At 34.6% G+C, this 139,984-nt stretch overlaps 2 protein-coding genes across 2 annotated transcripts; both read right to left on the bottom strand.

The window, feature by feature from the left end:
• Nucleotides 1–26,384: 26,384 nt before the first annotated feature.
• On the bottom strand, nt 26,385–54,017 carry LOC137402850 (sushi, von Willebrand factor type A, EGF and pentraxin domain-containing protein 1-like). The gene is made up of 25 exons (XM_068089359.1): nt 53,858–54,017; nt 52,857–53,033; nt 52,312–52,482; nt 52,022–52,213; nt 50,524–50,721; nt 49,742–49,918; nt 49,190–49,360; nt 48,900–49,091; nt 47,188–47,358; nt 45,622–45,798; nt 45,070–45,240; nt 44,779–44,970; nt 41,009–41,206; nt 40,189–40,380; nt 39,351–39,527; nt 37,744–37,914; nt 36,255–36,446; nt 34,264–34,458; nt 33,914–34,087; nt 32,356–32,547; nt 32,030–32,224; nt 30,113–30,283; nt 29,861–29,981; nt 26,971–27,891; nt 26,385–26,832 (listed from the first exon to the last, which is right to left on the bottom strand). Exons 1-25 carry the CDS (start codon nt 54,015–54,017, stop codon nt 26,385–26,387), a joined length of 5,496 nt encoding a protein of 1,831 aa, XP_067945460.1.
• A 1,630-nt stretch (nt 54,018–55,647) lies between these two features.
• Nucleotides 55,648–129,985, bottom strand: LOC137402849 (sushi, von Willebrand factor type A, EGF and pentraxin domain-containing protein 1-like). The gene is made up of 17 exons (XM_068089358.1): nt 129,833–129,985; nt 122,125–122,251; nt 120,054–120,179; nt 108,419–108,601; nt 94,430–94,612; nt 72,950–73,132; nt 72,185–72,367; nt 68,654–68,824; nt 67,203–67,397; nt 66,876–67,070; nt 62,755–62,925; nt 61,621–61,812; nt 61,118–61,279; nt 60,735–60,932; nt 59,964–60,155; nt 56,109–56,279; nt 55,648–55,922 (listed from the first exon to the last, which is right to left on the bottom strand). Exons 1-17 carry the CDS (start codon nt 129,983–129,985, stop codon nt 55,648–55,650), a joined length of 3,060 nt encoding a protein of 1,019 aa, XP_067945459.1.
• Nucleotides 129,986–139,984: the final 9,999 nt, after the last annotated feature.

The raw sequence follows: 139,984 nt of genomic DNA, 5'->3' as shown, positions 1-139,984 counted from the left end.
CATAAGTGAAGATGAATAGTACGAGTTATGTATGGTTACAGTTCTGAGTTGTGGGGTGCCTCCTACACCTAAAAATAGTGGATTGGTTTCTCTCGCTGGAACAGAGTTTGGCGAAACAGCCACCTACCAATGTCTTACTGGCTTTTCGACTGATGATCCAAAATATATAACATGCCAACTTAATGGAACTTGGAGTCGTGCCCCCAATTGCACTGAAAGTTCATCCAAAGGTAGCTTTACAAGTACTTTAATTTCTATTAAAAATTAATACAATAATGTAATATGTTTATAGTCTGAGTGTTGTAAAAACTATAATAACAATGAGCAGCTAGTTCTTTCTCTGTTGTAAGGCAACAACAAAGAGGTAACAGTGAACAGAAAGCAAAACTATATATAACTATAAAACTACATGTAACTAAAACTATAAGTATATTGAAACATGACTAACATAATACAGCTTAATTTATCTAGAAACCAGCTTTTTAGCTCGGAGCGTGTAATTTATGAAACAACATACTTTAATCTAGCAATATAGTATAGACTGACTGATAGCTACTGTTCTGTCTGCTGATCAACTTTCATAATTGATGAGCGAGGAATAAATTATATATATTTGATTCGTTAAAATGAGCGGTCTTCATTAGACAGATAACAATCTCTATTGTGAATCTTTCTATCTGAAATAAGCTTCATTTAAGATTTGGTTGTGGAGACCCACAGATTAATTGTTAATAGAAAGAGACTTTTTGGTCAATGTTCAATTTTCAAAAATGATTAAGCGCAGTGTGGATGCCAAAGCTTTTCATGTTTGTTTTACTATAATAGTTGCTCTAAATGTTCCAACTTTTATGCAATCACAAGATTCTGTAAAATTTGGCCAATGTAGGGCTACGACAAGCAGCTATTAAACTATCTCTCTCACCAGCAATGTGGGGCTATGACAGTCAGATATTAAACAGTCTCTCACCAACAATGTCGGGCTATGACAGGCAGCTATGAAACAGTCTCTCTCACCAACAATGTGGGGTTATGACAGGCAGCTATTAAACTGTCTCTCACCAGCAATGTTGAGTTATGACAGGCAGTTATTAAACTGTCTCTCTCACCAGCAATGTTGAGTTATGACAGGCAGCTATTAAACTGTCTCTCTCACCAACAATGTGGGGCTATGACAGGCAGCTATTAAAATGTCTCTCACCAACAAGGTGGGGCTACGACAAGCAGCTATTAAACTGTCTCTCACCAACTGAGCCTAATCAGGCACCTTCAAAAGTCCCAGAATAATTATGACTATTTTTATTCTCTATGCTTTACAACAAAGAAAAAGCCAACAGACAGACACTTGAAATGTGCTATTTCAAAAGCATAAAAATTACCCCTTTAGCCCGTTATTAAAACCTAGCTATATTATACAACGAAATAAAGTGTCTAGCTTAATAAGACAGGCTAAAACTGACTATTACACTCAATTAGTAAATGATTTGACTGGTAATCCTAGAAAGCTATGGAAAGCTATTAATGAAGCTTGTGGACGCAAAATAGCTGTCATTCAACTATTGAAAAGCTTATAGATAATGATAAACACACCCTTTGTGAACCCTTAGATATAGCAAATTCTTTTAACACTTTCTTTATTGAAATAGGGCCAAATCTAGCTAAGAAAATTCCATCCTGTCCAAGCTATCCATTCTCTTAGCAAACGCAACATAAACCATTTACTTTCCATCTAATTGATGCTGACTTGGTTGCCAAACTCTTAAAAAATTTAAATGAGCACAAAGCTGAAGGTATCGATGGAATTCCTGCGAGGTTAGTTAGGGATAACGCGGACTACATTGCCGCTCCTTTAGTGCACATAATTAATCAATCTATCCTGACTAGTTCAGTGCCTTCTAAAATGAAATGTGCCAAAGTTTTACCTATATATAAAACAAAGATAGTAAATCCAGCCTAACTATTTATCGCCCTATTTCCATACTCCCAATTTTTTCTAAAGTGTTCGAATCAGTATTAAACACCCAGCTACAGTTGCACATTCAAGAAGAAAATATAGCATCTAGCTCCCAATATGGTTTCCAATCAAACAAAGGTACTCACCATGCTTTAATAGAATTTGTGAACAATGCATTTGCAGCGCTAAACTCGAGCTTGGTGATTATTGGTATATTTATAGACTTTTCGAAGGCATTTGATACCCTTGACCATACAATCCTCTTGCATAAACTTCAAAACCTAAACTTTGAATACAACTCTAATGATCTAATAAAACACTACCTAACTAATAGAAAATAATGTGTAAATGTAAACAAAGTCACATCTCAGTCTCTAAACATTACCTGTGGGGTGCCCCAGAGATCTATCTTGGGTCCTACCTTTTTCCTCCTCTATATCAATGACTTAGTTCAAAGCGCAAATTCTTTTGAAACAATTCTGTTTGCAGACGATACCACTTTATATTTTTGAGAGTAACAATCTAAATAGAGACATGGCTCAAATCAACCTGAACCTAGAGAAGTTAAAATTTTGGTGTTTTGCTAATAAACTGACGTTAAAGGTAGATAAAATTAATTATATGATAATTAAAAACCTCAAAACAGATTTCAATTAAACAAAGTGGTTTATTTAAATGACAGACAACTGAATTACTCAGACAACGTTAAATTTCTTGGAATTATCATTGATAGCTCACTAAGCTGGAAAGACCATATTGACAGCCTCCGTTCAAAACTTCGACAAAGCTTGGGTCTGATTTATATAGCATCAGGATTATTACCTAGAAATGTTTTGATTTTCCTTTACAACAGTCTGATCAACAGTAAAATTATCTATTGTATTGAGGTTTGGGGAAATGCACCACGGAGTCACCTAAATAAAATTTTGGTAATTCAAAATCGACTATCGAGAGTAATTTTTAATAAACCCCCCACCTATCATACTTCTACCTATTCATAAATTATATCTTTTACGTATTCGCACATTGGCTCATTCTGAATTTAAAAGCTATATTAATTCTAAGCCAGATCCACATTATGATACCAGAAACTCTCAATTTTCTCTTCCCTTGCCACCTTCAACCTCCGCTGTTGGCCACAGGCATTGTGCTTACCAGCTGGCGGCTGCCTGGAACGGACTGCCGGTCGGATTGAGGCGGATTGAAAATCACACTGTTTTTCAAACTACTCTGAAACAATGGCTCCTTGACTCTCTGACATAGCTTTTTTTGCAGTAAATGAACTTTTGTTTTTGTTGACTGTCTACCCGGGCTCTGCACCTCGACTAGCTACGCTATTGTGCACGTGGGCCCTCATCATTAAATATAGATTGATTTTTCTATTATGTTTTTCTTTTATTCTTTGATGAAAATACAAACAAACGAACAAACAAACTTGCATGGACAAACAGACAGACGAAAAACTAACCAGCAATTATAATACAGATACCCATTAAAAATATTAATACCCATGATCAGGATGTGGATAGTGAGAGAAGTGTATATGGTTGCTATGATTACAAGTTGCTATAACTACATGTTGATATAATTACAGGTTGCTATGAATACTAGTTGCCATTACTACAGTTTGATATAAATACAGGTTCCTAAGACTACTGTAACAGGTTGCTATAACTGCAGGTTGCTACGGCTACAGGTTGCTACGACTACAGGTTGCGGTGAATAAAAGAAAAGTTGATGCATGGATTTTTCATTCAAAGGTGTAATCAATCAAAAAATGAGTAAACAGATTTTATGCCAACTAAGATGCAGGAACAGACATTTTAAAAACTTATTGTTTCAGCCAATACTTACAACTTTCGTTATGCTCCTAAAGGTTGGAGACCTTTCAGTGTCCATCTTTTTGAGGTAGCGGTTCCAAATCTATGGGCAGTGAATAAACTGTGTCAGACCTTTTCTAAGGCCTATTCGACACCTCGGAGTAGCCAGTGAACTGTCTCCTTTCAAACTGTCTCTTCCACACTTTCGGATAACTCACAACAGAGTAACTTCTATAGAGCAGTCTTAAAGAAAGCTGCATCCTCCTTTCCACTTGTTTATACACTGGCTTTACTATGTAATCTCTTGGCTTTATCAATTTGTCGTGACTGCTGCAACCTCAAATAGGAATGTAGCTATGGCCCCAAGAATCCCACCATATAACAGTGTATATATAGCTTGTTGAGTAGGAGTACTTTGTATGAACAACTAGTTGGCAGTGTTTAGCCTAACAACCTGAAACAGTTATGAGTAGCGTGTGGGCCAAAAACTGAAATTCACAATCTAATAGCAAGTAAGGTGAGACAACCCTTGATGCAATGTTTGCTCATGTTTAGCAATAATGGGCACCAGGTGACTACTGTTTAGAAAAGTCAATATTGCTGATCAAATACCAACACAGGAAGTGTTAGCATACAAACTTGAGTGACTTGTCAACAATGACTAAAAATAACTATAGCCTGTGCTACTGAAAGCTGCAAAATGAACGCAATATTACCTAACTGTGGTGCACCACCAGCTGTAGAGAACTCAGGTAAACAGATGTCTGGACATGCAGACATCTGCCTCATGGAGACGGCATAAATCCGCAAGCTAAGCGAGTTTTGCGATTCGCAGAACTTTATTGAATCCATCATGCTTGCAAATAGTAGAAACAGCACTTGCGAATGATGTGCATTAAAATACCGTGCCAGCTATTCAATTTTGAACATTCTTGATATTTCTGTCGTTCCTTTTTCGATTGAGTTTCATGTCTTCATGTCGCTAACTGTGTTGCTAATTATTAACTTATAGGATACAATTCTTTACCTTTTTTCAACAAGGCGCCGGAGTCAATCCGCATTATGTGAATGTCCATAAAAACACTCAATTCTCATGGCAGCACAAGTTGCACACAACTCCAACTCTGCATTATGCATGTCATGCGCTCATGGAAACATTGATAATGATAACATACAACAATGTAAACAGACAAAGTAAATACAGTGCAATAGAATAAGCTAAGAGTCAATGGGGAAAACCAATGCTGCCACATATTAGTTGCCGTAGTAAGTTCTTCCAGCCTTTTCAGCTCATTGCTATAAAAGGTAATATTTTGTGCTTTTCTTTAGATTCTGAAAAACAGGATGTCCCATCATCTATCAACAACCAGCAAGATAAAAAGTCAGCTGCGGAAGGCGAAAATCTTTCTTCAAGCTCCACAACCTTGATCATCTGTATGTCGCTGCTTTCCATTGTTGTTATTGCTCTAGTAATAGTTGGAACTTTCTGTTACTTATCAAAGAGGTGAGCAGTTACCAACTTTTAATCTCTATGTGAAAGTGCTGTTTGTTCATCTTATATATTGAATTTGACTTAGAGTGCTGTCTGGTTTCTTAAGCAAAGGAGTACACATTAGGAGATACCCCTCAGGATTTAGACAAAGATTATGGTAGTTTCTGTTTTGATTAGAGTACAAGAGGGTACCACAATAATCGAGTGAGTGAACCTATTAACAGCTGATAAATGCATGTGTGGTGGTACTTCACTAAATACACAGAATCTCATGTATAAAAAATATACAAAAACTCGCTAGTAAAACATGGTTGTAACTTTAATGTGTGATATATTAATAGCACTAAGCACAAACGTACTGAAGTTTGTAAGCGAGTGTCGCCTTATACGTGTTTCCCTCGCTAGGCTTTGTCTCTTTGGGTCTCACTAGGCTGTCTGACATCTGATTACTGGTGTACTCGAAGGCCATGTTCACTATGTTCTGCTTGGCCGGCTAGCTTCGATAGGTCTTGGCTGCAACCAACTCAGTTGCTCAGTACCTTTACAACTATCTTAACGTTGCAGGCTTCAATAGCCAAACACTGCCCTTACAGCGAATGCGTTCTGTGTATGCCAAAGTATTAGATTCATATGAGAGTGATCGATAAAATAATCGCTTTTGGTCACATATTGCTGACATTAGCATGTATAGGACAACTCCAGGTTTAAGGATGCACATAATAATAAATGGTTGCTTTGTACCCCATTACATAGTAGATATTGGTTTGAATATGCCCATCCATAGCTATTAAAATCTTGGAATAAAGAATCCATAAAGCGGAAGATTTGATCTCGAAACCTTTCATTCACCACTCTGATACCTGACTGACTAAGCCACATGAGCTTGGTAGATTCACTAAACAATATATGTCACTATATGAGAGCAAATAGGCTTCTGCTTTCGGTCACGTCACAAAGTGATGGCGTAACGTCATGAAAAGCGGTAGCTCTTATTAGTAAGCTTACTCAAATTATCCAGTCGCAATGTGCCAGACTAATAGCATGTGGAAGCCAACTCTCATTACCTCTCATTGTTTATAAGCTGATTTTTATTACCCGGACAATGCCGGGTAGCACAGCTAGCACAAGTACATGTATATATGAACTTTTGTTGTAATTTGCAATTGTTTTCAAACCGAAATATTCTGTTTTGTTACACATGAAACTGCTTGAATTTATTTGGTCTATACTATACATATAAGTTATATGTCATTCCTTTATGATTCATCCATGTTTTATTGCCAAATATTTACATTACCTGTTTATATGTAGTTTTATGCACTTGATTTACTAGTTTAGATGTCAGATTGGGTAAAACCATGCTAGTAATTCCTGATAACTTCACCTTGCTGAGCATGTTTAGGCAAGTGCCTATGCAATAAGCTTAGAGTAAACCAATCAGCTAAATGTTCTTTCTCTGAGTTTTATTAAATTGAGTCAAGTTGATTTCTGAGTGAAAGCATAAGAACGGAAACAGATGTTACTATTGCTGAGCAGCAGAGGCTAACAGGAGAACTTTACAATTTTCCTTTCCAGGTCATTATTTGGAATGTAAAACTACTAGACGTTTGCAAGTCATAAAATACTTCAGGAATGTGAGAATGTTGAAGAACATTTTTGCAAGTGCAAGATTTATGTAAACAACTAGACATTGTTTGATAAAGAGAATAGTAATTTGCTGTTTATACATATTTTAATGAGTTCTACAGCATAATCTAGAAGTTTCTGAATATACTATCTTGATTGAAACAAAACAGAAAATGAGGACTTTTCTTTTTATACAATTTGAGAGACACAAACCTGTTGCTATCATATGAAAAGATCATTTCATTTCTCGCTCTATTATATGATCGTAATATTTTCCTTCTGACTTGCTATTGAGTTGACTTGAATTCCGATTGACTCACATAAGAAGCTTTTCATCTTTGCTTTCAGGAAGACGAGCTTTACTCCCACATCGGTAACAAATGCAACTTATGACGTGGGTGACTTTAGTGAGACGGAAGCTGTTTTATAAGCTCGGTCTTTCATTTTAAGTAACCATCATAAGGACTTTGCTGAGTCAAGCAGAAGCCATATTTTTATGAACTCAAGTTTTCAAGTTCCCTAATGATATGAGAACGGTATATTGAACAATTTGGCTATGCATTATCATCTATTGTTGTATTTTAAATCACATGATTTTTGTAATATACACTCGGAAAATCCTAACTGTGACATCAGTTAGGATGAGACCAATTAATAAAGCAACTGTGTTTTGTGAAACAATGCCATCATTTTGTCTTAATATAAACCTAAGGCTAAAATTATGGCAAAGACAAGTATTTCAAGCGGCGGTGCAAATACTAAAACATTTGCACTATATTATGAATGAGAAAAATGAACCCAAAGCAATTACTATGAGCAGACAACTCCTACTGAAATACATAGCCTCCCATTTATTGCAAACACTGGTTAAACGCTCTTTGCATTTGACACATTTTGTGTGGCAGCCAAATTGATAAATATTGTGATTGCATTATTATGATAAATATTAAACCTATTCTTGTGAAGTTTGAATAAGTAAAAGAAAAAATCAAACTATTTATAGAATAATAAGAAATAATATTGCTGCCAGATTGGATTGAACTATGATAATTCATTAACGTGCAATGTTCATCTCATACTGCCTGCATACGCTGGTGTGCTGTAACTGTTGAAGAACGTTTTGGGAGGATAACCTGTGAACTTACCATACTTGTAGAGCTAATGACAAACTCGAAGCTAACACTATCAGCCTCAAGTAACTACTTTTCATTACTCTTACTAAATTATCATCAACACTCTATAGTTTTAATTCTATTTTAGGTAAAGAATATAAATGTCTAATTTTTTACTCACCATCTATAATTTTTTACCTTTTCAAGTGACATTTGATGGCAAGTAGAACGAGACAAATGGTAGAATTGCAGAAGCATTGCAGAAGCATTGCAGGTTCTTGCAATAGTTTGCTGCTGTACTTGAAGTAGGCATTTCTTAGATAGAAAAAGCAATAAGGTTTTGTTGTTTCTATAGTTCAGATTTTGAAGGAACTAGGGTTCTTACGATTAGCTATAGAAATAAGAATTATGTTAACCAGAAGGCTAAACTAAGCCATAAAAAGTGTGCATGTTACATAGCTTCATGTTGCAAGATGGTACAGTGTGTACAAACAGGGGTTTTTATTTTTTCCGCGCATTTGTACTGAGTTTGTACCAAACTTTATGATGTCTATTCCATCGATCCAAGTCGTTGGAGGTTGTTAGAAGATAATAGTGTCTGAATTTAGGCTCTTGCAATGAAAACTTTAGCGATTCAAATCATACAAATGGCCCTTTTGATTTATTTAGGCAGCATGACATTAGTCAAGCAGCTAAAAAAGTACATAATTAGCACATTATTACTTCTTCATAACTGACCATGACAGATGCCTATCACCGCTCGCCTCAGTCACCTTTCAGATATTGTCTAGCCTCAGCTACTGTTTGGCTGGTTTCTATGGACAGACATTCTGAAACCTCAGCTACTGTTTGGCTCATCTCTGCGCATAGACATTCTGAAGTACCAGCTACTGTTTGGCTCATCTCTATGTATATACCTTCTGAAGCCTCAGCTACTGTTTGGCTCATCTCTATGCACAGACTTTCTGAAGTCTCAGCTACTGTTTGGCTCATCTCTATGTATATACCTTCTGAAGTCTCAGCTACTGTTTGGCTCATCTCTATGTATATACCTTCTGAAGTCTCAGCTACTGTTTGGCTCATTTCTATGTATATACCTTCTGAAGCCTCAGCTACTGTTTGGCTCGTCTCCATGCACAGACCTTGTGGCTGATTAAACTTCCTACCATTATTCAGGTCCAGACTTAGCTTAAAATATTTTACCAGCACCTTCATATTTCTACTTCCACCTTAGCCCCTTTCCCATCATGCACTGCCATGATAATTAACTGTACTGTGGTTGCCTCTAGCTTTACAGATCCTAATAGACCTTACTGCACTCTGGAGACTGTTCACGCTTGTAGTATAATCACCTGTTGCCTCACTACTTTTACTAATAGTTTTCCTATCGGTTATGTAGTTGTTTTGTGGAAATTGTCTTCACATTATTAGTCTTGTAAAGACGACTCTGGCAGTCACTCAAGCAAAGAGTTAGAGATTTTGGTCTACACATGTAACAGGTGCATATTCTGATTGTTTTTCTGTTTCTGTATTACGGTTTTCAACACGATCCATCTCATTCATTTTGCTGTTCCTAGCTGTCACTCATTTTCACCGCTTTCCTCCATCTGCTTCCTACGACTTCTAACTGTGTCACCAAATTTTTTCATTTGAGTATTACAGGGTATTTTTAAACTTGTTTAGTTTTTTACTACCATTGCATCACTAACTGTTAACTAATTAAAGAGACAACCATGACAAAACTTACTAATGGCCATTATTCACAACTTACCTTTATTTTTGCAAACTTTCAATCCTTATAAATTTTCTACTGAGTTTTTCTAGTGTCTTCCTAACATCGAGGAATTTATACCTTTTACGTTAACATAATTGCAAAGCATTCAAAGGGTGATAAGCCAATGAAGCCAAGAGAGCTCTTTAATCTACATAACTGCTTCAGATGTATGTCAAATTCAGGCAAACCAACTACATGTTTATGTAGTAGTAGTTTTACAAACTACTACTACATAAACAGTAGTATATAGTAAATAGTAAATATAGTAGTAGTTTTACAAACTACTACTATGTTTATACAAAGCGACATTGTCAATTGATTTAGTAACAAGAGTGCTTTGAGACCCGCTATACACTTGCTAATCAAAATTTATTACATAAATTTTTTCATCATGTTTTTAAACTTGGTTACTTAGAGCAATAACCTTTATATCTGAATACATATATTTTATCAAAGGATTGTATCTGGATAAAGATTAGCATAAGTCATAAGATATGGTTACACACAATGATGCTGTAAAGCAGCCATGATTGCAGATAACATCAACTTGTGGGTTATACAGATAATATTAGTATGTTAGCTAGATATGAATAATAAATATGCAGCTAAAATCATGACATCTATAAGAGAGTACAACAGGCTTGTTATAAAGTTTATTTTCTACTCTGTGTATAAGTTGGTCAAGTTACATATAGCTTTGTCATCTACAGTTGTTAGAACTGGACTTGATTACAAGTTTTGCAACACAATGAAGGCTAAAAAATATGAATCAAATAAATTTTACTTGGCTGTCAACTGAGGACAGCAAACAACTACATGTATGAAAATATATAATAAAATTAAAAGTTTGATATTTGCTAAAATGATTGAATCAAATATTGATTCCTGAGAATAACATTCAACCTATGATCTACATGTATATCCTAACAGATCATCTTATGAGCTGTTAATATACCTCCTTTACTTTATAGCAAGTAGTCAGCATGCTAGCCATGATTACCATGGTACAGCAGCTATAGATTTGAAGTCTGAAATTAAGCAGAAATAATGTTTATTACTGTGCAAATTAAAACGCAAATCGGTATTTAGTTTAGACCACCGCTTAGAGATTGTCCAAGAAGCTGCCGCGTTGGTCAGTTCACTCATTCAATGGATCGTGGTTATCAGAGGTGGTGATGGGCTCGTATAATGCATTTTGTCTTGATGCACTGTTTCACGCAGTTTTCATTCTTCTGAAACACCAGCGATAAAAAATCAAATAATCCATCAGGATATCATCACATTGTAGCTAGTCAGTAAACTTTTTTAAATGAAACAACACATAGCTGAGACCTCAATAGGTAATCAACATATGCTTTACCTACAATTCCTAGAGCATTCAACATTTTAGATAACTAAAACGATTGACTTGGAGCTTACCTTTTCTTCACGGCGAGTATTATGAGCCCCACAACTCCGATCACTACTGGTAAAACTATGGCACAAACTATCAGAACTATGTAGCCAGCTGATAACTTATGGCTTGTGTTGCCTGCCTCATCAACCAGAAAAGCACCTGCATGACATTTCATAAAAATATAATGTGAGCGATAGTTACTGTTGTATACATAACCGATGGTTTGTTCTGCAGTAGCTACTTTCTATCGTAGTAGAAAATCTTTTATTTGTTTGCTAGAAGCTTCTGTATCATCTTTTGAGTTTGTAGAGACGCATGCAGGAGTTTGACTCCAGTTCTCATTTAATTGGCATGTTATGTACATTGGATCTTTGATGGTGTAACCAGACATACATTGGTAAGTAGTAGTAGCACCGAACAGTGCTCCAGAAGTAAAGACTAATCCAGCATTATCTGGTGTAGGGGTTTCTCCGCAGTTAAAGGCTAAAAATGCACAAGATCACGATTAATAATATTTTGAGTATGTTCATAAGATAGAGCAGGTGTGATATTTAGTGGTAGTAACTGGAATACATAAACTAACTTAGGGAGATGTTGACGGAAATTCGAATTAATCCATTTTGTTATTCCGATAACACCTGTTTTCAAGACACCTGGGTAGGTGTGTCGAGATGAGCATCATTTAAATTTAAATAGTAGTACATTAGCTGGTACTTTTGAAATAGATACCGACAAGTTACTTACTGTTAAATGTGTTTTAATGAGGATTCACTGCATTTAGACTAATTTCCATGCAACGATTGACTAGGGAAAACTGACAAACACACTTCTATCTTGTTGCATATGTTACACCTTTTGGTCATTTGTTCATTCTACCAATTTTTATATAGCCAATATAGACTCTTCATAAATAAAAACCCAAAATAAGACTTTCAAATTGGGTTCACATTGAAAAGTAGTTATAATGATTAAATTAAACCATTTGCAAGATATGCCTTTAACTAGTAAACAATCAGCACAAACTAGAAATTATTGTTGTGGGACAGTTGCAAAGAAAACTTTCCAGATTAAATTTTTGGTTTCAAATACATTACAAAGAATACTCGGCCTTTTGTTAGTCAAATACTTTTATGATACACTTATTTGCGGACTGAAGTAGATTTACCATGGCAAAAAGAAGGAACTGTCCAATATCCAAATGTAATTGTAACCTTAATGACTAATATCATCTACAAAAAGGTATATTTATGAGTGGGAATTACCTTAAAATAGTTATAGTTACAGCACCTTAACTAAGATCTTTAATCCATGATATATAAATGTGTTTGTCTGTCTGTGGTTCGTATGTCCAGTTATAGCCATAAAGTTTTAGGAACAAAGAGCCCAGAACATCTAGTTCTGCAGACAAGCGTGCTATCTATGACACTACTAATCTAGGTTGCAATACTATGGAATACTTATGCACATCATACTTATTACGCCGGCCAGTCTTAGCTGCCGATTGGTTAAAATAGCATGTTTCATACTTCAGCTTAGTACACTTGACGATCATGATGGCGTGAGAGATCACGATGGCGTGAGAGACCATCACATAATCTTATTTTCTAAGCTAGTTTCAGAGAGATGGACACGGTACTTATTATAGTAGAGTTAGTCTTTACTATAATTTACTAGTTTAGGTTAATAAAATTCGTTAGTTAAAGAAACTTGGTCAATGAAAATAAATTTTTTATGCAAAAACTTGTTTTATTATGCGTGCAACACTGGACATTTAACTAGTTTACAATATATGCAGTATTTGCTGTATTTGTATTTCTTGCATGAAATTGCTCAATATTAAAATAGAGCAATGTAAAATTAAGTAACCTGATAATTTAAGTAAAGTTGAAAACAGTTTTATTAATAGTACACATAGTTTCATATTGCAAAGCAAGAACCATCCAATCATCATTCATCATTGATTGATCATTATAATTATAATTGATTTCTCATTATTAGATAATTATAACTGTAAAATACGACCCGCTTAGTAATGGAATTGTTTTCAACTTTGCTTAAACTTTTAATTTACGTAATTCTAATTTTATCATTAACTTATATAGTTCTGTCTACACAAAGTTACATGTGTATTCCATTATGACTATGCATACTTACCAGTGAAGGCAACAATGCATTTTAAAATCTGGATGCATGCCCAGGTTAACAAAAAAGTGAGTAAAAGGAAAAGCTTCAGTCGAGGAGTTGTGATCTCATGCAGAGCCTATAATAAATGGTTCATAGTAAAAAGTCATTATCTAACTTTATTAATTTGCTGGTGCCAAAGAGAGTAAAATCTAATAAAAATAAACACAATTACTACATAAATTAAATGTACGCTCCTAAATAAATCAAATATTTTTTTAACAAAACAGCATAAATTAGTTACTACCTAGAGAACAGCTATTATAAAAAGATATCATCGGCTCATTTGATGCTTAATCAGCTGAACGTGCATAGCAAACTCAAGTCACAAGACCACTTCAGTTTTTCAGCGCAGTGATGGGCTAACTGATGAACCAATCATTTAATCTAATGTTCGCTTACTCAAAAACTAATTTCTCATAGCCATCCTTGTCATTGCTTAGCAACCAGTAACAACCTACTAGTAGTAGTAGAACCTATGAGGACTGTCCCGCTATATACATGCGTACCAGCTGCTAGAATGGCTATCATAATATGATATTAATAATATGTGTTTTGTGTGAGCAATTGCTTAAAGATCGAGTAGGATGTCTGCTTAGCTTACTGTGAGCAGAGGTTGTGCAAGTTTTAAGAGCCATTGTTATACAAACAATGGCTCTGTAGTTTTGGCTGGACATGCCTGAGTTCAGCAGCAAGGAAACCTCATCGACTGAAAACATACCCAGTGGCAGAGAGCAATATAAGGTTAGATGTTATTCCTGTCACCATCTCTGGTATTTTTTGGGAATTGAACCCAATCCGTTATTTGCACGTCCAACATTCAGGACCACGAGGCCACGTCTGCTCTATATTGACAATATACTGAGAGAACTACAGTGACTGAAGGCTGACACTGCTTTGCTGGTCAGACTTACAACAAGTGATGTACTTTACCTGCATCCTACATACTAGGTCTAAACTGCACACTGACCTGAGAGGTATTTAAACAGCTTGTAATCATACTGCAGCCAACTTGATCTTATCTATATGAGAATGTTAGGTGAATGCTCGGCCTTGCTCTGGCACTCTCAAGTCTTTGCGGAGAAAACTTATTTTTATTTAACATTTCAACATTTACTATTTTAACTTTTAATCTTCACATCATGAGGAAAATGTTTTTGTGTGGTTCAAATAAATTGAAAGGAACAATAAACCATGCGGTAATGGAATTGTGTGTTTAAAAAGGTTTACTGGTGCAGCGGAAGCTCGTTGTATTCAAAGTTTTGATGGATGATACTGGCACCTCTTGAGAGTGGTATAAACGTAAAAATGAGATATTGGATTGTCTTTGTCTGAGCAAGCAGAGAAAAAATGTAGAAGCAATTTTTACTCCAAATAATAAGCCTACATTTGTTCCGGTGAAAAGTAACAAGGTTTTACAGATTTATCGAAACCCGAAATAAGAGTGTAACGGCACATTTGAAATTGAAACGTCATATTAGAAAACTACAAATTAAAACACTAGGTAAAGGTTAAGGGTGAAAAAAAAAGTCTTTTAAATAATTTGTAAAAATAATATGTATAAAAGATTTATATAGAGATATATACACATAAAGGTATATATGTAAAAAGGAATATTAATTAGTAATAATACATGCATGTTTAGCACGTGTAATCGGCGAGAGGGATACTACAACTAGGTAGGATTGTAATCCTACAATCCTACCTAGTTGTAGGAGAACTTGTAATAATAAGAGTTGGCCTGATGGTTTTGCATGCTTTTTTGAAAACATGTGATTTGAATGTTGTTAGTTGAAATCCTCTGCAAAGAAGATTTTTAATTACAAGATTTTAATGGTTATAACTGGACATAGGGATAAAAACAAAAAGATTAACAAAAGACAAACAATGAGATTTACACTTATATAGATTAAGAGGGCAAAAAGACATGGATTTCCATATAACATCATTTGATGCAGTTGGGTTAAACATCAGATATTAGAGATACTCCATGCACTAATGAAATGTCTTGTAGAAGCATACAAACCAGTGAATTTCATGCTTGTGTTTAGAACCGCAGAATTTAACAACTGTCAAATTGCAGTCCAAAATTTGTAATGAACAGACTCAAGGCTCTAAGACACGGGTTAGAGTAACTGCATATTAGCAAAAGATGAACAGAAAATTACGATGCACCAGTGTTATGAATAATGCTCTTCATAACACTGTTGCAAAATCTTTGAAATTTATTAATTTGCAAATATAGTGAGTAGCGTAAAAATAGCTTTCCTCAATAACCCAATAATACATAAAAAATATAGCTAAAAGCTTTTGATGTTTCATGTTGTTTTCATACAATTAGCTCAGATGTATTTCATGGCTTGAAATTTTTCAACCAAAATATATATGGAACAACATTAAATGAGTGGACATATTTTAGAAGGCAATATTTCTCAAAGCCGTTATCTCATGCATAAAACTTTCGTGTGCAGTTAGTCTATGTGTTTCAACTATACTTGTTACTAAAATGGATTCACTAACGTATAGTGACTTCCATTGCATATTAACAGATGTTTGCTGAAGTAGATAATAAATAAGTTTGAGTGCTTATGAGTGTGTCCTTATGAATAGCACTGCAAAATGTAACACACTGCGACATGTTGATCTGCAAGCTAAAGCTTCTCATGTTATAAAACAAAGTGTTTGTTGCTTCCCTATAAAATCTAGTGAAACAAAGAGAATTGGCATGTAGTGTAGGTTGTTGTTTTTGACACACACTGTATGCCATTACTCTATAATTGACATACATTGTAGGTAGTTGCTCTATAATTGACATTCAGCATAGGTTGTTGTTTTATAATTCACTTCCACTGTAGGTTGTTTTTTTATAATTGGGATGCACTGTAGGTTGTTGCTCTATAATTTACATGCAGTGTAGGTTATTGCTCTATAACTGACATACAGTGTAGGTTGTTGCTCTATAACTGACATGCAGTGTAGGTTGTTGCACTATAATTGACATGCATTATAGGTTGCTGCTCTATAATTGTCATGTAGTGTAGATTGCTGCTCCATAATTGACATGCAGTTTAGGTTGTTGCAATAATATTGACATTCAGTGTAGGTTGTTGCACTATAATTGACATGCAGTGTAGGTTGTTGAATTATGACAGCAAGCATTGTTAGTTGTCCCCCTTCCTTAGAATAGATTCTATGAGTTTACACTCTGGATTCAGTTTAAAAACTTACTATTGCACTCAAGACTAGCAGTCCATTTCTGATTTACTTGACACTCTATAACAGGTTCTCCAGACATTTCATAGCCTGAGATACACGTGTATCTCAGTCACCACTACATATCTCTCTGTATGTTTTACTTGGGATGGGTCTCCACAGACCAACTCTAAAATATAACATGACATAATATTAACAAATTAATGTAATTAACCTCGCTTGCACTGGAAACATTGAATATATTATGAGCAGGAAAATGGTTCAATAGCTTCTAAATTACAAATTATTTTACAAATTCAACAGCTTCTGAATTATGGATTTTCGTACTTTTGAATAAATTGAAAAATTGGACCGGAATGCTTAAGTCGGTTTTCTCACTCACAGTTTGCCATAAGTTTTGCAGGAAATAAATAGGTTAAACATGATTTGAACTTAGAAGTTCCATTTTTTTCCATTGATAACAAGTTTTTTCGATTGCTTTTTTCAAGTCACAGTTGGCTTTAACAATTTCAATTGCTTCTTGAACTATAGAGAAAGTTCTACAAATCATCAGACATGGTACAATTGAGATTGATAATTTTCAAGAAGTTGTTGAGACACCATTATATTATCATGGCACTTTTAAACAACTAGAAAATTTCCTTTAGCCGCACATATCCAGATTGATAAGATGAAAAAGAGACCTTTGCAGATGGGGGGCACTGTCCAATGTCTCATAATTTGACACACTATAACCGAGTTTCTAAATAGAGTATAGCCTATATTACATGTGTAACTGACTGTATCATTGTAGGAGTGTCCAGTGACCCGCCTGTCTGAGTTCTTTACTGTTTGCGGTGAACCACAGTTTACCTCTAAAATATAATAACTAATTCAAATACCTTCTTTACAAAATACTTTTGCAAGTGAGCCCTTAGATTTCATAGGCAGCTCCAAAATTAGAGATTACATTTTAATTTATCATAAATAAATTTAATATACCAAAAATAAATGTTTAAATATATCTCAAATGCAAAGAAATTTTTCTCTGAGTTAGTCTTAAAACTGCATATTGTTATAATATCACAGACTGTACATTCAAACCTCTCCACCATGAACAGATTAGCTAACTGATTATGCAAGCTTTTTACTTAAGGGCACAGTGCTTAATAATTGCTTGACTCTTCTGTTTTATCATGTGGATATTGTAAAGGATCCATATACATGTAAATAGAGAGGTCAAGTGAATGGTTGTCAGGCTGCACACGTGGCTCTACGATAAATATCTCTACATCACTCCAAGCTTCATTTCTACGACTTTTATGAACGCAACACAAATGATGAATTTTGTTTAACTTTAAAGCTGTGAAGGACAAAGTTGTTTATTCAAAATTTCACTTCATGTAATTTCTCATTCTGCCTGCTACAGTTGACCCTACTCGAAAATAAAAATTAACTGTATAACATCAACAAGGCAGCCGGCTAGATGATTAGTTTGCACTTGATTGTACATTATTATATTATATCAACTTTGTTGTACACTTCATCTGAAAGGCTTAAGATCTTCAAAATAAAACAAAATTAGTTTCTGTTTTAAAGTTACATTTAAGTAGCTCAATGTAATTACATCTAATGCCAAATCAAAACACAATAAAACACAAAAATTATTAATTTATTACCATGACAGATAGGAGGGGTTGACCAAGTAACATCTTCCGTAGAAACATTTATAAAACAGTTATGAATAGAAAATAGAAAGTCCATTTTTTTAACAACTATGGACTAATAAAAATATGCTAAAAATTGAAGACTAGTAAACACTACTGTACCGTGACAGATGGGAGGGGTCGACCAAGTAACATCTTCTGTGCATCTGACAGTAGCTGAACCAATCATATTATATTGGTGGCCATCACACTTATATGTAATCTCAGAGTCAAATGTAGTATTGTACTGACGACGGTTGGGTGCACCGTTCTCCACATCAGGTGGTGTGCCACAGTCTATCTCTGTCAATATATTGCAGCAGCTTACCATGATTTTATGGTTTATAAACATAAGTTCTCTTGTTTTCAGACCCATTTTTGGCTCAGGCGAATTTACAGCATAGATTAAGGTTTGTAATTTTACTGGAAATCTTTGAAAAAGTGTAGAAAAATATTAAAATGTTAGCAAAAAAAGATAAGCAAGTGGTAAATGCGTGTCTCATTGTCCAGCCAAGCAAAGCTTTTATTTTTGTGATGTCAACTTGAGCAGACATGTTGATATAGCTATTTGATAGAGAAATATGCGTTTCAAATAGCAACTCATTTGTTATACAGTATCTTCTACATGTACTTTTGTTAATGTTTTTTTATGCTTACTCTCTATGTCTGACATTCTCCCTTTGTAAAAACAACTAGACTTGGTTCATGCTTCAAAGATTTTGCACCATTAGTGCTCTTCTCTTTTTAATTGTCCTTTTCTTACATATATCTATTAAATATTTTTATCAAATGATATTTTACTTAACAAAGTCATTACTTGTGCATGAAGGGGGTTCAGTCCATTGTTTAATAGACTGGCACCGAATAGACCTAGTTCCAATCTGCACTAAATATCCGGGCAGACAATAGTACTCCACCGTATCTTCATACTTAGTCCCTGACTAAACTGTAGCCTGTGTATTCATGTGCTGAATAGTAGGAGGAGTTCCACAACTGACCCCTACAAATACGCTCATTCATCAAGCTGGCCAAAAGTGTTTTCAGATCTTTTGAAGTGCTTATAACAGCTTATGATATTACGATCACATATTTTAGCTCACCACACTTCTATCGATCATATTACATAATCTATTAACATATTGCCTTATTCTAAACTTGCTTGTTTCCGCATTTGTATTACATGTTTCAAAATCCTGCGTAAACTATTATCAGAATATTTATATTTATTATTCTACACATGGAAAATATTATTTTTTATTTCATGACACCGACATACTACATCCACCATCATACATGTATGTTTCATTTTATGAACTTTCTTTTACCAAAACCTTCAATTCACTATCTCAACTTTTCCAAAATACCTTTAGATTGCCAACTTTTAACACACATTTGTTCAATTTACTCATAGTTTCCAATTCCTGTTTTTTTAATTTTTAATTTATTTAATTTTTGATTTATAATATTAAATAAAACATCATTTAATAAATGATTACCAATGTCAATCAAAATTTCTACAGACATTAAAGAGTTCAGTTTTTCAGTTTAAGATTTCTTGCTACGATTTTACTTTTAGAGGGAAAAGCATTACTTTTTCGAAAGCTATCACAATCTTTATCTGGCTATCTGATAAAGAAGATTTCTTCACAATTGTTTTATGATCTCCAGCATTAGCTGTTTGTCTGTTTGTCATCATTTGTCTACATAATTAACTTTGTAGAGCAGATGACTTGTCATATTTGCTTTTATTTTTGGAATTAAAGTTTTTTAAGTTCTGAAGGATTCTTTTTATGTCATTCAAGGGTTTATCAGGCAATCAATTAGTAATCAATAGTTTCATAAACCTAATTTTTTGAGTAGAGAACTTTCAGTAAACTCACCAAGTACCATCTTCCATACATTTGACAGTAGCTGAATCAATCATATTATATTGGTGGCCATCACACTTACATGTATATGTAACTTCAGAATCAAATGTGGTATTGTACTGTTGACGGGTGAGTGCACCATTCTCCACATCAGGTGGTGTACCACAGTCTACTTTTGTCGAGAAACACAAACAAGTAATTATTTATCTATGAATGTGAGCTGCAATTTTAGTTTACTTGCAAAGCAAACGCAGGAAAGCAAGTAAAATGCACAAAACACGCCATAAGTGACATGTCATCATCTAATTGTAGCCTGGTTAGTTGATATGCATAATAAGTGATCAACATGTTAATCTTTACTATGACAAAAGCTGTGTCCGTCTATCCTTTCAAAAACCATGGTTGAATGTTTTAAAAAATCTGCATCATACATGATTTGAACCTACAACCTTCAGCTTTGCAGACTAACACAACAGCCACGACATCAATTATTCACTGCAAGTTGTTCAGAGTTGTTGTGCACATACTTATTCTCTGTGCTATGTTGGCAATCTTGACGATTTCTCACAGCACACAAGACTACCAGCTACCAATAGTTTAGTGACAGAATATGACACATAGGACGATCTTAATCTTGATCTCTCACAGCACACAAGACTACCAGCTACCAATAATTTAGTGACTGAATATGACACATGAGACAATCTTAATCTTGATCTCTCACAGCACACTAGACTACCAGCTACCAATAATTTAGTGACTGAATATGACACATGAGACAATCTTAATCTTGATCTCTCACAGCACACTAGACTACCAGCTACCAATAATTTAGTGATCGAATATGACACATGAGACAATCTTAATCTTGATCTCTCACAGCACACAAGACTACCAGCTACCAATAATTTAGTGACTGAATATGACACATGAGACAATCTTAATCTTGATCTCTCACAGCACACTAGACTACCAGCTACCAATAATTTAGTGACTGAATATGACACATGAGACGATCTTAATGATGACATCTTAAAAAAGAAGCTGTGCTCTGTTATGCTGACTCACTAACACAGGCAGAAGCTTGGGACCACCTGCCGGAGCTTTCCCATTTAATAGAGGTTGATACATTCTTCACTTTATAGCCTGGGGAGCAAGCATACATCACCCTATCCTCATATTTGGTTCCAGTTTTGATAGTGGCCTCCGCTGCAGCACGCTTTATTTCCGGTGGAGGACCACAGTCTACCCCTACAAGTTGGTATATTGAAGAGATATAAGAAAGAAATATAGCTGATGCATATGTCTTAAAACTATTCATCTTATTTTATAGTCAAAGGTGAATAATGTTACTATTAATGAGTTAAAAATACTCCTTGATTGCTTAATCATTCATCGCAATGAGCCTGAAGCATCAAAAGAGCTTCGAGGCAACAAATATAAATATTTTGATGGCTTTTAAAAAACTCTGTGGTACATCTGGTGCTTTTAATCATCTTCCTAAACAACCAGCATAACATACAACTCAAGTTCAGATCTTAATCAGACTTGTAATATGGAGTAAGTCATTTGATACATTTGATGGTATGTAAAACTCACTGAGATATCAGATATACTGTGTGACCAGGGTTGTCCTGGTAATCAGTAACTAGAGTTACTCAGTTAGTAGAGTTACTCAGATAATAGAGTTATTTTAATGTACTCTATTAAAGTACTGAAGAAAAATAACTGTTTCTATCACCAAGTGTAAACGATTTCTTGCTTTGTAACCATGTGTTTAATCTCTTAATGTTTGTTTGTCATTCGTAAATTCTTAACCTATGTGTGATTAGTGTTTAGTATGTTTCACATTTTACATTTATTGTGCAGTTCATACCTTCTTAATAAACAAAGCGCACAAGAGGAATTGTTGGCAAATGCCAATTCTATTCCAGCACATGCATGACTGTGAAGCTAATTGGCAGTATGCTTGCATGTGCCTTGCGATTCATCATTAGAAACAGGTTCAGGGATGTTTGCCAATATTTATCATTCTTGACAATGATAAAACTGGCTGTTGTTTTCAGTTAAGACAATAGAGTTTCATTAATCTATATATATATATATATATATATATATATATATATATATATATATATATATATATATATAAATCGCAGAGGTTGTTGTTGTCTGTAGCTCAGTTGGTCCTGCTATAGCGATTAGTATCTATCAATGACAAATCCATATGGCAGAGGATTTGATCTCAACCTCCTATTGACTACGCAATAACCTAACCAATTAGGCTACAAAAGATGCAATGGATTCATTGGGTAATATGAATAGTTATCTGGGTTAAAATACGTATCGCACTCTGCGTTATGCAACATCACTAAAGCTTACTCTCACGGCTCCCATTACTAAACTTATCGATACAGATATTAACACATTCTAGTTAGCCATTGGCAATGTGCCAGGGTAATGGCAAGTGACAGGCAACTACATTACTTGCCACTATTTATGAACTGTTTTTAATACCCGTGCATTGCTGCGCATTTTGCTAGTTATGTATATTTGCAAGTAGGTGACCCTCTAATAAATAGAGTTATTACAGCATTGTTTACTTATTGATAGAAGTTGTGTATAAATGATAATTCCAAGATTCTGAATAGATAGAAGTTGTGTACAGATGATAATTTCAAGATTTTGGATAGAGCTGGACTTCAACAATAGCTTATTGCATAACCTAGCTGTTAACAGGCACTTTTTACATGTTCCCGCTGAGGTATACAATTAACCCAGTTTTAATCTAGCAAATAAATTTGAACATTTCAGCAAAGCAATTTTTATTAACTTATCCTCAAGCAAACAAAATATAAAAAAGACTTATAATAATGTGTGAGCAGAAGCATGTATCCATTAAATTGGGCTAAAAATGATTTTAATAAAAATATGAACAATAAAGATTATTGCTACAAATAATATGAAAGGAAAGCAAAGATATATAAGTAGAAGAGGTCGAGTAGCAGTAAAGTTAGTGTTGGTAGAAGCAGTAAAGTATAGTATCTAAGAATGAAGACATTAGCTTTGCTGCAGGTGCTTGTTGGTGACAATACAGTTCCTATAAATCAGGGATGATACTGATGCTCCATATATATTGTAGATAGGTTCAATTATATATCTTTACTATCTCAGAAGGAAGGCAACTCTTAATTTATGTTGTTATTCACACCTTTCCTCTAGCGGACACACGGATTCGTAGTGAGCATCAGGTTCGTAAGCAGCATTACTCACTGGCGGCACACCATGATCTCTCTGTTTCCTGAAGTTACAACAGAAGACTCCAAATAGTCATCTAGCATATCAGCTGTGTTAGTAGCTATGGAGAGTATAAGGGTGCTGCTTAGTAAGATCATCACAAGTGATGGTTCAAGCAAGTAAACTATGTGGGATCACTTGTGCGCTCCTACCCTTTTATGAGAGACAGTTTTATTTTATGGTTTTTATTTCATGTTAGGCATTTTATCATGTACACATGATTACGATGAGTCAGTTTACACAACTTTAAATTAATTTAAATAATTTTAATTAGAGTCTGGAATTGGGCAGCGTTTTAAGAGTGTTTAAAATATTAAGTTTTTTGCGCAAAGTGTATTCCACATGTTAAAAGTTGTATAAAAAGTATAGTTGATATTTACAGCCTTTTTGTGTATATTCAACCAATAGCTGATTGGAATTATGTTTCTGTCACTCCACTTGATTATGTTATGTTACTGGTAACACTAATGCTAAAGGAAAATATCAAAAAATATTTAAAAAATTTTTAAGCAAACTGAAAAACAGCAATATCATTTTACCAGATGCAGCCGACAAACTAGACCTTGTATCTAGAGCAGGATTATAAACTCAACCATGAGACCATCTTATATATAAATCACAGGCTCATGCAGCTAGTACATGTATGTAAAACCTCATCGTCAAAGAACCAAGGACCCAATGTCTTCTTATGAATACAAAATTAAAAAAATCTAGCTCCATTAAAAGAAATCCTACCTCTGAATTATTTTATGAAGATGACGAGAACTATAGATTAAGAAAATTATGCGCATTTGCTTACTTCCTGTAAGCCGATCTGTAGAAATATGATTAACAACTAGTAACCTCACTTCAGCTCATGTGACTAGAGGAGTTTCTGCATGAAGTGTTTCACTAGTCATCAGTGTCTGGTTCAAGCCTAAATAATTTATCTTTTCACTTTCAAATGGTTATTCCACTTAGGTCTCCCGATACTTTCCTTTGCATCACACTAAGTATTAGTCAGTGAAAGTGGTTTTATGGCCAACATAATGTTGTGCAGCAACATAAGTTGACTTTTCAAACTTTACCAATTACAGCTTTAAATTTTATCATCAGCGATATACTTTTAAAAACAAATAGACGCTCACCTATTCTAAAGACTCAAAGAAACAAAAATTCAACAAATTCTAAAGCTGTTGACATAGTAAAATAGACAATGTTGATTAGTTAGTAAGAACACAACTCCTAACGTTAGTTTAGTGCTACTAGCTTGATTAAGATGTAAACTATTACTCGTACAATATTGTTGAAAGATTTTAGTATCCATAACGAAATGATGTTATGGCTTCTTTCTATTTAATAGCAAACGAAAACTGGTACATTTCCAGCAGATAAGCTACCTTCTTTTGGTGAAGCGGCACAGTATAACAACAAATATGATAGTCAGAAGTCCAGCTGATGTGCAGGAGATCAGAATGATCTGATTGGTAGAAAGTACTGAATTAGTAGCTGTTCTCAGCTCCTTGATTGTCTCATTAGATGATGGAGGTTCCTCTAGATCACTGGAAACTAAGAAATGAAAGTTTGATGTAAAGGTGAAGGTTGAATTTATGTGAAGGTAGGCAAACCATTCTAGATAATACTGAGTAGTTAAATATAAACTATTTTCAAGGTCGTTCAACTAGAAATAGAGCTGAAATAATTAGAACTGGGTATATTTAATATTGTACTCTCAGCCAGTCACATACATGTATCATGTTTAATTGATGCTAATATTGTAATACAATCTTCTAGAGGAGCTATTTACTGTAAGGTCAATAGATTCTCTGATAATTTATCTTTGATTAGCCGTATAATAAACAGGAAAGTTACTTGGTTATTACATAAGTCTGATGCAAAAGCTGCAGGCACTCTATTTTATTCAAAATATTTTCTAAATGAAAGATATTTTTCAAAGTACATTGTTGTATAATATATCAGTTCAATACAATCTATGATTATGGACTAATTTATTTGTCTACCTTTCTTGCTATAGTAATCTAGGAGTTGAGATCAAATAAGAAAGATTTTAACAAAGTTTATGCAAATGTTAAGTTATGCTCAGAGATCAAAGCTCTAAGAATGTTAAATGTAGCTCATTCAAGACATCCTAAATTGTAATCTAGTATCAGAGCAAATAAAGAGCTGTTTTAAATAATTTATCACAACACTATGTATTTTAATAAACTCTCTTAAGTAATTTTGAGGTATTTTACACTGGAACTCTACTGAGGTATCATCTGTATTATAAGAACAGTTTCAGTTTGTCTGTCTGTCTTAAGCCACACAAAAAAATTTAGGAATAAAACTGTTTTGCATGGAAATTGAACTCGGGTACACTGATCCTCAGCCTGGTACACTGATCCTCAGCCTGGTACACTGATCCTCAGCCTGGTACACTGATCCTCAGTCTGGTACACTGATCCGCAGTCTGGTACACTGGTCCCCAGTCTGGTACACTGATCCCCAGCCTGGTACACTGATCCCCATTCTAGTACACTGATCCCCAGTCTGGTACACTGATCCCCAATCTGGTACACTGATCCTCAGCCTGGTACACTGATCCTCAGTCTGGTACACTGATCCCCAGCCTGGTACACTGATCCCCAGCCTGGTACACTGATCCGCATTCTGGTACACTGATCCTCAGCCTGGTACACTGATCCCCAGCCTGGTACACTGATCCCCAGCCTGGTACACTGATCCGCATTCTGGTACACTGGTCCCCAGTCTGGTACACTGATCCCCATTCTAGTACACTGATCCCCAGTCTGGTACACTGATCCCCAATCTGGTACACTGATCCTCAGTCTAATACACTGATCCCCAGTCTGGTACACTCATCCCCAGTCTGGTACACTGATCCCCAGTCTAGTACACTGATCCCCAGTCTGGTACACTGATCCCCAATCTGGTACACTGATCCTCAGTCTAATACACTGATCCCCAGTCTAGTACACTGATCCCCAGTCTGGTACTCTGATCCCCAGTCTGGTACACTGATTCCCAGTCTTGTACTCTGATCCCCAGTCTGGTACTCTGATCCCCAGTCTTGTACTCTGATCCCCAGTCTGGTACTCTGATCCCCAGTCTAGTATACTGGTCCCCAGTCTGGTACACTGATCCCCAGCTTGGTACACTGATCCCAAGCCTGGTACACTGATCCGCAGTCTGGTACACTGGTCCCCAGTCTGGTACACTAATCCCCAGTCTGGTACACTGATCCCCATTCTAGTACACTGATCCCCAGTCTGGTACACTGATCCCCAATCTGGTACACTGATCCTCAGTCTAATACACTGATCCCCAGTCTGGTACACTGATCCCCAATCTGGTACACTGATCCCTAGTCTAGTACACTGATCCCCAGTCTGGTACTCTGATCCCCAGTCTGGTACACTGATCCCCAGTTTTGTACTCTGATCCCCAGTCTGGTACTCTGATCCTCAGTTTTGTACTCTGATCCCAGCCTGGTACTCTGATCCCCAGTCTAGTACACTGATCCCCAGTTTGGTACACTAATCCCCAGTCTGGTACACTGATCCCCAGTCTGGTACACTGATCCCCATTCTAGTAGACTGATCCCCAGTCTGATACACTGATCCCCAATCTGGTACACTGATCCTCAGTCTGATACACTGATCCCCAGTCTGGTACACTGATCCCCAGTCTGGTACATTGATCCCCAGTCTAGTACACTGATCCCCAGTCTGGTACTCTGATCCCCAGTCTGGTACACTGATTCCCAGTCTAGTACACTGATCCCCAGTCTGGTACTCTGATCCCCAGTCTGGTACACTGATCCCCAGTCTGGTACACTGATCCCCAGTCTGGTATACTGATCCCCAGTCTGGTACTCTGATCCCCATTCTAGTACACTGATCCCCAGTCTGGTACACTGATCCCCAATCTGGTACACTGATCCTCAGTCTGATACACTGATCCCCAGTCTGGTACACTGATCCCCAGTCTGGTACACTGATCCCCATTCTAGTACACTGATCCCCAGTCTGGTACACTGATCCCCAGTCTGGTACACTGATCCCCAGTCTAGTACACTGATCCCCAGTCTGGTACTCTGATCCCCAGTCTGGTACACTGATTCCCAGTCTAGTACACTGATCCCCAGTCTGGTACTCTGATCCCCAGTCTGGTACACTGATCCCCAGTCTGGTACACTGATCCCCAGTCTGGTACTCTGATCCCCATTCTAGTACACTGATCCCCAATCTGGTACACTGATCCTCAGTCTGGTACACTGATCCCCAGTCTAGTACACTGATCCCCAGTCTGGTACTCTGATCCCCAGTCTGGTACACTGATCCCCAGTCTTGTACTCTGATCCCAAGTCTGGTACTCTGATCCCCAATCTTGTACTCTGATCCCCAGTCTGGTACTCTGATCCCCAGTCTAGTACACTGATCCGCAGTCTGGTACACTGATCCCCAGTCTGGTACTCTGATCTCCAGTCTAGTACTCTAACTACTACACTACTAAATTACTTATCATATCTGTACTTAAATGAAAGAGAACAAATATCTGCGAGCGTTGAGCCAATAAAAATATGTTAACAACCAATCCTCAGCGTAGTTTTGCTCGGCATAATCTTTTATTCTTTTATCGCATTTTATTGTTAGCCATGACAAGTCATGAGTTGATTAGACAAGTTACGGCTCCATGTTTATAATATTATATTATTATATAATATGTGTATCATATTGTATGTTTAGCCGTTATATAGTCATGTGTTGAGGGTGAGGCTTGTTTTCTTTGTAACTTTATATAACTAGTCAGCCTCTTTACCCTCTTGAACTTGCCCATTACTCTCTTGAACTTAAAAGGCCCATTCTCTAAGATATAAATACTTCTGTATACATGGTTATATTTATTCTTATGTGCATTACAAGACATACTACAATCTTCTTTGGATTTTTCTACAAACATCAACTAGCTGGAAGTTGTTTGCATTGCACCAGCAAATATCATCTTCAATAAGCAACGAGGCTGGCAATCTCTCACATCACACCAACATCTCTGATTGCACCTGCATCCCAGTGCATCAGTGAGCATCATCTTTAATAGAATAGTCTGGCAGTTTCCTAAGTTGCATCAGCATCACCATGCACCAACAAGACAAATGTATCTCACTGGACATTTCCAATTATGAAAACCATGAATCAGTGGTATTTTTCTTGAAAAAAAAGCAGCAAGTTTGGAGTGGGATCCCTACGAACGGAGGTTCAGAGACAACCTCCCTTAGTCTGCTAACCAAAATCCACCTCAGTACTACTGAGAGTTAGTGCCCCATAAACTGTAATAATATTAATAAATCGTCTGGCTTGGACACGCTCATGATTGTTTTGAAAACAGTTGAAAAAGTGTTCGTTCTCATTTTGCCATTCATTTGTGGTATTTTTCATGGTATCACCCAATGTAAAGTTTCATGATAATTAATTTGGTAATAACTTATGGTTCAAATGTTACGTCAACTTATAAGGTTTGGCAAACATTAGGTTTTACCAAATACGTAACTATGCCCCTATAAATAAAGTTGGTAGTGAAAGAGTTAGTTATTCACTTTCTTATTACTCATCACTCATTACGATCTCTCACAGAGCACGAGTGTGGTGAGTGTACTAGCTATTATAGTTATTGATGGTCTTATGCACCATGAGAGATCATAATGAGTAATCAGTATATACATAATTAGAGCTTCGACCTGTAAATCGAAGATCCTGAGTTCATTTTTCTGTGTGAGGCAAAGTTCTTTCTTATACCTTTAGCATGGCTTGACCAATGCTTACTGTTGTAGTTATATAATAGATCAATAACCAAAAAGAACAACTCTAGTGGATAAACCCTAAAAGATAAAACCTAATAGATTAACCTTAACAGATAAACCCTAGCAGATAAACCCTAACAGATAAACCCTAGCAGATAAACCCTAGCAGATAAACCCTAACAGATTAACCCTAGCAGATGAACCTTAGCAGGTAAACCTTAGGAGATAAGCTCTAGCAGATAAACCCTAACAGAAAAACCCTAGCCGGTAAACCTTAGGAGATAAACCCTAAAAGATTAACCCCAACAGATTAACCCTAGCAGATAAACCCTAGCAGGTAAACCTTAGGAGATAAGCTCTAGCAGATAAACCCTAATAGATTAACCCTAGCAGATAAACCATAGCAGGTAACACTTAGCAGATAAACCTCATATACATTTTTACAAATACTACCAACTTGAACAGATTTTTTGGACACTCAAGTCGCAAAAACAAAATTTGGTTTTAAATTTTGCTATTCGACAAAAATGAAATACTCCTGTCAGTTGCCAAATGAAAATCACTTTTGCACCTTTGACTTTCAATAAACTCTGAGTGCAGTTGGGAAGATGACTCCATTCTCCATTCAGTTGACATGTTATGTACAATAGATCGTCAGTGCTGTAACCAGGTAAACATTGGTAGGTAGCTGTCTGACCAAATTGTGTTCCAGTCATAGAAACCAACCCAGCATTGTCCAGTGTTGGAGGTACTCCACAAGCCACCTCTAAAATTTATGTGATTGTAGGGGAATGAATCGGCTAGACCATTAACTTTAAAACACTTTTGCAGCCAAAGTTGAGACAATCAGCGGAAGAAATGAATATGAAAATGTATGCTGATTATTACTTCAGTTACCTTCACAATCAGGATGTACAGTCCAATATCCTGTCTCTTGACATACTATAGTATCATATCCAGTCATCTCATATCCATCATCACATTTGTATCTAACTGTATCATTATATGAGTGTCCAGATATTTGTCTCTTAGAGCTGTCTAATACCGGTGGAGGTCCACAGTTTACTTCTGCAATGAACAGTGCAGCTGACACTAATAAAGACACAATTAGAGTACCAATTAAGTTTGCTGTTGCTGCATATGAAAAACTCAAAGTTGAAAAATAAGATTCAGTGTATTTAACCACAAATGTGTATATCTATATATATTTCTTACACACTTCTATGAGAGAATTTCAATTACAAAAAACGAACATTTTTTGTGTAAGCTTTATGTAAGTACCTCCCAAGTTAGAAAACAGATAATTATTTATGTTGATGGCATTATAGCCGATTCAGATTTTGTGATTACAAAAATAAGTAAAATAGCAGCACTCACTCTGATGGTGGTGAAAGTAATAGTTTTGTAACATTTTGTAATAGGAACGTTGTAGAGGATCGTTTTAGCTTCGTAGTGATTGTAGCTTCACATCGCTTTATCAACACACAAAGTATAGATACATTGAATTTATTGCATGGCAGCGTTTTTTAACATATTGGAGAAATAAAATATGCAACAAAGCTGTTTTAGATAGAGTTTGAAATTGAAACGATATTGTTTACATATCATGAAATAATGTCGGTGTTTTTCGGTAAAATGGCTGGCCGTAGGCTGATAGCTAAATTTGTACATGGATGTTATACAAGAATTGTTATTATTAATTTAACATATTCAGCATTATTATTTTGTTTTCTCAGTTCGTATTAATTGTATCATTACTGAATCATTTTTTATTGTAATCGTAGCAAAACAGACTTAATTTAGCTATTACTTGCTAATTATTCCACATTCATATCTAAACCCTTTTATAGTGGTTTTATTTTTTATAATTTATTTGACCTGCACAAAACCTCTACCTCATGATATGAAGTTTGAAAGTTGCAGTTTGACAAAGTTTGAAAAATTTTCCAGTTGTTTTTATTTTCTATTAAATTATTTCAACTACACAAAGCACTTTTCTCATAATATGTAGTTTTAAAGTTAGAATGGCACATGTTGTTATATGTTAAATACAAATCAATTTTCTGACCAAATACTTTTTTATTACTCGGGCAACGCCGGGTAGCACAGCTAGTCTATATATACATCTCAGTCTTTGTTCTGTCATTGTGCGTCTTTCCAGTTATAGCGATGAAGTCATAGTAATGAAAAATCACCTAGCAATGAAAAACAACTTTTCACTAGTTTTGGACTATCAGGTTTTACCCAATACATAATTAGGTTACGCTACGAATAATTAAAACTACGTAATCAATTATTCACATACTTATTACTCATCACTCATTATGATCTCTCACGGAGCACGAGCGTGGTGAGTGTACTATCTATTATAGTTATTAATGGTCTTATGCAACGTGAGAGATCATAATGATTAATTAGTACATGTATATACATTTACATAACTAATTTATTCATGCATATTTATTAATCTGGCAGTTAGAGCTTCGCCCTGTAAATCGAAGAACCTGAGTCCATTTCTTGTGGGAGAGAAAAAATTTTCCTACATTCTTAGCATCGCTTGACAAACGAATGCAGCTTTAATTATAGAATAGGTTCTTAATTTGACAGATTAACCCTAGCAGATAAACCCTAGCAGATAAACTCTAGCAGATAAGCCATAGCACATAAACTCTAGCAGATGAACTTCATATACTACTAACCTGTACATATTTTTTGCATACTAAAGTTACACACAAAAAAATTGATTCTGAAATTTTTTTATACGTTAAAAATGAAATACTTCTGTCAGTTGCCAAATGAAAAGCACTTTTGCACCTTTGACTTTCAATAAACTCTGAGTGCAGTTGGGGAGATGACTCCATTCTCCATTCAACTGACATATTATGTATAACGGGTCGTCAGTGGTGTAGCCAGGTAGACATTGGTAGGTAGCTGCCTGTCCAAACTGTGTTCCAGTCAGAGAAACCAATCCAGCATTGTCCAGTGTTGGAGGTACTCCACAAGTCACCTCTATAATGTATGCGATTGTAGGGGCTTGAACCAACTAGACCATTAACCTTGAAACACTTTTGCAGCCAAAGTTGAGACAATCAGCAAAAGAAATCAGTATTAAAATACATGCTGATTATTGCTTCAGTTACCTTCACAATCAGGGTGTACAGTCCAATATCCAGTCTCTTGACATACTATAGTATCATCTCCAGTCATCTCATATCCATCATCACATTCATATCTAACTGTATCATTATATGAGTGTCCAGATACTTGTCTCTTAGAGTTGTCTACCACCGGTGGAGGTCCACAGTTTACTTCTATAAAGCAATTGCCACAATCTGTATATTAAATTTCATAAACTGATTATACACAATCCTTGCTCAACAAAAAGATTTATCAACTGTAGATAGGAAAAAGATTACAGTAAGTTGAGAAAATAATGTAACAGAGTGAATATATTATAGTGTGTAACAAAGGGAATATATTATAATAGTGTGTAACAAAGTGAATATATTATAGTATGTAACAAAGTGAATATATTATAGTGTGTAACAAAGTGAATATGCAAATGTATTATAGCGTGTAACAAAGTGGATATATTGTAGTGTGTAACAAAGTAAATATAATATAGTGTGTAACAAAGTGAGTATAGTATAGTGTGTAACAAAAATTTTATAGTATTTACATATGTAGTATATCTTAATGTGACACTGAAATGAATTTGACCACTATTGGCTAAATTGACATTTAACTACAGGTGTTCCTGTCATCTCATAGCTTGACACGCATGTATATCTAACTTCTGATCCTATTTCTCTATGTATGGTAAGTGAAATCTGTATTGGAGCACTGAAATTCTCCAGTACAGATCAACAGATGGTCTGATTAATGTTGTAGTTCTTTATTAGTCATAACACATTGTGCTGTCAAATGAATTGGTAGAACATATATTGACAGAATATTTAGATTTACATGAAATCCAAAATTTGATTAAACTAAGAAAATTAGTTTCAACTTACAAAAATTACTGGTCCTTTTAGAGTTGGTTGCCACAATTGTAATGTGTTTCAGAAAAACTGACAAACAGCAGTTTACAACTTATTGTACAACTTATTGATTATTTCAAATTTGACCTAATGTTCGTTCCTTACGGGTTTCTCAACGCAGACAATTTTTGTTTGCTTTTGGTGACGGTAATGTCTCCTATTCAAATTCCTGGCTCCCTGCACACAATAGAGTCCTCATCTAATCAGAATGCTCGCTAGCCTCCAAATTAATCGCGTTGCCAGGAAATAAAAAATTCATCAATTGTAGATATTGCTTGTGATAGAAGTAGTAATGATAGTACACTTTGTAATGGGTTAGGATGTGGTTTGCTAAGTATGCATTAATACAAAAAACAACCATGTAAACTGGAAACTACATAATGATGGATATTGGCTAGTTTAAAAAGTGGCGGTGAACATGCAAAGCAAATCTAGCAAAGAGCAGTAGAAGTCCATGTTTGACCTAATAAAGACAATCATCTCATTACACAATCCACTCCATTTTCTACTTCGCGTCATGACCTACAGCTCAGTTCTGGAGCAATAGTGAAAGACAACATATTTTTCACTTCATTGATATAATACCTAAACTCGTTTTATACAGTTGCAGGAAAAATATTCAGAAACATAAAATTGAAAAGCATGTAATATATCTTACTGTGACACTGTGGTGGGGTTGACCACTGTTGATTTGTTTGGCATTCTACAACAGGTTCTCCCAACATTTCATAGCCAGATATGCAGACATATCTGGCTTGTGATCTTACTGTGGTATCAGTTAGAGGTGTGACTACTCCATTTTCCACTTCCGGAAGAAGTCCACAACTTAACACTATAAAATTAATATTTACCATGCTGTTTATATGTAGACTTTTGTACTTAATTTTTTACTATTCAAGATACTTCATGCATTTTAGTAATCTTTCCTCAAATTATCATTTAAACTGTTTTGGCTTCATACTCCAAAATGAGTCAATGCAAAAAACAAATTGAGTAATGCTGGGTTACCTTCACAATCAGGATGTACAGTCCAATATCCTGTGTCTTGGCATACTATAGTATCATCTCCAGTCATCTCATATCCAACATCACATTCATATCTGACTGTATCATTATACGACTGTCCAGATACTTGTCTCTTAGAGTTGTCTACTACCGGTGGAGGTCCACAGTTAACTTCTGCAACAAACATTGCAGCCGTTGCTGCATGTAAAACAACTCGAAGCTGAAACATAAGAATTAGCATAATAAATAAGACATGTGTGTACAAGGGACGTACATGCAGTAAGACATGCTACACTTTGTTCTACTGCTTTAAGACTGTATAGATGATTGAGAAGTATATATGCATAATCTCTTACTGTGACACTGGGGTAGAGTTGACCACCCCTGGTTAGATTGACACTCTATAACAGGTTCTCCTGCCAATTCATAGCCTAATATACACGTATATCTAGCTTCTGTACCAGTAGCAAATAGGACATTGCCACTTTATAAGGGTATACTGTATAAGGGCTGCCTTCACAATGGATTGAAAAACTTTTAATCTCTCTCAATTCAGCATTATTTGTTATTATTTATAGTGAAAACCAAACTAGAAACAGACTGGTGACAAAATTTTAGCTTATGGCAACGTTGAAGTTTAGTAAAATATACACTAGAACTTAGCTTTATGTATGTGATTAGCACGCTAAGTTCATTTATGCTAATTTCCACGTGTATGTTATATGTCTGTTTTAAAGGCAAGAACTCCCTATGGTGCGCACTGCGCATAATACATTGTAATGATACATTTTAATACAGATCATAACCACTAAATACTCAAAACACATTATTAAACTTACTATAGGTAACCATAGTTACTACTATCAACATATTACTTTGTAACTAATTCTTAAGAAGTTCATATTTAAACTGTTGATAATTTTTACCAGCTGATGTTTGTATTAGATAATTACTATGAGTTTCTATACCACTCTATACCACATTGTCGTCTTACAATGCCAACACTGGAAAAAAAAATTGTATAGCACAGGTTCACAAGTGTATTAATTAATATTATCTTTAGCAATTAAAATTTTTGTAAAGTTAATTTCTTTGCCATAATATCCTAATTTTTTAATTTTTAATTTTCAAATGTGCCTTTGCAATTTCAAATGTGCTATTACAATCTTATTTCCGGTTTCAATAAGTCTGTAAAAACTAAATGCTTTTCACTTGGACAATCAAATCCTCTGTAGTAGAAATTACAGCTACATTGTCTTTTCCGTGAACTCATTGTTTATTTTTTCTGTTAATTTATTTGAACTGAACAAAAACATTTTCTTCATGATATGAAATTTAAAAATTTGAATGGTAAATGTTTTATATGTTAAATAAAAATAGATCTTTTGTGCAAAAACTCTTTTATGACCTTCCATCAAAACTTTGAATACAACAATCTTCAGCTGCATCATTAACCTTTTTATAAATACTACATTGCTTCTTCTATTGTACACATTGTTTAATTTTTTCTCAATTCATTTTACTTGTACGAGAAAATTTTCTCATGATATGAAGTTTACAAATTTGAAGGATAAATAATGCATATGTTAAATAAAAGTAAATTTTCTGTGGAGACTTTTTTACTGCTTCGGCAGCAGCGAGCATTCATCTAGTGGGATATAAATGCAGTAAGACACGCTACCCTTTGTTCCATTGATGAAAACATTGTATAGGTGATCGAGGGGCAAATATGTATATAAACTTAAAATAACTATATATGTATGTCTCTGTATAGAATTTTGAAAGCAATATTCATTAAACTTTTAATTTTAAGCATGTGCCCTTTGAATGCTGTTTGGAGCTAATTAGCTAAAATATGTTTGATAGTAGATTTACTATTTGGTAGACACTAACAACCCTGCAAACACAATTGCTTGCAGCAATACAATAAACCAACCACTTGCTCAATTATATTTCAATTCATTTATAAATGTTTAAGACAGACTTCCATTTACCTTCTACTATTGGACTCAAGGTACAGTTGGGGGCACGACTCCACTCTCCATTCAGTTGACATGTTATGTATGTTGGATCATCAGTGGTGTAACCAGGTAGACATTGGTAAGTAGCTGTTTGGCCAAACTGTGTTCCAGTCATAGAAACCAAACCAGCATTGTCTGGAGTAAGAGGCATTCCACAGGAAATCACTGCAACAATTACATAAAGTGTTGCGTTAGATTGTAATACATCAAAATAGAGAAGAAGTCTATTTTTTATGAAACTGAAAATCTCAAATCACCTCAAACAACAAAAACAATCACAAATATTTAAAATGCTCAGTTTCAAAAAAGTGTGATTGCAATGTCTTTAGTCGCAACCAGACCGTCAGAATAGAGATGGGTACTACTGCAACTTGAACACAATAGTCGATGTCAATAACAAGAGAGACAAGCAGCTGGGCAACTAGTCACTTCATTTCATCACATACTTCTCTTTTGAGCATTATAACTGCAATCAAGTTGTGTTAATTTTATTCTTGAAACATCTTAGCAGTCAGACCACCTCAAACAACACTAATAATCACAAATGATAAAAAATACTAATACTTTCAGATAAAATCTAGTAAATTCTGTGTAAGTTAACTTGTAAAGAGCACTTAATGTGAGACAAGTTTCACTGACAGGTAATTATTGCCTCTGCTCTTCAGAGTAATTAGCGCGTCTGTTTATAGCCCACGGCATGGGTTTATAAACTTCATACACGTATTGTGACGGAAAGTAGTCTGTCATGAAACATCGAGTCAGACTAAGCCAGACCGAGCCAAACCGAGCCAGACCGAGCCAGACCGAGCCAGACCAAGCCAGACCAAACTGTGCCAAGCCGTACCAAGCCGTACCAAACCGTACCAAGCCGTACCAAGCCGTACCAAGCCGTACCAAGCCGTATCAAGCCGTATCAAGCCGTATCAAGCCGTACCAAGCTAGCTCAGCCCTATACAAGGAGGCTGGGCCTCACAGCTATAAACAGGACTGGTGTGCAAGACGAAGGGCAGAGTTGTTCTGCACTCGATTAATTGTGGTTGCAGGTTATACACTGTACACATTATGAAATAAGCAGAAATATATGTATACTCGTAACACTAGGTATTTCTATTGTGGAGTCAGCAAAGGCAGCGCACAAAACCTTTAAAATATGTTAGTATTATTACTATTATTATCTGAAAGTTAGATTACAAAATTGTAAAGCTAATTCTAGCATTACCTTGAACAATATATTGTTTGTTAAATGTTTTCACAAACACACTGCTCATTCATAATGGTGGTTTGTATTTGGTCTTGTCACTTTTGTTAACAAAGCTGATTAGTTTCTGTAGACTTTTAGTGATAAAACAGTCATTATATAATTGAGAGAGAAAGAGCCAAACCAATATTGAACTGCAAAACTGAAACTAACAAGTATTTTGAGCCAATCTAAAGAAGGCATGTTAAATCACACTTCACACACCTTCACAATCAGGGTGTACAGTCCAATATCCTGTTTCTTGACATACTATATTATCATCTCCAGTCATTTCATATCCAACATCACATTCATATCTAACTGTATCATTATATGAGTGTCCAGATACTTGTCTCTTAGAGTTGTCTACTACCGGTGGAGGTCCACAGTTTACTTCTGCAACAAACAGTACAAATAAGTTTGCTGTTGCTGTATGTGAAAAACTCAAAGCTGAAACATGAGTATTAGTGTAATGTATAAGAAAAGAGTATATCTATTTATAATATAAATCTCAGTGTTTGTCTGTCGCTGTGCGTCTGTCCAATTATAGTAATAAAGTTAGAGCCATGAAAGATCAACTAACAATAATTAAAACCTCCATACTAGTTTTGAACTTGCGTCACTAAAACCTACTTAAAAGTCTACTAACAAGCGTGTGTAACCACAAGGTTAAGTTGTTCTTCTCACTTCCATCGTTCTCACCGCATACGGTATGTCCTTTCCGGATTGCACATGCTGAACGTGTACTTCTTATTACGCGGTGTGCCCTCGAGTTACAATGAATGACACTGTTATTACATTTGTTTGCCTTGCACTGTAAAACATAATGGTTTTTAGCTCTCGCCATACAGAAAAAATTTTTTGGCCATACGACATCCACAAAAACTATCTCAAAATTCCAATTTTGCAGTCAGTGTGCTGAATGTGTCGGAATAACGAAGATGCAAGATATGCTATTTGCCAAAATTCCTCTCATGACGTCTAAAACAGGTACGATGCTGGCTTTCTCTTAGTTCAGCATTATTCGTTATTATTTATAGTGAAAACTGGAAATAGATAGATGATAAAACTTTAGCTGATGACAAAGTTGAAGTTTAGTAAAATACATACTAAAACTTAGCTTTAAGTATGTGTTTAGTAAGCTAAATTCATTAAAGTTAAATTTCAAGTTCACGTTATACGTCTGTCTCAAGTGTAAGAACTGCTTATGGTATGTAATGCACATAGTACATTGTCATGTTGCATTTTATTGCAGATTATAAACACTAAATACACAAACTACAATAAAGTTACTGTAGTTAACTATGGTTACTAAGATTAACATATTATTTTGTTACTAAATTTTAATAAGTTCATAAATAAAATTTTGATAATTTTTATCAGGTGTTTGCTTTAGATAATTATTGTGGGTTTCTATACCCATCTATGCAACATTTACGGTGCCAACACTGGAACGAATTAAAATCATATGGTGAGGGTTCACCTGCATATTAATTATTATTGCAGCTTGATGTTTCTATATTAGGAGTTATCAGTCTCTTTTTCTTTCTACCTAGCATTTTTTGCTTTGTCACTTTTGCTGTTCAGTGTCGGCTATAGGCAGTCCAATTGGAGTAACTCATCATATCTAGTTACACGATTCACCTATGATTGTTGCAGATAGTTTTACTTCAATTTTACAGTTACCATGGTTATCAAGCGACGTCTTAAGTAAACCTTAAACGCCGTGAAAATGTAAAGATAACTTTGAGGAACATTTGATTTGTACAAAATTATTTGTAAGCGGTGAAGCTTTCAAAAATGAGATGCATAGAGAGCAATATTTAACTTACTTTGGCACCTAGGAGGAGTTGACCACTGCTGGTTAGTTTGGCAGTCTATAGTAGATTCTCCTGACATCTCATAGCCTGGGAGACATGCATATATAGCTTGAGATCCTACTTCCATGCCATGAAGTACAGTGACGTTTTGTGCATTTTCTATTGTAGGAGGATCTTCACAGGTCAGTACTATAACAGTAATCATGCAATACTTGCTAAAATATTCCATCAAAATGTTATAATCTAACCAATACAAATGGAGTTGTTGGCTCTGCGTTATGTTATACAAAGTTCCACTGTTTCAGAATACCATTAGTAAAATGTTTCTAAGTCATTTTTATTTTATTGTGAGCTACTGATAGCTGTTCTTACACACACCTACTCATTAATGTGGAGGACTGGGACGTATTACAACTATTTACACATATTATATCCTTTTTAGCACTTAGTGGATTTTGAATGATGATTTTGAATTTTTTTTAACTTCACGCATTCATCTAATGAGTCATAAATGCAACACAATATCTACACTTTGTTCCATTGCTGAAAAACTGTATAGAGGATTGAAGATAAAATATGTATATAAACATGAAATGAATGTATATGTATTTGCATAAGATTTTGAAAGTGGATATATATGTTAAATATTCATTAATCTTATAGTTTAAACATCTGACCTTTCAAAGCTGTCTGGAGCTAAATAGCTAAAATATATTTCATGATTGATTTAAAACTTGGTAGACACTAACAACCCCGCACACACAATTGTTTCTATCTATACAATAAACTCACTATTTGCTTAACTACATTTCAATTCCTTTATATATGTTTAAGACAGACTTCCATTTACCTTTTACTATTAGACTCAAGGTACAATTGGGAGCACGACTCCACTCTCCATTCAGTTGACATGTGATGTATGTTGAATCATCAGTAGTGTAACCGGGTAGACATTGGTAGGTAGCTGTTTGACCAAACTGTGTTCCAGTCATAGAAATCAGACTAGCATTGTCTGGAGTAGGAGGTATTTTACAGGTAACTTCTGTAAGGAGATATTAATTAACTGCAACGATTACATCGAGCGATGCTTTAAATTGCAATCCATTAAAAGAGGGAACAAGTTATATTTTCTATGAATCTAAAAATACTCAGAATCTCAGATTACCTTAAAAAATAAAAACAGTTACAGCTCATAAAAAGGGCAAACAATTTGTCTTAGAGTCTACTAATTGTTGTGTTAGTTTCTTTTTATGCAACATTTAATGTGAGACAAGTGTCAATTGAAGATAACTATTGCCTCTGGTCCTTACAGTAAGTAGGGCGTCTATTTATAGCCCACATCAAGAGTTTATAAACCATATATATCTTAGCATTATTGTTATCTGAAGGTTAGGTTACAAAATTGTTAAACTAATGCTAGCATTACATTAGACAAGATACATTTTCGTTAAATGTTTTCTCATACACATTGCTTATTTATAATGGCGGTTTTGTCTTTTATCTTCTCACCTTTGTTACCAAAGCTGAATAGTTTCTGTGAACATTTAAGTAATAAAACAGTCATGATGCAATTGATACAAAGAGCCAAACCAATATTGAATTTCTAAACTGAATCTAAAAATATATTTTGTGCTAGTCTAAAAAGGCATGTTAAATCACACATCATACACCTTCACAATCAGGAAGCATGGTCCAATATCCTGTTTCTTGACATACTATAGTATCATCTCCGGTCATCTCATATCCAACATCACATTCATATCTGACTGTATCATTATATGAGTGTCCAGATACTTGTCTCTTAGAGTTGTCTACTATCGGTGGAGGTCCACAGTTTACTTCTGCAACAAACAGTGCAGCTGACGCTCCTAAAGACACAGAGTACCAATTAAGCATGCTGTTGCTGCATGTAAAATACTCAAAGCTGAAAAATAAGAGTTAGTGTAATAAATGAGAAATGTGTATATCTATCGATATGTAAATATACAAGCACTGAGATTTGTATTATATATTAAATATATAATATAAATCTCAATGCGCCTCTGTGCAATTATAGCCATACAAATATAGCAATGATAAAAACCTCCGTACTAGTTTTGAACTTGTGTCATTAAAACCTACTTAAAAGTCTACTAACAAGCGTGTATAACCACAAGGTTAAGTTGTTCTTCTCACTCCCATCACTCTTGTCATATACTGTATATCTTTTGCTGATTGCACATGCTGAACGGGTCTTTCTTATTAGGCGGTGTGCCCTCGAGTTACCATGAATGACACTGTTATTACACTTTTTTGCCTTGCAGTGTGAAACATGATGGTTTTTTGCACTCACCATACAAACATTTTCTGGCCATACGACATCCACAAAAATGATCTCAAAATTCAAATTTTGCAGTCATTGTGCTAAATATGTCGGAATAATGAAAATGCAGATATGCTATTTCAATTGCTATATGCCGCTTCAATTTCAAATGTGCCTTACACTCTTATTTCCAGTTTCGGTAAATCTGTATAAGCCAAATACATGTACTTTTTACGTGGGCAATTGTATTCTCTGGAGTAAAAACTGCATTGAAATTGTCTTTCTGTTTACTCAGACAAAGTATAAGACAAGGAAAGTCTGGTATTTCATTTTTACATTAGTACCGGCATCGAGAAGTACCAGTATTGCCTACCAAAACTTTAAAGATGTGGTTGCGTCAAAAAGGTCAACTTAATGAAATTAAAACACATAAAAGGCTAAAGCATCAGCTACAATTTGATGCCATTTTTGTCTTTGTAGATCAACCCTGTCTAGAGATATATGCATTCAAATGAGGCCCTCTTTTAAAAAGTTCACGTTCCAGCGGGTGGTTTTTTGTGACGTTACTAGTGATACATCTGAAAAGAAACCACGATCGATAAATATAAGGTCGCTTCATTAGCCAATCATCAGCGCGAAATTTTTATATATCTCGTAATAAATGTTATCACTCGTAAAATGCGTTGTCTGTGATCTCAAATTTAGGGACTTTACTATATTATTAAATTGCATGAACATGGATATTTACTAAATTAATTAACATCGTTACTTAAATGAATTACTCAATTGACACGTTTTATTGGCGAACAACATAATTTTAAAAATTGCTGTGAAATTACTGCGAAGGTGGCTCTAAGTTTTCTGGGCATCAGGTGGTTAAAATGCTACAGAGGAAGATTGGAGAATGGAGGTAAATTTATCTTCTATATATACTTTGAGTCTCCTATAGATATACTGTTGAGTTTACATTCAGATTATATTTCTCTGTTTGAGGCTAAAATGTAATTTCCTGCGCGTGCGAGATATGTATGTACAGTGAGTTCTTGACGGCTTATTTTTGATCCATAGCATCTATCAATACAATGGTTAAGATTGATGAATATACTAAAAGTAATATTTTTAGTACTCATTAATACATGTCCTAATTAATAAAAGTATAACTTTTTGCTATCACTAATCATTGTTTTATAATTTTTTATCGGTTCACCTAGCTACATTTGCTTCAAATTTTCTGTGGCAGTTTTATCTAGTAAAGTAGAGTTATGATTTGAATTTAGATGTTCACTTTTCACTTGTAGAAAGTGAAGAAAATCGATTGATCAATGCAAATCTTTAATTTCCAGAACCAAAACTTCGAATTGTTGGCTTGGCGTACTTATGCCTTTGTTAAACATTTATTTTTTTTTACAATTACACTCACAATCTATCTAAATCCCAATTTGAAAGCTTTCAGTAGATACGCGTTAGAATGACATATCTATGAATGACATATTTTTATTGCATTTGTTTTACTGATTACAGGATGTTTATTTGGTCCCTCTGCCGAAGCAGCTTTGTCAGTGTGGAAACTGTCATAAATGGGAAAGAAAGACTTGAATGTGTGCTTCATAAACCATGATGTCTTGTTCATTTACTGCAGTAGATGAATCTTTATTGTATCAGCTAAAACTATGTGAGTGGCCACAACTTGATGAATATTTTTAATAAAAGCTTTATGCCGAGATGAAAACTTTTTTACTTGTAAAAATTATATAATAAAATAATATTGTTGAAGATAATGCAAAACATGCTTTGTAGAATATTGTAGTGAATTGGATACGGTATATGGATGTCTGCAGAACTGGAGAATGTGAGTTCAAATCCAGCTTGCAGCAGACTTCTCATCCTTAAAACTCTATCCCTATGTATATTCTTTCCAAAGACGCAGCCTGCTTATTTTACTTACAGTAGTAAGAAACTAGTTTTTGGTGTGGGCATTGATATACAGCCCCGCCCCAAGGATAGGCGATGGGCATAATGTGGGCGGGGTTTTTGGGAGGCTGTATATCGTTAGTGTGGGTAGCGATGGAACTGTCCCGATACAAATACCTTATTCTACATATTTTGCTTGACAGATTTACCGTAGACCGGTAGAATTGGTAGTCGGTACTCAAATGTTTACACAGCATTTGGAGAAAGTGAGAAAGACAAATTTTCAATTTTCGTTAATTAGGGCCTTTGAAACATTCATAATAATGTATCTGTAGCTGGATTTAAAATTTTATTTTAGCCAACATGAGCAAATACAAAATAAAATATATGCAAATAGAGCCGCGTAGGACTAGACTTTTATCACAAATAGCCGATGTGAATACGACATATATTGACAGATATATCACACGTGACATCATTTTTGGCAAGTCTGGGCATGTTTTTTTGGCCTGAGCGTTTTTACCGCGATCAGATTTTTTCGATTTTAATCTTCAAATATCTTGGAAATGAGATCGCCTAACACAACAAACAACATATCAACTGATAGAGAAAAAAATTCTTTCTTTTAAGATCAACTCAAATTTGACGCAACCACATCTTTAAATACGATGTGATCTTGCTGCATGCAACAAAAATCTTTTTTATACACACACTTCATGAGCTCATGTTTATTTTTTCTTTTAATTTATTTTAACTGCACAAAGCAGTTTTCTCAAGATACAAAGTTTAAATTTTAGAACTGTAAATGTTAAATAAAAGCAAGCTTTTTTGCGCAAAGATTTTTTTCCTACCAGGGCAAGCCTGAGCATTATTCTAGTGAGGTATAAATTCAGTAAGACCTGCTACACTTTGTTCCATTGTTAAAAACACTATATTATTGATTGAGGAGCAAATATATATATATAAACATAAATTAAATGGATATATGTCTCTGTATGAGATTTTCAAAAAAATTTTTTATTAAACTTTTAATTTTAAACACCCGCCCTTTCAAAGCTGTCTGGAGCTAACTAGCTAAAATATGTTTGATATGAGATTCAAATCTTGGTGAACACTAACAACCCCGCACATGCAATTGCTTCTAGCAATACAATAAACCCACCACTCGCTGAACTACATTTCAATTCCTTTCTATACAATGTATGTTTAAGACAGACTTCCATTTACCTTCTACTATTGGACTCAAGGTACAGTTGGGAGCACGACTCCACTCTCCACTCAGTTGACATGTTATGAATTTTGGATCATCAGTGGTGTAACCAGGTAGACATTGGTAGGTAGCTGTCTGTCCAAATTGTGTTCCAGTCAGAGACACCAGACCAGCATTGTCTGGGGTAGGAGGCATTTCACAGGTTATCACTGCAACGGTTACATCGAGCAATGCCTTAAATTGTAATACATTAAAATAAGGGAACAACTTTATTCTTCTACAAATCTCATTTGATCTGTAGAATTTACCATCACACTCTGGTGGAACAGTCCAATGTCCATTTGTCTCACAGTAAATGAATTCATCTCCAACCATCAGGTAACCTGTATGACAATGGTACTTTGTTCTATCATTAAGGTAGTGACCATAGACACGCCTGACTCCATTCTGAATCTGTGGTGGATTTCCACACCGTATTCCTGAAACAATACATACATCATAGGACACCACTTATTCAATATGTGTATCTTGATGTTTCTATATTTGGAGTTATTAGTTCTTTTTTCTTTCTATCCAGCATGTCTTGCTTTATCATCTTTGCTGTTTCATGCGGACAACTGTAACAGGCAGTACAATTAGGGTAATTCATCATATCTAGTAACATGACTCACATATGATTGTTGCAGCTAGTTTTACTTCAATTTTACAGTTACCATGGTTGTCAAGCAACCTTTTAAGTGAGCCTCAAACGCTGTGAAAATGTAAAGAAAACTTTGAGGGACATTTGAGTTGTACAAAAGTATTTGTAAGTCATGAAGTTTTTGACAAGTAACACACAGAGAGAACAATGTTTAACTTACTTTGACACGTAGGAGGAGTTGACCACTGCTGGTTAGTTTGGCAGTCTATAGTAGGTTCTCCTGACATCTCATAGCCTGGGAGACATGCATATATAGCTTGAGATCCTACCTCTATGCCACAAAGAAGAGTGAAGTTTTCTGCATTTTCTACTGTAGGAGGATCGTCACAGGTCAGCACTATAACAGTAATCATGTAATACTTGTTCAAATATTATATAAAAATTTCATAATCCAACCAATAAAAATGGAGTTGTGGGGTCTGTAGTTATGTTATACAGAGCTCCAATACTTCAAAACAGCATTCGTAAGATGTTTCTATGTTCTTTTTATTTTATTGTGAGCTACTGATAGCTGTTCTTACATACCCCTATTTATTAATGATACAATCCTCTGTTAACAGTTTTGAAGATGTTCCATAGTAATAAATTACTTACAACCATTTCAAACTATTATTTAAAGATGAACTTAAACAGAATGTTAGTTGATTTGATCAGAAATTATCGGTACTTTTAACATTTGAGATTGTTTCTGATGTGTGATATGGTCTGGCTGGATGTTTAATGATGAAAATCAACAAAATTTCATCATGGTTAAAACGCTCAATTTAAGTGAAAATACAAGTAAGACGTATTTATTTGCAAAGAGACAGAATAGAGACGGGTACCGCTGCGACTTAACACATTAAACTGATATCAATAACGAGAGAGACAAGCATCCGCACAACTAGTGACCTCATTTCATCACATAATTTTTTTCTGAGCGTTTTAACTTTTGGTCTCAAAGCAACTATAGACATAATAATCAGACTTTCACTTGATCTGAGTGTTGTAAAAGAGATCAAATCGCGTTGTAACTCCCATCAAATTTTGCCATTTTTAATTTTAAAACATCCTGACAGTCAGTTCATTTCAAACATCAAAAGCAATCAGAAATGATTGAAAAATACCAATAGGTTTTTATAGAACCCATTAAAAGCTTATGGAAATTCATCGTTGACAAAACCTTAGTAAAATAATGTTGCTAACAAGTACTTAGTAATATAAACAAACAAATATATAACAAATAATAAAAAATACTGATACTATCTGATAAAATCAATTAAATTTCGTACAAGTTCAATTTAAGGAGCACTTAATGTGAGATAAGTTTTAATGACAGATAATTATTGCCACTAGTCCTTACAATAAGTAGGGTACCTGTTTATAGCCCACATCATGAGTTTATAAACTTCATATATATATATATATATATATATATCTTAGCAGTATTGTTATCTGAAAGTTAGGTTACAAAGTTGTTAAACTAATGCTAGCATTACATTAAAAAATATAGATTTTTGTTAAATGTTTTCTAATACACATTGCTCATTCAAAATGGTCTTTTTGTATTTTATCTTTTCACCTTTGTTACCAAGACTGATTAATTTCTGTGAATTTTTCAGTGATAAAACAGTCATTATGTAATTGAGAGAAAAAGAGCCAAAACAATATTGAAATACCGAACTGAAAGCGAAAATAAATTTTTGAGCCAATCTAAAGAAGGCATGTCATATCGCAGTTCACATACCTTCACAATCAGGATGTAAAGTCCAATATCCTGTCTCTTGACATACTATAGTATCATCTCCAATCATCTCATAACCAACATCACATTCATATCTGACTGTATCATTATATGAGTGTCCAGATACTTGTCTCTTAGATTTTTCTACTACCGGTGGTGGTCCACAGTTTACTTCTGCAACAATCACGGTAGCTGACACTCTTGAAGACACAATTAGAGTACCAATTAAGTTTGCTGTTGCTGTATGTAAAAAACTAAAAACTGGAAAATAAGATTTAATGTCATAAAAAACGTGTGTATAAGAGGCATACGAATTTTTTGCACTGTGGTGTAGGATATGATGACTTTTTGCCCTTGCCATATAACAATTTTCTGTCATATGCTACCAACAAAAACTAATTTCAAAGTTCAGATTTGGCAGTTGCTGAGCATAAGATGCTGTTATGCTATTAGCCAAAATTCTTCCGGCGACACCTAAAACAGATGCGATGCTCGCTTTCTCTTAGTTCAGCATTATTTGTTATTATTTATAGTGAAAACAAAACTGGAAATGGATAGATGATAAAATGTTCGCTGATAAAAAAGTTGAATTTTAGTAAAATACATGCTGAAACTCAGCATTAGGTATGTGCAGAAGGCTAAATTCATTCAGGTAAAATTCAATGTTTGTAATACGACTGTCTCAAATGTAAGAATTCCCTTATGTATGTACTACATATATTACAATGTAATTTTATATTTTATGGCAGATCATAACCAATGAACAAAAAAATGCAATAAAGTTTTTTATAAGTAGTTAACCATGATTACTACGATTAACTAAGAGCAACATACTATTTTGTAAATAATTTTTAATAAGTTTGCATATAAAACTTTGATGATTTATATCAAGAGGTGTTTGCACTAGATAATTATCAATGGGTTTCTATACCCCTCTATACAGGATTTTTGCCTTACACTGCAAACAGTGAACATATTAAAATTGTACAGCGATGGTCCACATTGTACAGCGATGGTCCACATTGTACAGCGATGGTCCACATTGTACAGCGATGGTCCACATTGTACAGCGATGGTCCACATTGTACAGCGATGGTCCACATTGTACAGCGATGGTCCACATTGTACAGCGATGGTCCACATTGTACAGCGATGGTCCACATTGTACAGCGATGGTCCACATTGTACAGCGATGGTCCACATTGTACAGCGATGGTCCACATTGTACAGCGATGGTCCACATTGTACAGCGATGGTCCACATTGTACAGCGATGGTTCACATTTGTATTAATTAAGATTATTTTTTATTGCGTTTTAAAATAACTTTTAAAAGTCAATTTTTTTAGAGATTTTTTTTATCTCACACATTCATCTAGTGAGGCAGAAATGCAGTAAAACCTGCTACAATTTGTTCCATTGTTGAAAACACTGCATAGATGACTGAGGAGCAAATATATATATGAACATAAAATAAATGTATATATCTCTGTGTAGGGTTTTGAGAGAAATATTCATTAGACTTTTAATTTTAAACGTCTGCCCTTTCAATGCTGTTTGAAGCTAACTAGCTAAAACATGTTTGATAGCGGATTTACTATTTGGTGGACATTAACACCTCTGCACACACAATTGCTTCTAGCATTACAATAAACCAATCACTTGCTCAATTAGATTTTAATTTCTTTATATATGATTAAGACAGACTTCCATTTACCTTTTAATATTGGACTCAAAGTACAGTTGGGAGCATGACTCCACTCTCCATTCAGTTGACATGTTATGAATTTTGGATCGTCAGTGGTGTAACCGGGTAAACATTGGTAAGTAGCTGTCTGACCTAATTGTGTTCCAGTCATAGAAACCAGACCGGCATTGTCTGGAGTAGGAGGAGTTGCACACGTTATCACTGCAACGATTATATCGAGTGTTGCCTTAAATTGTAATACATCAAAATAGGGAACAAGTTTATTCTTCTATAAATCTCATTTGATCTATAGAACTTACCATCACACTCTGGTGGAACAGTCCAATGTCCATTTGTCTCACAGGAAATGAATTCAACTCCAACCATCAGGTAACCTGTATGACAGCGGTACTTTGTTCTATCATTCAGGTAGTGACCATAGACACGCCTGACTCCATTCTGAATCTGTGGTGGATTTCCACACCGTATTCCTAAAACAATACCTAAGTCATGGGACACAACTTATTCAATATGAGTAGCTTGATGTTTCTATATTTAGAGTTATCAGTCCTCTTTTCTTTTCACCCAGCATGCTTTGCTTTATCATCTTTGCTGTTTCATGCGGACTACGGTAACAGGCTGTACAATTAGAGTAATTCATCATATCTAGTAGCATGACTCACCTATGATTGTTGCAGCTAGTTTTACTTCAATTTTAAATTTACCATGGTTGCCAAGCGACTTTTTAAGTAAGCCTCAAACGCTGTGAAAATGTAAAGATAACTTTGGAGAATATTTGAATTGTACAAAAGTATTTGTAAGTCATGAAGTTTTTGACAAGTAAGACACAGAGAGAACAATGTTTAACTTACTTTGACACGTAGGAGGAGTTGACCACTGCTGGTTAGTTTGGCAGTCTATAGCAGGTTCTCCTGACATCTCATAGCCTGGGAGACATGCATATATAGCTCGAGATCCTATCTCTATGCCATGAAGAAGAGTAAAGTTTTCTGCATTTTCTATTGTAGGAGGATCGTCACAGGTCAGCACTATAACAGGAATCATGTAGTAGTTGTAAAATATTATATTAAAATGTTATAATCCAACCAATAAAAATGGAGTTGTCGGGTCTGTAGTTATGTTATACAGAGCTCCACTATTTCAGAATAGTATTCGTAAGATGTTTCTATGTTCTTTTTATTTTATTGTGAGCTACTGATAGCCGTTCTTACATACCCCTATTTATTAATGATATAATTCTCTGTTAACAGTTTTGAAGATGTTCCATAGTAATAAATTATTTACAACCATTTCAAACTATTATTTAAAGATGAACTTAAACAGAATGTTAGTTGATTTGATCAGAATTTATTGGTACTTTTTAACATTTGCATTGCATTAAAAACTATAGATTTTTTGTTAAATATTTTCTAATACACATTGCTCATTCATAATGGAGATTTTGTATTTAGTCTTGTCACTTTTGTTATCAAAGCCGATAACTTTTGGTGAATTTATCAGTAATAAAACAGTCATTATGTAATCATTATGTAATCGAGAGAAAAAGCCAAAACAATACTGAACTGCAAAACTCAAAATAAAAAACTATTTTCAGTCAATCTAAAAAAGACATGTTAAATCACACATTGCATACCTTCACAATCAGGGTGTACAGTCCAATATCCTGTCTCTTGACATACTATAGTATCATCTCCAGTCATCTCATAACCAACATCACATTCATATCTGACTGTATCATTATATGAGTGTCCAGATACTTGTCTCTTAGAGTTGTCTACTACCGGTGGTGGTCCACAGTTTACTTCTGCAGCAAACAGTGCGGCTGATACTCCTTAAGACACAGTTAGAGTATCAAATAAGTTTGCTGTTGCTGTATGTGAAAAAACTCAAAGCTGAAAAATAAGATTTAATGTAATAAAAAACGTGTGTATATATAAAAAAGAGGCATACGATGCAAAAACGTGTGTATAAGGGGCATACAATTTTTTTGCATTGCGATGTAGAATATGATGATTTTTAGCCCTTGCCTTACAACATTTTTTTGTCATATGCTACCAACAAAAGTTAATCTTAAAGTTCAAATTTGGCAGTTGCTGAGCAGAATATGATGATATGCTATTAGCCGAAATTCCTCCCGCGACGCCTAAAACAGATACGATACTCGCTTTTTCTCAATTCAGCATTATTTGTTATTATTTATAGTAAAAACAAAACTGGAAATAGATAGATGATAAAACTTTAGCTGATGACAAAGTTGAAGTTTAGTAAAATACATGCTGAAACTTAGCGTTAGGTATGTGCAAGAGGCTAAATTCATTCAGGTAAAACTCAATGTTTGTAATACGGCTGTCTCAAATGTAAGAATTCCCTTTTGTATGTACTACATTTATTACAATGTAATTTTATATTTTATTGCAGATCATAACTACTAAATACACAAAATACAATAAAGTTACTGTAGTTAACTATGATTACTAAAAGCAACATATTATTTTGTTACTAAATTTTAATAAGTTCACATATAAATTTTTGATAATTTTATCAGAGAGAGTTTGCATTAGATAATTATTCATGGGTTTCTATACTACTCTATACAACATTTTTGCCTTTACTGTTTACATTTTTTACCTTTGCCTTTGCCTTTGCATTTTTACTGCAAACACTGACCAAATTAAAATTGTGTGGCAAAGGTCTACATGTGTATTACTTAATATTATTTTTTATTACATTTTAGAAAACATCTTTAAAATAAATTTTTTAAAATAATTTTTTTTAACCTCACGCATTCATTTTGTGAGGTATAAATGCGATAAGATATGCTACACTTTGTTCCACCGCTGAAATAACTGGATAGATGATTGAGGATCAAATATGTATATAAACGTGAAATAAATGTATATGTCTCTGTATAAGATTTTGAAAGAATAGTCATTAAACGTTTAGATTTAAACATTGGCCCTTTCAAAACTGTGTGGAGCTTCGTAGCTAAAGTATTTCTGATGATTGATTTAAAACTTGGTGGACACTAATAACCCTGAACACACAATTGTATCTATCAATACAATAAACCCACCATTCGCTGAACTACATTTCAATTCCTTTATATATGTTTAAGACAGACTTTCATGTACCTTCTACTATTGGACTTAAGGTACAGTTGAGAGCACAACTCCACTCTCCATTCAGTTGACATGTTATGTATGTTGGATCATCAGTGGTGTAACCAGGTAGACATTGGTAGGTAGCTGTCTGTCCAAACTGTGTTCCAGTCATAAAAACCAGACCAGCATTGTCTGGAGTAGAAGGCATTTCACAGGTAATAACTGCAACGATTACATTGAACAATGCTTTAAATTGTAATACATCAAAATAGGGAACAAGTTTATTCTTCTACAAACCAAATTTGATCTGTAGAACATACCATCACACTCCGGGGGAACAGTCCAATGCCCATTTGTCTCACAGTAAATGAATTCATCTCCAACCATCAGGTAACCTGTATGACAGCGGTACTTTGTTCTATCATTAAGGTAGTGACCATAGACACGCCTGACTCCATTCTGAATCTGTGGTGGATTTCCACACCGTATTCCTGAAACAATACATAAGTTATGGGACACAAATAATTCAATATGTGTAGCTTTATGTTTCTATATTTGGGATTATCAGTACTTTTTTATTTTTACCCAGCATGCTTTGCTTTATCATCTTTGCAGTTTTATGCGGACTGCAGGCATTCCAATTGGGGTAACTCATCATATCTAGTTACACAACTCACCTATGATTATTGCAGATAGTTTTACTTCAATTTTACAGTTACCACGGTTACCAAGCTACTTTTTAAGTAAACCTTAAAGGTTGAAAAAATGTAAAGATAACTTTGAGGAACATTTGAATTGCACAAAATTATTTGTAAGCGGTGAAGTCTTTATAAATAAGACACATAGAGAACAATGTTTAACTTACTTTGACACCTAGGTGGAGTTGACCACTGTTGGTTAGTTTGGCAGACTATAGCAGGTTCTCCTTTCATCTCATAGCCTGGGAGACATGCATATATAGCTTGAGATCCTACCTCTGTGCCGTGAAGAAGAGTAAAGTTTTCTGCATTTTCTATTGTAGGAGGATCGTCACAGGTCAGCACTATAACAGTAATCATGTAATATATGTTAATACATAATATTAAAATGCTATAATCCAACCAATACAAATGGAGTTGTGGAGTTTGTAGTTATGCTGTTCGGAGCTCGACTATTTCAGAATACCATTCGTAAGATATTTTTATGTCCTTTCTATTTCATCATGAGCTACTGACAGCTGTTCTTACATACATTTGCTCATTAGTGATGTAATTCTCTGTTAACAGTTTTGAAGAAGTTCCTCAATAATAAGTTACTTACAACCATTTCAAACTATTATTATATTAAAAATGAGCTTACATGACATCTTTGTTGATTTGATCAAAGGGTATCACTATTTTTGATCATTTGCGATTTTTTTATGTTTGTTGTGATCTGACTGCCAGGATGTTTAAAGATTAAAATCATCAAAACTTAGTCATGGTTTAAAGGCTCAAAGCAAGCGAAAGTGGGATCCTGTCTTTATGTGCAAAGAAACTGACAAAATAGAGACGTGTTCCGCTGCGACAAACACAAAAGCCAATGTCAATAGCCAGAGAGATGAGCTGGCGCGCAACTAACAACGTCCTTTCATCCCGTATTTCTCTTCTGAGTGTTATAACTATGATCAAATTATGTCGATTTTATTCTTGAAACATCCTGGCAGTCAAATCACCTCAAACAACCACAAATGACAAAAAATTACCAATACTTTCTGAAAAAATCTACTAAATTTCGTATACGTTTATTTTTAAGAAGCACTTAATGTGAGACAAGTGTCAATTACAAATAGTTATTGCCTCTGATTTTGAAAGTAAGTATGGCGTGTAAGTATGTTCCTGCACGAACTGGTAATTACGTCACATAGGCGGTAGGTGCTGTGGTTCTTTAACACATTCTCTGTGCTACCGCTGATGTAATGCTCGATGTGAATCACCTCTTTCTTTGACTCCTTCTTGGTCTGTAGTATGGCCAACCTAGTCCGTGGCTTCTGCAGAGGTGGCTCCATGGGGGCTGGTAACCAAATGGACTCAGTCTCTGTTTGCATAAGCCTCAAGTCGACTCGGCCAACTCAGCTCTCTCCACCTCTTCTACCCAGTAGAGGCAACTGTGAATCTTTAAAGGCCTCCCGGTCAGTGGACCCACAGGCATTTTCTTAAAAGGTACGGTGCAGGTTGGTATTGTCCGGTTGATCGTAATTGAGCATCAACCAAGTCTCTCTCAATTCTATCCTCTCTGCCGGTAATGGATTGGTCCAGAAGACATTATGGTCAGAGCACTCCTTTGAGTTGCCACAAAGCTCGGCTGTACTCTCTGAGGAAGCCAGGCCAATGCTTTGATGCATGGATACCGTATCTTTTTTTATCCTTGTAAGTCCACCAGCAAGCTCTTTGGAGCAAGTTTTTGGCAAGCGGGTTTCCCTTTTTTAGCTCGTTGAGCTTACACTGCTGGCAGTCTTCACAGGTTTGTCAGCTGAGTCTATCTGCAATTCCATGGCAGAGACTGGCTCGTTATTCCAGTGTGAACTAGAATTCAGTCAAGATCTCCAACCTACTAGCTACATACTTAGTTGGAGAGTTCTTTTCTTCAACACAGTCATTCAGAGAGGCATTATATGTACATAGAAAAAACTGCATGGCATATAGGTATGGGCAGAAGTGTTTCACAGATTTTACTGCGGCGAGCAGTCCCCTCCGGGTCATGTAGTAATTTATCTTTGTGGCGGTCAGTGTCTCGATGATGAAGGCTATCACCCTCTTATCTTTTTCCTGTACTTAGGAAAGTACTGATAACACTCTGCAGCTGCTGGCATCAGTATCTAGAATATAGGGTCGGCTTGGATCCAAGTATCCAAGCACAAGAGCCGAGAAAAAGGTTTTTCTTCAGCTTGTCGAATGCTGCCTGTTTGTCCTTGCCCAACATCCACTTTTCCCTTCTGCTCGTAAGTTGGTTCAGAGGTCCCGGCTAATGTAGGAAAGTAGAGAATGTATTGTCTATATTAACCTACTGTTCTCAAAAGGTCATGTAGCTCTTGGAATGCCCTGATGGTTGGTCATTGATGGATCGACTTGGTTTTCTCTGCGTCAGTATCTACCTCATCTGCACTCACCATATGGCCTAGATAACAGACTTTTAACTGGAGGAGTTTGTGCTTAGAGGGCTTTAGTTTCAGACTGGCTTCCTTCAGCTGCTGGAACACCTCCTCCAATTGCTTGCTGCAAGTGGGTGTCAAAGTCGAGGATAATGACTGTGGTGTTACCCAAGTAGAGCAGCAACATCATCCAATGCAAGCTATGCAATACTCGCTACATCAACCTCTAAAAGGTGACCAGCACTAAGTTGGGACTAATGGTCACGACCTTACATTTCCAAAGACTGAAGCGGGTAGCAAACGCTGACTTTTTCTGTGCATCGGCGTCTAAGGGTACTTGCTAAAAGCCGCTGATCAGGTCCAGTGTGTTAAAGTGCCGACGAACAACGCATCGAGGCTGTCATCGATCTGAAGAAGGGAATAGACGTCCTGCTTGGCGATGGTGTTAAACTATCAATAATTGACCCAGAAGAGCTGCTTGCCATTCCTTATCTGGAAGAAAACTATCAGTGAGCTCCAAGCACCACTAGCTTGATGAGTTTTTTGTCTAACAGCTTTTAGACATGACGTTTTGCCTCCCCTTCTTCTCTGGGCTCAGTCGATGTGGTGGCTGGTAAAAAGGACAGGTTCCTTCATCGAGTGGAATAGAATGTTTCACCTCACAAGTTTGGCCCATATCTTCATCTCCGATCACAAACATGCTTTGGTAGCATGTCAGCAACCGTGCCAGTTGCTCAGCCTGTCCCAGCTTTGCGCTGTTTATAATACTTAGTCGTCCAAGTGTTCTAAATGGTACTTGAGCTTTCTTCGATGGTAGAAAGGCTCGGTCCAGTGACCACAGTGATGAAAAAGTCGGTCCCTACAGTCCTAGTCATGGTTCTCAGTCAACTCAATATTTTACTTTATTTATAAGAGAGAAAGAGCCACAGGAATATTGAACTGCAAAACTAAAACGAAAAAATATTTCAAGTTAATCTAAAAAGGCATGTTAAAATGCACTTTACATACCTTCACAATCAGGGTGTACAGTCCAATAGCCTGTCTCTTGACATACTATAGTATCATCTCCAATCATCTTATATCCAACATCACATTCATATTTGACTGTATCATTATATGAATGTCCAAATACTTGTCTTTTAGAGTTGTCTACTACTGGTGGAGGTCCACAGTTTACTTCTGCAACATGCAGTTTTCAGTTTGCACTTCACAATGCAGTGAAAAACTTTGAACCTCTCTCAATTCAGTCTTATTTGTTATTATTTTTAGTAAAAACGAAACTGGAAATAGACAAGTGACAAAATTTTATCTGATGAATGTTGAAGTTTAGTCAATACAGACTGGAACTTGGCTTTAAGTATGTGTTTAGTAAGCCAAACTCATTCAAGTTAAATTCAATGTTTATGTTATACGTCTGTCTCAAAAGTAAGAACTCCCTATTGTACGTACTGCACATAGTACATTGTAATGTTGCATTTCATGGCAGATCATAACCACTAAATGCACAAACTACACCAAAGTTACTGTAGTTAACTATGATTACTAAAACTAACATATTATTTTGTTACTAAATTTTAAAAAGTTCGCATATAAAATTTTGATGATTTCTATTCGTAGGTGTTTGCATTAGATAATTATGCATGGGTTTGTATACCCATTCTATACAACATTTTCGCCATACGATGCCAACACAAGAACAAACTAGAAATTCCACTGTCATACAGCCCACGACCAAAGTGATATTGGAAAAAAAGAAAGGGTACTGATGTTTGAGAAATCAATATTAGCAGTCAAATTGCACTGCAGTGCAATATGATAACTGCAATGGTAGCTGTAATGTACTGGGTGTGGGTGTTATTATATACAACACATAGCAATAATGAAAGGAAAAGATTATATGTTTTTATCTCTCCCCCTGCAATAGGAGAAATGCAATATTGGCCAGTATTACAAGTAAAATGCACTGACATTATTAGAATAACCAATATTATCCCACGACCACACGAGCGGAGCGGAAGTGTGGGAGTTTTATGATAAATGCATGCGCACACAACTTACGAAAATTATTAATCAAAAATGAGACGAACCCTCGTCAAGAAATTTCATCAAAAAATTTAAGCATCGGAATGTAAAGTCGTTAAAGTATAATAACGATACAAAGCACATTTAAACCTATTTAAATATGTTACCAAGTCTTTGTAAACCTTCGATAATATCTTAAAACTTACCCATCTGATCGGATTATACACAAATAGACAGATTAATTTCAACGAAAATCGCCACAAAACACTTGAAAAGCTTGGTTTAATAAAAGTTAAGACCGAAAATTAAAACGCCGAGGGACAGATAACAGAACGATGAAGTATGACAATGTCTTGCGCATTTCACGAAAGGATAACGTGCACTTTTCACCAGTCTATAGCATTGTCGAATTGCCGAAGGTTTTGGCCATTAACATAGGAGTACAGAAATCGTTTCATTTTTGCTGATTTCAATTTTTTCATTTTCATTTGCCAACACATTTAAATACTTTCACATTCTAACTGATGTCCAACGCAGTATAAGTAAAGGCAAGCAAATGACGATGATATTTTTTATCGTTTCTTATGAGATTATAACAATAATTAACTATAAGTTTGGATGACTACAGAACAATGACTACGTAGTACAGACTTTCTAAAAATCTAACGCAGTGTAAGTAAAGGCATGACAATGATATTTTTTCTAACGGTTCAAATGAGATTATTGCAATTATTAATTATAAGTTTGGATGACTACAGGACAATGACTACGTAGTACAGATTTTCTAAAAATCTATATAAATATCACAACTTCGTGATATTGTTAGCTATGCCGTTTGGAAATGTAAACAAAATTGTGCATTGGTTTTTTATTATTACTATATAAATAATATTGGTTATTCTAATAATATCAATGCATTTTACTTCTAATATTGGCCAATATTGCATTTCTGTTTTTGCAGGAGGAGAGATATAAACATATAATCTTTTCCTTTCATTATTACTATTTGTTGTATATAATAACACCCAGTACATTACAGCTACCATTGCAGTTATCCTATTTGACTGCTAATATTGCATTTCTCAACCATCAGTACCCTTTCTTTTTTCCAATATCACTTTGGTCGTGGGCTGTATGACAGTGGAATTTCTAGTTAATATAGTAATAATACAAAACTAATGCACAATTTTGTTTACATTTCAAAACGTCATAGCTAACAATATCACGAAGTTGTGAGATATAGATTTTTATAAAATCTGTAGTACGTAGTCATCGTTCTGTAGTCATCCAAACTTATAATTAATTGTTGTAATAATTTCATAAGAACCGTTAGAAAAAATATCATCGTCATTTATTTTACTTACACTGCGTTGGACATCAGTTAGAATTCCAAAGTACTCAAAAGTTTGCAAAACATCAGTTACTTTGAAATCGGCAAAAATGAAACGATTTCAGTACTCCTACGTTAATTACAGAAACCTTCGGCAATGCTATAGAATGTTGAAATTTGCACGTTATTTTTTGTGAAATGCGCACGACTTAATCGTTCTATTCTCTGTCGCTCGGCGTTTTAATTTTCTGTCTTAACTTTGATAAAAATGAGGATTAGCAAGTTTTAATAACGATTTTCGGCCGAATAAATCTGTCTATTTACGTATAATCTGATCAGATCGGTTAGTTTTAGGAATTTGTGGTAACCTTTCAAATGCTTGGTAACATTTTTAAATAAGTTTATATGAGTTTTGTATCATTATTATACTTAAACGACTTTACAGAAAAATAGTTAAATTTGTTGATAAGATTTTGTTACAAGGGTTTGGTGACGGCCGTTAACGGATAATTTTTCGGGAGTTGTGTGCACATGTGCATTTATCATAAATCTCCCAAACCCATCGCTTCGCTCGTGTTTGGTCGTGGGATTAAAATCATATGGCAAGGGCCCACATGCGCATTAATTAATATTATTTTTTCGCATTTATTTTTTTTCTAATTTCTTAACAGTTAATATTTTTCCCATTGCATGCTATTTTTCATTTCGTAAGTTTCAAATGTACTCTTTCAATTTCACTACGCCGGTACATACTTATTCCAGTTTTAGTAATTCTGTAAAAGCTAAATGCTTTTTACTTTGGCAATTTTATCCTTTGTAGTAGGAATTGTCTCTCCATTCTCTCTTCATTCGGTCAGACAAAGTATTAGATTAACAAAGCCTGATATTTAATTTGTACGCTTGTGTCAGTATTGAGAGGTTGTCTATCTAACCTTTAATTGTGCCAAGCTTCTACTGCAACAGCCACTCTTTTTATACACACCTTAATAAACACATTGTTTAATTTTTTTCTTAATTTTCTTAAACTGCAGAAAAACATTTTTCTCATGGTATTGAATTAAATTATTGAAAATTAGAATGGTAAGTGCTGTATGTATTAAGTAAAAATAAGTTTTTCTGTGCAAAGACTTTATTACTACCTGGACGTTACTGCCTGGATCCATCGCGTGTAAATGCAGTGAAACATGCTACACTTTGCTCTATTGTTAAAAACAATGTTTAGATAATTGAGGAGCAAATATGTATATACATTGTATACATAAATTAAATATATATACATGTCTCTGTGTAGGATTTTGAAAGAAATATTCATTAAACTTTTAGTTTTAAACGTATGCCCTTTTAAAGCTGTCTGGAGCTAATTAGTTAAAACATGTTTGATAGTGGATTTAAAACTTGGTGGACACTAACAACTCCGCACACACAGTTGCTTCTAGCAATACAATAAACAGACCAATTGCTCAATTAGATTTCAATTTCTTTATATATGTCTAAGATAGACTTCAATTTACCTTCTAATATTGGACTTAAGGTACAGTTGGGAGCACGACTCCACTCTCCATTCAGTTGACATGTTATATATGTTGGATCATCAGTGGTGTAACCAGGTAGACATTGGTAGGTAGCTGTCTGTCCAAACTGTGTTCCAGTCATAGAAACCAGACCAGCATTGTCCGGAGTAAGAGGCAATCCGCAGGTAATCACTGCAACAATTACATTAAGCAATGCTTCAAGTTGTAAAACATTAAAATAGAGAACAAGTTTATTTCTCTATGAATCTAAAAATAGTTTTAATCTCAAAGCACCTCAAACCATAAAAATACCAATAATATCTCATAGAATCTGCTAAATTTCGTTTATGTTCATTTTTAAAGAGCACTTCATGTAATACAGGGGTCAATGAAAAATAATTATTGTCGCTTGTTCTGAAAGCAAATAGGGCGCCTGTTTATAGCCCACATCATGAGTTTATTAACTTCATGCATGTATTTTAGCATTATTGTTTTTTGAAGATTAGGCAACACAATTTTAAAAGTAATGCTAGCATTACACTGACTAACATTTTTTGATTGAATGTTGCTCATTCACAATAGTGGTTTTGTATTTTTGTCTTTTCACCTTTGTTACCATGGCTGATTACTCTCTGTGACTTTTTCAGTAATAAAACAGTCATTATGTAATTGAGAGAGAAAAAGCCAAACCAATATTGAAATGCAAAACTGAATCTAAAAAAAGATTTTGAGGCAATTTAAAAATGGCATGTTAAATCGCACTTCACATACCTTCACAATCAGGGTGTACAGTCCAATATCCTATCTCTTGACATACTATAGTATCATCTCCAGTCATCTCGTATCCAACATCACACTCATATCTGACTGTATCATTATATGAGTGTCCAGATACTTGTCTCTTAGAGTTGTCTACTACCGGTGGAGGTCCACAGTGTACTTCTGCAACAAACAGTGCAGCTGACACTCCTAAAGACAGTCAGAGAACCAATTAAGTTTGCTGTATGTGAAAAACACAAAGCTGAGACAAGAATTAACATAGCAAATAACAAATGCGTGTATAGGGGGCATACATGCAGTCAGACATGGTACATTTTGTTCTCCCGCAATATAGTGCATAGATGATTGAAGAGCGTGAATGTATGATCTCTTACTGTGACACTGGGGTAGAGTTGTCCACTCCTGGTTAGATTGACACTCTATAACAGGTTCTCCTGTCATTTCATAACCTGACATGCATGTATATCTAGCTTCTGTACCGGTAGCAAGTAAGACATTGCCACTTTCTATCTGTGGTGCAACACCGCAATCTATTTCTAGAAACATAAATATAACATGTCTCTGTATCGGATTTTAAAGGGCATGTTAGTTGAACTTAATTTTAAATGCGTACAATTGTATATAAACATAAAATAAATGTATATATGTCTCTGCATAGAATTTTCGAAGAAATATTCATTAAACTTTTAATTTTAAACATTTGCCCTTTCAATGCTGTCTAGAGCTAACTAGCTAAAATATGTTTGATTGTAGATTTACAACTTGTTGGACATTACCAGCCTTGCACAAAAAATTGATTCTAGGAAAAAATAAACCAACTACTTGCTTAGTTCGTTTTCAATTCCTTCATATATGTTTAAGACAGACTTCCATTTACCTTCTACTATTTGACTCAAGGTACAGTTGGGAGCACGACTCCACTCTCCATTCAGTTGACATGTTATATACGTTGGATCATCAGTGGTGTAACCAGGTAGACATTGGTAGGTAGCTGTCTGTCCAAACTGTGTTCCAGTCACAGAAACCAGACCGGCATTGTCTGGAGTAGAAGGCATTCCACAGGTAACTTCTGTAAAGAGATATTAATAAACCAAGAAGTGTCTGACAATAGTTTTCATAAATGTTCAACTTAAATGTTTTTAAACTCATATCTTTTTCTCCAAACTTCCACTACTGGCTCTTAGTTGATTTTCAACTGCTGACATAGTAAAGTGGATAACTTTAGCTTGCTCCAGTTTTGAACAGTCAACTTAGAAACATTTTTATACCTGAGTGAAATGTTTAATATGTTCACAAGTGCCACCGATGGCTTGAAAATACGTTTGCATGAAAGGAAAAAACTGGGCTGGACTTCATTGCACATTTTCAGCAGCTTACTCTGCATTTTGAAAATACTCTGCCTAAAACTTATGAGCTGAGTATCTATTATGATAGCTATCATAATCAGTGCTTTGACATTGTGCTTTGACTGAGAGCATTATGTCACAATACTTATGGAATAAAAACTTATCAACATCTAGTAGGTAAAAATGTTGTAAGGATATACAAGTGTTTTATTTAAATAAAAATGTATACAAATTTTTGATGCATGTCAAAGTGTTGTAACTACATGCAAGTGTTGTAGGCACATACATGTATTGTAAGTATATATAAGTTCTTAATGTATATAAAACTTCTTTAAGTACATACGAGTGTTTTAAGTACATAAATGTGTTTTATGTACTTAAAAGGGTTGCTAGGACACAATATGGCACCTACATGTAAATAATATTAGCACTTCAGCAAATCATGCAATAGCTGTCATAACTGATAGTGATGTACTTTCACAATCAAGATGTTCTTAAGCTATGTTCATGAAAATATGTCACCAGCTGAGAATGATGTACCCAATAACATTAATAAACAGAAATTAATTTACGTCCTCAGAATCTGATTATTCAGGAAAATATAAACTATAATATTGTTATAACAAATGTTTGCATTCAGTTGGCACCGTTCAATATTGACTTACCTTCACAATCAGGATGTACAGTCCAATGTCCTGCCTCTAAACATATTATAGTATCATCTCCAATCATCTCATATCCATCAACACATTCATATTTAACTGTATCATTATACGAATATCCAAACACTCGTCTCTTAGAGTTGTCTACTGTTGGTGGTGGTCCACAGTTTACTTCTATAAGTACAGAACTTAGCACCTTTAATCATTATTGGTTTTATTAGATTATCAAATTTTTATAGAAGTTTTGAAAAGGCAGGTAACTCCCAATTCAATAGTAATTCTGTTTGCTGGGAATAAAGCAAACCGTAAGGATACTCTTAATAAAAACATTTAATAAATACAGTAGCTTTAAACATTTGATACCTACTAGTACTGGCATCGTGTAATATTAATAGCTGTATGACAATAATATATTTCCTTTTGGGGAACTATGCTGAGATGAAGATGGAATAGCCACTGCTTATTAACATCAGTAACAACGGTTAGTAACAGCAGTTTGTCTTGCAGCAGCAGTTCTTTTACAACAGCAGGCTCTTTGTTGTCTAGTAACCTGCCATGAGTGTATTGGCTTACAAGGACGTAACAAATAAAGATGGTAAAATGATGAAATGCACCCTAGAACAGAAGCTTTTTTTAATACACTAACTGCTAGAGAAATTTAGGGTATTCAACATAATGATACATGAGTGAGCAAATCTAGCGTAACAAGATAAAACACTATGATAATTTTCCTACTTCGCCGTCTGAAGCCAATACAAAAATAATTTTAAAAGAATATAATCTCTGCCTGTTGATTGGTCTATAAAGGTTTACTCAGGGACTCCCACTTTATGTGAAAGTTTTTGTTCATTTCTTTCACAATAAGGTAAACTTTGTCTAAACCTCAGGATAGAGCTGAAAAAAGTACATGCACTTAGGAGGTAATCAACCATCTGTACACAGTAATCTTCTCTTTTTCTGAAGATACACAAATTCTAATAACTGAACATTCAAACAATACACAAAGAGTAGAAACAACTTTTATTGGTTTATGTAATAGTTGAGCATGGCTAAGACATTCGGTCAGATGTATGATACTTGAGTTCCTAGCAACAGGATGTTGTTTTAGTTAGAAATTTATCTTTACATCTGCTGTCATGGTAACTCCTTATAGGCTGTTTGGTCCTCTGTGAATAGGAGTTATTCACTCCTACACTAGTTTACCATATATGAAAAGTGACTGACTTGGAGGTGTAAAAGAGCTTAGATTATCCCTGGCAACAAACCAAATACAATCTTTGCACATCAGCACAGACTCTAACAGACTTAAAATCATCCAGCAGCCTCGTGGTTTCTACCGAAACCATTATTCTACACCAAACGGGCTCTGAAAAACTTGCAAATATCTAGCAGATTCTTCTTTGGCTTCTGAGAAGGCTCAGATGCACTGCTTCTGTATTAACAAAAGGAGTAGCACCGACGATCTAAACAATTTTCAGAAATGATTATAGGCTGGACAACTTTAGTATGATTAGAAGTGACTTTTTGTAGAATAATTAAATACTAGTTTGTACACGAGCAGCTACACAGATCAATGACAAGCTGAAACTAGTGTCACTATTAATAGCTAGGCAGGTGATTATTTATGCAGTTAAATAAAGACTTGCTTCTATAAGCAGTACATTGTTCCTACACGGTATTCTTTTATTCAATGTTTCATTTAAGCTAACTAAACACTGTTCATGAAAATAAGCCATATTTGGGCCCGTATTCCTTGGGGGGGTGGCCAGCTCAGCCGCCCCAAATTTTTAGGAATTTTCCGTGGCTAAGTACAGTCAAACTCAGATAACTCGCCCCCGGATAAAATGTAACATTTCATCTCGAACACGATGTTAATTCGAACAAATTTGTTTGGTCCGTTCCCACACAAAAATAAATTGCTTCAGATAACTCGACCTCAACATCATTTATTCGAACAGCTATTTGCCCAACGGTTATGAAAACGGTTTTATTGCTGTAGAATATTACTTTATTCTAAGCCATAGAGACAAACATCAACTTTTAGTAGTTCCTAGGCGTCATTATTATCATCATCAGTGGCAAAATATTCTTGCTAAAGGTTGACTTGCAACAAAATTCACATTACAGTTATTTGGTATCAAAAGATTCACCATGTCTTACTCTGTTCTGCTGTAGGTGCCAAATGCGTGAAAATGTGATTACAAACTCTTTAAAGCTCAAAAACGAAAAGCCGTAGATTGGAATTTCTTTATTTCTCTGACGTAGTCATTACAGTTTGGTTATCGTCTTGTCACGTGATGTTCTAACGTAAATTGAAAAGCCAATAAAAAGCTCAACATAAAACTTATTGTAGCACTAGTTTATGGCAAACACTTTGGGTTTCACCGAAGACCCCGTATCAAATATAGATGCTCGCTACTTTACAGTTTTGTTTTGGCATTATTCAATCATCAAGTCGTAATCTGATCATGTGACCCAAAACTTCGCAAATAATTTTTGCAGCACTTTTTGATTATCACAGGTAACTAACAGGCTCGTCATGATTATCAGACAATGATATGTACTCTTTCGAGCTAAGGTTAACAAGTTTAACAATTTTTTTATGGTAAGTTATAAGATATCAGTGCTAAAAGTGACAGCATTCCAATGACGATAAAACAGACGCGTAAGAACAATAGACATGGTTTTATTGAATGCGTGAAGTATATTTGTGAAAATATTTCAACGAATGAGGTCGCATGAATGTGTAAACAGAACCCATCCTGTAGCAACTACGTCCCATTTGAGCCGTTTTGGAAAGTGAATCCAAACTACGGCGGTCCCGTGTGGCTGCGATTAACTGTTCGTTTTTTAGCTTTTAAAAGCATGTAATCACATTCCTATATATTTTGCACCTACAACACAACAGAGTAAGACATGGTGAATCTTATGATACCAAATAACTGTAATGTGAATTTTGTTGCAAGTCAACCTTTAACGACTTTTATAAAGGTTTGCTAAAGGTCAAGTTTTACCAAAAATCCGCTTGGCCATGTCCCATCGAAACCGTGGAAACCTCCAGATGAACTTAAAATAAAATCGGCAAAATTGATCTTTGTTAAGACGCTTAAAAGAAAAAGATGTTTTCTTTTCTGAGCATTTTGACCGCAATCAAGTTTTGCTTAATTTAATCTAAAAACGTCCTGGCAGTCACATCACCTAAAACAAAACAAGTTAAAAAATAGAAAAATGTTGATACTTTCCGATAAAAAATTTTCAAACTTCACATGAGAGGCTCGGCTGAGGCCCTACATGAGAAAAACCTGTTGGGGGCTTACACCGCCCCCTCCACACCCCAGATGTTCATAATTAGCCGCCTAACATTAGCCGTTCCAATTTGCAGCCAGTGAATACAGGCATGGCCCTACTAACAATATAGTTTGATGTGCTTCGCTAATGAACCTAATTTCTGACAAGCACAATGCTAGTGGATTCAGGTTGAGTATAAAAAAGACATCTATTATTGCAAAATACATCTCTTTGACAAACAGGATAGTTTTAATTGAATGATAATATTTTCTCCCCATTGTATTACTTTTTATTCTAACAAATTACTTATTGATTGAAATCTTTGATAGCAAGCTTTTTTGATTTTTCTCATAGTAACAAATGAAACGATAATAAAAGTAAAAAAGTGCCCCTTCACAATAAAGAAATGACTCCAAATATCAATGCAGTCATAAAAAATGATCCCACATATTTACGTAATCATAACTTGTACACAAAAACTCTGCAATTGACCTTCAAATTATAAATACAGATAAATTATCAAATGACAGAAATAAATATTCAAATAGCATTAAATGTGTCATTTAACCAATATCATGTGATACATTACATAATATTGCTGATTGACTAAAAGTGTAGTTGGGAGTGTGACTACAAGTTTCTTTTTGCTGAGATGTTATACATGTAGGATTCTCAGTAGGGTATCTGGGTAAGTATTAAAGAGATACTATTGAGCCAACAGATGTTTCAGTATAAATGACTAACCTAGATTTTTGGAGTATAGCAAGCACTCCCCAAGTTGCCTCTGCATGTATAGTAATAATATATGAAAAATCAAAACCCTAACTTAAGCTCACCTTCAACTATATGTTGGCTTTTAGAGCAGTTGGGGGCATGGCTCCATGTTCTATTTAACTGACAGGTTATGTGTGTTGAATCATCAGTTGTGTAACCAGGTAGACATTGGTAAATAACTGTTTTTCCAAACTGTGTTCCAGTCATAGAAACCAAACCAGCATTTGCAGGTGTCAAAGGAGCCCCACAGCTTATCTCTAAAAATGGCAAGATACCTTTGAACCTCTCTGAGCTGTTTTGAACATTCTAGGCTCATTTTAACTGAATGGTTGCTTCCTTTGCACAACTTTGCTAAACACTGTTCATTTGTAAAAATTTTTAGTCAGCACCTTCCATAGTTGGTGGAGACAAAGAACAATTGGGAGCACGACTCCACTCTCCATTCAGTTGACATGTTATGTATGTTGGATCATCAGTGGTGTAATCAGGTAGACAGTGGTAGGTAGCTGTCTGTCCAAACTGTGTTCCAGTTAAAGAAACCAGCCTAACATTGTCTAGCATAGAGGGCACTCCACAAGTTATTGCTACAATGAAGCACGGGTGAAGCAATAGTGGCTCTGCCATAACTAAGTCTCAAGAGACCTTGACCTTCCAATTCAGACCTTCCTTATGCGTTGAGTACCAATAAGTTTAGTCCGAGCCTTTTTGTATGGCTCCTCTTTCATTTTATGCCACTCTTGATATGATATTTCTGACATTGCAACAAATACTTTCTTATTTTATAAAACAGAAAATAATTGACCTTGAGAAGCTAAATGAGCATCTAGTTTTTTGAGTTAGCATAGATACTATGCTATAAATCATTTTTATCATCAGTAAGGCCAGTAAAGGTGTAACATGGAACATTAAAAAATACTTGGCCCTTCACTACCGCAACAAAGGCAGATTTTGGTTATCCCATGAGCTTTCATTCATTCTACCAGTATAATCATAGTGGTATTGGTTTTAACAAGGTGTCCAATATATCATGGGTTACGCATTTGTTGATGCTGGCAACAAACTGGCAGCAAGGATGGGTAAACCCATTCTGAGTGAGGCAAGTCTAATAGCTGGATAATGCTCAATAGTTACAGTGTGAGGTTTTGAACAACAGCAAAGCCTGTTCCTACTTGGCACATCATAGAATGCAACAAGCACTGAATGTTTGACACAAAAAATAAAAATATGTAAACAGCAGCCCACTGTATACCAGGCTTACAGTGAGATATAAGGAGGTAGTTACTAAAGAAGTGTGTATGACCTGTGTTATGTAATCTTAACCTGGCACAAACGGAATGCTGCCTTAGTGTGTACAAGACCTGGCAACATTGTATTTTATTCTAATCAATGTATGCATCGTCTTTGTTCTACAGTGTCAACAAATCAAGTCACCCGATGTTAGCTCTAAACAACATAACTACAGCATTTACATGTGTTCTATTGCCATCAAGTATAGTTCTATTTTAGCTCAATGCTAACCTAAGATTTATGAATATTTAAAATACTAATTTGCTCAGAGTGCCCAAAATATTTCCACAACACGATAGCAATGCTTAAACTGTAGGCTTTCTGTAAGCTAATTACTAGTGTGTTGATTTCCACAGTTTCACTTTTTAACACAAGTATGAATTAATAAAAATATGTCACCAGCTGAGAATGATATACGCAATGCAATAATAATAATAATAGTAAATGCAAATTAATTTATGTTCTTAGAATCTAATTTTTCAGGAAAATATAAGCTATAATATTGTTATAGCAGATGTTTGCATTCACAGGGCACACTCCAATATTTACTTACCTTCACAATCAGGGTGTGCAGTCCAATATCCTGTCTCTTGACACACTATAGTATCATCTCCAATCATCTCATATCCAACATCACATTCATATCTGACTGTATCATTATATGAGTGCCCAGATACTTGTCTCTTAGAGTTGTCTACTACCGGTGGAGGTCCACAGTTTACTTCTATTGGAAGAACAAAAGTGAAAGTTAGGAATTGTTTGGGACAGCGCCAATAGTGTTTTAAAAATTATTACAAAATTTAGATAGGGTTAATTCTGGTGCAGGTGGCAAGTATCTATGTGTGTTGGGCACATTTCAGTCTGATAAATACATGTATCTAGAGCCACACAGTGACTTGGTGATGTGACTAAAATGAAACAAAAGCGTTTGATAAAATTGTAGTATACTATACTTCCCTTGTCTATTATACAACATACTATACTTCCCTTGTCTATTATACAACATACTATACTTCCCTTGTCTATTCTACAACATACTATACTTCCCTTGTCTATTATACAACATACTATACTTCCCTTGTCTATTATACAACATACTATACTTCCCTCGTCTATTATACAACATACTATACTTCCCTTGTCTATTATACAACATACTATACTTCCTTTGTCTATTATACAACATACTATACTTCCCTTGTCTATTATACAACATACTATACTTCCCTTGTCTAATATACAATACTATTTGATAAAGTTGTACACCATACTGTTCACTACCCACACAGTAAAATCACTCAGACTTCTTATCTGCTAGTAGCTGGTGACTGTGCACCACCCATTGCTAAGTATTTTAAGGTCCATTGCTTCGAAAAACTTTGAGGAGCGGCTTTGATAGAACACTTCATATACTTGTGCTTTGTTTAACATAACTCAGCAATTTGATCGTAATGTCATTTTTGCAAGAAATGCTCTGAAAACAAAAAATAGTCATAACATTTCAAGCGCCATGTTAGATGGTGCACTTTTATAAACTGCATAGCATATGTACAATATGGAATGTATATATATATATACATATATAAAAGTTATATTGATACACATTAGTAAAAAGAGTGCTCAATGTTTAGAGTAAAAACAGAGCTGATATAAAACTATGTGTACTAAAAAAACTACAAGTTTAATTAAAACATTTTATTACTTAAAGTTTCGTGCGGTAGGCTTGCACTCTTCAGATAAAATGTCATTTTATCTGAAGAGTGCAAGCCTACCGCACGAAACTTTAAGTAATAAAATGTTTTAATTAAACTTGTAGTTTTTTTAGTACACATAGTTTTATATACATATATATATATATACATATATATATATATATATATATATATATATATATATATATATATATATATATATATATATATATATATATATATATATATACATACTGTATATAGATATATATACTGTATATAGATATATATAGGGAATAAATGTACATGATATAATATACAAAGCATATACATGTATATGTAAATGTATATGCACATGTAAAATAATAACATGTACATGATAGAATATAGTCTTTTTTATAATATATAATGTAATACAACGCTGATTTTATTGTATTACCCAAACATTGTATTACACATATTGCTGTTTTGCAATATTTAGTATTATAATAAAGTAAATTTTGTTACAAACTTTTATAAGTGATTTGTATTATATATTGTCATATTACATCTGTAATGCCTACAGATGTAATCTCCATCCACATTAATTATGTAATACTACATAATTAATGCAGTATTACAGATTACATTATTATAGCTGTTATAACTATTTAAATTTTAATGTCTTGCAGGATATACCTTTTATAAAGTCATGAACTAAAACTCATTCAAACCGTCTTCTGTGTACAAGTATGCACTGAATGAACTGATTATTTAATATGACAGCCTAGTTTTAGACTTACTGTGGCAGATGGGGGGTGTTGACCAGGTCCCATCTTCTGTACATCGCACTAGCTCAGATCCCACCATTCGGTATGCATGACTCACACAAGCATATATAGCTTCAGAGTCAAATGTAGTGTTGTAGAGATGACGATACAGCTCACCATTTTCTACTTCTGGTGCTTGCCCACAGTTTTTTCCTTATAACATTTTGGGGTTAGAAAACAAAATCCATGCAAGTACAATACATGAACACACAGCACTGCTTCGCTACAACAGGAATTATATAATGAAAAGGCATCTGGTATAAAAGCAAATTGCTCTTTGCTACAGAGTAAAATGTACTCTGTAGTTTGATACATTTGATGGTTGAAAAGGTTATTAGGTTAGTTTCTATTAAATCATATTTACAGTAACTTCAGTTGAATGCCCGGTGTTGCCTGAGAAATAAAAAGTCTCCGATTGGAACATTTTATTTCATTTAACACACAGGGCACCCTCGGGATACGATTATCTTAATATACAATTTTTTTACCTTACAAAATAGAACATAATAATTTTTTTCACCTTACCATACAAATCTTTTTTCACTATTCAAATTCAACAGAATTTTCCTCGAATTGAAATTTGGAAGTTGGTGTTTTTATTATGAACATCAAATTAGCAAGAACACAAAAATGCTGTTTGCCGAAAATATTTTCAAAATGCCTGAAAGAGACACTATGATCGATTTCTCTTTGTTCAGCATTTCTCATGTGTAAAACAGTAATATTTTTGTTTCAGAACCAGTAGCAAAGATAAAGTTGCCATTCCTTCTTATAGAAGGTTTAGTAGTTGGACAACTTCTTTTAACCTGCTAGCAAAAACCCACTTCATTACGCAAACAGCATAATTTTTGTTTTCTTGCAAAATTAAGTTAAAAATATTTTAAATAGTTTCGCTAAAAGTTATAGCAAAAGCGAATACTAAAACTGGTAAGTGATAAAATTTTGGAGACAAAAAGTTGAAATTCAGTAAAATAGTTAAAAATACATACTAAAACCTAGCTTTAAGTGTGTGGGTTTATGTTTAGTAAGGTAAACCCATTTGAAGTTAATTTGATCTTTTTGTTGTAAGCACGCCTGTCTTGAAGGTAATTTCTATGGTGCGTAGTTCTGCTCATAGACATTGAAAAGTTACATTTTATGCAGATCATAACCAACAAATTGACTAAATATAATAAAGTTACTGTAGACAATTATAGTTACTAAGGTTAACATACTACTTTGTTACTATTTTTCAATATGTACAGAACTTATATAGAATTTTGACGATTTGTTTGAGGAGATGTTTGCATTATATAATTAACATGGTTTCTATACCCCTACATACCATTTTTTCACCATACGATGCCAGCCCTGATACGGATTAACATCGTATCCTGAAGGTGCACTGTACTTCATACTCATAGAACTTTCATGGCTTAATTATTATATTGATATAGTTTGAGTAACATTACCACCAAATACATTTGAGTATTTTGGTACATATAGATTAGCTACCTGCTTCAACTAGCTACTTATAGCTTATAGTATGAGAAAAGCACTTTTAGCTGTTGAGGTTATGATTATACAGCACACAGTCTCTCTTACTTGTACATGTTGGAGTTGCTGTCCATGTTTGATCAGCCTGACATGTTATAGAGTGAGATCCTGCTTGAATTTCATATCCAGGGAGGCAAGTGTAGGTCACCTTATCTTGATATCTAGTTCCTGTTAGAACTGTCGCTTGAGAATCATGGTTGTTAAGAAGCGGTGGAGGTCCACAGTCTACTCCTAGATATGTAGAAACAATGGGTTTGCTTTAAATAAAAAATCTAACCTTAATTGTACAAATTTATACTCACAGGAGGTCTACAAGCATCTGAAATATGTTGTACTCAGAACAACACAAGTTTTAGAAACTCTCAAACTTTCTGAAGGCAATGAATGTTGTGCTACATCAGTCTGCAACTGAAGTTGTTTGGTGTATAAATTTTAAGCTCATGATAATTGATATCAAAACTTTTCTGTCCTGGAAGAATAATACACAGGTTGTTATGAGTTAGTTTTCCAAATAAGTCATTTGCCCTGAGTGTTAACCATGACACTATGTGATGTTGCCACATCATAACTTGCATTTGGTAAAACCTGATTGGCTCACTGTTTTCTTTTTTTGTTATTTAAACTCTCTACTTCTGTCTGTAACTTAAGTTCAGTCCAGTAAGTTGACTATTGTTAAGTTAAGAAATACAAATAGAAAATTGATTACTAATGATTGGTGCATACGGTTAGACTATACAGTTGCATGATTGCTGTTATGGTGCACCAGAGTGTTGGGGTCTAGTCTATCAAGATCTTGTGTACACCTTGGCTTACTTGTACATGTAGGAGTTGCTGTCCATGTTTGATTGGCTTCACAAGTTATAGAGTGAGAACCTGTTCTGACTTCATATCCAGGAAGGCATGTATACATCACTCTATCTTGATATCTAGTTCCATTTTCATACGAGTTCTGAGTATCTGAGTTATCTATAGTTGGAGGAGGTCCACAATCAACTCCTGAAAACATGTAATACATATATTGAAAGGCAACACTGATGGCAATACTGTCAAGAGCAGAGTGAAACAGACCATATCACCTTTTTGATCTTGTCTTACAATAAACTCGATATAGCTCATTGTGAACTGGTTACAATAAACTTAATATAGCTCAATGTTAACTGGTTGCAATAAGAGGACTGTTCAAGCAAAATCATTATCAACTGATTAACTGTTTTTTGTGCCCTTTTGCGACTGATTAGAGATTGGCTGGTGCTTTCTGGTGATTGGTTGGGGCCTTCTGATGATTGGTTGGTGTTTTCTAGTGCTTGATTGGTGCCTTTTAAAGATCGGTTGGTGTGCTACTGGGTTTGAATGATGTCCTCTAGTAGTTTAGTGTTTTCTAATGATTGGTGGGTGCCTTCTAAGGATTGGTTGGTTCTCTCTAGGGATTGGTTGGTGCCTTCTAATGATTGGTTGGTTCTCTCTAGTGATTGGTTGGTGCCTTCTAATCATTGGTTGGTTCTCTCTAGTGATTGATTGGTGCCTTTCAAATATCGGTTGGTGCGCTACTGAGTTTGAATGGTGCCCTCTAGTATTTGATCAGTGTCCCCTAATAATTTTGAGCTAACTTTGAGCTCATATGATTTACATTTTAGTGGAAGCCAGAATGCTTGCGTCTGGGTCCATGCTCGGCATAGCTCAGATCAGCTCAGCTCGGAATAACATTACCAACTTAAAGAGATTTTATAGTTCCATTTCATGCTTCCAAATCTGGTCTCATAGCTGTTCAAGATACTTTAGCAGAAAAATATTTGTTGTCGCCATTAGTTCAAAAATGCACTTTCGAAAATTGCCTTTTAGGTCATCCGTAGTAAATCCAGATAATTACACTTTGAGTTAAATGTAACATACTTAACAATGAAGTCGTTAAGTCATTATTTTCATTTTTAAAAATTGCTTCATTTTATAGACATTATAGTCTAAATTTTATAGACACAATCATGCTAGTGTCTGATATATATATATATATATATATATATATATATATACCCATATTTCCGAGTTAGGAGTTGAATAAATATATACCAGTTAGGAGGTTGCGGAATATAAGGGATTAGGAGTTAACGCAAATATATATGGGTAAGCCTCCTATATGGTCTAATTTATCTACATTGTAGATATATATATATTTATTCACCTCCTAATTATTATATATTTTTATGGAAATTTTAAGAGAATATGGTATCATACAATATATATTCATCGCCTTATCATACTTTGTATATATGCATACTAGAAAAACTGTCAAAACTTGGAGAATGTCTAGATGGTTGTTGTAAATTACATATCAATTTGAAGGTAAAATAATTCATACCTCAATGAGTAAGCAAAAATAATGATTACCAGTTAGCAGATTGCTACGAATTACACATAAATTAAAATGTTACCATTGTAACTTATGTAATAGTTACAATGGAAACATTACATAGCATGGCATAGCTTACATACCCTTTAGTAAGATGCCGTAACTTATATCATTTAGGAGTTTGCTATAACTTGTTTCTTTTAGAAGCTGCTCTGATTTACATATAATAAAGTATGTTGCTATAACTTATAGATCATTTGAGAAATTGATATAATTTGAATTTCACATAGTTGGTAGCAATTATCTATATATCAGTTAGGAGGCTGCTATGGATTATATATTAATTAGGAGGCAGCTGATATTTATATATCATTTAGGAGGTTGCTATAACTTACATATCATTGCAGAGGCTGCTATGAGTTACATATAATTTAGGATGTTGCTATCACTTATAGATCACCTAAGACCTTGCTATAATTTGAATTTTCCATAGTTGATAGCTATTATTTATATATCAGTTAGGAGGCTGCTATGGATTATATATTAATTAGGAGGCTGCTGATAATTATATATCATTTAGGAGGTTGCTATAACTTACATATCATTGCAGAGGCTGCTATAAGTTACATATAATTTAGGATGATGCTATCACTTATAGATCACCTAAGACCTTGCTATATTTTGAATTTTCCATAGTTGATAGCTATTATTTATATATCAGTTAGGAGGCTGCTATGGATTATATATTAATTAGGAGGCTGCTGATATTTATATATCATTTAGGAGGTTGCTATAACTTACATATCATTGCAGAGGCTGCGATGAGTTACATATAATTTAGGATGATGCTATCACTTATAGATCACCTAAGACCTTGCTATAATTTGAATTTTCCATAGTTGATAGCTATTATTTATATATCAGTTAGGAGGGTGCAATGGATTATATATTAATTAGGAGGCTGCTGATATTTATATATCATTTAGGAGGTTGCTATAACTTACATATCATTGCAGAGGCGGCTATGAGTTTCATATAATTTAGGATGATGCTATCACTTATAGATCACCTAAGACCTTGCTATATTTTGAATTTTCCATCGTTGATAGCTATTATTTCTATATCAGTTAGGAGACTGCTATGAATTACATATTAATTAGGAGGCTGCTGATATTTATATATCATTTAGGAGGTTGCTATAACTTACATATCATTGCAGAGGCTGCTATAAGTTACATATAATTTAGGATGATGCTATCACTTATAGATCACCTAAGACTTTGCTATAATTTGAATTTTCCATAGTTGATAGCAATTATTTATATATCAGTTAGTAGGCTGCTATGAATTATATATCAATTAGGAGGCTGCTGCTATTTATATATCATTTAGGAGGTTGCTATAACTTACATATTATTGCAGAGGTTGCTATGGGTTACATATAATTTAGGATGTTGCTATGACTTATAGATCACCTAAGACCTTGCTATAATTTGAATTTTCCATAGTTGATAGCAGTTATTTATATATCAGTTAGTAGGCTGATATGAATTATATATTAATTAGGAGGCTGCTGCTATTTATATATCATTTAAGAGGTTTCTATAACTTACATATCATTGCAGAGGCTGCTATGGGTTACATATAATTTAGGATGCTGCTATCACTTATAGATCGCCTGAGAGTTTGCTATAATTTGAATTTCATATTGTTGGTAGCTACAGTACTATTTATATATCAGTTAGGAGACTGCTATGAATTATATATTAACTAGGTGGCTGCTGCTATTTATATATCATTTAGGAGGTTGCTATAACTTACATATCATTGCAGTGGTTGCTATGGGTTACATAGAATTTAGGATGTTGCTATGACTTATAGATCACAAAAGAGTTTACTATAATTTGAATTTTATATAGTTGGTAGCTACTATTTATATATCAGTTAGGAGGCTGAAATGAATTATATAGTAATTAGGAAGCTGCTGTTATTTATATATCATTTAGGAGGTTGCTATAACTTACATATCAATGCAGAGGTGCCATGGCTTACATATAATTTGGGATGTTGCTATCACTTATAGATCAACTAAGAGTCTGCTATAATCTGTACAATAAAACAACAATCTGTATAAAACAACAGTAATTGTTGTTAGAACCTACATATTGTATAGTATGTTAAACTTTAACGTAGGAATCAATAAATTTGTATTTAAAACAAGAACAGCCACCATGCTTGATACTAAAAAATTCAACTAGTCAAGTACCATAGAATGGTCGTTGCTTAGTCACCAAACGGAGTAAATTTATTCAGACGTCAAGTTTAATGCGATATTACAAATGCCTCAACAACAAGAAAACCCTGCTGCCAGTTTAATTTTGCAGCTTCTTGAGTAAGTTGTGGGCTCGGGCATAAGTCATCATTATAATTTTCAAACACCAATTTCTTTTAACAGTATACAGCTCTGGCATTTTTGGTAGTTTGCCTCAATCTTCCGATCATGGCTTTTTGAACTCTCAATTTTCTTTTAGGCTGCATAACTTTCTGCTCACTAATATAAACGAATAATGTAACTCAATATTTGTAAATATGGTCTATGTTATAGTTTCTTATTTAGTCACATATCGCTGCTGCACTGCATACAAAAACTTAAAAAAAATTAGTTGGTAACAATGCATGGACGCAACTCAGTTACTGTGATTGCTAAAATGAAACACACACATTTTTGCTTGCTGTGCATATTATCTACAGTAATAATATGAATTACTTGCACAACATACTTAGTTACTCAATCTAACATACAATAACAGCAATGTCTTTCTATTCATCTTAAGCCACTCTTAGAACGTAAAGTAAAAACATTTCCCCACTCGGGAATGGAGTGTCAGGTTGCAAAACCTGCGCAATACCACAGCACCGTAAATTGGGTAGATTCCAAACAAGCCCATTGTGCCTATGTAGAACCCAGGGAAAAACTTAATGTCACATAGAGAGCCAATAAAAATACAATAACATTCTATCTTGAGGGAATTTTCGCTTTTCAAAACTTCTTTCTTACTGCAATTTATTGTTAGCAATGATCAGTCGGGCTGGACCCAGCACAGTACCAAATTTTTTCTAACTTTAGATCTCTTGAATTTGGGTGGTTTTATTGATCAATAGTAATACTGAGTGCTATTATTCACATTTTACCAGTAATAATAATGCCCTGAACTGTCAAGAAATTGATAGAACATTCTACTCAGACACATTCACTTAAATTTGGAAAATGACCCAAAAAGATATATTTCTCATTGTGTAGTGAATTTCTGATTGTTTTTAGTCAAGCACAGCGTTCTAAGTAATTTTTTGGGCTTGTCGGTTTGACAGTAAGTTGTCAGTAGACTGGCTGCTGCGGCATATTTCCTTATATTTAGTTTTTCTTTAAAAGAATTATTATAATTCATCTTAGAGCTTGTTTCTTGAATAATACATCATAGTGTACAGTGCAGTACAACAGATAATATCTATTGTCGGTATTGTATTATCTATCATAGTCATTGTTTTATGCACATTTTCTGTACATAAAATAATAGCTAAGACTGCTTGATACAAAATAACTATACAAGTGCATTACTGCGGAGTTGGTCTCTTTTAGTCTTCAAAAAGAGCACATTTATTGACAAATACAACACAATGGTAATAAGAAGGTTCAACAACATAAAAAATTCAGCTGGCATTTTTTCTCGCAGCCTTCTTTAGCAAGTTGTTGGCTCAAGCCCGAATCACTGTAACACTTCTGTTAGGCAGCGTTGAGTGTTTAGCATCCAACACTGATCTTGTTGGCAGTTTGCCTGATTTTTCAGTCCAGTACTTGTCAAATTCTGCTATTTCCTCTGCACTTTACCGTTTTCTGCTGACTGAAATAGTAAATAATGTGAATTATCATTTATAAAAATCTGATAAGCTATGGCTTTGATGAATCACATATCATTGCTCAGCTCCATTCAAAAGTTAAATAAGCTGGTTTACGTGCTGCAAGTCAAAACAGAATTGATGGTTTCTAAGATACAAGTGAACAATAAGGACATTAATGCTCGTTAGTGTCATTTCTCATTTAGTAATATAATACTTAACCAATGTATTGTTATTCAAAACACACATATACTATAGAAGGTACTTTGATGACTACTTCTATATACTACTTTAGTAGCTAATTATGAAACTAAATGGTGTGCCACTTGCATGCATGCGATAGAGCAGTTTGGATTTCTATTTGCTTCAAATTATTAGAGAAATTATCAGGATTAACATTCATTGAGCAGTCTCAATGGCCAGTGTTCAGAACGATTGCTGCTAAGCTTAGTGTGACCTGACTGGGTAGCTATTTATTGAGTCATTAATTAGGCTAATACTTGACCTATGGGGTCAAGCAATGTGGTTAAACACCATTGTTCATGTGTTCATTGAAACCACTAATGCCTAGATTGCTCTAGATACCTAAATGCCTCTGACTAGGAGAGCTATGTTTTGTAACCTGACAGCAGCAGAACACAAAGACTAGTGTCAGCATTTATGTAGGCAACGAATTTGACTGAAATACTTGAAAAGTTAGACACCTTTATTTTTTCTACTGCATTTGAGCTACAGCAAAATAATCACGCTTGGTTCCCTAGTACATTGTGTTAGTTTAAAGCCACTTATCATAGCATCACCCACATTTAATCTGATGTCTGAAAATCACTCTTCGGTGTTGATAATCCATGTATGTCACTCTGCACTTATTTAAAATCAATGCATTTTTGATTAGATGCTACTACACAAAGAGAAATATACCCTTGGGTTCTTTTTTTAAATTCATGCATTAGTGATTTGCAAATATATGAAAGCAGAGCCTTATTTAAAACTAAAATCTTGTTGCGTCAATATTTGCAAAGTTATGCTTGCTATTTTAACCTTGACCCAAAACTCCAATATTATAACATTCTGAAATACAGCTAAATTGACATAAGGTAGAATCTTAATTTGAAGGCCATGTTCATTCGAGTGCTATTCTAGAAGTGTTGAAAACTCGAGTGTCACCCTTTAATTGACAACCACATCCAGCTGACTGCGACTTCAACATTCTTTGATCTTTGGATCCGATTTTGGACAGGATGGATAGAAAAATGTTGACAAATTTTTACTAACAATGACTCAGTTACAACAATAGCAATTAATACTTTTGTCAATGCATATTGAAGCGAGTTTTCTAACTTCTAAGCTTTACAGTGTTTTCGTTAAAGTTTTGAAAGCAGCACCGTGGAAATAATTAATAACTCTATCAGGCTGATAATAATTTTATTGTTTAAGCGGCCTTGATAGTTCGGCATATATGAAAAAATAGTTTAGCAAATATGATGAAATCTGTACTACTATTTGAGGCTAAAATTTCTTGCACATGCTACAGCATTAGAATAAGCAGTTAACGATGGCATTTTGCAAGCTCAACGCCCAGTGTATATGTTATCACTGAATCACAGCTTAGTTTGTGTGTTATATAGTTTTTTATGTGTTTTTTTCAAAAGAAGTAACGTTCACTTGAACGGCGGCGTTCTATCTTTAACCGTCATCTATTATAGTACAGGTCTAATAGAGGGGCGTTTAAAGATGTAGTTGCGTCAAAATTTAAGTTGATCTTAAAAGAAAGCATTTTTTTTTCTCTATCAGTTGATATGTTGTTTGTTGTGTTACGCGATCGCATTGCCAAAATATTTGAAAATTAAAACCGAAAAAATCTGATCACCGTAAAACGCTCAGGCCACAAAAACGTGCCCAGCCTCGCCAAAAATGATGTCACGCGTTTGGCAACCTCTCTCTATCTCTCGTATTCACATCGGCTATTTGCGATAAAATTCTAGTCTTACGCGGCTCTATTGGCATATATCTTATTTTGTATTTGCTCGTGTTGGCTAGAATAAAATTTTAAATCCTGCTACAGATGCATTATTATGAATGTTTAAAAGGCCTCAAATAACGAAAATTGAAAGTTTGTTCTACTCACTTTCTCCAAATGTTGTGTAAACATTTGGGTACCGACTACCAATTCTACCGGTCTACGGTAATTCTGTCTAGTCACTTTATGTAGAACGCGGTCTTTGTATCAGCACAGTTCTGCAGCTACCCATATAAACGATATACAGCCTCCCATAAGCCCCGCCCACATTATGTCGCCTATTACCTATTGCCTACGTACTAGTTTCTTACTAGTTACTTACTACTAGCAAGCCACCTCTTTGAAAAGAATATAGACAGGGATAGAGTTTTAAGGATGAGAAGTCTGCTGCAAACTGGATTTGAACTCACATTCTCCAGTTCTGCGGACACCCATATACCATATCCGATTCACTACAATATTCTGCAAATCATGTTTTGCATTATCTTCAACAATAATATTTTATTATATAATTTTTACAAGCAAAAATATTTTCATCTCGGCATAAAGCTTTTATTAAAAATATTCATCAAGTCGTGGCCACTCACAAAGTATTAGCTGATACAATAAGACAAATTCATCTACTGCAACAAACTCAAACAAAACATCATCCAGCACGCATTCAAGTCTTGCTTTCTCCTTTATAGCAGTTTCCACACTGACAAAGCTTCTTCGGCTGGTGGGATGACATAAACATTCTGTAATCAGTAAAACAAGTAAATGTAAACAAAGTAGATGCAATAAATATGTCATTCATAGATATGTCATTCTAAAGCGTATCTATTGACAGCTTCCAAATTGGGAGTTAAATAGATTGCGAGTGTAATTTTAAAAACGAATAAACATTTAATAAAGGCACAAGTACGCCAAGCCAACGATTCGAAGCTTTGGTTCTGGAAATTAAAGATTTGCAATGATCAATCGATTTTACCCACTTCCTACGTGTGAAAATAATTTGTAATCATCACTCTAATTTACCAAAGAAAATTCGAAAAAAATATTATAGCTAGGTAAAACGGCAGATAAGCTATGAAACGATGATTGGAGATAGCAAAAAATTATCATTTTATTAATTAGTATATGTATTTATGACTATAAAAAATATTACATTTACTAAAGTATGGAAAACTCTAAGTTAATTTACCTCCATTCTGTCTTCTTCTGCAGCAAAACGCTGCTGACGCCTGTCAGCTTTGGCCATAGGCTGTCTACTCTAATCTTTTACTAAACGTTGCTCAGATAACTCTGAGTAGCGGTCGCTCGAACTTGAAGCCATTTTAAAACTATGTATAACTTAGTAATTGTTGAAACGCGTTGAATCAGTAACGATGAGCATGAATTCTCTAGCGATGAGAATCTTCGAGATCATAGACAACGCGTTTTACGAGTGATAACATTTATTACGGTCTATATAAAAATTTTGCGATCGTGATTGGCTAACGAAGCGACCTCATATTTATCGCTCGTGGTTTCGTTTCAGAAAACAAGCTAGTGACGTCACGAAATTGGCACCCGCTGGAACGTGAGCTTTTTAAAGGAGGGCCTCATTCAAACGCATATATCTCTGGACAGGGTTGGTCTACAAAGACAAAAATGGCATCAAATTGTAGCTGATGTTTTAGCCTTTTATGGGTCCTAATTTTATTTTTGACGCAACTACATCTTTAAATGAATGGGGATTCAATTAGAGATTACATAATATTTTATTAACCCTTTCACCGCTGCATGCGCATTTAGGCGAAATCAATGGACGACCGGCATATGTGCATGTTGCGAATTTCCTGGCAATTGCGTAGTAACTTAATTTTATTATTCGTTGACAACATAACTAACAGTCTTTAAGACTTTTTATGGTATTGACAGTGTTGTCCAAAAGTTTCCCTGTAAAATTACCCTAAACTCACGAAGCAATTTTAAATTTTATTTTAGGACTTTTCAACATAAAAAGAAACATTTGTTCTTTCTGATTTTCGAAATATTTAGTGCTATTATAGCTTTCGCAAGTACATCCAGAATTGAAAACAGATAATTACTTATGTTGATAACATTATTGATGATTGTTGATGACTGACGGATTAAGATTTTAGTGATTACACATATAATTAAAGTAGCAGCTCCAATAGTGACTCCAATGGTGGTCAAAGTAATAGTTTTTGTAAGAGTAAGGAACATGGTAGAGCATTGTTTTTTGAGATTCGAAGGGATCGTAGCTTCACATAGCATTAGCAAGGCACGAAGTAGAAATGCATTAAGTTTTTTGAATAGTACTATTTTTTAACGTGTTGGAAAAATAAAATCTATAACAAAAGTGTTTTAGATAGAGTTGAAGCTAATAAAGATTGAACATATATTATGAAGCACAATCGACAATTTTTGCCACTATAATTGGAAGGGTTAAAAAATGCAGTGCCATGGCATTCAAACATAGATTTTATAGTAATATTATTTCTTATAAATTTTTTGAAATAAAACTTTTATTAATGTGGCACGCTCTTGTGGAAACTAACCGTTAATCAGCAACATACCCCCTTCAAGAAAGCGTTCAGCTGTGCTTCGTACCATTTTCCATCTGGTGGATATAGTGCTTGGATGCGGTGACCAGGTTTCTACCAAAATAAGCAAAACAATTTTAATAGCCCAAACAGATGTTATGCAGATTAAAAAGTGATGCAAAAGATGCCTGTTGTTTTTAGGTTTTTCAGCAAACCCGTGTCCCTACCTCCCATTACTAAAATTCTATGAAGCTGTAATATTTTATCTCATGCGATATTCTTCTACAAAATTGAAACATAGATTTTAAAGCTTCAACAATTTAAAGGATTTCATTTGCTCCAGTCACTTACTTATGACTCAGCCTCTAGTTTAAATCCGTATCAAATTACGACTAAAATGCATCAACTTGTTAATTACAATGAAAATAATACATTATCATAACTTTATACTGCCCTAAGCAAGCAAAACGCCCTATCTGAAAAGTTTTTCAAAATTCACTTTTTTGTGCTTATATGTAATTTAGGTTGAGATCTAACATGTCTCGAAATTTCATATATCTGAGACCACCAGAAATAGCACTTTTCACAATGTGCAAAACGCCCTATCCACATTTACCACACATAAAGTGGCAATCAAAGCGCTCTATCTGCAGATACAGCGTTTTGATTGGCCTGAACATACACAAAGTTGGACATTATGAGCAGCATTATGTAATCAAAGAGTATATAAACAAAGGGAAGCGAAACTGAAGCATATATATTTGGTTGTTTCAAGGCAGCTCATACAAGCTAGTGCACTTCTAAGTGCTCAATCTTATTGCTATATTTTTTATCATAATATATTTATTATGACAAGACGATATTTAAGTGACAAAAGTCTCGTTTTAAAGATCCGACTCAGAGATTTGATGAAAAATTTGTTTTAATTACATGTCCATTGGAAGGTTTTGCTTTTTTAAAATACTGACATCATTGCACTCAGTTGTTTGCTTTAAATTATTTTTAATAAAAGCGTTTGATCTTTTTTAAACTACTATTTTACTTATTCCTTTCATTTCATGACATCTGGTTTGAAGGATACCTAGATCTTTGATCATCTCTTAACTTTTGAGCTAAATATGGCTATTACAGGGTTTTAATCCATGTGTTGACTGGATGAGTAATAGGAATTGCAACATATATCATTTTGTTGACTAATTGCGGGTTAATATCAGAATTTAAACTTGTAATCCTTTGATAATCCAGTCATGGCAAATGGTCTTGTGGCAAACTAACAATGAGAAACCAGTCCAATTAAGCAATCAAAAGGCCCTATCTGCAGTGATAGGGCGTTTTGATTGCCTAGTGCCAGCTTAGTAAATTGTCAATTTAAGCAAACAAAATGCCCTAAGTGAAATAACTCCTTTGATTTTAAAGTTTCACGAAAAAAAAATTCAGTAAAGATTGTTGGATATCTCACCATAATAAATAAAAAAAACAACTAAAATACTGCTAATACTGATGCCAGGCTTGACCAAAACGCGTTTGTGCTTGTGCTGAACAATTTACAAATATCAAGATACAGCGTTTTGCTTGCTCAGGGCAGTATAGTATAGGCTACTAATAATTCTGCCTGTTTGGTGCTATCAATCAGCTAACACTACTAATCAGAATAAAAAGCATCCATAATTATTTTAATGCTTTTTAAAAAGTTACAAAAGTTAGGAGCATCGACAGACTCACAGATATTCATCAATTTCTGGCTACTGTGCCATATGTTACCATAACTATTTTAATGTGTGTCGGTTAATCTCACAAAGCTACCCTTGTGTATAATTACAAAGTTATCATTTTATGAAAATTAGTAATAATTTCATTCTTTTAGCATTATAAAGTTGGGGTTTCTTGACCTTTTTAACTTGACAATATTACGATCTTGCAATTAAGGCAGTAAAATCCAAATCCAAATTAGCTGTGAAAACCTATGCATTGTTGTTTGCCTTCGCAATTTGATGACATGAGTAAGTTGCTTAGATATAGTATTTAAAGTGGCTCGCCCTAAAGGTCAAAAATGGCCACTACCGGTCTAACCTTTTGCATTGGTATTGAGGCGAAGTAAAATACTTTTTCATGATGCCTTTTCACCATAATATGGTACAATTAATTCAATGACAAAATTGGCAAAAGTAATATAAAACAATTGTGACAAACAAATATACCAATTGTGACATGATTAGTCTGTTCTTCTTCTGCTGCAAAACCCTAAATGGCTAGATGCGTGAAAAAAGCAAAATGTTTAGCGGCTACAATCTCGCTAGAAGGTTGAACTTATGTGATAAGTCTTTAGGTTGTGTAGGAGTGAGAGGTTGGCTTGTTTCTTACAATCTATTTAATCAATTGACTAGCATGCAAGAAGATAGCAAGCCATGCCACATTAGGAGAATGAGTCACTTTAAGCACAAACCACAATTGCATAAGTACATAGGTGATTTCTGCTAGTGAGAAGACCTTGGAGAATAAGACCACATTATGCAATTCTGTGAAGATTTTATTACTGCAGTTATACTTGTGCTGCAATACTTCTAATAGAGTGAAAAGCAAATGAGCTGCCCAACCACAACCTCCTTCAATATAAAGTTACAAAAAATAGGAATAACAACAATAGCTTTCATTCGGAGGCTGAGGCTATTGAGAAGTAGAAAGTGAATTAGCTAAGAAGGCAATAGTAGAACACACATAATAAAAGCATAGGCATCATGATTGACGTGTATGCAGGCAATGAATTTATGTACAATTTCACTACCAAATATTTTAGTAAAGCTAGACACCTTTGGCTAAAGAGTGCTAGATATAGGTCAAAACAAGCCAGTGACAAATCTCATGTTATGCATCCTTGTTTGGACACTTTATTTCTAAAGTGTTTAATGCATTGGAAGTTTAACATAAAAGTGTGCCAAGAATGCACAAAGAACATTGACAGCAATAACTGCATAGTACTGACAGCAATAACTGAATAGAACATGATGTTTAATTAAAATGTAACATAAAAATAAACGTTTTATTTTGTTTTGGTAAGCTTGCAGCAAAAATGTTTGCTGTGCACATAAAATATTGTTTTGCTCCAAATACTTTACAAACAAGTAATAATAACTATATTGATGCAAATTGTACTGAAATTATATTTGCTACGAGCACCAATGGAAGTCAAAATAAGTAATACAATTCTTACAAACCTTTTAAAACAATGGCCTTTGCTGCTACAGAAAAGTGAGTAGACCCATAGGAAGAGAAGTATATGTTCTTATACTGCTAAAACTACCTTTGGTTCAGAAATGAGATTTGAAAAGAGCAATGAATTATTATAAGCATTGGCAAAATGTTTGGGACGGATAGGAAACAAAGCTGGGTATTGCACATACTGGTAATTTAGCTAATGTAAATAGATTTCCTACACTACCTAATTGAAAGCATCAATGCAAAATCTAAATACATGTAAATACTTACTAGCCATAGTACAGAGTAACCTTTTAATGTTTGTCAACATAACATCCGTACCGCTTTGAGCATCTTGAAATTATATTAAAGTTGCTTTCATTATGAGCTCCCTTTGACATTTTAAAGTATTAAAATGGGCAAATACAAGTTGCATTTTCAGAGAACTTTTAAATTCAAGTCATATGCCACAAAAAGTTCCTCTGCGTTGTTTGTAGTATATTCTAAAAGTGCTAACACTACATTTGTTTTAAATTTTAAAGTTGACACAAATAATTGAGCAAATTATGTAGCTTATTAGTAAAACTTTTGTTAACATCAGCAAACAAACTGCATACATGCTGCCCGATACCGAAGGCCAAAAATAATAATATATATTGCTATTTATATTTTAACCAATAGTTTTGCAGTTTTGTTATTGTACAGCAATTTGTATAAAACCTACTGTATTTCAGGTTTGAGTAACTATGAGTTTTAGTAGTGTTCTGGCCCTTCCTATCGCGTGTTTTCAACATTTTGAGGTAATAATTAAAAGCCATGAGTTGAATTGCGCAACTTCAGCAGCATCTTATATATATATATATCATTTGCCAAACTCATTGTCTTGAATCATCAAAGTTCACTAAATCATTCAAAAGGAAATACATACACTTGTATCTCTAATTCTTTTATAGCTTTACCCTTTTACTGCCACCCATGTACAAACTAAGCTACCGGCCTACCGCCAGCCATTTCACCGAAAATTGCCAATTTAGCTTCATGATATGTACATTAAGCATGAATACTATTTTGTTTCAACTTCAAAGTTTATCTATAAACTTTTTGTAATATATTTTATTTTGCTAAAATGTTAACATAAAGTGCTATGCAAAAATCAATGTACCTTCACTTTGTGCATTGCTAAAGCTATGTGAAGCTACAATCGCTACGAAGCTAAAACGATGCTCTACAATGTCCCTTACACTTAAAAAACTATTATTTTCACTATCATCAGAGTCACTGCTGCTAAATTAATTATCTGTGTAATCACAAAAATCTGAATTTGAATTGACTATAGTTTCATCAACATACATGTAAGTAATTATATGTTTTCTGACTTGCGCGATACTTAACAAAACTCACACAAAAAATGTCCATTTTTATTTTGGAAATTCTCAAAAAAAATTTGAAACTGCTTGGTTATCTTAGACTAATCTATTAGAGAAATATTCGAACCACACTGACAATACCATCAAAGTTTTAAAATCATTCGTTATGTTTTTAATGGATAATAAAATTAGGTGACCACGCAATTGTTGGAAAATTCGCAAAAATATGCATACGGCAGTTGCTGATAGATTTAGCATAAATTCGCATACGATAGGGTAAGAGTAAAAACCAACCAAATATTTGTCAATCTCCTGCCTCTAAACATGATATCTCAAATCTGATAATTACTCTCAGTGTTGACTGAGTAACTAAAAGTGGTAATGAGTAACCATGGAAAACTATTCATTTTATATAATTATGCAATTGCTCAGCAATTGCAACCATGACTCATAAAGACTAAGAAGAGCAATACTAAATCTCTTTGCTACGCTACATTCCTTTGATTGGTTTGCGCTATTTATATTATGTAATCTGCCAATAATAGATGAATAGAACACAAAAGTGGCATAATGGTTTATGTAAGCGTTTAAATAATACAATGCCTGTAAAAATTAAAAACTTTTCTTACTGAAGCTATGGCTATATCAAATTATTACACTAATTTTTGGCTCGCATGTATAATGTGCTATTTTACAGCAACTTATTGCAATATCGCATACCTTTAATTTGATGTCTGCAAATCAGTCTTTGGTGTGGGCCATCAATGCTTCTCATCCAGCAGTTATCTATAACTAAAGCGTCATTGATTATTTGCAACTATACAAAGAAAAACTACTTTTGGGCATGCTGTTACATTCTTACGTCAGGTATACATTTGCTAGTTACAGTAAAACTTTGTACAGTATATTTTGTGTTGGTGAATTTAAAGTTTTGCTTATCATAGTGACTTTGCCAAAACGTCAAACTTTACTACATTTCAAAATACAACCTTACTGATATAATGTTTTATAGTTTGTAATCTATAATTATGTATATGTTAAAAAATATTATAAATTTCGGTAGATGAAACCTTGATTATTTTGACATATTTTTTATGCAAACCAACGTGTAATTAGCAACATACCTTTTCTAGAAAAGAACATCCAACTTTGTCTAATACTCTCTGCCATCTGATAAATATGCCATCTTGGCAATAATGCTTACCAAGTTTCTACAAAAATGAAAAGATAATTCAAGTAGCATAAACAGATATACAAACCAAAATGAATGCAAAATACACATTTTAGTTCACTGGTTAGGTTTTTTTTGGCAAACTTGAATGTCTGCCTCCTACTACTGAAGCTCTATAAAACAGCTAAGCTCTTAATTACTACACAATTACTACACAAGATTCAAACTAAATACTAAAAGTTTCAAAACTCAAAGGCTGCATATACCCACTTACTTGCTTATGCCTATGCATGTACTACTATTACTTACAAAATCATAACTGAAATACACAAACTCTCACTATTCATGATAACAATAATACAATTACTTTATGATCATGTTATTCTAATAACAGTTTTGACTGTTGGTAGAACCACATTAATAACGTTACTTATCATTATACAAAACATCAAAAATTATAATAATAATAACTGAAAATAGATTAAAGTTGGAGAATTAACTGATTCACCAAAATAACTATTCATTGTCAGCTGGCGTGTCTGTTTTGATGTTACAAAACTGAACATTCGTGTAACAATAATAAAGTCAAAAATTAGGACTTTACCAAAAGTTTTGATTTTTTCCTTTTTGGTAATACAATGCTGACCTTTCTTGACTTTTCTATGCAGAACAATATCAGCAGTTGGATGACATAAACGGATGTAAAAAATATATCAAACGTGTTCTGTGCTACATTCCTTAAAAATTATAATAATTGAAACATACTTTTTTCACGCTAGTCCTATTTCAATATTAAATAAAATTTATACTGCTTTTCTACAACTGTATGTTTCAAGTAAATAAACTGTAAATTGACTAAAATAACATGAACAACTTACCGAATGTGACTTGCTCCCTTACATGTAGTCATTCTGCTGCTACCAAGCTCTAGTAGACTACATGGGTGAAGAACTAATAGTCCTAACAGCCACAGCAACATTATAACAGCCACATCTCTCTAGCTGTTATATACTGTGGTTATACTTTTGCCACTTTACTTCAATAAATTTAAAAAATCAATTCTTCGACTAAAAAACCATCTCTCAGGTATTGCGTTTGGATGCAAAGTTTCAAAAAAAGATTTATTTTGTGGCTGGATGCAACGGCATCGAAAATATGAATTGTACTAATTATAGACTTATTTAAACTTTTACTACAGCCATGCTGTAGTAAAACATCAGTTGAAACATCAGTTGAAACCATAATGTGCAATTATTGTGAATTTTCACAAAAAAGATCAGATCAATGAGAAACCTTGCAAAAAAGGGAGTGCTTAAATGGCAGTCTTGAAAACTATAAAGAGGGTCAGCAAATAAATTGTAATGTATTGTAGTTTGTTAATATACAACTTTATTTCTCAAATCTAATAAAGCTATCATGAATATTAGCAAAACTGACTGTATCCGACATAGCTGCTAATTCTTTGTATTTGCTGATGCTTAGTCATAAACTTATTGCAATATGTTTTTAAATAGATTGTGCTATTAACTGAAACGATACCAAAACAGTTAAAAGTAAGAATGTTTTAAATTTGATATATGCCTCCTAGTTCCATATATAAGAGCCTCCTAGGGTTTATAATTTATTGATAGAAAATTACACATTTATGTTGGAGTTGTCTCCTCTTTTCCATATATATGAATATAGATATATAAGGCGATTATGGGAATCATGTTTAAAATACTTCTATAGGGTTGTTAAGCACTATAAACACTGCTAGAATTAGGAGGCTCCCTGGACGCCTCCTAATTTTTCAGAGCCTCCTAACATGGATTATATATTGATAGAAGCCTCCTAGTTGGGAAATATAGTTCTATATATATATATATATATATATATATATATATATATATAAAATATGTATAAGTGGAACTTCACTCTATAAGTTAAACATTTTATTACTAATAGTTTCATGTGGTACAATAAGTATCACACTCTTCAGATAAAATGTCTAAAATGAATTTCATACACCAGTAATAAATACGCTGTTATGCAGAGTTAGATAAGCTGATAATTGGATGAGTGTACAGAAGCCAAAAGCCAAATAGTTTCTGATTCTGATTCTGATTCTGATTAAAAAGAGTCTCGAGACCTCAAAAGGAGGAAGTGGAGACCGTTTGCATAGATTGTATAAGAATAAAAATTTATCTATTTGAACAAGTGAATTTAAAACATCAATTAATAAAACTTTCCTGTTCTAATGATCTCCCAATCTAATATCCCGAGAAGTTCGTGGAATGAAGCTGTTAAAATATGTGTTTGTGTTGCAGGCGATTGCCTTTGGAGCGTTAGACCGAGATGATCTGGTGTCATACTGGTGTGGTTGGGACATTAAAAAATTAAAACTTTCAATTAGCGCTGAGTGTGTGCTATTAGATAAAATGTTTATTAAAAGGTTGAGTCTTGCTCGTTTTCTTCTGATCTCTAAAACTTCCAACTGGATATTCTCTCGAGCTTCCGTTACGCTAGCAACTCCTTTCAAATTACATATAAATCTCACGGCTCTTCTTTGTATAAATTCAATTTGAGATATGTGTTTGACTAAAAAAGGGTCCCAGACCTCACAAGCGTACTCCAAGGCGGGTCTACATAAAGTCAAATATGCGATTTTCTTTACTTTATTAGGAGCATTAAAAAGAACCCGTTTTATCATTCCCAAGGTTTGTAATGCTTTGGTACAAATCGATGTTATATGGTGGTCCCAGCTCAATGTATTTGTAATAATCACGCCCAAATATTTAAAGCTATCCACAACTTCCAGATTGGTATTATAAAGGTTGTACTCAGCTGGGATACAATAGTTAAGTGATACAATTACGTAGCATGAACTTAGATGAATGTCTGCATGATGATAATAGCTCGTTATGTTTATTAAGAGTGCTTAGTGATTGTCTGTAAATAATAAAGAATTTTTCCCATAAGCATAAGTTACACTTGTTGGAGATAGTTTTGATATGCTTTAGCATGTCGTAGAGTCTTCCATGATATTGTGTAGTTGGTATTATTGTCCTTTAGTGACCATATATATTTACTTAATTCAGTAGAGTTTCTCTTAGATGGGTTGTTGAAAGAAGCTTTATGGTGAGTGAATCGCGTCTTGAAAGTGTTCTCTGTTAGTCCAACGTTTGTTTGGTCTGGTGAATCGGTGTTGGTTTTTACAGTAGCCTGGTAAATTAATGATGCTTTCAGGCATTCTCCATTCATTGGGCACTCTTCTCTTTTTCTGCAGTTGCATGTTCGGTCTTCATTTGCGGTGTTGGCAGTCAGTATAATTTTGATGTGAGCATTGATGGACTCTCTTATATTGTTCATACAACGGTAGCTAATTTTGATATTGTTGCTGTTAAATATTTTATGTAGTGGGTGCCTTGTCATAAATTCCTTCTTGACTAGTTGGATGAAGAGTTTGCCGATGTTAGTATAGACATTACTGCTGTAAGGTGGGTTGTACCATGTAATCGTCCTGCTCCGTTTGCATTGTCTGTTTTCAGATGTAGATAGATGTTTTTGGTATGTTAGTTGGTGGCTATATCCACTCTTGGTTAGTGCTTCTTGGTAGATATTTGCTGTTTTATTGAAGCATTCAGCATCAGACGAAATTGTAGAGAGCCTCTTATTTATACTTGCTGGGATGTTTCTGATTATGCCAGATGGGTGGTTGGATTCTTTGTTTACATACACTGGTCTCTCATTGGGTTTGACGTATGACATGTGTTTACCATTGTCTAAGTTGAGGGTAACATCAAGGAAGTTTACAACTCTTTTATTAACATTTATGGTAATTTTTAGTCCATACGAGCTGAATATAGCACAGAGATCTTTTTTTATAAATTCTGCATTACGTGCTGAACCTTCTACTATGCCTAGCCCATAATCTCTGTACAATCCAAACTTGTTACCATATTTTGTTGTGATCTGATGGAATAGAAATGTGCCGACCAGCTCACAAATTTCGGCACCGTCGAAACTTCCCATTGTTACATCAAATAGTTCATTAGCGGATGTTTTTCCCCAGTATTCTCCTTCACTACATAGAATTGATCTTTTGGAGTGTGTGATGATGTTTCTCTTTTCCTTGGTGATGTTTGTAAATTTGGTCGCAAACTCTAGTGCAGCTTCTAGCCATTTCATATTTATTGATGGATAAAACTCAACCACGTCAAACTCAATGAATGAGCATTGTGGTTTGTGCTTGATGTTGTTGAACCATCTTAGGACTGTTGTTGTGTTTTTCCATTGGCTGAGTGGGTTTAGCTCTGATTTATCATTGAGCACTCTGTAACAAACTGTGCAGCATCCACTTTGTCTATATATATATATATATATATATATATATATATATATATATATATATATATATATATATATATATATATATATAGACAAAGTGATATATAGATAAATATATATATATATATATATATATATATATATACAGCTATATATATATATATATATTAACTAAAAGCAAGTGCAAAAGCATATAAAAAGAGAACTCTACACTAAAAACCTAAAAGATTATTAGTGGAGTATGAAATATTTGAAAAATTATTGCGAAAAAAGTAAACTTTTAGTATTTGCGTTACAAATTTGTTTCGTGCGGAGCACTCATCAGACGCAATTGTACTAAAATGAAAAGCTTTACCGAATGCTTTCAGTAAAGCTTTTCATTTTAGTACAATCGCGTCTGATGAGTGCTCCGCACGAAACAAATTTGTAACGCAAATACTAAAAGTTTACTTTTTTCGCAATAATTTTTCAAATATATATATATATATGTATATGTATATAAACTATAAATTCCTAAGAATTATGGGTTAGTATTACTAAAATTGGAGTGCTCAACAATATATTGGAGCAGCTATATACTAATAAATTATTTAAAAGCAATACTTATCTTTTTTTTCAGCTACTGTCAGTTTCATGATATTCTCATTCATCAGGCTGTGTTGAGATTTCAACACAGCCTGATGAATGAGAATATCATGAAACTGACAGTAGCTGAGAAAAAAAGATAAGTATTGCTTTTAAATAATTTATTAGTATATATATATATTTATAAATATATATATACATATATATATATATATATATATATATATATATATATATATATATATAACAGCTAAGATCTTGAGACGAGTGCTCAAACTCCCAGGTCTCTGGTAGGAGACTTGAGTTAGAGCAGAATTTACCACCCATACGGGGTATCCGGGGTGAAGAAACAATTTATATATATATATATATATATATACACAACTATGTGCTATAAATATGTATTGCTATATATATATAACCAGGTTAACATACGGTTCCTCTAGTTTCCTTTGACATCTAGATAATTGAAAATAATATTGATACAAAAAGAATTGAAAGTGTTGCTATACAATTGTTGATTTTTAAACATTGATAGATTTTTGAAGTCAAAATAGATAAACTTTGAAAATTACAAGTGATATGATGACATTGAAAGTAAAAAAGTAAAAAGGTAAAAATATACTACTACAAGATTAAGTACCTCAATGATTTCAGGAAACACTGTATAGGATAATCATTGAACTTTCATGGTTTATTGATTATATTGAAACTGTTGAGTAACTTAACATTTGAGTCGTATTATAACTTTTGGAAGGGCGTATAGCTACCTGCTCCAATTAGCTACTTATAGCTCACTGTATGAGAAAAAAACGTTTAGCTGTTGAGGATATGATTATACAGCACACAGTCTCTCTTACTTGTACATGTTGGAGTTGCTGTCCATGTTTGATCAGCCTGACACGTTATAGAGTGAGATCCTGCTTGAATTCTATATCCAGGGAGGCAAGTGTAGGTCACCCTATCTTGATATCTAGTTCCATTTTCATACATGTTCTGAATATCTGAGTTGTCAATAGTTGGAGGAGGTCCACAATCAACTCCTGAAAACATGTAATACATAGTTGGAAAAGCAACACTGATGGCATTACTGACAAGAGCAGAGTGAAACAGACCCTACTATTTTTTTTAATTTTGTCTTACAATAAACTAAATATAGCTCATTGTTAACTGGTTACAATAAACTAAATATACATGTAGCTCAATGTTAACTGATTACAATGAAAATGGCTGTTCTAGCAAAATCATTATCAATTGATTAACTGTTTTTATACCCTCTAGCGATTGATTAGAGATTGCTAATGATTGGCAGGTGCTTTCTAATGATTGGTTGGTGCTCTCTAGTGATTGGTTGGTGCTCTCTAGTGATTGGTTAGTGCCCTCTAGTGATTGATTGGTGCTCTTTCGTGATTGGTTGGTGCTCTCTAGCGATTGGTTGATGCGCTACTGTATGGTGCCTTCTAAGGGTTAGTTGGTGCGCTACTGTGGTTGAATGGTGTCCTCTAGTAATTGATCAGTGCGCCTTAATAATTTTGAGCTATCTTTGAGCTCATAAGATTTATATTGTGGTGGAAGCCAGAATGCCTTTGTCAGGGTTGATGCTTGGCTTAGCTCAAATCAGCTCATCTAGGACACTTCAGCATTGACAACTTAAAGTGATTTCATAGTTCTGGTTTCTTGCTTTCAAATCTGGTCTCATAGTTGTTCAAAATACTTTAGCAGAAAAAATTTGGCGCTGTTGTCGCAACTAGTTTAAAAATGCACTTTTGAAATTTGTCTTCTCTTCTAAGTCATCCGAACTAAATCCAGTTAATTACACTTTCAATAAAATGTAATGTATTTGACAACGAATTTGTTAAGTCATTATATGCGTTTGCGAAAATTGCTTCATTAGATTGACATATTCCACATTTTATAGACACAATCATGCTAGTGCTTGCTATATATATATATATATATATATATATATATATATATATATATATATATATATATATATATATATGTATATATATACATATATATATATATATGTATATATATACATATATATATATGCATATATAACTATATGCTATGAATACGTATTGCCGCATATATACACGCATTAACATAATATTAAGACATATAACATAATAACATACATATAACATATTATGTAAAGACCACAAAGATAACTTTGTGGTCTTTATATATTGTGGTGGACTGTATGAGCCAATCTGAGTTGAGACAAGCCAAACCGAGCCGAACCAAGCCGGTCCAAGCCGAGTCCAGTCCAACCAAGTGGAACAAGAGGCCGGTCTCCTTGCTATATAAGCACGAACATTCACAGAAGAGAGCAGAGCTGCTCTGCGCCTGATTCATTGCTTGTTGCATGATTTTGACTGTAACCATTTATGAACGAAGCAGAATATATGTATACACTCTTTACATTGAGTTTAATGTTGGTGGAGTAGTAAAGGGCAGCGCACAAAACCTTTACAATGGTGGTAGCAGTGGGATAAGACGAACCCAAATAAACTCCACCACAAGGTTTTTACTGGATGAACCTTTTACTGTCTTTGAAGTGGCAGTAGAAAAGAAACCCAGATGACACAGGATAGGGCCTGCTTAAAAAATTGCAACGCAGCTCTTACTGGAAGAACTTTCTGGCAAAAGGAAGAAACCCAGAGAGCCGTGTATAACCCTATCTGCAGCAACGTACACAGTAGAAAAACTGCCATAGAAAGGGCAAAAACCTGCTGGAAGCCCCTGCCAGAAAACGTGGCAAGCAGTAGGACATGAAGCGCCGATCCAAAACCCATGCAGCTAGTCAAGGCACTAAAACGAGTGTTGTTGATGCCAAGGCCTCACAAACCGGCACCACGATTTAAGACTCTCCAATACACAGGAAAGGGAGACATGGAATATTTTATTGCTTGCTTACAAGAGATAGCCGACGCTAACCTTTTGGGGAGAAAGAGCGATGCTATTACACCTCCGAGAGGCACTAGGCAAACAGGTCGAGGACTATGGGTGGCTGAGAACCCGGAGGCCGTATTCAATGCCCATCAGTCCTTATCAGTCTTTGAGCAAGGCCAGTTCCGGCGCATTCCTAGTCCCGGATGCAGTTTACGCTCCTCCGTGCAAATGGCAAAGATGTAGCCAAAAATGTAGGGAATGACTACCAAATCCTCTCCACCCATAATACCAAAGACTAGCGACGTCAGTTCTACAGGGCGAGACCGTCGGAAGCCTGCCTTAAAAGTGACAGGGCCAACACCTTCCCTACTCCAGGAATGGTGGCCGATGGGGCCACTGGTTGACTCAGGATGCATCACAACCCCAAGAACCGACTACGCCTTGCTACAAGGAAAAGATACTCCAAGCCCCTCAGAGGACAACCTGAAAGATGCCATTCTGGTGCAAGCCCTCAGCCGACCTTACTCAACCAGTTATTTCCTTCCAGGAAGGGTGGAGGGGCAGCTCATCCAGTTTCTCCTAAACACCAGGTGCATCAAGAACCTGTTAAAAAGCAAGTCTTCGATCGACTACCTGAAGCTGTACAGGACCAGCTCAAGGAGAGCAACAGCCACGGTCTGCTGGCTGACGGAACCCGGCTTCCATTCTATGGAATAATCTAGTTGCCAATTTGGCTGAGGAACGTAAGTACAAAAAAAGTCTTTGAGGTCAGCCGCCTGAGCAAGGATGCCATAATGGGTATGCCATTTTTCGTGGCCCACCAATGGTCCTGAAGTTCGAACGGCTGCTGGTTCAAGTTAATGGCAGGCAGTTAGTCTGCACGGACCAGCATGAACGGTTGTTACAAAGCAAAATGCAGGTGGTCAGGAGAGTGGTGGGGCCGGCTTGGACAGAGATGGTGATACACTGTCGCATCTCTACAAGGAATTACTGCCCCATGGAGCTGATCAAAGGATTCCTGGACAGAGCCCCGGTGGCGAGTAGCCTGAATCAGCCCATACCCAAAGGACATGTCATCACCTGATGCATGAACAGGATGGAACAGCCATTGACCCTCCAATCCGGGGCCACTATTGGCACGTACACAAGGGTAAACACCCTGCAGGCCAAAAAAAATGGCCCCTTACTGTGTGCAGCCGGTCCGACTTCAACCAATTGAATGCCGGTTCACCTTTAAGAGTTGTTCCAAACTGCACAGCCGAATTGCGAAGGGACAGATCAGACTGCGAGGCTGGCCTTGCTGCTGAGCTGGTATGCCACCGTGTTTAGCACAGACAATGACGACATCTGAAGCACCTCCAAAGTAGAACACTTCATTCCGCCTAAAGAGGGAATTCGGCCGATTCGGCAACCACTCCACAGACTAGGACCAGAAAAGAGGCGGAAGCCAAAAGGCAAGTGCAAGACTCACTCAAGAGAGGTCTTATTGAGCCAGCTGGAGGAGCTTCGAGCTCTCCCATGGTGTTAGTCCAGAAGAAAGGCGGGAAGTGGCAATTTTGCATAGATTACCGGTGCTTGAACGCCGTCACCGAGCATGAAGCCTACCTCTTACCCAGGATCGATGACAGTCTTGACGCTTTGTCTGGTAGCCGATACTTCAGTACGCTCGACACGGTGAGCGGATATTGGCATGTGGCCTGGATGCCATGGCCCAGGATAGATTGGCCTTTTCTACCCAATCTGGACTATGGAAATAGATGGTGCTACCCTTCGGGCTGACCTCTGCCCCAGCCACCTTCCAGAGACTCATGAAACGCATTTTGCATGGTCTCCACTAGAGGACACTGTTGTTATACCTCAATGACTTTATAGTCAATGAGCCAGGTTTTTCCATGCACCTGCAGCCACTCAAGAAAGTTTTCCAGGAACTCCACAAAGTCGGGTTGAAATTAAAACCTTCCAAATATGAGTTACTACAGCCTCAGGTACGCTACTGGGGCCACATCGTAAGTGAAGACGGGGTCTCCAGTGCTAAAGTGCAAGCAGTCGCAAGTGGCCAAACTCACTCAAAGTTAAGGAACTTCAGGGATTCCTCAGGACAGTCGGTTACTACCCACAGTATACTCCAGAGTTTGCCGCGATAGCGCATCCTTGCATCGGCTGACGTCCAGACCCCCAGAATCAGTATATTCTGGATACGGATGCCAGTGGATGCGGGGTAGGGGCCGTGCTGTATTGAGTGCAAGAGGACCACGAGAGAGTCATTGCTTACTACAGCAAGACTCTCACCCCCTCAAAGCACAGTTACTAAGTCACTAAAAAGGAGTTGCTTGCAGTTGTCAATGCGGTGAAGCACTTCCGGCACTATCTGTATGGACAGGAGTTCCTTCTCCAGACTGATCACACATCCTTTCGATGGTTGTGCAAGAGAAGGGAGCCCTCGAACCAAGTAGCCCCATGGCTCAAGATCCTGGCAGAATCCCGGTATACTCTGGAACACCGGTCAGGAACTCGGCATGGGAATGCAAACGGCCTAATTAGGCAAACTTGCGAGGACTGCTGACAATGAGCAAGCATTGAACAGAAAGACGGAGGCCCATCACGGAGGGAGTTGGCTCAAGAAAAAGGGTTTGTAGCCACATGGGTACCGACCAGTTACCTGGATGGGACGCGCATTTTTGACAGGGTGGGATTGGCCCTAGTCAACGTCGCATACTCTGGAACACTGACTGATAGCTCGCACGGGACTCCCGCCCCAAGCGTGGGGGAATTGAACCTGAGTACTGGTAGTGTTTCCGAGGGGCTGCCAGCCCACCGGCTGAACCAGGGCCAAAAGGCAAGTCGGCGAGACTACAAGCCACAGGGCAGGGACCAGTGGCCATCATGTATCGAGCAATCACCACGGGAGAAGAGGTGCCAGCTGAACACCTAGAAGAAGGAAGCAGAGAGCTGGACATATTAAGCCACAAGCCAAGTTTCTTACGCATTCGGCAGGACAGCGTGCTGGAAGCATGCGTGGCCCCGCAGGGCCGTGCTAGTTGGTGTGCCATCTGCTCACTAGCTAAGCAGGACACCACAGTGTGGCAAACACACGCCCTGGCCCACTCCGGAGTGAGAAAGACAAGCTACCTCCAGTTTACCTGGTAATGGTCAGGACCGAAGTCCACTGTCAGATGACTCGTAAAGATTTATGAGGTGTGCCAGGCCCCAAAGAATAGGGAGACCAGGACAGCCAGGAAAAAGCGAAGACTCTACACAGGAAAGCCCTGGCAGAAGGTGGCCGTGAATTTGGTCAGGCCACTCCCAGCCACTCAGAGGGAAAAAATGGGTGCTGATCCTCACGGACCCCTTCACCTGATGGCAGAATGCGCTGGCACTACCTGACGCCATGGCACAGGTAGTCACAAACTCTCTAGATGAGTGAGTGTTCTATAACCTGAGATTACCAGAGCAGATCTACATGGATCAGGGGGCGCAGTTCGAGAGTCAACTAATGGCCAAACTGTGCCAGCTCTGGAATGTGGGGTAAACGCACACTACCCCATACCACCCATAGGCCAACGGGATCATGGAGTGGAATAACCGCGGGCTTGGGAACTCCCTGCGGGGGTTACTGCTAGCCCGCAAGTAGGACAAGTGAGATCTGTTGCTTCACCAGCTGATGAGGCCATACGGAGGCTGCCCCATTCCGCAACCAAGAGACGGCCAATATGTTGATGTTGGGATGGGAGCTCAGATTGCAAAACTAGCTTGAGAGTCACCCTCTACTAACCGAGTTCTTCTTCACCCATGAATATGCACTGAGAGTACAACGAAGACTGCAAACTGTGCATGAAGCACTATGACAGAACCAGATAGAGGTGAGACAGGAAGACTGAGAGGAGCCCCTACTGTACGTCCCAGGTGACTGGGTATGGCTCACAAACGTGCGCCGGCGATGGGTGTAGAACCCCAAGCTACAGGCAAGGTTCATGGGACCGTACCAGGTCCTGAAGGCCTGGGAAATCACACCTATCTGGTAAAGAGGAAGGGCCAGTTCTTAACCTAGAGCAAAGCGAGACCTAAGCCCAAGCACGCTTGTCCGGAGAGGCTGGGGTAGGCCCCAGCCACCCTCGAGCCAAAAAGGGGTCTTAACATGAAAGGAGCCAGACCAGGTAGACCGGAGAGAAATTCAGGAGAAAATGAAAAGGATCCTCTACCAACAATGCCGCTCCCAACTAGGAAAAAATTGCTCGTGGAGTCCGCAAGAAATCAAGGGCGGAGGAAGACTCCTACTGAAAACCCAGCCAAGCCGAAGAAAAGAAGGGACCAAAGACCGAGTTCGATAACGACCGATCCGGTCATACTCGAAGAAGTTCTGAAAGAACCGGAGGTAAACCCGGATGAAACCGGAGCATCTCCGATATCGAAAATCTCGTCGGGACCTGTCCCACATAACCCATGGCCAGCCTGGACTACTAGGAGGCCGGACCGATACGGGAACGGAGTATGCTACTCAATGGGATCACCAGATATTGGTCAGAAGGTCGAAAAGGAAAGTAGTAAACGGCTCTCAAAGCCGCTACCAAAGCTTTATTATTAAAGCTTTTGTTCACTCAGAACGATATTAGTTTGTTGGAGATAATGGATAGCGCTTGAGATACCTCTCCAGGAGTTATTGACTTTAGTCACAATAAGTTTGAAAGAAGCTGGAGAAGTGTTGGATAAGCCAACGCCGACGAACGTACTGGCTTACAAGGGAAGTGGAAGAGAAATAGGCACAACGCAAGAAAAAGAACTAGGCCACTCAGAATCCGCTGTGTTGGAAATAAATGACGAGGGAATTGAAGTGTTATTGGAGGAGACGTTAACAGAAGAGGTGGATGAGGTGTGTTGGGTGGCGGTGATGAGAACAAGAAAAAAATGATCGGGCCACTTCTCCCGTACTTGCCTTATTCCCCTCCGGCTAAGGCATTTCGCGCTAGCACGTCCGTTAAAGAGACACGACAGAAGAAAATTCCTCCCGCAAGGAAACCTGTAGTGAAGACAGTCAAGTACTTATTTGCTTGGACTACTGCACAGGTGGAAGAGCAAATGCAGGAAGAGAGTTGCCAGATCTGCCAGTTTTCCACCAGCCACTGGCGGATCACGTTCCACATGCTCCAACACTTCGCCGTGTTCGTATGCCCCTGCGACTAGCAACACGTGTCGCGGAACCAAGTGCTAATCTACCACGCAACACACCAGCCAGGGGAAGTCTATCCAGTGGTATCTTTGGTCAACCAGAATACGTGAGAGCAATTTTGCCAAGAAAATGCGCAAAGTTCCCTACCGAGTGCTGCATGCACCATCACTACAAGGAGGAAAATCCAACGCAGAACCTGCAGAGAAGAGCAGCGGCCTGTGATACAACCCTGTTTCCCAGCCAGGACACACCCTGTTCTGACTAGGCTGTGTCAGACAGCCCAGAACTGATCAAACAATTACACTCTGGCTGAGGTGGTAGGCTAAGTACCCGCCAGCCAGACGCTGTTAAAACTCCAGCACAACAGAGCCTGGCTGTTGTCACATGATGCTAAGGATTGGAGGAAGGCCGCTGAAGCCATGCAGAACTTAATATGCAGAGAGAAGGTGGAAAGCCTAGAACGCCAACTTCTCCTTGAGGAAGTCGAAAACCTCCACTATGGCGCCCGCCAGCACAAAGTTCTGGCGCAGCTTGCTCTTCCTCAGGATATTAATTGGAGACCATAGTCGCCAATGGGGGAGTGTGTGGTGCACTGTATGAGCCGAGCCGAGCCGAACCAAGCCAAACCGAGCCGAGCCGAACCGAGCCAAACCGAACCGAGCCGAACCCAGCCAAACCAAGCCGAGTTAAGCCGAGTTCAGTCTAACCAAAGGGAACAAAAGGTTGGGCTCCCTGCTATATAAGCACGAATGTTCACAGAAGAGAGCAAAGCTGTTCTGCGCCTGATTCATTGCTTGTTGCATGCTTTTGGCTGTAACCATTTATGAACGACACAGAATAAATGTATAAACTCTTTACACTGAGTCTTATGTTGGTGGAATGGTAAAGGGCAGCGTACAAACCTTAAAATTTTTATATATATACATGTACATGTACTCTGTATATATATATATATATATATATATACACAATATATATATATATTGTATATATATATATATATATATATATATATATATATATATATATATATATATATATATATATATTCCAATGTAGTGTGTTAAAGCTGCCAAATAGTGCTCAATGAGTGATCAGAGCTTAAATATAAAATTTATTCATGTAAAACCTTAGATAAAAAACAAGTTGTTTTTTATCTAAGGTTTTACATGAATAAATTTTATATATATATATATATATATATATATATATATATATATATATATATATATATATATATATATATATATATATATATATATATATATATATATATATATATATATATATATGTATATATATATAGGCAATGCTCCATGGTATTGCCATGGATATAACCAAGTTAACTTATGGTCCCTCTAGTTTCCTTTGACATCTAAATAATTGAAAGTACATGAAATATTGATATATAAAGAATTGAAAGTACTGCTATAGAACTGTTGCTTTTTAAACAATAACAGAATGGTGAAGTCAAAGTAAATAAACTTTGAAAAATACAACTGATATGATGACATCGAAAGGAAAATGTAAAAAGGTAAAAAGATAATACTACAAGATTAAATACCTCGACGATTTCAGAAGACACTGTATAGGATAATCATTGAACATTCATGGTTTAATTATTATATTGAAACTGCTGAGTAACATTACATGTGGCTCATTATATGACTTTTGGAAGGGGCAGATACCTGCATGCTCCAACTAGCTACTCCTTATAGCTCACTGTATGAGAAAAACACTTTTAGCTTTTGAGTTTATGATTATAGAGTACACTGTCTATCTTACTTGTACATGTAGGAGTTGCGGTCCATGTTTGATTGGCTTGACAAAGTATAGAGAGAGAACCTGTTCTGACTTCATATCCAGGGAGGCAAGTGTAGTTCCCTCTATCTGGATATCTAGTTCTATTTTCAAACAAGTTCGGAGTATCTGAGTTGTCAATAGTTGAAGGAGGTTCACAATCAACTCCTGAAAACATGTAACATATATCTGGAAAAGAAACACTGATGGCAATACAGACAAGACAATGAAACAGACCTTAAAATCCTTAAAAAGTTGTCTTATTATGAACTCAATATAGCTCATTGTTAACTGATTAAAATACACTCAATATAACTCAATGTTAACTGATTACAATAAACTCAATATAACTCATTGTTAACTGAATACAATAAACTCAATATAACTCATTGTTAACTGATTAAAATACACTCAATATAACTCAATGTTAACTGATTACAATAAACTCAATATAACTCATTGTTAACTGATTAAAATACACTCAATATAACTCAATGATAACTGATTACAATAAACTCAAAACAGCTCGTTGTAAACTGATTACAATAAACTCAATATAGCCCATTGTTACCTGATTACCATAAACTCAACATAACTCAATGTTAACTGGTTACAACAAACTCAATATAGCTAACTGCTACCTGATTACAATAAACTAAATATAGCTCATTGTTAACTGATTACTATAAACTCAATATAGCTTATTGCTAACTGATTACAATAAGCTCACAATAGCTCATTGTTAGCTGATGACAATAAACTCAATATACCTCATTGTTAAACGGTTACAATAAACTCAATATAGCTCATTGTTAACTGATTCCAATAAACTAAATATAGCTCATTGTTAACTTATTACAACAAACTCAATATACCTCATAGTTAAACGGTTAAATAAACTCAATATAAATCATTGTTAATTGATTACAATAAGCTCACAATAGCTCATTGTTAGCTGAGGACAATAAACTCAATATACCTCATTGTTAAACGGTTACAATAAACTCAATATAGGTCATTGTCAACTGATTACAATAAACTCAATATAGCTCATTGTTAACTGATTACAATTAACTCAACATAGCTCATCGTCAAATGATTACACTAAATTAAATATAGCTCTTTGTTAACTAATTACAACAAACTCGATATAGCTCATTCTTAACTGGTTACAAGAAACTTAATACAGCTCATGGTTAACTAATTACAATAAACTCAATATAACTCATTGTTAACTGATTACAATTAACTCAATATAGCTCATTGTTAACTGAATACAATAATTTGAATATAGCTCATTGTTAACTTATTACAATAAACTAAATATAGCTCTTTGTTAACTTATTACTATAAACTCAATATAGCCCATTGTTAACTGATTACTGTAAACTCAATATAGCTCATTGTCAACTGATTACAGTAAACTCAATATAGCTCATAGTTAACTGATTACAATTAACTCAATATAGCTCATTGTTAACTGAATACAATAATTTTAATATAGCTCTTTGTTAACTAATTACAATAAACTCAATATAGCTCATTGTTAACTAATTACAATAAACTCAATATAGCTCATGGTTAACTTATTACAATGAACTCAATATAGCTCATCGTTAGCTGATTAAAATGAACTCATTATAGCTCTTTGCTAACTGATTACAATAAACTCAATATAGCCCACTGTTAACTTAATACAATAAATGCAATATAGCTCATTGTTAACTTAATACAATAAACTCAATATAGTCCACTGTTAACTGATTACAATAAACTCAATTTAATTCATTGTTAACTGGTTAAAATAAACTCAATATAGCTCACTGTTCACTGATTACAATAAACTCAATATAGTTCTTTGTTAACTGATTACAATAAACTCAATATAGCTCATGGTTAAATGATTACAACAAATTAAATACAAGTCATTGTTAAATTACTACAATAAACTCAATATAATTCATTGTTAACTGGTTACAATAAACTCAATATAACTCATTGTTAACTGGTTACAATAAACTCAATATAGCTTACTGTTACCTGATTACAAAAAACTAAATATAGCTCACTGTTACCTGATTACAATAAACCAAATTTAGCTCATTGTTAGCTAATTACAATAAACTAAATATAACTAATTTTTACCTGACTACACTAAACTAAACATAGCTCATTGTTAACTGATTACAATAAATTCATTATAGCTCATTGTTAACTGATTACAATAAACTCAATATAACTCAATGTTAACTGGTTACAATATACTCAGTATAGCTTACTGTTACCTGATTACAATAAACTAAATATAGCTCATTGTTAACTAATTACAATAAACTAAATATAACTAATTTTTACCTGACTACAATAAACTAAACATAGCTCATTGTTAACTGAATACAATAAATTCAATATAGCTCATTGTTAACTGATTACAAAAAACTCAATATAGCTCATTGTTAACTGATTACAATAAACTCAATATAGCTCATTGTTAACTGATTACAATAAACTAAATATAGCTCATCGTTAACTAATTACAATAAACTAAATATAGCTCATTGTTGACCGATTACAATTAACTCAATATAGCTCATTGTTAACTGATTACAATAAACTCAATATAGCTCATTGTTAACTAATTACAATAAACTCAATATATCTCACTGTTAACTAATTACAATGGAAAGGGATGTTCAAGCAAAAGAAGTGTCAATTGGTTGACATTTTTTATGCTCTTTACTGGTTGGTTTGTGCTCTCTAGTGGTTGGTTGGTGCCTTCCGGTGATATGTTGGTGCTCTCTAGTGATGGGTTTGAGCTCTTTAGTTGTTTGTTGGTGCTTTCTAGTGATTGGTTAGTGCACTACTGTGGTTGAATGGTGTGCTCTAGTAACTGATCAGTGTTCCCTAATATTTTCGAGCTAACTCTGATCTCACATGACTTATATTGTGGTGGAAGCCAGAATGTCTTTGTCAGTGTTGATGCTTGGCTTAGCTCGAATCAGCTCAGCTCGGAATAGCACTGACAACTCAATGTAATTTCATACTTCTATTTCATGCTTCCAAATCTGGTCTCATAGTTGTTCAAGATACTTTAGCAAAAAAGATTTGTTGTCACCAATAGTTTAAAAATTCCCTTTTGTAAACTGTTGTCTTGGTCGTCCAAAATTAATCTAGATAGCTACACTTTCAATAAAGTGTAATATACGTGACATTAAGGTTGTTAGGTCATCATTTTTGTTTGTAAAATCTGCTTCATTTTATAGACATACTACCTGTGCTTACGAGCGTTGCCAAAATATTAAAAATCAGCTTATAAACAATGGGAAGTGACGAGATCTGCCCGCCACTTGCTATTAGCCTGCCACATTGTCAATAGAAAATGGTATTAAAAATCAACTTATAAACAATGAGAAGTAATGAAATTTGTCTGGCATGTGCTTGCAGGCGACTCTCCAGCAAGTGGCAGACTATTGCCAAGAGGCCTGGCACATTGCCAATGGAAAATTCCAGTATGCTTGCTAATAAGCGGTAGGCTTGTACTCCATGATGTTGCGTCAGCGTTGTTGCCAAGCTCCACTGTTCTAATAATAGCTATATCTTGACATATCAAAAACAGAAAACAGTAGATATACTTTGAGAAATATGTATATAGATTCTACATTTTATAGACACAATTATGCTAGTGCCTGCTATATATAGAGCAGGTATATATATATATATATATATATATATATATATATATATATATATATATTTATATATAAATGTATATATATATGTATATATGTCTATTTATATACATATATCTATATGTATATAAAATATATTACGAACTGAAAATTTTTAAAACTGTTCACTACTTAAAGTTTCATGGCTGTTACCATTCATCAGAATAAACTAAAATCGATTTTAGTTTTACCTAATGAGTAGTAACAACCATGAAACTTCAAGCAATAAACAGTTTTAAAAGTTTTCAGTTCTTAATATATTTTATATAAATGCTCTATTTTAATATTGAGCATTCTCTTCTAGTAAACTAGAAACTTCTTTTTCATCAGTATATATGTATATATAAATTATATATATACATAAATACATATATATATATTGAAATGTATCATACCAAGAACCAAAATCAGAGTGCTCAACATAGGATGGAGCAGTATAAATTAGAAAATGAAATAGTTCACTTATCTTTCAGCTACTGACAGTTTCCTGCTAGTGCATTCTTCAAGCTGTATACTTCAAGCTGTAGACTGTCAGCTACTGACAGCTTTTTGCTAGTGCATCCCTCAGGCTGCAGACTTCAACTCGGAGTTGAAATCTACAGCCTGAAGAATGCACTAGCAGGAAACTGTCAGTAGCTGAAAGATAACTGAACTATTTAATTTTCAAATTTATATACATATATTTATATAACTATAGGCTGTAATTATGTATTGACATATATATAACCAGGTTAACATATGGTCCTCTAGTTTCCTTTGACATCTAGATAAAGGCGAGATATTTGAAAGTATTATTGTTATAAAAAGAATTGAAACTGTTGCTATACGACTGTTGCTTTTTAAACAATGACAGATTGCTGAGGTCAAATAGATCAACATTGAAAATGACAACTGATATGATGACATCAAAAGAAAAAGAGTTAAAAGGTAAAATTATACTACTATAAGAATAAATACCTCCACGATTTCGGAAAACACTGTATAGGATATAAATTGAACTATTAATGATTAATGAAATAATTAATAATCAAAAATTATTAAAATTATTAATTAATTATTAAAATTAATAATTAATTAATAATTAACTATGAATAATTATTATATTGAAACTGTTGAGTAACTTTGAGTTTGGGCTGTTTTATAACTTTGGAAGGGGTGTATAATTACATGCTCCACCTAGCTACTTATAGCTCACTGTATGGAAAAACACTTTCAGCTGCTGAGGATAAGATTATACAGCAAACAGTCTCTCTTACTTGTACATGTTGGAGTTGCTGTCCATGTTTGATCAGCCTGACACGTTATAGAGTGAGATCCTGCTTGGATTTCATATCCAGGGAGGCAAGTGTAGGTCACCCTATCTTGATATCTAGTTCCATTTTCATACAAGTTCTGAGTATCTGAGTTGTCAATAATTGGAGGAGGTCCACAATCAACTCCTGAAAACATGTAATACATAAATTGAAAGGCAACACCGATGGCAATACTGTCAAGAGCAGAGTGAAACAGACCCTCTTATTTTGTTAATATTGTCTTACAATAAACTCAATATAGCTCATTGTTAACTGATTACAATAAACTCAATATAACTCATTGTTAACTGATTACAATAAACTCAATATAACTCATTATTAACTGATTACAATAAACTCAATATAGCTCATTGTTAACTGATTACAATAAACTCAATATAGCTCATTGTTAACTGATTACAATAAACTCAATATAGCTCATTGTTAACTGATTACAATAAACTCAATATAGGTCATCGTTAACTGGTTACAATAAAGTCAATATAGCTCAATGTTAACTGATTACAATAAACTAAATTTAGCGCATTGTTAACTAATTACAATAAACTCAATATAGCTCATTGTTAACCAATTACAACCAACTCAATATAACTCATTGTTAACTGATTACAATAAAATCAATATAGCTCATTGTTAACTGGTTACAATAAACTCAATATAGCTCATTGTTAACTGATTACAATAAACTCAATCTGGCTCATTGTTAACTGATTACAATAAACTCAATATAGCTCATTGTTAACTGATTACAATAAACTCAATATAGCTCATTGTTAACTGGTTACAATAAACTCAATATAGCTCAATGTTAACTGATTACAATAAACTAAATTTAGCTCATTGTTAACTGATTACAATAAACTCAATATAGCTCATTGTTAACCAATTACAACCAACTCAATATAACTGTTTGTTAACTGATTACAATAAAATCAATATAGCTCATTGTTAACTGGTTACAATAAACTCAATATAGCTCAATGTTAACTGATTACAATAAACTAAATTTAGCTCAATGTTAACTGATCACATTAAAGTCAATATAGCTCCTTGTTAACCAATTACAACCAACTCAATATAACTCATTGTTAACTGATTACAATAAAATCAATATAGCTCATTGTTAACTTATTACAACTTAATTCCAAATAACTCATTGTTAACTGATTACAAGAAACTCAATATAGCTCATTGTTAACTGATTACAATAAACTCAATATAACTAATTGTTAACTGATTACAATAAACTCAATATAGCTCATTGTTAACTGATTACAATAAACTCAATATAGCTCATTGCTAACCAATTACAACCAACTCAATATAACTCATTGTTAACTGATTACAATAAAATCAATATAGCTCATTGTTAACTGGTTACAATAAACTCAATATAGCTCAATGTTAACTGATTACAATAAACTAAATTTAGCTCAATGTTAACTGATCACAATAAAGTCAATATAGCTCCTTGTTAACTAATTACAACAAATTCAAGATAACTTATTGTTAACTAACTACAATAAACTCAATATAACTCATTGTTAACTAATGACAATCAACTCAATATAGCTCATTGTTAACTGGTTAAAATAAACTCAATACAACTCATTGTTAACTGATTACAATAAACTCAATATAATTCATTGTTAACTGATTTCAATAAACTCAATATAGCTCATTGTTAACCGATTACAATAAACTCAATATAACTCATTGTTAACTAATTACGATAAACTCATTATAACTCATTGTTAACTAATAACAATCAACTCAATATATCTCATTGTTAACTGGTTAAAATAAACTCAATACAACTCATTGCTAACTGATTACAATAAACTAAATAAAGGTAATTGTTAACTGGTTACAATCAACTAATTATAACTCATTGTTAACTAATTACAACAAACTCAATACAACTCATTGTTAACTGATTACAACAAACTCATAATAATTCATTGTTAACTGATTACAATAAACTCAATATAACTCATTGTTAACTAATAACAATAAACTCAATATAGCTCATTGTTAACTGACTGCAATAAACTCAATATAGCTCATTGTTTACTGATTACAATAAACTCATTATAGCTCATGGTTAACTGATTACAATAAATTAAATACAAGTCATTGTTAAACTACTACAACAAACTCAAAATAATTCATTGTTAACTGGTTACAATAAACTCAATATAACTTATTGTTAACTGATTGCAATAAACTTAATATAACTCATCATTATCTGATTAAAATGAAATCAATATAGCTCATTGTTAACTGATTACACTGAACTCAATATAACTCATTATTAACTGGTTACAATAAACTCAATATAGCTTACTGTTTCCTGATTACAAAAAACTAAATATAGCTCAGTGTTACCTGATTACTATAAACTCAATTTTGCTCAATGTTAACCGATTGCAATAAACTCAATATAATTCATTGTTAACTGATTACAATAAACTCAATATAACTCATTGTTAACTGATTACAATAATTTCAATATAGCTCATTGTTAACCGATTACAATAAACTAGTTATAACTCATTGTTAACCAATTACAATGAACTCAATATAACTCATTGTTAACTAATAAAAATCAACTCAATATAGCTCATTGTTAACTGGTTAAAAAAAACTCATTATAACTCATTGCTAACTGATTACAATAAACTAAATATAGCTCATTGTTAACTGGTTACAATAAACTACTTATAACTCATTGTTAACTAATTACAATAAACTCAATATAACTCATTGTTAACTGATTACCATAAACTAAATATAACTCATTATTAACTGATTAAAATAATTTCAATATAGCTCATTGTTAACCGATTACAATAAACTCAATATAACTCATTGTTAACTAATTACAATAAACTCAATATAATTCATTGTTAACTAATAACAATCAACTCAATATAGCTCGTTGTTAACTGGTTAAAATAAACTCTATACAACTCATTGTTAACTGATCACAATAAACTCAATATAATTCATTGTTAACTGATTTCAATAAACTCAATATAGCTCAATGTTAACTTATTACCATTAATATTAATATAGCTCATTGTTATCTGATTAAAATGAAATCAATATAGCTCATTGTTAACTGATTACACTGAACTCAATATAACTCATTATTAACTGGTTACAATAAACTCAATATAGCTTACTGTTTCCTGATTACAAAAAACTAAATATAGCTCAGTGTTACCTGATTACTATAAACTCAATTTTGCTCAATGTTAACCGATTGCAATAAACTCAATATAATTCATTGTTAACTGATTACAATAAACTCAATATAACTCATTGTTAACTGATTACAATAATTTCAATATAGCTCATTGTTAACCGATTACAATAAACTAGTTATAACTCATTGTTAACCAATTACAATGAAGTCAATATAACTCATTGTTAACTAATAACAATCAACTCAATATAGCTCATTGTTAACTGGTTAAAATAAACTCATTATAACTCATTGCTAACTGATTACAATAAACTAAATATAGCTCATTGTTAACTGGTTACAATAAACTACTTATAACTCATTGTTAACTAATTACAATAAACTCAATATAACTCATTGTTAACTGATTACCATAAACTAAATATAACTCATTATTAACTGATTAAAATAATTTCAATATAGCTCATTGTTAACCGATTACAATAAACTCAATATAACTCATTGTTAACTAATTACAATAAACTCAATATAATTCATTGTTAACTAATAACAATCAACTCAATATAGCTCGTTGTTAACTGGTTAAAATAAACTCTATACAACTCATTGTTAACTGATCACAATAAACTCAATATAATTCATTGTTAACTGATTTCAATAAACTCAATATAGCTCAATGTTAACTTATTACCATTAATATTAATATAGCTCATTGTTATCTGATTAAAATGAAATCAATATAGCTCATTGTTAACTGATTACACTGAACTCAATATAACTCATTGTTAACTGGTTACAATAAACTCAATATAGCTTACTGTTACCTGATTACAAAAAACTAAATATGGTTCGGTGTTACCTGATTACTATAAACTCAATTTTGCTAATTGTTAACTGATTACAATAAACTAAATATAGCTCATTGTTAACTGGTTACAATAAACTAGTTATAACTCATTGTTAATTGATTACAATAAACTCAACATAACTCATTGTTAACTGATTAAATTAATTTCAATATAGCTCATTGTTAACCGACTACAATAAACTCAATATAACTCATTGTTAACTAATTACAATAAACTCAATATAACTCATTGTTAACTAATAACAATCAACTTAATATAGCTCATTGTTAACTGGTTAAATTAAACTCTATACAACTCATTGTTAACTGATCACAATAAACTCAATATAATTCATTGTTAACTAATAACAATCAACTCAATATAGCTCTTTGTTAACTGGTTACAATAAACTAGTTATAACTCATTGTTAACTAATTACAATAAACTAAATATAACTCATTTTTAACTGATTAAAATAATTTCAATATGGCTCAATGTTAACCGATTACAATAAACTCAATATAACTAATTGTTAACTAATAACAGTCAACTCAATATAGCTCTTTGTTAACTGGTTAAATTAAACTCAATACAACTCATTGCTAACTGATTACAATAAACTAAATATAGCTCATTGTTAACTGGTTACAATAAACTAGTTATAACTCATTGTTAACTAATTACAATAAACTAAATATAACTCATTTTTAACTGATTAAAATAATTTCAATATAGCTCAATGTTAACCGATTACAATAAACTCAATATAACTAATTGTTAACTAATAACAGTCAACTCAATATAGCTCATTGTTAACTGGTTAAAATAAACTCTATACAACTCATTGTTAACTGATCACAATAAACTCAATATAATTCATTGTTAACTGATTTCAATATCCTCAATATAGCTCATTGTTAACTGATTACAATAAACTCAATATAACACATTGTTAACTAATTACAATAAACTCAATATAACTCATTGTTAACTAATAACAATCAACTTAATATAGCTCTTTGTTAACTGGTTAAAATAAACTCAATACAACTCATGGTTAACTGATTACAATAAACTAAATATAGCTCATGTTAACTGGTTACAATAAACTATTTACAACTCATTGTTAACTAATTATAATAAACTCAATATAACTCATTGTTAACTGGTTACAATAAACTCAATAAAGCTTACTGTTACCAGATTACAAAAAACTCAATTTTGCTCATTGTTAACTGATTACAATAAACTCAATATAGCTCATTGTTAACTGATTGCAATAAACTCAATATAGCTCATTGTTTACTGATTACAATAAACTCAATATAGCTCATGGTTAACTGATTACAATAAATTAAATACAAGTCATTGTTCAATTACTACAATAAACTCAATATAGTTCATTGTTAACTGATTATAATAAACTAAATATAACTCATTGTTAACTAATTACAATAAACTCAATATAACTCATTGTTAACTGATTACAATAAACTCAATATAGCTCATTGTTAACTGATTACAATAAACTCAATATTGCTCATTGTTAACTGATTATAATAAACTAAATATAACTCATTGTTAACTGATTATAATAAACTAAATATAACTCATTGTTAACTGATTACAATAAAAGGACTGTTAAAGCAAAATCATTATCAACTGATTAACTGTTTTTTGTATCCTCTTGTGAGTGATTAGAGATTGCTAATGATTGACAGGTGTTTTCTATTGATTGGTTGGTGCTCTCTGGTGATTGGTTGGTGTTTTCTAATGATTGATTACTGCACTACATTGGTTGAATAGTGTTCTCTAATAAATTAATTTTGTCTTACAATAAACCAAATATAGCTCATTGTTAAATGATTACAATGAAAAGGGCTGTTCAAGCAAAATCATTATCAATTGATTAACAGTTTTTTGTACCCTTTAGTGATTGATTAAAGATTGCTAATGTTTGGTTGGCGCTTTCTATTGATTGGTTGGTGCCTTCTAATGATTGGTTGGTTCCTTCTAATGATTGGTTAGTGTTTTCTAATGATTGGTTGGTGCCTTCTAATGATTGGTCGGTGCCTTCTAAGGATTGGTTGGTGCGCTACTGGGTTTGAATGGTGTACTCTAATATTTGATCGGTGTCCCCTAATGATTGCGAGCTACAAATACTTGAGCTCCTAGGATTTATATTGTAGTGGAAGCCAGAATGCTTTTATTAGGGTTGATGCTTGGCTTAACTCGCATCAGCTCAACTCTGAATAGCATTGACAACTTGAAGTGATTTTATAGTTCCATTTCATGCTTCCAAATCTGGTCTCATAGTTGTTTAAGATACTGTAGCAGAAAAGATTTGACGCAATTGTCGCCAATAGTTCAGATATGCACTTTTGAAAATTGCCTTCTCTTCTAGGTCATCCGAAGTAAGTCCAGTTAATTACACTTTCAATAAATGTAATATAATTGACAGCAAAATTGTTAGGTCAATATTTGCGTTTGCAAAACTTGCTTCATTTTATAGACATATTCTACATTTTATAGATACAATCATGCTAGTGCTTGCTATATATATATACATATATATGTATGTATATGTATATACATGTATATGTACCAAGCATGAGACTAATAGTGATCAAGTTTTTATTGAAAGTTATAGTCTGTTTTATTGATTTTAACTTGCTCTGATTGTATCATTGAGCACTCTGCTTGGATGTTACGGTTGTTATATGTTACGGATGTTATATATACAGTGAAACATGGATAACTCGCCCTCGGATATATCGAACTCATGGTTAACTCAAATGGATTATCTTGGTCCATTCTCACGCAATGATAAATGGCTTTATATAACTCGACCTCAGCACCGTTAACTCGAACAGTTTTTTGCGGAATTCACAAATGTGGTTTCCATTCAATTTGTTTTGAAAGAGTTTCCACTAATCGCGGAGCTGAGACTACTCTGCTTTCTTAACGAAAGCGCTTTTTATACGCGTATAGTTTACATACAATTTCCCCCGTACCGTATAATGGAACCAATAAAGAAATCGTATAAAAATGATTAATAGGGTCGCTAAGACGTTCGCTTAGTTACGGCCAAGCTATAAACGTTAGAAGGTATTAGTGATAAAAATTTAATAAAGATAGACACAGCATGCAAAATACATATTGTAACAGTGATTATATGCGGATACCTAAAGATAAAATGTCACAAATAGGCTCGTGGCTTGGCATCCGCTACAACAGACATCCGCTTTACGATGGCATCACGCAAGCAAAGAAAAGCATGGAAACCTTCTGACAACCTTGAAGTACTCGAGGAAATCGAAGCAGGACAAAAGCTATCAGCATTATCAAAAAGAGAAAATCTTCCAAAAAGTACCGTGTCAACATGGATTAAACAAAAAGAAAGAATAAGATCATTATGTGACATAAATTCATCAAAGCTAAGAGATCGTTCAACGTCGCACGATGATTTGGATGGTGTATTATTGACTTGGTTTAGACAAGTGCGTAGTGAAGGTGTACCTATCGATGGGCTAATTTTGTTAGAAAAGGCTAACAAGTTTTTAAGGACTATAATAACTGTTTAAAATTTATTTCTACAATAAGTCACACTGTTGATCTCTGTTAAAAAAATACTTTGTCACAGACTACACTCGATAAGTTTTTTAAATGAAACAACTGATCAGATGTAAAGCATGCTTTTTTGCATTGGTCCGTAAATGTTTACTTATGTCAGTTTTAAAAACTATCAGAAAGAATAGATACTTTTCTATTGGGCTGAGATTTGTTTGCAGCTTTAGGTGATGTGACTGACAAAACGTTTTAAGATTAAAATTGGCAAAATTGATCTCGAGTAAAACACTCAGAAGAAAAAATGTCTTCTGAGCGTTTTAACCGCGATTAGGTTTTGCCAATTTTAATCTGAAAAAGTTCTGGCAGTCACACCACCTAAAACAACACACAAATCTCAAGTGTATGAAAATATCTATACTTTCTGATAAATACTTTAAAACTCTACATCAGATGCCCTTTAACTTACAACAAACAACTTATACTTCAGTTTTATATATACATGTAGTTTGTATATGTTTCTACTGATAAATACATTCACTTGTGACTGTGCTCTAATAACTCAACGCTCTGATAACTCAAACACTTTCGCTCGGTCCCTTGAAGTTTAAGTTATCCATGTTTCACTGTATATATATATATAAATATATATATGCTACGAATATGGTTTGCCATAGATATAACCAGGTTAACATATGGTCTCTCTAGTTTCCTTTGACATCTAGATAATTGAAAGTAATGATGATAAACTTTGAAAATTACAAGGGATATGATGACATCGAAAGTAAAAAAGTAAAAAGGTAAATCGAGACTACTACAAAATTAAATATCTCTACGATTTCAGAAAACACTGTATAAGATAATCATTGAACATTCGTGGCTTAATTATTATATTGAAACTGTTGAGTAACTTTACATTTGAACCATTTTATAACTTTTGGAAGGGGCGTATAACAACATGCTCTAACTAGCTACTTTTTATAGTTCACAGTATGAGAGAAACACTTTTAGCTGTTGAGGTTATGATTATACAGCACACAGTCTCTCTTACTTGTACATGTTGGAGTTGCTGTCCATGTTTGATTGGCCTGACATGTTATAGAGTGAGATCCTGCTTGGATTTCATATCCAGGGAGGCAAGTGTAGGTCACCCTGTCTTGATATCTAGTTCCCGTTAGAACTGTGGCTTGAGAATTATAGTTGTTAACGAGCGGTGGAGGTCCACAGTCTACTCCTAGGAATGTAGAAACAATGCGTTTTCTTTAAATCAGAAACTTAACTATAGCAGTACAAATTTATACCCACAGGAATATACAAGCATCTGAAATATGTTGGACTCAGAACAACACAAGTTGTAGAAACTCTCATACTGCCTGTAGGCAGTGAGTGTTATGCTATATCACTCTGCAACTGAAGTTGTTGGGTCTATAAATTTTGAACTAATGATTTTTAAGTTTTGGCTATATTAAAGTTTTGGCTATTTTTCGCGGAAAAATAATCCGCAGGTTACTGTTAGGCGTTCGTTTTTTTACATACACATAGGTTGTTTGTCCTGAATGTTAACGATGACATTATGTGATGTCACCGCATTATGATTTGAATTGGGTAAAACCTGTTTGTTCACTGTTTTCTCTTATTTAAACTCTCTACTCCTGTCGGTATCTTGAGTTCGGTGTAGTAAGTTGACTATTAATAAGTTAAGAAGTACGAGTAAAAAATTGATTACTAATTACGTAGGATACGTAGGATAGGTAGGATATGTAGGATATGTAGGATATGTAGGATATGTAGGATATGTAGGATATGTAGGATACGTAGGATACGTAGGATATGTAGGATACGTAGGATACGTAGGATACGTAGGATATGTAGGATATGTAGGATACGTAGGATATGTAGGATACGTAGGATACGTAGGATATGTAGGATACGTAGGATATGTAGGATATGTAGGATATGTAGGATATGTAGGATACGTAGGATATGTAGGATATGTAGGATACGTAGGATATGTAGGATATGTAGGATATGTAGGATACGTAGGATACGTAGGATACGTAGGATACGTAGGATACGTAGGATACGTAGGATATGTAGGATATGTAGGATACGTAGGATATGTAGGATACGTAGGATACGTAGGATATGTAGGATACGTAGGATATGTAGGATATGTAGGATACGTAGGATACGTAGGATACGTAGGATACGTAGGATATGTAGGATATGTAGGATATGTAGGATATGTAGGATACGTAGGATATGTAGGATATGTAGGATACGTAGGATATGTAGGATATGTAGGATACGTAGGATACGTAGGATATGTAGGATACGTAGGATATGTAGGATACGTAGGATACGTAGGATACGTAGGATACGTAGGATATGTAGGATACGTAGGATACGTAGGATACGTAGGATACGTAGGATATGTAGGATATGTAGGATACGTAGGATACGTAGGATACGTAGGATATGTAGGATATGTAGGATACGTAGGATATGTAGGATATGTAGGATACGTAGGATACGTAGGATACGTAGGATACGTAGGATATGTAGGATACGTAGGATATGTAGGATATGTAGGATACGTAGGATATGTAGGATAGGCACGTGTAGATCACTCATGTAAATTTTCATACATTTTCTAGGTATATAAGTTGCCATTAGTTGAAAGAGGCCCACAATCAACTTTTGAACATAGGTAATACATATCCGTAAAGGCACCAGAATGAAGCAAACACTACTATATCTTTAATATTGTCAAACAATAAACTAAATATAGCTCATTGTTAACTGATTACAATAAACCCAATATAGCTCATGGGTAGCTGATTACAATGATCTAAATATAACTCATTGTTTACTGATTACATTGAAAGGACTGTTCAATCTTAATCATTTTCAATTGGTTAATAGTTTTTATGCTCTTTTGTGGTTGGCTGGTGCTCTTTAAGGATTAGTTAGTGCTTTCTAGCAAATGTTTGGTGCTCTCAAGGAATTGGTTGGTGCTCTCTAAGACTTGGTTGGTGCTCTTTAGTGATTGTTTGGTGCTCTCTAGTGATTGGTTGATGCTCTCTAGTAGTTGGTTGATGCTCTCTAGTGATTGGTTAGTGCCCCCTAGTGATTGGTTGGTGCTCTCCAATGATTGATTGGCGCTCTCTAGCAAATTTTTAGGGCTCTCCAGTGATTAGTTGGTGCTCTCTAGTAGTTGGTTGATGCTTTTCAGTGATTTTACGGTGTTCTCTAGTAACTGATTAGTGTTCTTTAATGATTTCTTGTTCATGTTGAGCTCCAAATTATTTATATTGCGGTGGAAGCCAGAATGCCTCTGTCTGGGTCTATGCTCAGCTAGCTCAGATTAGCTCAGCTCGCAATAGATTTGACAACCTAATTGATTTTATAGTTCTAATTTACATGTATGTTTCTGGTTCTGGTCTGGTAAATGTTCGATATGCTTTAACAAAAATTGTTTTTGTTGTTGCCATGAGTTTCGAAGAGCAATCCTAAAAATTTCCTTACAGATGATCAGAAAAACAAGAAAAAAAACAAAAGAAAAAAGAAACAAATCAAGATTATTACACTCTGAATAGTAATAGAAATGACAGAAATTTTATTAGGCCATTTTTCACAATTCTAAAAATTGGTTTATTTTATAGACATGCTTTAACATGTATAGATGCAATCATGCTAGTGTTTACTATATATAGAGCAGGTATAAATAACAATATGCTATAAATATGTATTGTTATATACATATAACTGAGTTCACACTTGGTTCTTCTACGTAGTTGCGTTTGGCATCGAGATAATTGAAAGCGTTGCTATAAACTATTGTTAAAAATTGTTGCTTTTAAGGAATAATAGATTTCTGAAGTAAAATTGATAAATTTTTAACAGTACACTTGATACTACAACATAAAAAAACTACTACAAGATTACTTACCTGTACAAGTTCTCCCATCTCCTTCATAGCCAAAGTTACAGCTACAGTAGGATAATGTATACGTAATGATACACACGGCATTCTCATCACAGACATCTAGACCGTAGGCGCATTCATTGACTAGAGCTGAAAAAGTAAAGAGAAAGTGTAGTTTTTATTCATAACTACTAATATGTATTGTTTCTAGTCCATACTCAATATTACATGCAGATCTAACAGTTTATAACTTCTGATATATATTGTTAATAGTCTACACTCAGTGCTACATGCAGCTCTAACAATTTATAACTACTGATATATATATCGTTTCTTGTCTACACTAAGTATTACATACAGCTCTAACAATTTATAACTACTGATATACATTGTTTCTAGTCTACACTCAGTACTACATGCAGCTCTAACAATTTATAACTACTGATATATATTGTTTTTAGTCTACACTCAGTATTACATGCAGCTCTAAAAATTTATAACTACTGATATGTATTGTTTCTAGTCTGCACTCAGTACTACATGCAGCTCTAACAATTTATAACTACTGATATATATTGTTTCTAGTCTACACTCAGTACTACATGCAGCTCTAACAGTTTATAACTACTGATATGTATTGTTTCTAGTCTACACTCAGTACTACATGTAGCTCTAATAATTTATTACTACTGGTATATATTGTTTCTAGTCTACACTCAGTATTACATGCAGCTCTAACAGTTTATAACTACTGATATATATTGTTTCTAGTCTACACTCAGTACTACATGCAGCTCTAACAGTTTATAACTACTGATATATATTGTTTCTAGTCTACACTCGGTACTACATGCAGCTCTAACAATTTATAACTACTGATATATATATATATATTGTTTCTTGTCTACACTAAGTATTACATACAGCTCTAACAATTTATAACTACTGATATATATTGTTTCTAGTCTACACTCAGTACTACATGCAGCTCTAACAGTTTATAACTACTGATATATATTGTTTCTAGTCTACACTCAGTACTACATGCAGCTCTAACAGTTTATAACTACTGATATATATTGTTTCTAGTCTACACTCGGTACTACATGCAGCTCTAACAATTTATAACTACTGATATATATATATTGTTTCTTGTCTACACTAAGTATTACATACAGCTCTAACAATTTATAACTACTGATATATATTGTTTCTAGTCTGCACTCAGTATTACATGCAGCTCTAACAATTTATAACTACTGATATATATTGTTTCTAGTCTGCACTCAGTACTACATACAGCTCTAACAATTTATAACTACTGATATGTATTGTTTCTAGTCTACACTCAGTGCTACATGCAGCTCTAACAATTTATAACTACTGATATATATATTGTTTCTTGTCTACACTAAGTATTACATACAGCTCTAACAATTTATAACTACTGATATATATTGTTTCTAGTCTGCACTCAGTATTACATGCAGCTCTAACAATTTATAACTACTGATATATATTGTTTCTAGTCTGCACTCAGTATTACATGCAGCTCTAACAATTTATAATTACTGATATATATATTGTTTCTTGTCTATACTCAGTACTACATGCAGTCTAATCAACATACTAGGTAATTTCTCAATGTATTTATTACACTGAACTAATTTCAATTGTATATATTACTGAGATAGCTGGTAAGATATCAGCTCTGAAGATGATCCTATGTGTTTAGGAAATATTTTCATATTTGTGCATTTTAGGTAAATTTCAGTTAAAATTTTAATTGCTCTTTGTTTCAGCTAAGCTATGATTTTCAAGTTTAAAATGACATGATTAAATGAAGTTAGGCATCTATAAAATAATCAAAGCTGCAGACAAAAACTTTGCTCTACATTTTTTACATTTTTAAGTTTCCGTTTTTTGTCTCATGTTTTCACACCTACTTTTATTTTAGTCATCCCACTCATCTGCCTGCTATATATCTTTTTCCCAACTGTCACCCTTAACTCTGTCATCAAATGAGACCAGTTTGGCTTTTTAATTTTGTAAATGTGATCTAATGTGAATAATGGGTATAATTTATAAGTATTACCTATCCACGCAATGTTCCATCCTTGTCTGGTCACTGAATAATCTGTGGTAAATCTCACTTGTATTTCATTTCCAAGTATCTCTCTAGTTCCATTTGTCGTAATTTCCTTTCTTGTGCCATTATAAAGCTAAAACAGATCTTATATGTGATTTGAAACTAATTTCTTATATTAAAATTTGAAGGCAGGTAAGTATAAGTAAGGTAAGCAGGTAAGCATAAGTATCAAGTACATGTATGTGTATATGTACGTATATATATACAACAAATGTATATATATATATGTATATATATATATTTATGTATACCCACTTGTAACATATAAATATATATATATATATATATATTTATATCTTACAACAAAAACGGTTATATGTACAGATATACAAATCTAGGTTGGATGTGGATCATCGCTCACATTATATGATTTGCATTTACATTACACATTTATTTTCACTTTCATACGTAATCAGTTTTATGCGTATTTACATATGTGCACTTCTGTCTTTTATATCTTAATATTTTTAATATTTTCTTTTTGGAGTATTTTTATACTGAAGCACATTTTTTACTTACTGCCTTGACGTTACCCAAGTCAGAGGTGCCCAGTACTACTTGTTACTAACATGTACATGTTAATATTACTATCATGAAGCCCATTGATTTGCTCTTTTAAAATGTTTTTCTTACCTATGAAATTTTTAGGCTAATATAAATTCACAGGTTTTTAATATATTTTCAATGCTATCTTACATGTGCACAAAGTAGCTGAACTATACAAAAGTATAAAATTTATTCTAGGGTAGCTATCAGAGCATGTTAAAAAGAGATAGCAATAACTCAACACAGTATTTGCCATGTTTTTTTAAATTTGTATAAAAATGGAAAGATGAAAAATACCTGACACAGTTTTTTTTATCCAGTTAACTTTTTAAAAAGCTTTATTTGATGCACTGTCATTTACATACAGCCTTATAAATTATTATAAATCTCAAACTGGGTGTTTACAGCAGTAGCAGTTAGATGGTGTAAATGTATGTAATAGAGTAGGTGAACTAGTTAGTAGTTACTATCGGTATAAAGTCATGAAGTGTATTAGCTGAACAAGCAAGGAGTGTAATGGGAGAGTGCAATAGTTATAGTACTTACATATAGATGGTCATAGCCGGGCTCTATACCTAGTATAGTAACATTGAGAGTTATTTGGGTTGCTCCAGTAACAGATATGGTCCAACTACAGTTATGATCATTATCATAATTATTAGGGTAGTTTGGAGATTTTAGAGTCCCAGAAAGTGTTTGAAAAATATCTCCATATCCACAGGAAGTTCCACCTACATGTATAAGATAAATAGAAAAAAATGTTAGAATATTAAAATTAATTCCGTAAACTATATGAATATGCAGTTATAGACCTCCAGCAGTTTGATAAAGGGATAAATATGATAAAGGGAGTTTGTACATTTGAGTTGTACATTTGTACATAAAAAATTTTATCAAGAAGAAAAACAAATTTTTCTTTTAATTAAAAGAAAGGAAAATTAGAAATTTAGAAATTGAAAAAGAGTATAAAGTTTGGAACTAAATGTATATGAATATTGCTACAGTTATGATCATTATCATAATTATTAGGGTAATTTGAGGAAGTCAGAGTCCCAAAAGGTGTTTGGAAATGATCGTCAGATTCACAGGAAGTTCCAGCTAAAAGAATTATATAGACACGTTATCATGTGAAGGTCAACCTTGTACACTGTATGAGTAGGCAGTTAAGGAGCCATAGCAGCTTTCCTACATATGGAGGAGGGGTAGTTAAGCATAATACAAATTAGGCATTTTTAAAATTAAAAAATAAAATTAAGGGAATTAGAGATTCAAATGTTAAAAAGAGTGCAAAGCTTGAAATTAAATGTTTATGAATATTGCTCAGCCTGCAACGAGTTACCTGAAATCTTACAGCTGAACCTCACCAATACCCTGACATTTTATGCTCAACAAGAATCTTAACAAGACCAATACTCTTACAGTTGATAATCAACTGTACTTTTACAAATGATACTTGCCACGACTACTTCAGTTGATACTCACCTATTCTCTTACAACTGGAATAGATATATACTCTTAAAGTTGATATTCATCTATACTGACGCAGCTGATATTGGCCTACATTCTCACAGTTGATACTCCCCTATACTTTTACAACTAACACTTATTAATACTCGGACATGTGGAACGCAGCTAAAATCTCACAGTTGATACTCACCTATACTCTGAGATGAGCATCAACTGATGTTGATATTGACCAGTACTCTTACAATTTTACTCACCTGTAATCCTACAGTTGAAACTAACCTATACCTCTGTAATTGATAGTCACCTATAGTACTTGAGCAGTTGATATTCACCTATGGTTTTAGTTGTTGATACCCACATATACTTTTACAGCAGTTACTGATCTATACTTTAGATATAGCTGTAATTGAGTACATATAGAACATACACCAGCATCTTAGCAAGTAGTTAGCTTTCAACATTATTATAATAAATGTTTATTCAAAATTGATGTTTATTATACCTTGTAACCTGACTCTATTAACATAGTTAGTATTACTAAGGAATGTTTATCATACCTTATTGCATACTTCTATTCACACAGTTGGTATTACTAAGGAATGTTTATCATACCTTACAACATACTTCTATTTACACAGTTGTTATTACTAAGGAATGTTTATCTTACCTTATATATAACATAATTCCATTCACTCTTTTGGTATTACTAAGGAATGTTTATCATACCTAATAGCATACTTATATTCACACAGTTGGTATTACTAAGGAATGTTTATCATACCTTATAACATACTTCTATTAACACAGTTGGTATTACTAAGGAATGTTTATCATACCTTATAACATACTTCTATTAACACAGTTGGTATTACTAAGGAATGTTTATCATACTTTATAGCATACTTCTATTCACACAGTTGGTATTACTAAGGAATGTTTATCTTACCTTATATATAACATAATTCTATTCACTCTGTTGGTATTACTAAGGATTGTTTATCATACCTGATAGCATACCTATATTCACACAGTTGGTATTACTAAGGAATGTTTATCATACCTTATAACATACTTCCATTCACACAGTTGGTATTACTAAGGAATGTTTATCATACTTTACAACATACTTCTATTTACACAGTTGTTATTACTAAGGAATGTTTATCTTACCTTATATATAATATAATTCTATTCACTTTGTTGGTATTACTAAGGAATGTTTATCATACTTTACAACATACTTCTATTTACACAGTTGTTATTACTAAGGAATGTTTATCTTACCTTATATATAACATAATTCTATTCACTCTGTTGGTATTACTAAGGATTGTTTATCATACCTGATAGCATACTTATATTCACACAGTTGGTATTACTAAGGAATGTTTATCATACCTTATAACATACTTCCATTCACACAGTTGGTATTACTAAGGAATGTTTATCATACCTTATAACATACTTCTATTAACACAGTTGGTATTACTGAGGAATGTTTATCATACTTTATAGAATACTTCTATTCACACAGTTGGTATTACTAAGGAATGTTTATCATACTTTATAACATACTTCTATTCACACGATTGTTATTATTGAGGATTGTTTATCATACCTTATAGCATCCTTCTATTCACACAGTTAGTATTACTAAGGAATGTTTATCATACCTTATAACATACTTCTATTAACACAGTTGGTATTACTAAGGAATGTTTATCTTACCTTATATATAGCATACTTCAATTCACTCTGTTGGTATTACTAAGGAATGTTTATCAAACCTTATAACGAGCTTCTATCCACACAGTTGGTATTATTAAGAACTTTTTATTTATCTTAATCTCCTGCTGCACCCTTACAGCTTAGTTTCACTTACACTCTAACAGCTAATAGACACTAATATTCTTTTGGTTGTTAGCCACTGCCATTCTTGCAGTTGGTATTCACCTAGAGTCATATTGCTTATACTTACCAACACTTTTGCAGCTGATACTCACCTACACTCTCACAGCTGATACTCACTTACACTCTTGCAGCTGATACTCACCTACACTCTTACAGCTGATACCCACCTACACTCTTACAGTTGATATTCACCTACACTCTTACAGCTGATACTCACCTATACTCTTACAGCTGATACTCACCTACACTCTTACAGTTGATACTCACCTACACTCTTACAGTTGATATTCACCTATACTTTTACAGCTGATACTCACTTAAATTCTTACAGTTGATACTCACCTACACTCCTACAGCTGATACTCACCTTCACTCTTACAGATGATGCTCACTTATACTTTTACAGCTGATACTCACCTATACTCTTACAACTGATACTCACCTACACTCTTACAGCTGATACTCACTTACACTCTTACAGTTTATACTCACCTAAACTCTCTAGTTGATACGCACCTACAGTCTTACAGCTAATACTCACCTACACTCTCACAGCTGATACCCACCTACACTCTTACAGTTGATATTCACCTACACTCTTACAGCTGATACTCACCTATACTCTTACAGCTGATACTCACCTACACTCTTACAGTTGATACTCACCTACACTCTTACAGTTGATACTCCCTTATACTTTTACAGCTGATACTCATCTATACTCTTACGACTGATACTCACCGACACTCTTACAGTTGATACTCACCTACACTCTTACAGCTGATACTCATCTATACTTTTACAGTGGATACTCCTTGTACTATTACAGCTGATACTCACTTACATTCTTACAGCTGATACTCACCAACACTCTTACAGCTGGTACTCACTTACACTCTTACAGCTGATACTCACCAACACTTACAGTTGATACTCACTTACACTCTTACAGTTTATACTCACCAACACTCTTACAGTTGATACTCACCTACACTCTTACAGCTGATACTCACTTACACTCTTACAGTTTATACTCACCTACACTCTCTAGTTGATACGCACCTACACTCTTACAGCTAATACTCACCTACACTCTCACAGCTGATACCCACCTACACTCTTACAGTTGATACTCACCTACACTCTTACAGTTGATATTCACCTACACTCTTACAGTTGATACTCACCTACACTCTTACAGTTGCTACTCACCTACACTCTTACAGTTGATACTCCCTTATACTTTTACAGCTGATACTCATCTATACTCTTACAACTGATACTCACCGACACTCTTACAGTTGATACTCACCTACACTCTTACAGCTGATACTCATCTATACTTTTACAGTGGATACTCCTTGTACTATTACAGCTGATACTCACTTACATTCTTACAGCTGATACTCACCAAAACTCTTACAGCTGGTACTCACTTACACTCTTACAGCTGATACTCACCAACACTTACAGTTGATACTCACTTACACTCTTACAGTTTATACTCACCAACACTCTTACAGTTGATACTCACCTACACTCTTACAGCTGATACTCACTTACACTCTTACAGTTTATACTCACCTACACTCTCTAGTTGATACGCACCTATACTCTTACAGCTAATACTCACCTACACTCTCACAGCTGATACCCACCTACACTCTTACAGTTGATACTCACCTACACTCTTACAGCTGATACTCACCTACACTCTTACAGCTAATACTCACCTACACTCTTACAGCTGATACCCACCTACACTCTTACAGTTGATATTCACCTACACTCTTACAGTTGATACTCACCTACACTCTTACAGCTGATACTCGCCTGTACTCTCACAGTTGATACTCACCTATACTCTTACAGTTGATACTCACCTACACTGTTACAGTTGATACTCACCTACACTCCTACAGTTGATACTCACCTACACTCTCACAGCTGATACTCACCTACACTCTTACAGCTGATACTCACCTATACCGTGACAGTTGATACTCTCCTTCACTTTTACAGTTGATACTCACCTACACTCTTACAGCTGATACTCACCTATACTCTTACAGCTGATACTCATCTACACTCTTACAGCTGACACTCCCCTATACTCTTACAGTAGATACTCACCTACACTCTTACATTTGATACTTACTTACAGTCTTACAGTTGATGCTCACCTATACACTTGCAACTATTAATCATCTACTCCTTTACTCTTTACAGTCACAAATAACGTTACTGATGATACTTACCTACACTTTTGCAGCTTACACTTATAAGGACTACCAGCACATATACCAGCTTCTCAGCAAACATAGCCATCATCCCTGAAGACAATAACATGTAAGCTAGTGGCATCTCAATACATTATCAATTTATCGGTTTTGCATAAATTAGTCTATAAGTTCTCAGTTTTTTATTGTTCAAAGTTCGGTTGTGGAAGACATCCTCTCAATACTCCATATATTGTAGACTTTTAATTTTATTTATGAAGCAGTTCCATTTTATTTTAGTCTTTTGATAGCCAAGTTTGGTTTGTTGTTTTTGCTATGAATATGCTCGCCATACCATACTATCAGGTACCACCTGAAGTTAAATGGCTACAAACTCGCATGAAGTTAGTAGTACCAGTTTCTATTTTATGCAAGCAGATACCAAATCATAACTCTCTCAAGCTGCTATATGCATTTGGATATTGTTGTCAACTGCTATACAGATGTTATCATAAGGAATGTTTATCATACTTTATAGCATGCTTCTATTTACACAGTTGGTATTACTAAGGAATGTGTATTATACCTTATAGCATGCTTCTATTCACACAGTTGTTATTACTAAAAAATGTTTATCATACCTTATAGCATACTTCTATTCACACAGTTGTTATTACTAAGGAATGTTTATCATACCTTATAACATACTTCTATTCACACAGTTGATATTACTAAGGAATGTTTATCATACCTTATAGCATGCTTCTATTCACAGAGTTGGTATTATTAAGGAATGTTTATCATACCTTATAACATACTTCTATTCACACAGTATAGGTATTACCAAACAAGGTTTATCATACCTTATAACATACTTATACTCACACAGTTGGTATTACTAAAGAATGTTTGTCTTACCTTATAACATACTTCTACTCACACAGTTGGTATTACTAAGGAATGCTCATTATATGTTATATCATACTTCTATTCACACAGTTGGTATTACTAAGGAATGTTTATCATACCTTCTGATTTGCTTTGTTATTTTCATGACTGTAAGATTTTTACTCAATCTAAACTCTACCTCATCACTGCTTACCACACGACAGCAAAATATAACCAGTGCTGACTACCAGTTTTACGATAGCTAAATGATCCCTATCAGAGGTCAACTTCTTCTTACAGTAGACTCTAGCTTCCATCAGACAGTGCCTTTTTAAAAATGTCATGCTTCCTTTTGGCTAATGTATCTTGCATGCTGACACTCACTGGTAATCTTTCATTGAGATGATAAGAGTTTAACACATAAACCATATACCATGAATGTTTTTTAACTCAACAAGGGCATTTGAAACATCTGCCTGTTATAGTTTGAAGTTTTGCCTCGTCTAGGCACACTTTAAAATATAACTCTTAGCTGCTATTGGACAGGGTATTTTTTGAAATTCCATACTTCCTTGTGCCTAAAATGTTTTGCTATGTTTCTAACATGTTTCTATCCAACTCACCAAGATCAGAGATGTGAGGAGTTCAATGGATGAACCACCAATCATTGGTGTTGTTAGCCTAACATGGGCAGTTGAAGTTCCTGCTAGACACATTTTGATAATGTGTCTTGTTAGAGGCAGGGCTTTGAAATAGTTACTCAAGTCACAGATCATAGGGACAATTTTACTAACTTCATATCCTTATTGATTTTATGGGATGGCCATTTAAAATATGGAGCTGTCTGATGAAGCCATCATGTGACATGTTTATTTTTAGTAACGTTTTTGGTATTTTGTTACACTTCTCCTTAGCTTGAAGTCAGAACAGGAGAAAAAATGTTGCTTTCACATGATTGCTATACTTCCATTCCACCTTGTTTCTGTTTAGAATCTTGTCAAAATTGATCATCACCACCTTACTTGTTATTTTTGTTCAACTGTCGGATGGTGTCATTCACCCAAAGAGTCCTCATGGCAGATTACTCTGCTCAGCAACTTCGTGTTTGTATTGGGAGGATTTTATTTATTAGGTCAAACATGGGCTTTGGCTGCTTTGCTAGGTATGCTTAGCTTGTTCACTGTTGTTTTTCATATTAGCAAATATTTAGCAAACCACATTTTAACCCATCACGAAGCATACTATCATCACTACATCTATCACGAGCCATATCAATAATAGACTGAATTTGCATCACCTAGCGACACACTAATTTGGAGGCTAGAGGGCATTCGAGCATTCCATCGTGTCAAAAATTTGAATAGTAAATCTGTATCTAAGTAACATGATGCTAAAGCATAAAAAAGCCACGACGTATGAACATTTTTCAGTTCGAAATAATCAGGACTTTGTAGGCAGTTGTATGTCAGTTTTTTCTAAACTAAACTAACCTTTCACAAACCAACTCTAAAAGGATCAGTCATTTTTTCAAGTTGAAACTAATTTTCTTAGTTTTATCAAGCTTTGAAATTTATATAGATCTAACTATTCTCCCAATGTATATTCTACTGATGTGTTTGACAGCGCAATGTCTTATGATTAATAAAAGATAACAAAATTAACCAGAGCATCTGTTGAGCTTTACTGGAGACCTACAGAGCTTCCAATACAGTGTTCAACAGCCAAATGATGTCAAGTGCTACAACTGCTTCTGCTACCACTACTAGTACTGTTACTACTGCTACCACCACTGATGCTCCTGGTACTACTCTTACTACAACTATACCAGCATTATATAATATTCCCTAAACATTAAAACATGCAGTTGTTTTTCCAACATAATTATACATGTAACTGGATTAAACCTTAGTTGCAACATTGATGACAATCACCATGATCGAAGTTTCTCTAATATAACTTTTTGGTGTCTTTATATATTCTATTCTTGAATCAACCTTGCATAGACATACATACATATACTTAGACATACATTTATATATGTACTTCTCAAAGATGGTGTATGTGTTTTTCTAGCTATAGTCATTAAAATCTTGAAACAAAGAATCTGCATCGCAGTAGATGTGATTTCTGACCCTCCCATTTGCGAGTCCAATCCTTTACCCATTCAGCCACATGAGCTTGATGTACTCATTAGGTGATATATGTCACTATTTGAGAGTAAATGCACTACGGCTCTCAGTTATGACAAAGATTCAATATTAATTAAATCATTTATGACAGTCACAGAAATCGAAGTTTCTCTAATATAACTGTTTGGTGTCTTTATACATTCTATTCTTGAACCAACCTTGCATAGACATACATATACATAGACATACATAAACATAGACATACATAGACATACATATACTTGGACATGCATAGACATAGACATAAGTATACTTAGACATACATATTAACTATTTATGAGCAGTAACTGTTTGTTACTATTTATAAGACAATTGCACCAATGTTACATTGACGTTCTACGCTTTGGACAGAAGTATCAATGATGTCATCAAAATCAACAAAAAACTGATACCATTAGAAAACTGGTGTAATAAAAATTTATCAATTATCAACATCGACAAAAAAGATTATGCTGTCAGTAAAAATCACTAAGAAATATTGTCAATAAAGTCTTTGGAGTACATCTTAACAGTGAGAATTTTGCTCAGAATGCTCATATAGATCTTAACAACAAACTTGTTATCTACGTATATCAAGCTAGGTTGCCAAATGTTGATACATGTAATTCTTACCCAGTAACATTAAAAGTAAGTATATAATACTTTCATTATCTCACATTTCAGTTATTACCTTGAGTTATGGAGTTAGACAGTTAAATGTCGCATTGACTACCATTTATAACATAAATAAACATATTTGAATCAACTTTTCATTGAACCACCTGGTACCTTATCACAACACTTTTATATTCATCTTTAAGTTTTACCTTATCTGAGGAACCAAAGTACTTAGCTGATAAATAAAAAACAGTTATGGAACCAGAACCAGTTGTGGAGCCAGAACTAGTTGTGGAACCAGAACCAGTTGTGGAACCAGAACTAGTTGTGGAAACAGAACCAGTTGTGGAACCAGAAATAATTGTGGAACCAGAACTAGTTGTGGAACCAGAACCAGTTGTGAAACCAGAACTAATTGTGGAACCAGAACTAGTTGTAGAACCAGAACTAGTTTTAGAACCAGAACTACTTGTGGACCAGAACCAGTCGTGGAACCAGAACCAGCTGTCGAACCAAAAAATAATTGTGGAACCAGAACCAGTTGCTGAAAAAAATCAGTTGTGATACTATGCTTAGCCAAATTGACTGACAACTTTGAGGTCTCTTTAGCTTTTGTGCATCATTTTCTTCTAATGATATCATGGTTCAGTTTTTTTAACCAGTTGCCTCTTCAGAATCTCTTTCCGTGTAGGACTGTATAAATTTTCCTAGATTTTCTTACGCTTTTCCAAGTTTTGGAAGAGATATTTTTGAACCTTAAAATTATCAGCCAATTCTTGATGTCTCAAGCTAATGTTGGTAAAACAGCAGATTGCAAAGAAGAGGCTTTCTGCCGAAAATTTTAGATATTTTTTATGAACTTGGGTTCATTAGTTTTAGTGATATTAGAGATCAGCAAGTTGTGTAATATTAGGTAAATAGTATATATGAGTATAGTATATACTAATATTGTAATACTATAATAAGACTGTAATACTATACTATAATAATACTATATACTAATACTAGCTGCATTACCCGTGTTCGGGAACAGATTTACGTAAAGCAATAGTTTTATTGAGAGTTGTCTTTCATACCGTAAAACAACTCCAAATATGCAATCTACTGAAATTTTTGTGCTGATCTGACTGCATACACATATGCAGTTGTACATGTCAATAATGTTGGAGAGCCCATTGGAGATATGCAATGCGTTTTACAGCTAGTATACAATGCATCAGTCTCGAACTACTCAAATAGGCATTGTCCTAATTTTGTACACAGAACTGATAATGAAATTGACATCGCTAGGCAAACTGACGCTGTTCCACTGGCAGTATGGAAAAGTTTTACATATTTTAAGAAATTCTAGAAAATATTTTCCTGTTGCACTGCTTAGCTATCGCCAGCTTTTATTGAATTGAGACTTCTGCATGCTTGAAACACTAATCATGACTCACCAGTTCTTCGTCTATAGCCTGTGTTTTGACATGGTATAATATACAAACTGCAGCAGTAATGCGGTTGTTGATAACATTTATTATCAATAAAATCTACTATATAAACTAAATATATGGCCTCTCGCCTTTTCAACGTAAGGCGTTACATCTGGAGCATTTTTGGACATTCGTCCCATAAAAAAAATTCAACCCTATACTGTGTTGCATGACTGTAGTCTAGCGCGAAGTTTTCTGTCCATACACGCCGCCTGGTAGCAGCTGCTGTAGTTAGTGCATCTCGCTGTTGTCGCCGTTTCATCCGCTCCGAAAATTCAGCTCAGTGAGCAGCTGTTGCAGCTAGTGCATCATGTTCTTGTCGCCGCTGCATCCGCTCAGAGGTTTCTGCACGTCTGGCCAATGTAGCAGCTGCTCTGAGCCGTTTGAGTTACTGCTGGGGTCGGTTTAGTAGTCTCTGCACTTCTAGCGGCTGCAGCATCTATTCTGGCCTGCTCTCGATGTACCCGTGTTTGTTCGGCGGTTTCTGCTCTTCTAGCAGCTGCAGCAGCAGTTCCGTTTTGTTGTGGGCGTAGCTGCGTTTGCTCTGCAGTTTCTGCTCGTCATGCTGCTGCTTCGCAAATTCGATCTCTCTCTACGGGAATCAATTTGTTTTTGCGTTTGGGCAATAGGCTTTTTGGAAGGCATTGTACTGCTTCAAGCATTTCTAACATCGAATGAGATGGTGTGCTTTTTGTAATATACGCTGCTCGCATTCTTCTCACCGCTGCCTATCGCCAGGCTCGGAGTGCCCGTGCAAGTTCTGTAGTTTCTGTAGTTCTCGTAGCTGGAAAAAAAAGTAAAAGTAACTCAGCTGCGGATGGAAATGAACATGTTTATTATCACAAACAGTGGCAAATCCAACGTTTTCAACCCTTTCACTGAAGTAGACTCCCTCATGCGTTTTCTATGGTCGACCGCCATAGACACATTTTTGCGACTTTCCCAGCAATTGCTAGTAACTGATTTTTATTATTCGTTGATAACATAACCAACGATTTTTAAAACTTGTATGAAGTGACAGTGTTGTCCAAAGATTTCTCTATAAAATTAGCCTAAAATTTAATTTTAAATCTTTGTTTGAGAATTTCCAACTTAACCACTTCGGGTGCATGCACCGCTATAGCGGCTTCGAGTATATTCTTCTCAAGTTCATTAGCCAGTTTTTAGGCTTTGCGTAGTTGCATTACTCATCCATCTATATTTAGAGCCTGCTTACAGTTACACTCTATTTACAAAGCTAAGCATGACCTTCAGACATGTTTGCAGACATCGGACTGGTCAAACAGCTATGGTCAAATAAAAGAATTTCGAGTAATTTGGGTTCAAAGTTCAACATCTAGATCAGTTAGTAACAACGCGTAGTAGTTAGTAGTTGATGCTATAGACTTCAATTCAGCGATAGAAATGGCAGACTTCCAGTAGAGTGGTGACGAAGATAAGTTAACAGCTATGGAAGAGACTGTAGATTGCATTGTATACACAGTATGTTTTAATTGTTTGTTATCATATATAGTTTTATACATTTTCATGCTGCTCTTATTAGTCAAAAATGTTCGTAGAACACGAATTTTAATAAAACCACTATTTCATGCTACTTTCAATATTTAATATTTTTAATTTTTGAAATAAAGATGATACGATCAGATACAGAATTTTCTTTGCTTTCCAAAAGTATAGGTGTTCTATGTAAAAATGTGAGTGCTTCTACGGTTAAAATGACTTTTGTTGACCCATGTCATAATCTGTAGAGCATAATGATTTAATTGTACCTGAACGCGAAATTGGATTATGCAATTGTAGCCGAAGTGGTTAAAAACAACCATTTTTGTGTAAGTTTTGAAAATGCCATCGAGTTAGAAAACAATTACTTATGTTGATGACATAGCTGATTCAGATTTTTGTGATTACACATATAATTAAAATAGCAATAACATAGTAAATAGCAATAACATACAACGATACTAACCTTTTCGATGTAGAAATTTAGTAGGTAAAACGCAGTAGCAGTACCCGTGCAAGTTCTGTAGTAGCTGTAGTACTCGTAACTGGAAAAGAATAAAAGTAACTCAGAACGAAGTGAACATGTTTACTATCACAAACAGTGGCAAATCCAACGTTTCCAACCCTTTCACTGAAGTAGACTCATTTATGCGTTTTCTATGGTCGACCGCCGTAGACACATTTTGTAATTTTACCAGCAATTGCTAGTAACTGAATTTTATTATTCGTTAATAACATAACCAACGGTCTTTAAGACTTTTATAGTAGTGACAGTGTTGTCCAAAGATTTCTCTATAAAATTAGCCTAAAATTAGCTCTAAAATTTAATTTTAAATCTTCGTTCGAGAATTTCTAACTTAAAAACGAAGATTTTTTGTGCGAGTTCATTAAATGCGTCCTAGTTAAAAAACAAATAACTACTTATGTTGATGACACATGACAGATAATTAAAATGCACAAAATGTAGATACAACGATTTTTTGTATAGCAGTGCTTGTTAACATGTTGGCAAAATGAAATATATAACCAAAACAAACAGTATAGATGGAGTTTGAAATTGAAAAAATATCGTATACATATTAAGCAATATCAGCAAAATGGCTGGCAGTAGACCGATAGCTAAATTTGTACACGGACGCAAGTGAAAGGTTTATGTAGTGGAAGTGTGGCAATTCATAGACAATACAACATTGATTAAGAAATACCTACCGTTTTTATGTAGAAATGTAGTGGGTGAGAACTGCCTTTTCCCGTGACCGCAAGAAATCAACGTTCGTGTGAACTTCTCGATACACGTTGGCAGTAAATATTATTCGCATGTAAATTACTATTCATTAATTTATTTTATTTAATGATTAGTACATTTGTATAGCTGTATAGGCTGCCGAACTCAGAACGGTGCTTTTTCACGCGGCCGCAATTTAGCTGTTCCGAACACACCAATGTCGTTGGGCGCCGTAAAGAGGCGCGCTAACCAGATATGACGTGCTCCGTGTAAAACTATGAATAGGTTATGTATAGTAGAGGCGTGTAGTAACCGGAGAATCCCGTTAACGCGCCCTAGATACCTAGTAGCGGCTAATAGTCGGAAAAGTACGGTACTCTATAAGGCGGACACACAATCAATCAATCAATCACACAGACAACGATTGCCGTTTATATAGTAGATATCTTCTAATCAGCTTTGCATCTTTTTGTTTATCGTAATAATAGAGTCACGTACAACTACATTAGCAATATCCATGTTTCACCTATACACTGCTAGCAAAAGCTGTTGCAGCATAATGATCTAGGGCACCTGGCTGGTCAACAGATAACTATAGGCTCAGAGAATAACTTCAAATGTAGACTTGCTGCAATGATTTATCTGCTCTCACTCTATTAGATTGGGTTGTATAGGCAACTCCCATTACAATTCTAAGGTATTTGAGTTCATCACTTACTTTGTTAGATGTACTTGTAGCTGTAAGTAGTTGCAAGGAACATAGTTACTGTAGCAACTATGTTTTAGTTGAATGCTGCTGGTTAGTCTACTAGCCAACGTGGGGCTCGTGGGACTATGCTAGTCAGTTATGTTTTTTTGATCTATAATTTTCATACTTCAACGATAATATAAAAATTCCAGTGTACTTTGATGCAAATTTTATAGTAACTAAATAATTTGTTTTGTGTGCCAATGCTTAACCATGTTTTTTATAAACTTACTGGCAAAGTGTCTGATAAGCAGGCTGATACATCTCCTTGTAAGTCATCTTATGGTCTGTCTGGTTGAACACCTAAAAAACCATCCCGTAAGACATTTTACAAGCCATCTCAAAAGCTGTCTGGTAATCTATTAGGTGCTCCACCTGGTGAGCCATCTGACAATATATTTGGTGCTCCACCTGGTGAGCCAACTGGTAATTTATTTAGTGCTCTACCTGGTGAGCCTACAGGTAAACCATCTGGTTATCCAGCTAGTAAGGAGTATGGTTTGCTGCCTGGTAATCTATTTGGTGCTCCACCTGGTAAACCAACTGGTATCACAGCTGGTAAGAAGCATAGTGAGCTGTCTGCTGGAACATCTTAAAACCAGTATCAAGTGTAATCTGGTAAGCTACCTAGTGAACTATTCGGTGAACTATATGGTGAACTATCTGGTAAACTATCTGGTGAACTATCTGAAATTCTACCAAGTTAGATTTCTGGTAAGCTTTCTAGAAAGCCATCTGGTAAGCATGTTTCAATTTTTCTGCAATCCTTTCCTAAGAGCAGATAACAAGACCTGCAAGCTTTGCAATAGCAAGAATTTTCTCACAGCCAAGTATATTGTTTGGAGATTATAAAAGAAAGGGTATTTATGTTTTGTAGCCATTTTTTGAAAAGATACATTGTAAATGGTTTGGTATTTCATTTCCAGCTAATGATGTACAGCCATAAATAGTTGAATTGTGGTACTTGATATTTCTCGTGTCACTGCCATATTAGTTGGTACGCATTATCTGATTGAGCATGGTTTAATATAAAGCATTTTAGCCTTAGTTCAATGTGGAATGTTTGTAAGAGACGCTAATAGCCCTTCCTTTATAGTCAACAAGGCCTCGGCACATGTTTGTATGCCAAAGCTATTGAGGTGGCAAATTATGACTATTTAAACAAAGCTAAAAGCTTTTACAAAGTCTTAGATAATGGGGGTACATCAGTATTGTGGTTGCATGCTTCTTGCTTTTCTAGTAGATCACTTTCCTTAACACATCACATCTATAGTAAGTAGTTTTTACATTTTCTCAACTGTTAAAAGCACTATAAACACGAGCTTTAACATATCTAGCAACAGACTAGTGAATTGTTGCTGCTCAGTGATTTAGACAGATACATATTGGCTATAACAGCTACTGAAGGTTTCTGCTACAGCAAGAAGTTCTATGAAGTCTGACAGAGGATAAGAAATGATAAGGAGCCATCGTAGGTTAGACATATCAACTGTCTTGCTACGCTGTAAGGTATAAGTTAGTTACTGCAGCAACTTGAACTATGTAACATCGCTCCATACTGTATCCCAACGCCACAGTAGCTGCCGTAACTTATAGATTCTAATTTATAGAATGTTACCATCATCCAATCAGTAATGACTATTCAACAGCAATCAACAGTTGAATTGCTCTTCCAAACGATGAAAATTTAAACCTGCTATCGTTTAACGTAAACTAACTTCTAATATAGCAAATTATTAGTTGCTATATTAGACATTGTTATTTGAGTATTTCTCTTTATCATTCAGCATCCTCTTCTTCGGCTTTCATCGCAGCAACAGACTGCCATACTATTACCTTTAAAAGTAGTACTGTCATTTTACACTTAATTTACATGGTCAGAAGATAATCTTTTAGGTCAGCAGCCATTTCAGACTCTAAACTGTTGAGTTTTTTGATCCTATGATTATTTGGCAGTTGCATTGTAATACTTCAAAGAACCGTTTGTGTTAAAAAGCTATTGTGAAGTGACAACTCCTAATGGCAGAACCGTAACTTCTGATGAGTCAGGAGCAGGATAAGTTGTTACTAATGAAGAATATACTGTTTACTTGTATATTTATGTTTTCATGACGCGCATGAAGCGCATCATGCGTATTTGGAGTTGTGTGCACGTTGTGTTACCATGCGAATTAAGTTTTTCTATGAACTTTCTTTTGATTTTTTGGGTTGACTCCTGCGCCTTGTTGAAAAAAGCAAGGAATTGTATGCTATAAGCTAATAAATAGCAACGCAGAAACTAAATTAAGAAAGGATGACAGAACTATTGAAAATGTTTAAAATTGAATAGCTGGCACGATACTTTATTGCGCATCATTTGCAAGTGCTGTTGTCATTATTCGCAAACATGATGGATTCAGTAAAGTTTTACGAATCGCAAAACTCGTTCAGCTTGCGGATTTATGCCCTTTCCATGATGCGGTTAACTTGTGAATTAGCTCAAACTTGTGCGTCATGCGCGTCATGGAAACATAGTGATAATTCTAGTGCCTACTACAAAAGCCTGCCAGTTTTATCCGTTGTTACAAGCGTCACTCGGATGTGAAATGCTCCAAAGTTTGTGGTAGTTGTGCTAACAAACATTTCAGCCCAAGTTTTGATTGTTTCAAAATTATTTTATTTAGTTAGCAGCAGCCATGGCTTCTGCTCTTCGCTGAAGTGTTCAAGTCATTAAAAGTACACAAGCATATGGTGCTTGCGGTTGTGTGTTTGTATTTTCTACCTTAGTAAACCTACAGTGGAAGTGTAATATATGATTGCTAGAAGCGTGTGATATGTGTAGCAATACCTAGCTAATGACACTTGTCACTAGTGCTTCCATTATCTCCCATATGTTGTTCTTATGCCATTGGTTGCTAAATATTTATTGAAACTATAGTTTAAATAAAGTGGTCAGAGTTCAAGCAAAGATCGTAATGATGATACACCTGTAAACACAGTTTGAGTCTAGTCTGCGGTAAGAGTAACTAGAGAATATCAACACACTAAACTCAATCTCCTTT

The sequence above is a fragment of the Watersipora subatra genome, chromosome 8 (assembly GCF_963576615.1).
Source record: "Watersipora subatra chromosome 8, tzWatSuba1.1, whole genome shotgun sequence".
In the NCBI taxonomy this organism is placed as follows: Eukaryota; Metazoa; Bryozoa; class Gymnolaemata; order Cheilostomatida; family Watersiporidae; genus Watersipora; species Watersipora subatra.
Note: the sequence above shows the minus strand (reverse complement) of the source record. Positions and strands in the feature narration are given on the sequence as shown.

Excerpts from the sequence above, each read along its gene's own strand:
- LOC137402850 (XM_068089359.1), bottom strand. The coding sequence starts at position 54,017 with ATGGAGCCACCTCTGCAGAAGCCACGGACTAGGTTGGCCATACTACAG. Across the intron at positions 45,799-47,187 it reads TTTACATCCTGATTGTGAAG|TGCTGACCTGTGACGATCCT; the intron begins GTATGTGAACTG and ends TTACTGTTATAG. Across the intron at positions 30,284-32,029 it reads GAGTTTATTGAAAGTCAAAG|AAGTAAACTGTGGACCTCCA; the intron begins GTGCAAAAGTGC and ends TGTTCATTGCAG.
- LOC137402849 (XM_068089358.1), bottom strand. The coding sequence starts at position 129,985 with ATGATCTGTGACTTGAGTAACTATTTCAAAGCCCTGCCTCTAACAAGA. Across the intron at positions 67,398-68,653 it reads TGCACACCCTGATTGTGAAG|CAATAACTTGTGGAGTGCCC; the intron begins GTAAGTAAATAT and ends GCTTCATTGTAG. Across the intron at positions 60,933-61,117 it reads AACTCTACCCCAGTGTCACA|GAGTGTCAGCTGCACTGTTT; the intron begins GTAAGAGATCAT and ends GACTGTCTTTAG.